General features: G+C 59.5%; 2 protein-coding genes and 2 long non-coding RNA genes across 21 annotated transcripts; 2 read left to right on the forward strand and 2 right to left on the reverse strand.

Moving 5' to 3' along the window:
* The first annotated feature begins 16,753 nt into the window (after positions 1-16,753).
* On the forward strand, positions 16,754-36,996 carry FGR (FGR proto-oncogene, Src family tyrosine kinase). Of its 4 annotated transcripts, none has more exons than XM_008265877.4 (13): positions 16,754-16,972; positions 24,035-24,097; positions 24,975-25,207; positions 25,696-25,798; positions 28,409-28,507; positions 32,416-32,519; positions 32,642-32,791; positions 33,717-33,872; positions 33,967-34,146; positions 34,527-34,603; positions 34,845-34,998; positions 36,010-36,141; positions 36,233-36,996. In XM_008265877.4, the coding sequence occupies exons 3-13, from the start codon at positions 24,988-24,990 to the stop codon at positions 36,439-36,441; spliced, it is 1,584 nt and encodes a 527-aa protein (XP_008264099.1). In that variant the 5' UTR covers positions 16,754-16,972; positions 24,035-24,097; positions 24,975-24,987; the 3' UTR covers positions 36,442-36,996. The 4 variants fall into 4 exon arrangements, with proteins under 4 accessions (XP_008264099.1, XP_002716163.1, XP_051712748.1 ...); XM_002716117.5 differs by having other exon boundaries at positions 16,808-16,972; positions 24,978-25,207; XM_051856788.2 differs by lacking the exon at positions 16,754-16,972 and adding an exon at positions 22,985-23,107.
* Positions 36,997-43,931: 6,935 nt separating this feature from the next.
* On the forward strand, positions 43,932-105,866 carry AHDC1 (AT-hook DNA binding motif containing 1). Of its 15 annotated transcripts, none has more exons than XM_070079012.1 (8): positions 44,019-44,044; positions 44,623-44,717; positions 61,142-61,353; positions 84,255-84,432; positions 89,839-89,949; positions 90,103-90,140; positions 90,457-95,394; positions 104,717-105,866. In XM_070079012.1, exon 7 carries the CDS (start codon positions 90,531-90,533, stop codon positions 95,349-95,351), a length of 4,821 nt encoding a protein of 1,606 aa, XP_069935113.1. In that variant the 5' UTR covers positions 44,019-44,044; positions 44,623-44,717; positions 61,142-61,353; positions 84,255-84,432; positions 89,839-89,949; positions 90,103-90,140; positions 90,457-90,530; the 3' UTR covers positions 95,352-95,394; positions 104,717-105,866. The 15 variants fall into 15 exon arrangements, with proteins under 15 accessions (XP_069935105.1, XP_069935118.1, XP_069935110.1 ...); XM_070079011.1 differs by lacking the exons at positions 44,019-44,044; positions 61,142-61,353 and adding exons at positions 44,079-44,393; positions 77,257-77,376; XM_070079004.1 differs by lacking the exons at positions 44,019-44,044; positions 61,142-61,353 and adding an exon at positions 43,932-43,986 and having other exon boundaries at positions 44,620-44,717.
* On the reverse strand, positions 65,248-68,854 carry LOC138850702 (uncharacterized). The gene is made up of 3 exons (XR_011390820.1): positions 68,577-68,854; positions 66,062-66,244; positions 65,248-65,536 (listed from the first exon to the last, which is right to left on the reverse strand). It is a non-coding gene; the product is annotated as an uncharacterized lncRNA (long non-coding RNA).
* On the reverse strand, positions 105,189-120,484 carry LOC138850703 (uncharacterized). The gene is made up of 2 exons (XR_011390821.1): positions 113,440-120,484; positions 105,189-108,524 (listed from the first exon to the last, which is right to left on the reverse strand). It is a non-coding gene; the product is annotated as an uncharacterized lncRNA (long non-coding RNA).
* Positions 120,485-121,896: the final 1,412 nt, after the last annotated feature.

Consider the following 121,896-nt stretch of genomic DNA (forward strand, 5'->3'; position numbering starts at 1 on the left):
TCTCTGCAACTCTGCCCTTCAAATAAATAAAATAAATATTTTTTAAAAAGTTTATCATTTAGGGGCCAGTGCTGTGGCTCAGTGAGTTAATGCCTTAGCCTGAAGTGCTGGCATCCCATATGGGTGCTGGTTCGAAACCTGGCTGCTCCACTTCCCATCCAGCTCTCTGCTATGTCCTGGGAAAGCAGTAGAAGATGGGCCCCTGCACCTGTGTGGGAGACCTGGAAGAAGCTCCTGGCTCCTGGCTTCAGATCGGCACAGCTCCAGACATTGCAGCCATTTGGGGAGTGAATCAGCAGATGGAAGACCTCTCTATCTCTCTCTCTCTCTCTCTCTCTCTCTCTCTCTCTCTCTGCCTCCCCTCTCTCTGTGTAACTCTGACTTTCAAATAAGTAAGTAAATCTTTAAAAAAAAAAAAAGTTTATCGGGGCGGGCGCCATGATTCACTTGGCTAATCTTCCACCTGAGGCACTGGCATCCCATATGGGTGCCGGATTCTGTCCCGGTTGCTCCTCTTCCAGTCCAGCTCTCTGCTGTGGCCCGGGAGTGCAGTGGAAGATGGCCCAAGTGCTTGGGCCCCTGTACCCGCATGGAAGAGCAGGAAGAAGCACCTGGCTCCTGGCTTCGAATTGGCACAGTGCCGGCCATAGCGGCCATTTGGAGAGTGAACCAATGGAAGAAAGACCTTTCTCTCTGTCTCTCTCTCTCAACTGTCTATAACTCTACCTGTCAAATAAATAAAAATAGAAAAGTTTATCATTTTTTTCTTTCTTTTTTTTAAGGTTTAATTATTTAATTTAAAAGAGTTACAGTGAGAGAGGGAGAGGGATCTTCCTTCTGCTGGTTCACTCCCCAAATGGCCACAGTGAGCAGGGCTGAGCCAGGCCGAAGCTAGGAACAAGGAGCCTCTTCCAGGTCCTCCACCTGGGTGCAAGGGCCTAAACTCCCCAGCCATCCTCTGCTGCTTTCCCGGTCATTACCAGGGAGCTGGTCGGGAAGTGGAGCAGCTGGGATACAAACTGGTATCTACATGGGATGCTTGCAGCAAGGTGGCAGCTTTCCCTGCTACACCACAACACCATCCCATCATTGTTTTTTCTTTTTTAAGCATTTTTTTAAAAGATTTATTTATTTATTTGAAAGGGAGAGGCAGAGAGAGAGAGAGAGAGAGTCTTCCATCCGCTGGTTCACTCCCCAATTGTTCGCAATGGCTGGGGATGCGCCAATCTGAAGCCAGGAGCCAGGAGCTTCTTCCGGGTCTCCCATGTGGGTGCAGGAGCCCAAGAACTTGAGCCATCTTCTGCTTTCCCAGGCCCTAGCAGAGAGCTGGATAGGAAGTGGAGCAGTGAACTTGAACTGCTCTCCCCGTATGGGATGCTGGCACTGCAGGTGGTGGCTTTACCTGCTATGCCCCAGTGCTGGGCCCTCATTATTAGTATTATTATTTTAAGATTCATTTATTTTTATTTGAAAGGCAGAGTTACAGAGAAAGAGAGAGGGAGAGACTGAGAGAAAGATCTTCCATCCGCTAGGTTACCCCCTTCCTCCAGGTCACCCACATGGGTGCAGGGGCCCAAGTACCTGGGCCATCCTCTGCTGCCTTCCCAAGTGCATTAGCAGAGAGCTGGATCAGAAGTGGAGCAGCCGGGACTCAAACCAGCACCCAAATGGGATGCCGGTGCCGCAGGCAGCAGCTTAACCCACTATGCCACAGTGCCGCCCCGCCTCCTCCCCCCCCATTTTTTCTTGAAAGTCTGGATAATGGCTGAGAGAGATTGCATGTGATCGTGAAGATATGTGCCTTGTGAAGTTCTGTGAAATTTTAAGGAACAATTATTATAATTATATTCATCTTTATTATTTTGCGTATACTTAAGGCCACATTGCTAACTAGTGGCAGAGTGCTCTGTGACCACTTCTGTTGTGACATGAATTCCAGTGGCTAAGTTTCCTCATCTGTAAAATGGGTACAATAGTAAATCTATTTCATGATGTTATGCTTGGCACATCTGTCATCCAGTAGGCGCTAAATAGATGGCGGGTGCCTATTATCTCTGACCATAAGCAAACTTAGCTTCTGGCCACTTTATTGGGTTCTAGGAATGATTTTTGGGAATTCCCCAATCACAAATCATTGTAAAAGGATTCCATATCAGAGCCAGAGCTGTGGCATAGTAGGCTATGCCTTTCTTTGCCTGTGGCACTGGCATCCGCTATGGACGCTGGTTCGTGTCTCCGATGCAGCTCTCTGCTATGACCTGGGAAAGAAGATGGCCCAAGTCCTTGGGCCCCTGCACCCACGTGGGAGACCCTGAAGAAGCTCCTGGCTCCTGGCTTCAGATCAGCGCAGCCCTGGCCTTTGCAGCCATTTGGGGAGTGAGCCAGCAGATGGAAGACCTCTCTCTGTCTCCCCCTCTCTTTCTATAACTCTGCCTTTCAAATAAACCTTAAAACATGAAGGAGAGGAGAAGGAGGAGGAGGAGAAGACGATGACAGTTTGGACACAGAGATAGATACGCAGTGGAGAGAGCCAGGTGGGGCCGAGGCAGAGGTTGGAGCCTCTCCCAGCTCCTGAAGCTGGGACAGGTGCAGTACAGATTCTCCCTAGAGTCACTCAAAGGAATGGATTCGCCAGCCCTTTGTTTTTGGACATGCAGTCTCGGAAACCGTGAGAAAACCAATCTCTGTGCAGAGCCACCCAGCTGTGGTCACTTGTTATGGGAGCCCCAGGAAGTGGACACGGCCAGGCCGGAGCTGTGCTGTCGGGAGCAAGTTGTTTAGCATGGCTCTGCCCTCGTTTCCTTGCTGAAAACAGAAATAATCGTCCCCTCCCTGCGCGGGGTTGAGAGGATTCCACGAGGTAGTCTTCTAGAAACTCGGAGCAGAGTCTGACAGGCAGTAGTGCTGTAGAAATGTCAGATCAACACTTGCGTGTATTTGCATATATTTGCATCTGGTAGGACGACCAAGCAATTGATAAATGTGGTTTGTACAAGGGAGAGAGAGAAGGAAATGCAGCGGCGGGTGTTGTGGCACAACCAGTTCGATGCTGGTTCGAGTCCTGGCTACTCTGCTTCCAGTCCAGCTTGCTGCTAGAGAATCCCAGGAGACCGCAGGCGATGGCTCAAGTGCTTGGGTCCCTGCCACCCACATGGGAAACCTGGAGGAGGATCCCAGCTCCTGGCTGTTGCAGGCAGTTGGGGAATGAATCAACAGACAGAAAATCCCTATCTCTCTGTCATTCTGCTTTTCAAATAAATTTTTTTTTACTTTTTTCAAAGATATATTTATTTATTTGAAAGTCAGAGTTACAGAGAGAGGGAGAGGGATCTTCTATCTGCTGGTTCACTCCCTAGAGGGCAGCAACAGCCAGGGCGGGGCCAGGCCAAAGCCAGCAGCCAGGAGCCTCCCCCAGGTCTCCCATGTGCGTGGCAGGGGCCCAAACACTCGGGCCACCCTCTGCTGCTTTTTCCCAGGCCATTAGCAGAGAGCTGGAGCAGATGTGGAGCAGCCGGGACTCGAACCAGCACCCATATGGGATGCCGGCACTGCAGGCAGTGGCTTCACTGGCTACGCCACAACAGCAGCCCCTAAAAATAATTTTAAAATAACAAAAATGAAAAACAGAGATGGGCACAAGATTTTGCAGAATCTTTTTGTTCTTCAGGCTTTTCCTATATTTTTTTGATCCAAATGAATATACTATCTGCTCAAAAATTAAACGTCGTTTTAAAGCATGAATCCTGCGCCGCTCCTGCTCGGAAAGCCCCTGTAGTTTCCCATCACATCTGTAATGAAATCAAATGCCCTTCCCTGCGGCTAGCAAGGCACAGAGGCAGTGAGCAGCTCCCCCCCACCCCCACTCATCACACTCTCACTCACACACACACACACACACACACACCCGCGCCCGGCACCCAGGACTCCCGGCAGCCCCACACCGCAGGGCCTTTGCATGGCCTGCTCCCTTGCTGCATTTAGCTCTCTGTTAAATGGCATCTCTGCAGAGGGGCACTCGCTCACAGGAAAAAAAAAAAAAAAAGGTGTGAAGCAGCCCTGGCCCCTACCTGGCAGCTTGCCCCAGTCCCTGCATGGTAGGCATCACCCCACCCCCCATCACGAGCCTCTCCTCCTGCTGCATTGCTCACGGCTGTGCCGCGGTCCCCAGCAAGGAGCCCGGCACACCCTGTGTGTATTTGTCCAGTGCAAGAATGAAACACAACCGTCTGTGGACACTCAGCCTGGGCCGGGCCCAGGTAGAGGCTGGGCTGCTCAGCGGCCCTCCCCCTCCCTTCCCGGGACACCTTCCCACACGCCCCGCCCCCGCCCTCCAGGAACACCTCCCTCCTCCCTCTGCTCCCCTCCCGCTCTGCTCTCACTCTTCCCAGTGGCCTTTCCATTTGACTGTTGACCTGAGGGTGTGATTTGTCTCTGCCATCAGACAATGGTGGCCCTGTGCAGGGACTGTGGGAACGGTGGTTCCGCCTCGCTCCAGCTCTCTTCACTCCCAAAGCTGCCCACAGGGACCCGTGTCATTTCCTGACTCTGGCAAAGAATTTCCCCTCTGGCTTGTTCCTCCTCTCTGTCAGTAAGTGCCTTCTGCAGTCTAGCTGAAATCATCCTTGCTGCAATGAAGCATGAGTTTCCGCTCAGTTTCCCAGGGCCAAAAGTTTCCGGTAGTCTTTTTTGGTTGTTGGGGTACAGGGAGGAGGGACCCCCACTGTGGAGTCCCCAGTTCAGGCTGCCATGCAATTTTCCCTTTATTCTGTTTCAGGGTCTCAGTGGGCCCCCAGGCCTGCGGTCAGGAGGCTGGGACCCGGGCCCAGCGTGGGAGGTAGTGAACCCGGGTGACGGAGCAGCTGTTAGTGGCTTCCACCCCGGCTGCACTCGTTCATCCACACACTCATTAAGGAATAAAATGAGCAAAAGCATGGACTGGGGGCCAGTGTTTCACACTGGGGTTATGACACAGCTGGCAATGTCCTCATCCCACATTGGAGTGCCTGCGTTCGGGTCCCGGCCCCGCTCCCCATCCCAGCTTCCTGCTGATGCACACCCTGGGAGGCAGCATGTCCCTGCCCGCCCCCCCCCCCCCCATTGAGTTCTCGGCTTCCAGCTTCGCCTGACCTAGTAGCAGCTGTTACAGGCGTCTGGGGTGCAAACCAGCAGGTGTGAGGTCTCTCATCTCCCTGTCCGAGTCTGCCTTTCAAATAAATCAATATTGTAAAAGCACCCCGCTCTCATCTCGAAGTCTCACTCTCCCTGTTTGTAAGAGGGGGACGCCAGCCCCCACTTCTCAGCTCATGGTGATGATCCACTGACCCATCTGAAGCGTAGAAAGGCCTTAGCACAGGCTTGGCTCACTGTGAGGCTCTCCCAAACCCGGCTTTCAGTTCGATCAGCCGACACCGAGAGATGCACCTCCGGACCAGGCTCTCAGGGATCCAGTGGGAAAGGCAGCTACAGCTTATAGCAAAGCCCAAACAACTGAGTATCTGGGGGCAGGGTGGGGCTGGGGTCCACCTGCCTGCTGCCTGCTTGGGGACCCTGGGATGGGCACACCCTCTTTGGTATGCCAGGGAAAAGACTGGCGTTGGAGTGGGGCCTGGTGGCTAAAAATAAGGCAGGGCCAGGCTGAGGACTGAGGGCTGAGCCAGCTCTGCTTCCCAGCCTGGCCTCTGCTGGGTTCTCCCAGCGTGACCTTGGGCAGGCCTGGCTCCACTCTGAACCTGTTCCTCCTCTGAGCAGTGGGGATTGCCCCGTCAGGTGGCAGGTGGCGCTGAGGACGCTGAAAGAGGACAGATGGGAAGCTTGGGGACTCTCCCCAGGCAGGAGCACCGCCAGCCTCCCCCACTCAAGGCAGCTCCAGGTCCTGCTGGAAGCGCCCCCTAGCCCAGAACAGTAGTGCTCCAAGGGGCTGGAGGCCAGGTCCTGGTTGCATTTCCAGAAGTCCGACATGGGGTTTACCACACCTGGGGGGGCGGCACAAAGGCACCCTGGACCCCACACCTGCTCCCACCCTGCTGAAGGAGCCCCTTGACCCCAGGGCCCTCAAAGTCCCTGGTGATTGAACCACTATGTTCTTGGACAAGCGACTTTGCCCCCGGCCTCAGTTTGTCTAGCTGCAGAATGGGGACAGTGAGATTGGCCCTAAGGGAGAATCTTGGGGAATTCACCTGTCCCATTCTCGAGCTGTGCTCCACTCCACAACCTCCCTGGCAAAGTGATGAGTGGCAGTGATTTCTGCCTCTCTGCCCGGAGTCTCCTTCACACTGCGGGGTCCCCAAGGCAGAACTTGGTCTCTTTCCTCAAGCTGGGGGTGGGGCTATCTCTCTTCCACGGTGGTCCCAGGTACAGGGTTGATCTAACAGCTATTGGGTGCTTACACTGGCAGTATCTCAGCTCCTCTGATGCCAAGGTTTTATCAATGCACCCACTGTACAGATGAGAAAATTGAGGCTCAAAGTGCTTATGCAAGTTGTTCAAGCTCACCCAGAGCGCAGACGGAGGAGCAAGGCCCATTTTGGGGTTATGGAGAAGAGCCAATGTCAGTTAAGGTTGACCGTGGGCCAAACCCCAGTCTTTTCATTCGTCCGCTAGCACAGTGACCTTGGGCAAGATTCTACACCTCTCTGGCATCCATTTCCCTAACCAAATAACAGAAAAAGAGGTTGTCTTTTACAGGGACACCAAGAGTGTATAATATCGGGGCCAATGTTGCGATATAGCAGGTAAAGCCACCGCCTACAACGCCAGCATCCTGTATGGGCAAAGGTTTGAGTCCCGCCTGCTCCACTTCGGATCCAGCTTCCTGCTAATGTGCCTGGGAAAGCAGCAGAAGATGAGTGGGCTCCTGTCACTCACATGGGAGACCCAGAAAGAGCTCCTGGTTTCTGGCTTCAGCCTGGCTCAGCCCTGGCCATTGTGGCCACTTGGGGAGTGAACTAGCAGATAGAAGATCTCTCTCCCTCTGTTTCTCCCTCTCTCTGTAACCTTGACTTTCAAATAAATAATAAATCTTTTGGGAAAAAAAGTGTAGAATATCTAGAACCAGGCTTGGCACCCACTGGGTGTGACATGAAGGGTGTTGCCTCCTCCCTTCCTTGTTCCACTTCCCTGGCCAGCATTCCAGCCCTGGGCATGTGCCAAGCCATGCTGAACTGCTGTCCCCAGCATACTGACAAGGCCCCAGGACAGCTGAGCAGCCCCCTCTTCCCGCCCCAGGGTCTCCTGACTCCCAGGGAGCCTCAGTCTGTTAGAGGGGGAGGGGATGGGCCCCAGTCAGATGGAGACAGCCCAGTCAGAGCGGGGAGGTGCTGGCCCCACAGCTGACACTCACTGAGAAACCACAGCACGGAGCCAGCTCGTTGCACAGGGCAGGGCGTGTGACTGCGGTGTGTGGACACAGCGCAGTGGGGCTGCTGCTCTGGAGGGGAGGAAGGGAGGGTGCATGGGGCCCTGCTGCTGGGGCCGCCCACGCCGGGGGAGGTGGAACGAGTCCGGGTCTGAACAGCGGCTGGTGGACTTGGCAGCCGCAGCAGTAGCAGCAGCAGCTAGATCTCAGCCAAGCCCAGAAGGTAGCTCCAGCCGCACATGGTGTGCCGGGCAGGCCTTGTCCCCAAGAGGCCTGATGCCATTCCGAGCTGGCGCACGCCTCTTCCGCTTGCCACGCACCAACGCCTTCTCCAAGACCTCACAGGCAGCAAGAGGTTATGGGGCCACTGAGGCAGGGTGGGGGCCAAGGCCCAGCAGGGCTCCCAGGCTCAGGAACTAAGTAAGCCCCAAAGCAGAGGGACTGCGCGCAGGCTGTCGAGAGACCCTGGGGAGCAAGCGGCTCTGTGCCCAGCCACGCTCCCTCCGTCAGTGGGGAGTCCTGCTCTTAGAACAGGGCTCTGGGAAGCAAACAGAGGCCTGAGCCTCTCTGTCTGACTCTCCTTCTCTCCCTGCCACTCTGCCTTTCAAATAAACGAATAAATCTTTTTTTAAAAAATCAAAAAAGAACGACCCTTTCATTCCATGAATATTTACTGAGCACATACTTTGTGACAGATCTGCTGTACACACATACATAAGGTATTTATTATGTTTGTTAAAGATTCGTTTGCTTTATTTGAAAGGCAGAGTTACAAAGAGAGAGAGGGAGAGACAGAAGGGAGAGGAAGAGAGGAGAGGCTGGTTCATGTCCCCAAAGGGCCGCAATGGCCAGAGCTGGGCCCGTCTGAAGTCAGGAGCCAGGAGCCCCCATGTGGGTGCAGGTACCCAAGCACTTGGGCCATCTTCTGTTGCCTTCTTGGGCATATTAGCAGGGAGCTGGATCAGAAGTGGAGCAGCCAGGACCCAAACCCGCGCTCATATGGGACGTTGGCGCTGTAGGTGGCTGCTCACCCCACTGTGCCACAGCGCCGGCCCTTTAGCTGACTTTTTTTTTTTTTTTTTTTTTTTTTTTACAGGCAGAGTGGACAGTGAGAGAGAGAGACAGAGAGAAAGGTCTTCCTTTGCTGTTGGTTCACCCTCCAATGGCCGCCGAGGCCGGCGCGTTGCGGCCGGCGCACCGCGCTGATCCGATGGCAGGAGCCAGGTACTTATCCTGGTCCCCCATGGGGTGCAGGGCCCAAGTACTTGGGCCATCCTCCACTGCACTCCCGGGCCACAGCAGAGAGCTGGCCTGGAAGAGGGGCAACTGGGATAGAATCCGGCGCTCTGACTGGGACTAGAACTCAGTGTGCTAGCGCCGCTAGGCAGAGGATTAGCCTAGTGAGCCGTGGCGCCGGCCTTTTAGCTGACAATTTTAAAGGGATTGGAGTTTGGGGCAGTGGTGGAAGAGATTCCGAACCTCCTGCTCAGTCCTCCTCTCGTTCCTTTAAAAAAATTCTTTTAAAAAATTTGTTTATTTATTTGAGAGGCAGAGTTACACAGAAAGGGAGAGACACAGAGAGAGATCAGTCTTCCATCTGCGGGCTCACTCCCCAAATGGCCACAACAGCCGGGGCTGGGCCAGGATGAAGTCAGGAGCCAGAAGCCTCATCCATGTCTCCCATGTGGGTGCAGGGGCCCAAGCACATGGGCCATCTTCCGCTGCTTTCCCAGATGCATTAGCAGGGAGTTGGATTGGAAGTGGCGATGCCGGGACTTGAACCAGCACCCATGTGGGATGCTGGCACTGCAAATGGGGGCTTTACCTGCTATGCTACTGCACCAACCCCAGGGTATTTTCAAAGCCATCTTTTCCTTTACTCTTCCTCCTATGAAACAGGAATAGCTCTTCTAGTTGTGATGATGTGGACTAAAGCCCGGAGTTAAGTCATTTGCCTAAGATCACAAAGCTAGCAACCCATGGGACCCGGATGTGAACTGTGTCTAAACCTCTGACGAGGAAGGGGGTGAGAGATCACCATCACTCCTACACAAGTGGTGAGGAGCCGGTCTGTTCCTGGGGGTCCTGGCGAGGCCTCAGCCACTGTCACCCCTTCCCCAAGGGGTCCCCAGTGCTACGGAGACCCAGACCCCAAGGAAGACACGTGGAGGTTGAACAGCCTTCACAAGCATCTCGTCCCCCTTGGCCTAGTACAGAGCAGGAAACAGAGGCCCAGAGACAGGCGGACAGTAGCTGAAGGCCACACAGCCTGTCAGAGGCACTGCCTGTTACCCAGGTAAAGACTTGTCTGCGCATAAAAGGCGCATGGTGTCAGAGGCCCCCTGGTGGTGCATACAAGAAAGTAAATATTCTGGTCTCGCCGCTACTCCCTGTGTCGCTCTATGGCCACTGACAGTTGGTAATTGGGGCATGGATGTGTTCCAGTACAATAGACATGGAAAGTCATTTTCATGGCATGAAAAGCTATTATTCTTTTGACTTTTTGAATTGCTTATTTATTTACTTTTAAAGATTTATTTACTTGAAAGGCAAAGTTACAGCGAGAAAGAGGGAGCCACAGAGAGAGAGGTCTTCCATCCACTGGTTCTCTCCCTAAATGGCCACAAAGTCCAGAGCTGGACTGATCTGAAGCCAGAAGCCAGGAGCTTTTTCCAGGTCTCCCATGTAGGTGCAGGGGCCCTAGCACTTGAGACATCCATTAGCAGGGAGTGAGAGCAGAAGTGGAGCAGCTGGGACAAGAACCAGCACCCATATGGGTTGCTGGTGCAGCAGGCCATGGCTTAGCCCACTATGCCACATCGCTGGCCCCTTTTTGAATCATTTAAACATGAAAAAACCAATCTTAACCTACAGGCTACACAAAAACAGGTGGAGGGCCACGCTTGGTCCATGGCTTGCTGAGTCCTGACTGGACAGAGGCTAAGCATCTGTGAGGACCAGAACTCTCCACAGTGGTGGTGCACACTCAGCAGTCATCGGGGGCGGGCGTTTGGCACCGCGGTGAAGATGCTGCTTGGGGTGCCAGCATCCTGTCCGCAGTGCCTGCAATCAAGTCCCAGCTCCGCTTCAGATCCAGCTTCCTGCTAATGCACAGCCTGGGGGCAGCGGGTGATGAGGGATCCCAGAATGAGTTCCAGACCCCTGGCTTCAGCCTGGCCCACACTTGACTATTGCAGGCACTTGGAGAGTGAACCAGTAGATGGAGATCTCTCTCTCTGTCACTCTGTGTCTCTGTCTCTCTCTCTCTTCCTCTGTGTGTGTGGGGTGGCTATTTGTGCCTTTTAAATAAATGACTCATTTATTGAATGGCCATGGTGTGAGCAGGCACACACGGCCGGCCCCGGCGCGGGCTCTCCAGCAGGCCTCTGCCTGAGGAGAGCTCTGAGCCGCAAACAGCAAATCCTCTGTGAGGGGCTCTCCCCATCCTGCGTGAGCATGCAGTTCTCAAAAGTCTCTCACCTATGGGCCTTTGCACCTGCTGCATCTGGAATCTGTCCTTGCCAAATTCCTATGCATGGGGCCTTTATGGGAGTCACTCAGGGGAAGCAAAAGCATAAAAGGAAGTCCCTGGTGTCTGTAAGGAGAGACAGCAGAGACCCGGCTGTCTGTCGGCCCTGTGAAGACGCGGTGAGAAGGCGGTCATTGGCAAGGCAGGAAGAGAGGCCTCACCAGGAACCCACCATACCGGACCTTGATCTGGGGCTTCTGGCCTCCAGAACTTCACAAAGGTCCATCCGTGTCTGTTGTTTAAGCTGTCAGGGCGACAGTATTTTGTTAATTGAAAGGCAGAGTAGTAGAAAGACAGAAAGGGAGTGGGGGGAGGGAGAGGGAGGAGAGGGAGAGGGAGGAGGAGGGGGAGAGGGAGGGGGAGGGGGAGAGGGAGAGGGGGAGAGGAGAGGGGGAGAGGGGGAGAGGGAGAGGGAGAGGGACCTTCTCTCTGTTGGTTCACTCCCCAGGTAGCCACATGGGCAGGGACTGGGCCAGGTTGAAGCCAGGAGCCAGGAACTACAACAAAGTCTCCCATGAGGGTGGCAGGGGCCAAGGACTCGAGCCACCTTCTGCAGCTTTCCCAGGTGCCTTACTGAGAAGCAGAGCAGCTGGCCACTGGTGCGCCGAGCCATACGGGATGTCAGCATCGCAAGCAGCGGCTTCACTCTCTGAGCCACAACGTCGGCCCCCATTGATGATTCTTTAACTTTTATTTTATTCATTTGAAGGGCAGAGGGACACAACAGATCATCTAGCTGTTGATTCACTCCCTAAATGCCCACAACAGCCCAGCCAGGCTGAAACCAGGAGCCTGGAACTCCATCCGGATCTCCCACGTGGGTGGCAGGGGACCAAGCACCTGGGCCATCTTCCACTGCCTTCCCAGGTGCATCATCAGGGAGCTGGTTTGGAAGCAGAGCAGCTGGGACTCGAACCGGTGCTCTGATTTGGGATGCCGGTGTCACGGGCGGCCGCTTACCCTGCTGCACCACAGCATCTGGCCTGTGCTCACATTTTGCTGATGTTTTTCTCCAAAGAGCTTTCCCTCATCAACTGCAGCTCTTACCAAAAAGGCAGGATAAAGGTGTCATTCTCTCAGGGAAGGTTTGTGGTTTTTCTTTTCTGGATCAAGTTTGGGTGTTCTAGACAAGTCCTTAGATAGGGAGAGATAGGTGGTGCAGGAGAGGGGGTTACAGAGCATGTGAGGGCCTCAGAAGCTAGAGTTCAAGTGAGGAAGGGGATATAGGGCAGGAAGTTAGAGGGTGGACGAAAGGATGTGGCCAGACGTCTGGGCAGAGAGACGGAGCGCTTCCTGAGAAAGGCAGAGAGCTGTGGAGCCGGCTTGCTGTCCTTTCAGAGCTGGGAGTTGTGCTTAGCAGGTGATACTTTCGTTCCCACTCGGAGAAGGTGCATGGTGGGGTTCCTGCAGGCCTGGGCTCTCTGGGCAAGTACCCTGGAGGGAGAAGGAGGCAGGGCAATGTTGGGCAGAAGGGCTACAAGGATGACCAACAGCATGTAGGCTGCTGACAGCAGAAGTGAGAGCTAAGCAGATGCTTAGGTGGAGAATGAATTGGAGGTCGCAGTTATCTTGCTGGGCTTTGAGTTTCAGTTTTGGAGTTGGGGTTCAGAATTGCTTTAGGGGCCAGCCTTGTGGCTCACAGCAGGTTAAGATGCCGACTGCAATGCCAGCATCCCATATGGGCACTGGTTCAAGTCCTGGCTGCTCCACTTCCAATCCAGCTCCCTGCTAATGGCCTGGAAAAGCAGCAGAGGATGGCCCAAGCCCTTGGATTCCTACACCCTGGCGGAGGATGAAGTTCCAAGCTCCTGGCTTGGACTTGCCCAGTCCCCCTATTCTGGCCATTTGTCGGGGGGGGGGATTGCTTTAAAGGAGCATGTGAGCAGGGGCAGGAAGGATGGGAGACTGGGGTCAGAGAGCATGGTTCCACAGGCCTCTCCTGTAGCCACTTGACCCTGTGCCCACCATCTTCTGAGTCACACGGGGGCAAGAACTGGTCATGATTCCTCCCTGAGCCTCCAGCACCCAACCTGGCACAGAATAATGACACAAAGCTTTGAGGCTTGATTGAATGAGTGAATGAAATGTCACCTACATGGCGTTTACCAGGGGCCCACATGATAAACCAGCCCACTGGTTTCCCCAAGATTTCTGTGAAGTGGGGTCCACTATGATCCCCATTTTACAGGTGAGAAAACTGACATACAAAAGGGAGAAATAACTTACTCATGATCATGGAACTAGGAAGAGGCAGAGGTAGTCTATAAGCCAGCAGTCTGGCCCCAGAGTCTGGGGCTATTCGTTAAAAAACGAACAAACAGTTATTTATTTATTGGAAAGGCAGAGTTACAGAGAGAGACAGACAAACAGACAGAGATCTTCTATCAACTTGCTCACTCCCCAGATGGCCCCAACAGCCAGGTCAAAGCCAGGAGCCTGGAATTCTATCTAGGTCTCCCACATGGGCAGCAGGGGGCCCAGGACCTGGGCCATGGTCTGCTGTTTTTTCCAGGTACATTAGCAGGGAGCTGGATTGGAAGTAGAGCAGCTGGGACATGAACAGGTGCTCATACAGGATGCAAGTGCTCATGGCATTGCAGATGGGGGCTTAACTTGTTGCACCACAATAACCAGGGGTTATTCTCAATAGAAAAATGAAAGCACAGCGCCGGCCCTGGAATAGTCTAAGGAGACAAACTGGGTGTGGAGATTAAAAATTTAGGGGAGAGGGCCAATGCCATGGCTCACTTGATTAATCCTCCGCCTGTGGTGCCGGCATCCCGTATGGGCACTGGGTTCTAGTCCCGGTTGCTCCTCTTCCAGTCCAGCTCTCTGCTGTGGCCCGGGAGGGCAGCAGAGGATGACCCAAGTGCTTGGGCCCTGCACCCGCATGGGAGACCAAGAGGAATCACCTGGCTCCTGGCTTTGGATGGGCACAGCGCTGGCCTTGGTAGCCATTTGGGAGGTGAACCAGCGGAAGGAGGACCTTTCTCTCTGTCTCTCTCTCTCTCTGTCTATATCTCTATCTGTCAAATAAAAAAAATTAGGGGAGCTCCCTTAAATGGGGTGTTCAGACGAGACTTTTCTGAGAAGGTAGCACACTCCAGGTGAGAGATAAAAAGGACCAGGAACAGGGGCAGGCATTTGCACAGCAGTTAAGACAGTACCCGGGATGCCCACCCCCATATCGGAATGCCTGGATGCGCGTGCCAACTCTGCTCCTGACCGTAGCCTTCCCGTTCATGTGCACCTGGGGAGGAGGCAGCAGGTGATGACCCGAGTGCTCAGGTCCCTACCACCCACATGGGACACCGAGATTCAGTTCTTGGCTCCTGGTTCAGCTCAGTTGTTTTGGGCATTTGGGAAGCAAACTGGCAAATGGGAGATCTCTAGCTGTCTGTCTGTTTTTCTCTCTACCTTTCAAATAAAATAAATAAATAAATAAGAGCTAGTGCAGTGAAGAGCAAGGGAAGAGTGTCCTAAGAAACGGGACCAGCACCCAAGAAGTTCCTGAGGCAAAAATTCAATGTGTTCTAGGAACTGAAAAAAAGAATCCATCGTGGCTGAAAGAGGAAGATGGAACCGCAGAGGTGGCACAAAACAGGCACACAGGACCTGGGAGGCTGTGGCAAGCATTTGGACTGTACAATTCATTATTATTATTATTGTCTCTTGTTTTTGTTATTCTTAGCAAAATGAATGGGAAGCCCCTGCACAGTTTTCAGCAAGGACTGATGTGGCCCACCGTGTGTTCTAGAAGGCAGACGCGATTCTGTTCTGTTCATTTGCTTATCCCGTCCCTAATTCTTGGGATTCTTCATTGGCTCTTTCTTACCTTCAGTGGCTTATTTATCCAGGGGCTTTCATTTGCTCACCTGTTAAGGCCTTTGTTCCTGAGCAGTCCTCTGCCCAGAGGCCCTGCTACTCTGTGCCAGGCCCTTGGAGGGCACCAGAGACATCCGTAAGAGCAGGAGCCAGTCCTTGTCCTTGAGGAAAACGCGTCCCACAAGCCCATCCCCCAGCAGCTGGCGGAAGTTGTCGCCTCTGCCCGGGCTGAGGGTGGCAATCAGGGACGGCCTCCTGCAGAGATGCTGTGAGCCAGGCCCTGGAGGACTGCGGAGCAGGCAGGGACCAGCCGCTTTCATCTCTGTGTTCCCTAAGGCTGTCAGGGGACAGGCAAGGATGTTTGCTTGTTAATTGCACATGTGGACCAACTGCCAGTCAGTGAGTGCTTGATGGGGCAGGTGAGGCTGCGCACGCCGCGCTGGGCTGAGGCCATCCTCCGGAAGTCCCGCGGCTCCCCTGGGGCTTCCTTCTCCCATTCTCCTGGGAGAAAAGCATTCCTCTCTGCATCTCACCCCTCTCTGTTGCCTTTACAGTCACATGGGACACACCTGAGCGTATGCACACATGCACACATCCCTACACACTCCTGTGCACTCATGAAAACACACCTGCCTGCTGACAGATCCCCAGCATCTCACCGTGTCATTGCCTACAACCTCCCTCCCTCCCTCCCTCCCTCTCTCATCCACACATTTCTGTGTTTACACCTCCTCCCTGCCTCCCCCACCACAGCCCAGTACACAGAACTTCCCTCCCCTACCACATCTATTCTCCCAGTGACAGGGGAGATTTCTCTGGTCCTTGTTTGTTTGTTTGTTTGTTTGTTTGTTTTTGACAGGCAGAGTGGACAGTGAGAGAGAGAGACAGAGAGAAAGGTCTTCCTTTGCCGTTGGTTCACCCTCCAATGGCCGCCGCGGTCAGCGCGCTGCGGCCGGCGCACCGCGCTGATCCGATGGCAGGAACCAGGAGCCAGGTGCTTTTCCTGGTCTCCCATGGGGTGCAGGGCCCAAGCACCTGGGCCATCCTCCACTGCACTCCCTGGCCACAGCAGAGGGCTGGCCTGGAAGAGGGGCAACCGGGACAGAATCCGGCGCCCCGACCGGGACTAGAACCTGGTGTGCCGGCGCCGCTAGGCGGAGGATTAGCCTAGTGAGCCGCGGCGCCGGCCCCTTGTTTGTTTTTTAAGATTTATTTATTTATTTATTCGAAAGGCAGAGTGACAGAGAGAGAGAGAGAGAGAGAGAGAGAGAGAGAGATATCTTTCATCTGCTGGCTCACTCCTCAAATAGCCACAGTGGCAGGAGCTGAGTCAGGCTGTAGCCAGGAGCCAGAAACTCCATCCTGGTCTCCCACCTGGGTGCATCATCTGCTGCTTTCCCAGGTGCATTAGCTGGGAGCTGAATTCCCAGCAGGGCAGCCAGGACTTCCAGAAGGGGTGCTGGCCGGGCACGTGGCAGCTTAACCTGCTGCACCACAGCATGGGACCCTAGTGCTTGGTTTGAGGCTGCAGAGGCAACGGTGGAAGCAGGGGTGGAACCCCAGGCCAGGGGTCAGGACTCACTACTAGCGGCAAAGGCTGGGACTGTAACAGAAGAGGAGGCTTCGCTTTCTCTAAAACAGAGCTGTGGGGAGCGACACCCCTCCCCCACTGGATGTGGCCCGAGGGAAGTCTCTGGCTGCTCCCTACCCTCCCCAGGCACAGAGACAGCATCCACAGCAGCGGCTCCGGTGACAGCAGTCTGAGGTCCTCTGGCTGAGTGGACCTGTTCCTGGGCTTCCCCAGGAGGAACTGGCCTTCCTGTGGCAGAGAAAAGCCCATCTTCCCCCACCCCAGGGATGCCCACAGCACAGGTGTCGGTCGGGAACCATCGGGAAAGCTCTGCCTGGGGCAGGGGCTGGGAAAGCAGCCGGGGTGCGGGGAGAGGCCTGGGAGAGCCGACCCCCACAACCAGGGGCCGGCGGGAAGTGAGGGCGGGCGGGCCTGGATCTGGGGGCCCCTCCCCACTGCGGGCAGCCGGGTCGGGGCTGGGGCGTGACAACGAATTCTCCCCGCCGCCACCACTGCCACCGCCGCCCGCGGCTGCAATAAGAGAAGTCCGAGGCGGCTTCCTCCTCCCTTGTCCAGAGGGGGCGGCGGGCAGAGGCGGGCAGCACCCCAGCCCTCGCCCACGTCGGCACTCGTAGCTGCGTGAGCCCCGGCTGGCTCGCCGGGGGCTGGCGGAATCAGGCTCCCCTGGCACCAGGTAGGTCTGGCCGCGGCAGGTGGGGGCTGGGACAGGTCTGGGAGAGGAGGGGGCGGGCTGGAGGCAGTAGGGACACTTGAACTTAGACAAGCTACAGAAGTTGAAGGCCAAGGGAACCTCACCTCGAAAAGGGCTGAGGGGGGAAACCGCAGAGACCTGGGAGTAACCTGCGGGGCAGGGCCCGGGGCATCTGGGAACCCCCAAGGCGGGGTCTGGCGGGGAGGCGGAGTGGGGGCCTGGAGGGTGCGATTTGGAACGCGGGGTGAGAGTCGGGGGAGGCCTGGGGTAGAGAGTGCGGGGACTCTGAAAATGCAGCATTTGGGAAGGAGTTCCGTGGGGTGCGGGGACATTCGAGAAGAGGGTCAGGGAGAGCGAGTTCTGGCCCGCGCAGTTTAACGGGGCCATTCAGGGGCCCAGTAAGTACCCTCTGTTCCGCATCGTCAGAAGTCGGGGGTCAAGCCTAGGCCCGCAGGCCTGCGGCCCCCAGACCTGCCCGCCCCCGCACTGGTGGGCGCCAGGGGCCGGCCGCAGGGACTCCTGCAGGGCGCTTCCTGGGGAAGTCCCCGCCCTCCGCAGGGACGGCCTCTCCCGGCGCCCCCTCCCCGCCAGCGGCGGCGGCCTCGGTCCGCGTTCCTCTCGGGATCCGGGAATTGCTGGCCGCCCCGACGGAAATCCTGCCTTTGACCGCGAAGGCGCGGAGGGGCTGTGTCCATGGCAACCAGAGGGCGGAGAGGCGAGCTGGGCTCTGGCTGCTTCGGGGCTGGTGGCCGGCGCAGCCCCCCACCCCCACCCCGGGGGCCCGGTCTTTGCTGCAATTTGGAGTCCTTATCTTGGGAGGGGTGCGGGACAGAGGAGGGGGTGCTGATGTTCCATGATCTGGGATCCTGGAGTGGGGGGCTCTTAGCAAGACTATGTCCTCAGTTGCTGTGTGACTGTTGCAGGTCAGGCTTCTCTGGGCCGCCTCCTTCTGTTTGAGCTATGGAGATAGAAGCTGGCTACACCTGCCTGCTGGCCCCGGGTGAGACCCTGGCCTGCAATGCGGGTTTTGCTGAGGGTCCTGGAGGGGGTAAGGGGCTCTGTCCTTTGCCTTCTCAAAAACATGGAGGGGGACAAGAGAGGGACCCACACACAGAGGGCACCTAACAAACAGATGTCCTACATCTCTTGTAGGACCCATGCTGGGGAGATCAGCAGGGGTGAGATCTGTCCCCCACCTTTCTTGGTGCCACACCCAGGTGGCCACCCCTCCAGTCAGTGGTTTTTTCAGGGATCCTGAGGCCTTTGGCACCTTTTCATCTGTGCTGGGGATGGGAAAGCAGGCTGCTAACCCCACTTCACAGATGGGGAGAGGGAGGTTTGGGAGTCGGTGACTGGCAGGACCCACAGTAGGGACCAACAGTCCAGGGCACCTTGCCTCTGAGCCACCCCGCCCCCCAATCTCATCCCTACCCAATCTCTCAGAGCCCCCTGGAGAGGGAAGAGGTACATGGGGGAGGAGGTTGGGGGTCCTTGGGCTCCTCCACCAGCTCCTGCTCCCCAGTGGGTGTGAAGCAGTGAGCGTGGGCGAGAGAGAGAGAGAGAGAGAGAGAGAGAGAGAGAGAGAGAGAATGTGCGTGTGGTTTGGGCTTTGGGTGAATGCGTGTGAGCCTGTGAGCATCTGTGTGTGCACTGGGTTTCCTCTGCACCCACCTGGGGCTGGTGTGGTGAGGGAAATGGCCTGACCTTCGGAGTTTGGGGAAGGATGAGCCAGGGTGCACTCCCACCCTTGGGCTGCCCAAGGTGGGAGAGGGCCCGATGCCCCACCCTGCAGGACCTGGGAGGGGGCTTCCGGTCTGCCACACTGTGGAACCCGGACTCCTCTGCCCTCAGCTGCCCCTGGGCACGGAGCCAGCTCCTGAAAATGCTGAAGCCCAGGCCAAGCAAGTGGCACTGGGAGCCCTGTGCAGAGGCTGGCGTGGGTGGTTCAGTGCAGGTAGGAAACCACAGTACTGCTGAGAAGCGGTGCCCTCGGGAGCCAGCTAGGGCCGACGGGCCGGCACCCGGGGTGCGGGGTGGATGCCCGCAGCCACGGCTCTGGTCTTGGCGAGGGGCCCAATGGCACTGGGACTCACCTGCCGACCTTAGCCTTTCCCCTGCCCCACCCCTGCCCGGCCGGAGCCTTGAGGAGAAGCCGGAACTCTTGCAGGATGGTGGTTTCCGGCTGCTGCCCAGAGTCCCAGTTCCCTTTTGGTGAAATCCCCCATGCGTGGTTGAGGCCAGCCCAGCCCTCCCACCTCGCCTGGGAACTTCTCTTTCTTCTCCGCTCTGCCCAGCCCCGTGCCCTCAGCTGCCTCCCCCTACTGTGGAGGGTCTTCCTCAAAGGAAAGGAGGGGAGTGAACCTTCACTGAGCACCTACTGTGTGCCTGATGCTTTGGGGGCTTGACTGCATTTGAAGCAACCCCTTGAGGGAAAGATCTGCATTCCTGTTTTTTAGGTAGAGCATTGACAGCTGAGGGAGCTGCACGCATGCTCTTTCTCGGGCAGGGGAGAATTTCAGCCTGAATCTGTCTCTGGATCTCACAGATACTAGGCTGGGGGTGGAGGGGCACCCAAGAAGATCCCGTTTCTACCTCAAAGCCCTGATGTGGCTTTGGGAAGTGTGGACCTCAAGAAATGATGGGTGGGCGTGGGTCTTCCTACCAGGAGTAGGGGCAGGGCCGGTTCCCTGGTGGGTGGTCAGCTACCTCATGACAGGGGTGGTGTGTTCCGTTGGCCAGGGACTATGTAGAAAGCAGGACAGGCACCAGTCAGAGACAGCACGGTCTGGCTGCTCAGGCTCCTCAGGCTTTGGAGAATGTCGCAACAGCCCTGGGAACAGAGCTTTGGACCTGAATAAATAGCCCTGACTTTGAATTCCCTGTTTGGCTGTGTGACTTTGGGCAAGTCACTTCCCCCCTACATAGGAGCAGGTGGGGGATGGGTGATAAATGGTCCCTGGGAGCCAAATTAGCTTTGCTGCTTGTGGTTCTCAACTTCACAGGGCTACTGCACGCCCGGCAAGAAGCTCATCTCCTCGAGCCCTGCCAGCAGCTCCGCACAGAGGGGCAGGTGCAGAGACTGATGTCCTTCATGCAAGGTCACTACTGAGCAGAGCAGGGCAGGGCCACACAGCAGCAAGTGCTGGACGTGGGAGCAGCACGGTCCAAGGCCAGGACCTCAGTTCTGATACCCATGACCTGCTGTTGGCCCTGATGGGGCTCAGAGAGCTGACTCCCACCAAGTAGATGTTCAAGGGGCATATTCAGGGCGAGGGCATTGTGGCACGGTGGGTTAAGCCTCTGCTTCCAATGCTGACATCCCATATCCAAACGCTGGGGTTGCTCTGCTTCCGATCCAGCTCCCTGCTAATGTGCCTGAAAAGGCAGCGGAAGATGGCTCAAGCGCCTGTACCCCTGCCACCCACATAGATGGAGTTTCTGGCTCCTGGCCCAGCCCTGGCTGTTGTGGACATTTGGGGAGTGAGCCAGCAGGTGGAAGACCTGTCTCTATCACTCTGATGCTCAATGTAAATAAATAAATCTTTTTTTTTTTTTTAAAGAGCCATTGTGCACAGCCCAAGTTCCCGCAGTGTCCAGAATGCTTGTGGTCACTCTGGGCTGCTACTCCCTTTCTGGTCTTAGAAGTCTGGTACTGAGAAAAGATAGAAGTGGCTTCAGATTCAGTGACTGAGGGTATGTGGGCAGATCTCCTTCTCTCTCTGGGCTGAAAGGAAATTTCGAGTGTGTAACACCTGGCCTGGTGCACAGTAGGTGTTTATGAAGAAACACTCATCAGTGCTTCTACGAGGGCTACAAAATAGAACAGTGCTCAAGGCAGGCTTTGGAGCCAAATGGATTAGCATTGTGTTTTAGCTTCCTTCACTTGCCCTGCCATCTTCAGCGAATAACTTAGCATCCCTGTGCCTCAGCGTCCTCATCTGTAAAACAGGACTAAAAGTGAAGCCTCCCTCTCAGGGTCACTGAGTGAGATTACGCCTGGAAATTGCCTGGTATGATGCCAGCCACTGTGTAAATGTTTAATAAACGAGCACATTTGTTACTAGTCTTTACTGCCACCCCAACTTCTAGGATGCCCAATTACTCCCCACAGAGTGGGAGGCACAGGGCTGGAACCAGCCTGGGGAGGATGTGGAGTCCTGGGGCTATGGCCACCAGACGCAGGCGGCTGAGCAGAGAGGCCGCAAGCTGCCCCCTCTCTTTTTGCCTGTTTGGCTCTTTAGCTCTCTTCGCTGCATCTCGACCTTTCTCTTCTGCTCCTGCCTCTTTCAGTGCCTCTGCCTCTCCTCTTCACCTTGCATTTTCGTCGCTGTGTCTCTTTGTTTCTTTCTGGCAGTGCTGCAGACGGTGGAGCCAACTAATGCTGGCTCAGGTTGGTCCCGCACATCTCCCAAGCCAGCATTCAGGAAGCCACTCCAGGAGCTTTAAATCAGCCGCAGGAGGAATATCTACACCACGGACATCAGCAAGTGGTGCAAATCAGGATTTTCTCATTTGAGATTCAGTTTATCAGCACACCATACTCTCTCTCTCTCTCTCTCTCTCTCTCTCTCACATCCCTCTGTCTTTATGCCTCTATTACTGTCTCTTCCTCTTTGTCTCTCTTATCTCTCAATTTCTCTTTCTCTCTCTCTCCCTGTTTTTGAGAGATACCACATATACATACCCGAGCCATCACCTGCTACCTCCCAGGGTGTGTACTAGCTGAAAGCTGGAATCCATAGCAGGGCCCCAGGTCTTAAGCCCAGGTGCCCCAGTGTGGGATGCAGGCAACCCAAGTTGCTTCTTAACCAGTGGATGAAATGCCCATGCCACTCCTGCCTCTCCTGTCTCCTCATGTCTTTTTCTCTTCTGACAAAATCCTGTGAACCAGGTCACATTCAGTGTGGCCCTTCACTGCCTTGGGCCGTGCAGACCCCCAGACCCTGGCCCCATGTCCCCTGATGCCCTCAGCATTCCTGTCCCCGGAGAGCCAGGCCCAGCTGGGGCTTTGGTCCTCATCAAGCCTGGAAGTGACAAAGCTCTGACAGCTGCCACCTCTGTCTGCCGCCCACACCGTCAGCGCTGCCAGGGCTCTCCTCGGCCCACAGAGCTTTCTGCCTCCTTGCCCAGGGCTGACAGTCTCTGAACACCATTCAGAGCAGGTCTGAGAGAAAGCCAGACTCTAGACTGATAGGGATACATTGTGGCAATGTGCACTTGGGAGGTAGCAACATTGTATCTGCATGTGGGGGAGGGGTGGACCTGTGGATCACCTGCAGAGCAGAGCCCCACAGTGGGTCTGAGCGCCAGCCCAGGGCTGAGCTGTGGCTGCCACTGTCCCTGTCTGACAGGCAAGGCAGAGAAGGGTGGCTGGGCGCTGTGATGTGGGAACAAAATGCTAGGATACATCATTCTGTGTGGCACTGGGCAAGTTTCTAAACTTTTCTGTGCCTCAGTTGTCTCATCAACAATAATCCTTGAATCCCAGAGCTCTGATGAGGATCCCAAGAGGTGTTTTAGGTCAGGGGCTTCACAGAGCTGCTGCCACCTCTTCAGCTCTCCATCCCGTATTTGCAAGTGGACAGAGCTGGGACTGGGCAGCTATGGGGAGGGTGTCCTCAGCACAGAGGGACCCGGGCTTTCTATGGAGGGGCTTGGGCAGCCCAGGGAGTGGGGAGGCCCAAGAATGGGTCAGGAGTGCTGTGCAGATCTGGGGTCAGCCCTGGTCACCGGCTTTTCTCACAGACCCAGAAATCCCTTCAGCTGGGCCCAGATGTCCCTTCTGGGCCCCCTCTGTTCTCTCTCCCGACCCTCACCGGCACTGCAGCTGCCTGGGGCCCATTCAGACAATTGGCTTCACCCAGGGGAGGGTCCTGGGGGAAGGATGTGAGCCCAGGCCTGGTGACAGGGGCTATTTTAAGGGTGGCCTCCACCGCAGCCTGCCTCACAGTTTACCACATGGGTGTCACCCTCTCTCCCCAAAAACACACACCAGAGAACAGTTACCGTGGAGGGTGATTGGGCTGATGGGACTTGGGTGAGGTCAAGGCAATGATGTGACAGAGCCATGGGCCAGGAAACTGGACGTGGTAGATCCAGGAAGACTTCTTGGAAGAGGTGAGTGGTTCTGGTAGGGAGGTTAGGACTCAGAGAGAGGAAGAGAGAAAGAGAGTGATGTCCACCAGGAAGCTTCCTGGGGGTCCAGAGAGGGAATCTGGGGGTTCCTGTACCCAGGACCTTCAGGCCCCTCTGGGGGAAATCAGAGTTCATTAGGGAGGCCCCACCCTAACTCTGCATTCCTCCCATGTCTTAGGAAACCAAGCCCAGTCCCCGGCCAGTTCCTCTCTGAGTGGTGCAATGGCAGTTTCTGTGTGGGGGTGGGGACCCCTTGCTCAATGACCTCCCTGCCTGTTGCTCAGAGGACTCAGCTGCCTAAGAAGGCTTGGCGCATGGTGGGGGGCCTGCCCAAGGGACTCTGGTGGCCCCAGCTTTGGGCTGGGCCTCTCCCTGATGTGGGGATCAAAGCAGAGCTCCGCAGTAGGTACCTGCTGCCCCTCTGTGACCAGAGGCGACCCTGGGGCTGCTGTGGGGAGGGGTCGCACAGCTCAGGCTGGGGCAGAGGCGGAGCTTGTGGGGGAGGGGTTTGTGTTTGTGAGACAGTAGCTGGGGGGCCTCTGTGTGAGCTGAGCCTGGCCCCTGGAGGAAACCCACTTGGAGATGGGCCCAATGCAAAAGCAGGAGTGTGGCAGGGCAAGAATGCCCTGCAGAGAGGCAGCTGAACGCATATGCGTGTCCACGTAGACAGGCCGTGTAGGTGTATTTGTGAACACGTGTGTGCGCCGTGTGTCTCAGCCAGGCTCATGCGAGTCTGTGTCGGGGTGTGCTCATGTGTCAGGTGTTAGGTGGGCATGAGTGTGGGAGTGGGTGTGGAGTTGTCCCACGTGGGGCGATGTGTAAGTGTGCAGGTGTGGTGGGGAGGAAAAGGGGGGCAGAAGTCACGCTGCTGGGCAGGGCAGTCCGCAACTGTTTCCGGCCTCCCCTCAGGTCCCCCGACCTTCCCAAGGATCATGGCGCAGCCCCACTGACCCAGGAGTAGAGGCCTTCGGGGTGAGTGTGGCGGGGAGGACTGGGGGTTTTTGGGGTCAGGAAATGGGCTGGGGGTGGCCTTCCTGGGCCTTGCAGCTCCTCACAGCCCCCTCCTCCCACAAGGCCTGTTGCTAGGTAACGGATGGGGGAGCCAGAAAGAGGCAGCTTGAGAGGCCTGAGGCTGGACCCACGACAGGAAATGGCCTTGATCCCCCTCTGCAGGGAGCCTCCAGGTGCAGGCACACAGCCCTCACACGCACCCCCGCACACCGCTGTGCAGATTCATGCACGTACGCACACAAAGACACACAGAGACAGGCATACACACAGGCACATGTGCTCTCCCCACAGAGCCATGGACCCTGTCACAGACAGCGACACCTTCTCACACAGACCTGCACATGTTCACACACACACACACACACACACACACATACTGAGACAGGCACACCAGCACAGACGTGCACACACGCAGCCAAACACAGGTGCCGAGACACATACACGAATTCACACACACACACACACACCTGCACATGCACACACACATTTGCAAGGAGCTACACACATACAAGCAAGCTACACACAGACACAGGGACACAAGCACCCTGAGGGATTCACAGCGATGGGAGGCGAAAATATGAAAGAGCCATAGCAACACCCTGATGTGGAAAACCAGCCTGGAGGAGTGGGCTTGAGCCACTGGCTATCTCCAAACATGCCCCGGCCACTGGCCGGTGGAGCTGGCTGGCGGGGGGGGGGGCATACCTGGGCCACCCTCACCTTCACAAGGGGGGACCTCAACCCAGGGGAAGCCATGTGCCTGTATGAGAGTGTGCACAGGAGTGTGCATGCCAGCTCTGTGCAGGGACCCCTTGGTGAGGCACGCCCCCTTGTGTAGCAGGGCACCTGGAATGGGCTGTGTGTTCTGCAAGAAGCTGGAGCCGGGGCCCAAGGAGGATGTGGGCCTGGAAGGAAACTTCAGGGCCTCTGGGGCTGCCGACCGCTATGGCCCTGACCCCACCCAGGGCCGGCCGGCCTCCTCCTTTGCACACATCCCCAACTACAACAACTTTACCCCTCAGCCCTCCAGCCACACCTTCCTTGGTGGGGGCACCGTCAAGGGCATCTCAGGTGAGTGCAGGGGGTTGGGGGCAGGTGCGGCCTGGATCTGGGGAGAACTCGGGAGAAGGGGAGACTTGGACTTGACCCCAGGGAGCCTCCAGAACCAGTGTAAGAGCAGCCCTATTTCCATGACTGCACAGGCTGGATTGGGGAGCCTGTGCAGCCTCCTCCTGGGAGCCCTCCGAGGTGGGGGATACAGCTGTGCTCTCAGGCTGGGGGGGACCTGGTAGCAGGTACAAATGGGAAAGGGACCCTTCTGGGCCACTTGAGTGCCACTTTGCAGTTAGGAAGTCTTGGCAGGAAGAAGAGGAATGAGCAACATGGAGGACCCCCAGGTCCTGAATCCTCCAGGGGCCAAGTCAGAAACCCACAGGGCACCAGTGGTCCGTGGGTTCTGGGGCATTGCAGCAATGGGCTGGGGAATGGGTTCTGGGGGTTCAGCCCCATTGGCGCCGCTGTCCTGTGCCCTTCTCGGCTGAGTGGTCCTGGCTCCACAGGCTCTGGGGTGACCCTGTTCATTGCCCTGTATGACTATGAGGCCCGGACAGAAGATGACCTCACCTTCACCAAGGGCGAGAAGTTCCACATCCTGAACAACACGTAAGTGACCAAGCCACCCAGCTGCTGTGGGGCCTGTGCTGGAGTCTCACCCATTTCCCATGCTCAGAAAGCGCCAGGCTGCTTGAAGACACATAAATGACAGCCTGAGCAATGGCTATGACATGGGGTGGGGGAGCATAAGGAACAATGGGTACATGACCTAAACAGGGTCCCCAAGGCAGCGGTGATCAGGGCGGGCTTCCTGGAGAAGGTGATTTTAGGTTGCGACTCCAAAAATGAAGAGCCAGTGAAGGCACAGATGAGAAAAGAGGAAGAGGGTGAGAGAGACCATGGAGTGGTTTGTTCTGTCCAGATGAATCATGAAGTGCAGGATGCGGGTGGAGCGCGCAGAAGCCGGGGAGCAGGTAGGCGCAGGGGCTGCAAGGTGTGTGAAGCCCTGCTGAGGAGTCGGGATTTTATCCAGAAGGAAGAGGGTGAGTTCTTGAAAAAGTTCATGGAAAAGGTGTCCTGTGAAAAAAACTATGGGAGCTGGCGCTGTGGCGCAGCAGATTAAGCCGCTGCCTGCAGCACCAGTATCCCATGTGGGCACTGGTTCAAGTCCCAGCTGCTCCACTTCCCATCCAGCTCCCTGCTAATGTACCTGGGAAAGCAGCAGAAAATGGCCCAAGTGCTTGGACCCCTGCACCCACCTGGGAGACCCAGAAGCTCCTGGCTTCAGCCTGGCCCAGTGAACCAGCAAATGGAAGATCTCTCTCTCTCTCTCTCTCTGCTTCTCCCTCTCTAACTTTGAGTTTCAAATAAAATAAATCTTTTTAAAAAACCTGTGAATGAATTTCAATTTTTTGAATCAAAATAACTTTTTTTTTTTTTTTGGACAGGCAGAGTGGACAGTGAGAGAGAGAGACAGAGAGAAAGGTCTTCCTTTGCCGTTGGTTCACCCTCCAATGGCCGCCGCGGCTGGCGCGCACCGCGCTGATCTGATGGCAGGAGCCAGGTACTTATCCTGGTCTCCCATGGGGTGCAGGGTCCAAGCACTTGGGCCATCCTCCACTGCACTCCCTGGCCACAGCAGAGAGCTGACCTGGAAGAGGGGCAACCGGGACAGAATCCGGTGCCCCGACTGCGACTAGAACCCGGTGTGCCGGCGCCGCAAGGCGGAGGATTAGCCTAGTGAGCCACGGCACTGGCCCAAAATAACTTTTTATATATTATATTTAAGAAGACTTATTTGACTTATTTGAAAAAGTGAGAGAGAGAGAGAGAGAGAGAGAGAGAGAGAGAGAGAGAGATCCTCCATCCACAGATTTGCTCCCTAAATGGTTGTAATGGTTGGGCTGGGCCAGGCCAAAGCCAGGAGCCTGGAACTCCACCTGGGTCTCTAACATGGGTAGCAGGAACCCAAGCACTTGACCAGCTGCTGCTGCTATCCCAGGTACGTTAACAGGGAGCTCGATTATAAGTAGAGCAATTGGGACTCCAACGAGCACTCACATGGGATGCTGACATTGCAGGTGGCAGCTTAACCCAGTGTGCTGTAACACTGGCCCCTAAACTTATCTTTTAATTTAATTTTTCCTTGAACTTTAAAATTTTTATTCATTTATGTATTTATTTTTGCAAGAGAGACAGACAGAGGTGGTTCACTTTCCCTCTATCTCTCTCTTTTAAACATTTTATTATTAAACTACAGTTAACATACCAAAAAGTGAACTTAAGTGTACAGATCAGTGAGTTTTTTTTGTTGTTGTTATATGATTACCCTCATAACCATCATGGTTCACTTTTTTTTGACAGGCAGAGTGGACAGTGAGAGAGAGAGAGAGACAGGGAGAAAGGTCTTCCTTTTGCCATTGGTTCACCCTCCAATGGCCACCGCGGCTGGCGCATCACGCTGATCTGAAGCCAGGAGCCAGGTGCTTCTCCTGGTCTCCCATGTGAGTGCAAGGCCCAAGGACTTGGGCCATCCTCCACTGCACTCCCTGGCCATAGCAGAGAGCTGGCCTGGGGCAACCGGGACAGAATCCGGCACCCTGACCGGGACTAGAACCTGGTGTGCCAGCGCCGCAGGTGGAGGATTAGCCTATTGAGCCATGGCGCCGGCCATGGTTCACTTTCCAAACACCCCCAATAGCCAGAGCTGGGCCAGGCCCAAGTTGAGAATTTAGAACACAATCTAGGTCTCCCATATGGGTGGCTAGGGATCCAAGCACTTGAGCCTTCCTGGGAGCTTGCCTTCCAAGGTCTGTGTGAGCAGGAAGCTGGAATGAGGGGTGGAACCAGGACTCTGATGTGAGATGTAGGCATCCCAGCCAGCATTTTATCTGTTAAGCCAAACACCCACCTCCCCCCTACCCCTTGAACTTGAAGTCTCCTTGTATGTAGCCATTGGCAGGTTTCCAGCAGGGAAGAGATGTCATCAGCCGTCCGCTGTGTCCCTGAACCCCAGAAAGAGGCCCAGAGGCCTGGGTGACCCCGCTTGTTTCTTCTGCAGAGAAAGTCCTTGGGGGCAGTGGCCGCTGGGCAGGTTTTGATGTCCGAGGGGAGGGGAGGACCAGGCCAGTCTGCGCCCAGCCTCTGTGTGGCCCTGCCTGGTCCCAGGGTGCCCCAGGGGCTGAGGTTGTCTGACTGCCCCCTGTTCTGTGCCTGCAGTGAAGGAGACTGGTGGGAGGCCCGGTCCCTCAGCTCTGGACAAACTGGCTACATTCCCAGCAATTACGTGGCCCCCGTGGACTCCATCCAGGCTGAAGAGTGAGTGCTGGCTTGGGGGGGGGGGGGTGCATCCAGACAGGGCCCTGGAGTCTGGACTCCAAGGCTACCTCTCAGGCAAGTCATTGCCCCTCCCCAGCCTGTCTCCTTATTTCTGGCTCTGTGAAGTCATTGAGGGAATGGAAGGAGGTGATGGAGGTCGTGGTTGTGTGGGCAGGCATGCTCACGCTGCAGTACTGCGCTCTGCACAGGAGGTTCCTGCGCAGGAACAGAATCAGAAATTGTTCATGTGCTGTTTTACAAAGGAGGAAGCTGAGGCACAGAGACAGTAAATACCCCGCCCAAGTTCCCAAGGCTGGTGAGTGGCGGGCCGGAATGTGACCCCAGGACACCAGGCTGCGCTGGTCGCCATTACGCATGCTGACAGCAGTGCGGGAGCTTTAGAGCATTCCAGAGTGTTGGAGACCTGCAAAGCAGCCTGAATCCTCTTACTTCCTGCTTGTGGATACCTTCACAGACACCAGTACTCCACCTGCCCCGGGTCCTTTGATTCCCACACGAACATCACTGACAGGACTGTGACCCCCATGTCAGAGATGAGGAAGCTGAGGCTCATAGTCTCTCCTCACCACCTCCTACACATGTTGGGAGAGAGAAGATTCGGGACACTTTGCCGTGTGGCAGTCGTTGGTGGCGGACTGACCTTGGGGAGAGGGAGGAGCCAAGGGGGCTGGACATCTCCTTGGGGAGCAGAGTGGGTGTCAGTGCCATTCAGGTGCCATTCATTCAGACGAGGAATGCAGGGGCCCCAGGGTGGGAGAGGGGGCGCTGGGCTGAAGTTCCCAGAGCTCAGGTTGTGTTTTGTGTGGGAGGCCTGTGTTGAGGCAGACCCAAGGAAGGGGCCCTTTTCCTAACTGTCACCAAGATGCCTCCCTGCCTAGGAGTGGAAGCCGGAGTGAGGGTGACGAGGAAGGCTGCCTGGGAGGGTGACGGAGGAAGGAGGAGAGTGAGGAGGAGACTGGCCTGACCCCAGCTCCGGGGAAAGCAGCCTGCAAGGAGAAGCCCCTGGAGAAGGGAGGGAACCCAGGCCAGGCTGAGCAGAACAGCTCCGAGGGTGCAGGCGAAGTTTCAGGAAATGAGGGGCGGAGCAGAGGCTGCTACTGCATTGGGCAATGGAGGTGACCTTGGTGAGAAGTGAGAGGGAGGTGACGAAGTGGAGAACCAGGTGAGAAGCAGAGGGGGAGGGTACGGCAGGATGTGGGTGACAAGACAGGACTCAGAACAGTTTTCTTGGGTGGAGCAGGACAGACGGGGCCCCTTCGGGCATTGGGGCTGCTTCACGCGGTGGGGACAGGGTCCCTGAGCAGAAGGGCGTGGGCAGGACCAGAGCCCAAGTGCACTGGGGCCTTGGTCTGGGGAGGGAGGTGGAGGCAGCGGGCAGGTGGTTCACGTCTGCATATCCTCTGGGAGGCAGTGTCTCGGAAGCTGGGTTGCACTCAGTGTGGTGCTGTGGTTACGTGAGTGTCATGGTCAAGTGCATAGGCCCTAGAGCTGTAGCTCGGGTTCCTATTCTGGCAACACAGCTTCAGAGCGCCGTGGCCTTGGGCAAGCTGCCTGACCGCTGGGAACCTCAGCTTCCTCATCTGTGTGCTGGGGCCAGCAAGAGCACCCATCTCAAAGTGTGGGTCTGCAAATTGATTGGATGCACGTGGTATTAAGGCAGAGCTCGAAACAAAATAAGTGCTGTTATTATTATATTGCTTATTAAGGAAACCACTAATGTCATAGACGCAGGTGGGGGCAGGGCTGTGAGACAACCTGGGGAGGTGTCCTGTCTCCACTGCCCTTCAACAGCCCCTGATCCCCCTCCTGCCTGTTCTCCTGGCCATGCCACTTGCCAGGGCCTTCTCCTGTTTCCCAAATTCTGCCTAGTACCCAGGTGTGAGCTGACCATCCAGACTTTGGAGATTTCTACCTCCCTTGATTCAAAAACTATGCTCCTTCTAATTCGTCCCAAGATGACCACAGGCCAATGTCATAATTGCAGCACATCTGAGTCTTCTACGCCACCTTTGGTCACTTTGATGGCCACGGTGTACTCACACCGTTTACGGCTGCAGTTTGATGCCAGAAAGAGCCATCAGGTGCCAGCAGGAGGGGTGAGGCCTGAGGTTGATGTTGGGACTGACAATGCTTAAGAGAGTGGAGAAAAAGCAGCCAGCAGATCTGGGCAGGATTGTCAGAGAAGAGTGGAGAGAGGATGCTCTTCTGGAAGCCGGGGAGGACAGGCTAGGAGATGGGGGAAGGGAGGGATCTGAGTGATTGCCTGGAGGGCGGAGGTGGGCAAAGAAGTCAGTTGGGTGGCAAAGGGTTCTAGGTGGGAATCATCGGACAGTCTTACAGGCGGTCACTTCCCCTCTCTGAGCCTCGAGTTCCTCCTCTGTGAGAGTGTGTGAAGGGCCCTAAGGAGAGGGACTCAGGGGCTCAAGACGCCCTGGTGCAGTCACCGGTGACTGGGGTTCTAGCAGCCTCTTTATTTGAAAGGCAGACATCAGACAAAGATCTCCCACCTGCTGAAACCAGCAGCCAGAAGCTCCAGAGCTGGGTCTCCCGTGTGGGGGCAGGGACCCAGGAACTTGAGCCACCACCTGCTGCCTCCCAGGGTGCTCATCAGCAGGAAGTTGGAATTGGGAGCAGAGCCAAGGCTCCAACCCAGGCGCTCAGATACAAGATGCAGGTGTCCCAAGCGGCATTTGAAATGCGTGCCAAGACCTGCTGCTCTCACAAATTTATTTATTTATTTATTTATTTATTTATTGACAAGTAGAGTTATAGACAGTGAGTGAGAGAGAGAGAGAGAAAGAGAAAGGTCTTCTTTCCGTTGGTTCACTCCCCAAATGGCTGCCATGGCCGGTGCTGCGCTGATCCAAAGCCAGGAGCCAGGTGCTTCCTCCTGGTCTCCCATGCAGGTGCAGGGGCCCAAGCACTGGGGCCATTCTCCACTGCCCTCCCGGGCCACAGCAGAGAGCTGGACTGGAAGAGCAACCAGGACTAGAACCTGGCGCCCATATGTGATGCCGGTGCCGCTGCAAGCGGAGGATTAACCAAGTGAGCCATGGTGCCGGCCCCAGCTCTCACAATTTTTAAAAAGACTTATTTATTTATTTATTTATTTATTTATTTATTTATTTTGAAAGGCAGAGTTATGGGGTGAGAGAGAGAGAGAGAGAGAGAGATCCTCCATCACTTTCCAAATGGCTGCAACAGCCAGGGCTGGGCCAGGATGAAGCCAGGAACCAGGATCTTCATCTGGGACTCCCACATGGGTGTCCCAGGCACATTAGCAGGGCACTGGATCAGAAGTGGCTCAGCCAAGACAAGAACCGGCCCAGCATCACAGGCAGCAGCTTAACCCATTACACCACAATGCCGGACCTCAAAATTTTAACTCAAGGGCTGGTGCCGCGGCTTACTAGGCTAATCCTCCGCCTGAGGCGATGGCACCCTGGCTTCTTTCTAGTCCCAGTTGGGGTGCTGGATTCTGTCCTGGTTGCTCCTCTTCTAGTCCAGCTCTCTGCTGTGGCCCGGGAAGGCAGGTGGTTGGGCCCCTGCACTCTCATGGGAGACCGGGAGGAGGCACCTGGCTCCTGGCTTCGGATCAGCGGAGTGCACCGGCTATAGCAGCCATTTGGGAAGTGAACCACCAGAATGAAGACCTTTTAAAAAATTTTTTTAACTCAAGGAAACCCAAAGAGTAGAGACGGGAAAGCTCCCCTTTGTTGGGCACCTGCTATGTGCCAGGGGTTTTCCACGCCCTGCTCTGGGATCTTCACACAGGCTGAGTCCCATTGTACGTGCGAGGAAAGTCTTGGCTGCAGAGGTGACTGCCCAAGGGGCTGGGCTGGGGTCTGCACAGAGTGTCCCTGACTCTCACCTGCCCTTCCCAACAGGTGGTACTTCGGAAAGATCGGGAGGAAGGATGCAGAGAGGCAGCTGCTGTCCCCAGGCAACCCCCAGGGGACCTTCCTCATTCGGGAGAGTGAGACCACCAAAGGTGGGGGCTGCGCCCTGGCAGTGTGGGGAGGGGCCCCCTGCCCCCCAGCCCTGGCCTCTTCCGGCTACCAGACTGGGGAAGACGCCGACAGCACACCTGCAGTGACCCTTTCCCACCCACAGGCGCCTACTCGCTGTCCATCCGTGACTGGGACCAGAGCAGAGGTGATCACGTGAAGCATTATAAGATCCGCAAGCTGGACACGGGTGGCTACTACATCACCACGCGGGCCCAGTTCGACTCAGTGCAGGAGCTGGTGAAGCACTACATGGGTGAGGGCGGGCGCCTCCGGTCGCTGAGCCAGCCCGCTGATGCCCTTGTCCATAGGAGAGACGGAGGCCCAGAGAAGGGAGGGTTCTCCCAAAGCACTCGTGGCCACACCGGGCTCAGGATACTGCTCTGCGGGCTTCACCAGGAAACTGAGGCAGGCATCCCACCATGGCCAAGCAGCGCCCCCTAGCATCTGAGCAGGGAATTGGCCAGTTTCTGGCATCAAGTCCTGAACCCAACAGGAAGTTTAAGCACTGAGCTGCCTTGTATGCCCACCTTCCCCTCCCCACCCCACCCCACTCCTCCCAGCACCAGCAGGGCACTAGGACTGCCCTGTGGCAGGGAGGGAACCACCGTGACAGGGACCACAGCAGGGGATGGCAGAGGCTGTCTGCACTTTGGTGAGACACCCTGGCGGCTGGTCAGGCATGGATGCCCAGGGCAAGGCGGAAGGAGGAGAGTGCTCAGAGGCAGCAGCTGCCACACTCAGGCAGCAGAAGTAGAGCAGAGGCAGAACGGCCCAACCTGGAGGGTTGGCTGGTCGGTCAAGGGCAGGGTGGGGGTCAACGCCCTGCCTGGACTGGTTAGGTCAAGGATGGGCCTCATGTCCATACCTTGTCTGGACTCCCCACCCCTACACCTGTCCTGATCTCACTTTCTCCTTCAAGACCAGCTCCCATGTGAGAGCCCCCAGTCTTTACAGGAAAACCCCTTGTCCTGTAGGGATCTTCTGTCCCCCTGGGGTGCCACGCCCTTCCCTGGGTACATACGTGTTCATTGACTCAGGGCCAGGGGTGCATTCCCTCCTGGCCTGTGCCCTCCTGGGAGGCCTAGTTCTTCATAGTTGGGCACCAGGCACCAGTGGGATGAGGTGGGGGGGAGGTGTGGCCCTGGCCCATGGGTAACCTGCAGCCCTCCTCCCTCCAGAGGTGAACGATGGGCTGTGCCACCTGCTCACGGTGGCCTGTGCCACCATGAAGCCGCAGACCCTGGGCCTGGCCAAGGACGCCTGGGAGATCAGCCGTGCCTCCATCGGACTGGAGCGCCGGCTGGGCAGCGGCTGCTTCGGGGATGTGTGGCTGGGTATGGAGATGTGAGGTGCCTTCTGGGGGGGGGGGGGCGTGGGGAAGGCCTGGGCCCGGGGGGAGCAGTCCTGACGCGCTGGGCCGTGGGACAGGCACGTGGAACGGCAGCACAAAGGTGGCGGTGAAGACGCTGAAGCCGGGCACCATGTCCCCGAAGGCCTTCCTGGAGGAGGCGCAGGTCATGAAGCTGCTGCGGCACCACAAGCTGGTGCAGCTGTATGCCGTGGTGTCCGAGGAGCCCATCTACATCGTGACCGAGTTCATGTGCCACGGTGAGGGCGCGCGACACTGGGTGGGGGTCTCTAGGAAGGGGACCAGAACCCTGGTGAGTGAGAGGCCCCTAGGTAAGAGGACAGCAGGCCTGGGAGTGGGGGCGGAGCCTTGGGATGGGGTGTGGGTAGGCGGTGGGTGGGGCTTGAGCTAAGGAAGCCAAGCTCTGTGCTGAGGGAGGGTCTGGGCAGAGTCCGTGAGGGGCGTGTCCAGGAGAGGAAGAGGATCCTGGAGATGTGTCTGGGTGGGTGTCTGAGAGCAGGAGGCGGTGGGCGAGGCCAGCGAGAGGGCTGGGGGTTCCACGGGGGTAACCGGGCGGGTTCAGGAGAGAGGTGGGCCTGGAGCGGGGGTCCTCACTGATTTTCTGGCTTCCTGCCCCCAGGTAGCTTGCTGGAGTTCCTCAAGGACCAGGAGGGCCAGGATTTGAGGCTGCCCCAGTTGGTGGACATGGCAGCCCAGGTACCCTTCAGCTCCCAGACCTCTCTGAAAATCACCGCGCCCTGAAACACCTGGCCAACCCCTGGAAGCGCCACCCAGCCCCTGTGCCAGCGGGGCCACCTGGGGAAGGGCACGACTCCTCCTTGAGTCTCAGTCTCCCCATCTGGAAAGTGGGTCTTGCAAATGGTCCCCTCATCCCTCAAACAGGCCGTGGTCCTGTGAGGTCACGCGAGCTCCTGTCTCTTCACACTTGACCCCCAAGGTAGCTGAGGGCATGGCCTACGTGGAGCGCATGAATTATATCCACCGGGACCTGAGGGCGGCCAACATCCTGGTGGGGGAGCGCCTGGTGTGCAAGATCGCAGACTTCGGTCTGGCCCGTCTCATCGAGGACGACGAGTACAACCCTCGGCAAGGTGCCTGGCCTTGACCCACCCCTCCAGGAGTTCCTGGTGCACCAAGGGGTGGACGTGGGCCCCACATCCTCAGGATCCTTGCCCACCCTGGTTCATCACCCCGGGGACACCCTCATCCTGATCCTTCCAGCCCCAGTGCAGCCACTTCCCAGCCATGTAGCCTGTAAAATGAAAATCCCCAGCCAGCGGCAAGTCTGCAGACCCCTGCCCTGTGCCAGGTGCTGCTAGGAGTCTTCAGTGAGCTACGGCGGGGTGTAGCAGCAGTGCGAACTCCCGCCAAGGGGCTGGCGCCTGAACCCCAGGCCCTCAGCTGTGTGACCCAGGCGAGTCATCTGCCTGCTTTGCCTCCTTTTCCTCATCTGCAAAATGCAGGCAGGGGCAGCATTGCCATCCTGGGGCTTCTGTGAGGGTTAGCGGAGCCACTGTGCACCTGTCCCTGCAACAGGGACAGGCACATCAGAAAGGCTACACGAGTATGGGCTGTGGTTAACCTGAGCATCACTATGAGGCTGACAAAGCACCCAGCACCACACTAGACACACACAAGAGGCCCTAACGAGAGCTGGGTCCTTTCTGCTCTGCCAGGGGCCTGTATGTTCAGGACCCCCAAGATCCCCATGTCATTTCCTTCCTTCCTTCCTTCCTTCCTTCCTTCCTTCCTTCCTTCCTTCCTTCCTCCTCCTCCTCCTCCTCCTCCTCCTCCTCCTCCTCCTCCTCCTTCTTCTTCTTCTTCTTCTTCTTCTTCTTCTCTCTCTCTCTCTCTTGCTTATTTGAAAGGCAGACTGACAGAGAGATTGTCTATCTACTGGTTCACTCCCCAAATGCCCAGAACAACCCCAGGCTGAGGTCAGGCCAAAGCCAGGAGGCTGAAACTTCATCCGGGTCTTCCACATGGCTGGCAGGGCCCCAGGCACTTGAGCCATCACCTGGTGCCTCCCTCCCAGGGCACTGGCAGGGAGTTGTTCCCACGGACCTCCATCACTAGCTTTCCCTCCTCCCTCAACCTCCCAGGGACCAAGTTTCCCATCAAGTGGACGGCTCCAGAGGCGGCCCTCTTCGGCAAGTTCACCATCAAGTCAGATGTGTGGTCCTTTGGGATCTTGCTCACCGAGCTCATCAGCAAGGGCCGAGTCCCATACCCAGGTTTGGTGGGGAGGGGGCCGGGGACGGGCTTCCTCCAGGCCGCCCCTTCGGGAGGGAGCAGGCCCTCTGACCGATGGAGCCCACCTTTCAGGTATGAATAACCGGGAAGTGCTGGAGCAGGTGGAGCACGGCTACCACATGCCGTGTCCCCCAGGCTGCCCCGAGTCCCTGTACGAGATCATGGAGCAGACCTGGCGGCTGGACCCGGAGGAGAGACCCACCTTCGAGTACCTGCAGTCCTTCCTGGAGGACTACTTCACCTCCACAGAACCGCAGTACCAGCCCGGGGACCAGCCCTAGCCTGCCAGGGTGTCGGGCGCCCTCTGGGGATGCCCATCACCCCTTGCCGGTCCCCAGGACTCTGACCCTGAGCCCCCCCAGGCTGTGAGCAGATGCAGGTGCTGTGACGCTGGCCAGGGCAACCCAGATGGGGCACATGGGGGCTCCGAGCCCTACCCTCACCCATTCTGACCCCAAGCACTGCTTCTGCCCTTTCCCACTTAGGCCCCCTGCATGCCTCTAGCCTCTCGCCCCGCCCCCAAACACTCCGACCCTATGTGGTTATTTATAGCTCGGCATAGCCCCTTCCCTAACTCACCTCCTGACCCTGCTCCCCCACCGTGCTGTCGGGCCTCTCTGATCTGAGCGCCGGAATTTACCTCGACCCCCCCCTCCCGTAAGTTACCAGCCAGGAGGTCTTGGCCTTCCCCTTTGCCTGCTGGGTGGGTGGGGGCTGCAGGCCGGGGCCAGAGCAGAGGGGGTAGGTTGCTGAGGGCTCGCCTCCTCGCTGAACAGTGTGTGTTTATTGATTTTGTAAATAAGGAAAGTTACAATATGAATCTCCAAAGTACCAGCCGTGAGCATCCCCTGAGCTTCCTCTGGATGGGATGGCGACTGGGGCGTGGCTGTTGGGAGGGAGGTGACCAAGCAGGCGTGGCTTTGGGAGCTGGCAGGGAAGGAAGGCAGGAGAGAGCACTCCAACTCCTAGCACACACAGGGCACCCTTTCAGGGCACCCTTTCAGTCCCCCTGCTCGTACCGTGGCAGTTTAGGGTGAGTTGAGAGATGGATACGGAAGACAGATAATGGGAGAAGCATCAAGCGTGTCCCCTTTGCTAGCAACGTGGCTTTCGCTTTGTGTGCAAGGGCCTTGCTCATTCTGTGCCTGAATTCAGCAGATTTGCCACCCATCCCAGGCACAACCTTGGCCTCTAGCCACAGGGGCAGGGCAGCTGTCAGATTCCCCAAGAGGATGAGGAGAGGGCAAGGAGGAGGGAGAGCTGATTGGCTCTCACTGGGGGCATCCCGTCCCCCAAGGGGAGGTTCTGAGGCAGTTTTGTTTGTCACAGTGACTGAAGGCTCCTACTGGCACTTTGGGGGCTGTGATCAGGGGCGTAGAACAACCTGCCATGCACCTGTGCCCTGAATTGCCCCGCCCCCAGCTCCCCTTGGAGAAACTCTGGCAGCCTCTGTGTGGAAATCAGAGCGCGGGGAGGCAGCTGCCGTCCCCTGGCTCAGTGGGGGAATGGGCTGGGACGGCCGGCAGTCGCTGTTGCAATAGGCAAGCAATGATGGCACATGGACTCCCTACAGGGCCCTGGGCTAAGCAGGACCCAGGCATGAGTAAGACGCGGCCACACCCGGGGGGAGGTCACGGGCAGGCTGCAGAGAAGGAGTGGTGGTGGCGGCGGCGTCTGCCGGAGGTCCCCTCTGCTCCCATCCATCCTCTCATTGACTCAGGACCTGAGCCTGGTTCTCTGCTTAGTGCCATTTGCAGACCAGAAGCCTGAGGCCAAGGGTTCCGTGATGTATCCAGGTCACACAGCTGGATGTGAGAGAGCTGGGATTTGAACCCAGGGCTTACACCAAAGCCCGTGGTCTTTTCTCTTAGACCTCCTTGCCTCTAGGCTTTGGGAAGAGAGTGTATCTCTCCTGCATGTGTGAGGGATCCTCCTCCTCCCTGTAGTCATTCATGGAAGGATGCCCTGGAAATCCACCCCCGAGTTGAGTGGCCTACAGGAAAGCAAGCCAGGCAGACCGAGGATTCTCTGTGTGTAGCCCTGCAGTGGGGCGGTTGAATGTGAGCCCAGAGATGGAGAGAGAGGCTGTCGTGGGGGCCTTAGCTCTGCAGACAGCTTCTGTCAGACCACAGCTTCTCCAGGGCCATAGTTTCTACCCAGCCAGACTCAAAAGAGCCTGATGTGGAAGCCAGAGGCCAGCGTGTCTACCGCGGAGCAAGCAGCCAAGAGCTGGAGCCGGAGCAGGAGTGCCGGCTGCGAAAATCCCACCTCTGCCCCTCACCAGCCATGTGACGGTGCTGCTCGTTAATCTCCCGCAGCCTCAACATCCCCATCTGTGAAACAGCAAGGGAATGCCCAGTGCATGCTGGGGGTCTGTGTCACCACCGTTTGCAAGGTGTTTCCTCCGTGCCCTGCATCCCGCCAAGTGCGTGCAGCTGGGTCGCCTTGCTGCACCCTACGCAGAGGCGGCTGTGGCACCGTCGTTTGGCTAATAATGAAACCAAGGCACAGTGAAGTAGACCAGCTCTTTCAAGGTTGCCAGGACACGTGTGGAGAAGCAGAGGCTTAACCCAATCTCTGAGCCCAAACCGGTGCACTTTGTATCCACAGCCTTTCCTGGAGCCAGAGCATTCTCGCCTGCCTCCGAGGACCCTGCCTGGCACCCGATGCCCGCTTGGTTTCAGTGCAGGCGCTACAGGGCGGTGACCTTCTGGGCGGCCATGAGGCCCCTGACCGCTTCTCCACAGAGACCAGAGTCTCCAGGGCCTGGGCCCCCAGGGTCTGATGGTTCCCTGTCTCTCCTTGAGGAGCAAACGAATGAATTCTCTTTTGCACCCCCTTTCCTACACAGCCTCCTGTTCCCTTCAGATAGAGCACAATGCAATTGATTAGGCTTCTGCTTTCTCAATTTCAATCACATCCTCGCCCTGCCTCCCTGAGATTACAGGCGGGTCACCTTGATTGCGGTTTGCACCGTTCACAAACTCTTCAGTCGTTTACAAAACCATCTCTCGCCTCATTCACTCCCCCACCTGGCTCTTCTCTGCCATGCGTGGATTTTACTGGCTTAAGACTCAGAGGGCAATTTTATTTCCAAGTTCATGGTGGGGGAGAAGGACACCTAATTGACGGATGCTGGGTGTTTCACACGCATCGTCTAATTGGATGCTCTCAGCGAAGCAGTGCGGGAGTGTGATGGTCCCCATTTCACAAAAGAGGGAACAAAGACTCTGAGCAGCCACTACACGCACCCAAGGTCACCCAGCTGGATGGGAGAACCAGAGTCGGAGCTCAGAACGCTCATGCATCCCACCGTGCCACATCCCTTTATTCGCTGGAGCAGCGTGCGAAGGTATAACACCAGGCCAGTCAGGCTCAGGGAGCCACGGTGCAAAGGGTCCGTGCTGAGGATCCTCCTCCTAGAAGAACAAGGTCCTGTGTTGATTTTGCACACGCTTACTGATGTCTCCTGCAGGCTGGTCCTGTGGAGGAGGCAGAGCCATAAACAATCACAACGCTTTGGGGCAAGGTCATTCCGAGAGCCAAGGGAGAGTTCTTGGAATACGTGAAAGCAAAATCTGCCTGGTGAGGTAGCTAAAAGGTGAGGTCATCGCCAGCTGAGGGGACAGCACGTGCAAAGGCCCAGAGGTATGGTAGAGCAAGGCCCATTTGGGCAAGTGAGAAACATTATGCATGGGAGGGCTGAGGGTGCTGATGCGGCATGCAGGAAGGTTGGAAGGTCAGAGACAGGAAGTAGGTGGGGGAACCAAGGGATATGGCCCCTGAGTTGTGGGGAAAGGTTAAAAGACATCAGTGGTTAGGAAACAGGGCTCGTTTTGCAGGAAGCTATCCTGAGTCCCTCTGCTCCAGGACTGGCTGGATAAGTCCTCAATCCAATCCAGTAGTTGTCCCCAGGTGCAGGGTGGAAGCCTCCCTCGCTCCCTCTCGCTCCCTCCCTCCTCCATCTGTCACCCTCCCCGCCCCCCCACTCTGCCTGGATGGTCCTGCAGCGATGTCCACGCTCCCTCTAGTGGGGAACATCGGTACTACAGCCTGCACAGCGGGAAACTTTCCCCTGGGATCTTCCCGCTGCCGGTCAGGAGACGCAGCAAAGTCCCGGCTGGTGACAGGAGCTCAGGGGACAGACACAGGCAGACAATGACAATAAGGGGTGTGTGGCAGAACAACGCAGGGTCCTAACTCCGTTGGGCAGGTGGAAGTCCGGAAGGCTTCCCAGAGGAGGTATTCCTTTATTGCAGACCCTCCCCCCACCAAAAAAAAAAAGTCAGCTTTTGGTTGGTAAAGAAGCAAGAGGAGGGAGGGCATTGAGGACCAGACAGCACGAAGTGAGCTCGGAAGCTGGGAACGGGACTGTGGGGGGCGCGGGTTACACTCACACAGGGGCAATGGGAGTGCGGAGTTTGCGGGGAGGCAACAGTGGCTGAAGGCGAAGATGAAGATGGTGAGGTCTTGTCTGCCATGCACCTGCTGGGGACCCGCAGAGTTCTGAGCAAGGGCTTCACAAGGCTGCAGTCACCTTCCTGAGGGAGCTCCCTGGTGACCAACGTGGAGGCGTGATGGGAAGGGAGGACGTGGAGAGGGACGCCTCTCCGGGACACAGGTCACACTAACAGGGACACACAGTTGGACTGGGCTGTGAGTCAGGCAAGCAGGTGATGACCCTCTGATGTGTCGCGGCCAGACACCCAGACACACAAGCAGAGAGCGCACGCAGGCCCCTCGTCTGCCCAGGCACTGGCAGCCAGCGAGAACCATGAGAACCACGCACACCCTGCCGGCCTCAGGAATTCACACACACGCAGTGTGGCTGTCAAGGGCCCTCCCCTGCCCCCCTCAGCCTCCCCCAGGTCCCTCACCACCTCCGGCAGGAACAAAGCTGACCTTTGCCCTCTGGCCTCTGGCCTCCCCTCCCACACCCCCTGCCCCAGAGGGAGGAGCTGTTTGAAGTCTGGGCTGCAGCTGGGGTTTCCGGTTGCCTGGAAGAATGCGGGAGGACTGCACAGTGGAGGGAGGGGGCCGGCTGGGAGGAGGGCTGAGGAGCCTGGGGGCCTTAGGCCCCACTGTACCACAACGAGGAAGCTTCCTGCTTCTGCGGTATCTTGGGCCCTGGCTCGGACCTGTTCGCTTCCAAAGCAGAGAAAAACCAGGGCCATGGTGGCTCTGGGCCCAGGGACTTCTTCCTCCTGGAGCCCCAGCTCAGCGGTGCAGGACAGCCCAGTAGCTCTGTAGGGCTGCTTGCCTCTGGGGACGTGGCCCTCTGCAGCGCCCTCAGGTCCCCCCGAGGCAGCCCCCTAGCTACAACTTCCGTATTCAGGCAGCAGCCTGTCCCTTCCCAAGGCTCACCGCCTTCTGCCCTCTCCACGAGGCCCAGGGCCGGGCTGCAGGCTGCTGTGACCTCCCAGTTATTGTCATTATTATTATTATTATTATGACTCAATGTTTCCTCCTCATGCCCTTGCTGGTTTTCAAAGTGCGGTCACGTCCATGTGCTCAGTTAGTCTCCGCAGCTCCGCCCCCATCTTCCACGCGGGGAGACCCAGACTGAGGTGAAGGAACCAGCAGCAACAGCGGGTTCAAGAGCAGGTCTGCCTGGCTCCTCGCCTGTGCGGTCTCCAAAGCCGGGGGCCCCACAAGTTTATCTCGCGGCTCTCACGGATACTTCCCCGGATCTGGCTCTACCACCTGCTGCGTCCCATGACGCAGAAGTGGTTGGAGCCGGCTAAGCCCAGAAAGGGCTGATGCAGGCTCTTCTAGAATCCGGGTCCCCTCCCTGCAGTCAGTCGCCTTTCAGGATCCTGCCTTCCCAGCCGCCCTGCTGGCCCGCAGATGCAGACATTAGACAGTAGGTGGCAGCAGCAGTCCACAAGAAGACTCGGCTGGAGTTTGGGGAGACCCCAAAAGCAATTTGAAGAGGCTGGGGGAGAAAGACCAGCCCCCAAGTAACAGGGAACCTCTACAGGGCTTGGTTCCCAGTGCCAGTCAACAACTTGGGGGCTAACGGCACCCATATATTCCGGGGACGGGGCAGGTGACCAGCAAGGGGGAGGGGGTGGGAGGGGCATGCTTGAAAAACCCTAAACTTCTATTCCCCTCTCATTTGTGGAGCTGGCCCCTCCCGTGCCTTTCCCAAACTCACCTTCATCCCAAATAACCTGGACGCCATACCTCCCGGAAGCCATCCTGTATTGGCTTATCCCATCTCACTGCCTCCCAAAACTTGAATTAGACGGAGTCAGGTCCTCACTGCTGGGGCGGGCGGGCCAGGCCTAATGGGCGGGGAGTAGGGGTGGGTAAGAGAGGAACCCAAGCTTCCCGCACCCGCCCCGGTGCCAGGCTCTGTCCTGTGTAGGGCCAGCTAAGGCGAAATGCCAAAGTCTCATCTACTGGTAAGAACTCGAGTCAGGCGATGGAGCTGCAAAGGGCTTCCAATGACATTGACCTGCTTTTGTCACTATCTGGCCACTCACTGCTCCCCGTTCCAGGAGGACAGCTTTGAGTGCAGGGGCTAGCTTGTCTGCGAGAAGCTGCTCCCGGATGGAGCCAGCCGGGCACGGCAGCCACGCTGGCAAGTCGAGGGGTGCACTGGTTGGAATCCTAGACTGCTCCTGTCACTGCCACAGCTCCCCCCACAACAAGAGCCCCTTCACTTCCCACCCCCATCCTCTATTTTGCCCTCTGGGGGTTCCAGATTGTTGAATATGAGGGGCTTGGGAGGAGTGCAGGTGTGGAGAAGATGGTGACCAGGCGAAAGGAGTGAGGGACAGGTGGGCTGAGAACAAAGACATTGTTGGAGGAAGTGCAGACCGGGGCAGCCGCTGGGAGGAGGTGGGACCTGCAGGACCTCTGGACGCCTGTGCCCGGCGGACCTCAGTTAACATTTGCTGAACGGAAGCGCCGGGAAGGGCACACAGAAGCACGGCACGGAGAGAAGCCAGGCACAGCGCATGGAGGAGGGGACCACAGCCACAGCACAATTTCGCCGGGCTGTAGCAGGACGCAGGGGCCCGCGGTGCCTGCGGCAGTTCTTCCGGGGCCGTCCAGCCGCGACAGGCCCTGGGCCGAGCACATTCCCATCTGTGGGTCAGGCCAGGCAGGGGGCCCGCAGCCAGGGGCTGCAGAACAGATGTGACCTGAAGAGGAGGTAGGTGAAAGTGCTGAGCCCAGCCCCGGGCGCAGCAGGAGCTCAGAGCTGTGGAATCTGAATCCTGCTTCCGCGTGGGGCTGTCTGTGGGGTACCCAGGACTTCAGCGCTCTCGCCGCCCTCGGACGTCCAGGAAAACGAGGTGTGGGAGCTCAGAGATAGACGGAGAGGAGGGGTCGCTGGTGCAGGGGACGGGGCTCGCTGGCTCGCGCTAAAGTACGCCACGGGAGACCTTTTTAGAAAGGGAGAGCGCCCCCAAATTGAAGAACCGCTTCTCTCCTCTGCCCCTCCCTTCTAATCGGGACACCCCGGCAAGTCGCAGCCCCGCTGGCTAATCGGCACCCCCCGCCCCGCCCCGACTCCCCGTTCCACTCCCATTCCATTCTCAGGCCCCGCCCCCTTCACTCCCACCCGCAGCCTCCGCCCTAGCCACAGCGCCCAACACGGGGCCCAGAGGCCGCGGGAAGCACCCCGGCCCGTCGGCCACCGCCGGCTCCGCGGCCCCAGGCCCCTGCGCGCACTGTCCCCGCGCGCCGCGGCCGCGCCGTCGGAGCAGCCGCTCGCCCCGCCCGCCGCGCGCGCCGAGCGGCCGGGGCGGGGACTACAAGTCCCGGCGTGCCGCGCGCGCGCTCCCCCCTGGGGTTCCGGATGGTGAGCGGCGAAGGTAAGGAGAGCTCGCAGAGGCAGCGGCGGCGGCGGCGGAGACGGAGAGCGGCAGGCAGGCAGGGCGAGGGCGAGAGACGGAGGGAGGGAGCTAGCGAGGCGGACCAGACAGACAGACAGGCGGGCGGGCAGAGCGAGCCACCCGCTCGCGGCGGAGCGAGCAGAAGGCAGGAGGAGGGAGGGAGGAGGGGGAGGGAGGGAGAGAGGGAATCCAGCTACCACCACCCAAAGCCAGCGTCTGCTTTCTGTCCTCATTTCCTTTTCCCACCCAGCTCGGGGAGCAGAGAAAGGCAGAGCGAGCGCGGAGGGGAGACAGGCAGAGGGACAGACAGACAGCCGGGGAGCGCGGGAGGGCGGAGGGCGGAGGAGGAGGAGCAGGCGGACTGCGCGGGGCGCGTTCCCTCCCAGGTTTGCGCTTGGGGGGGTGGGGCGGGGGTGTCCAGGGCCGACCGAGTGTGTGCGCAGCGGGGGGAGCGAGGGGCGCCGCGAGAGCCAGGAGCGACGAGGCGGGGGGCGCCGCGGACGCGGGGGCCGTGTCCAGCGGAGTTAGCGGCGGAGAATGTGAGCCGAGGCGCGAGCCATGCTGTCAGCGACGGCGGGCGGCTCAGGGCTCCTCCGCGACTCCTCTCCCCAGCAGCCGGGCGCCCGCGTCGCTGCCGCCGCCGGAAGACAGACGCCCCCCAAAGCCCCTCGCCTGGCTCGGACCCACGGAGCCGGCAGCCCTGCACTCCGGTGAGTGGCGCCTCCTCCCCAGCCCCAGACCCCCGCTGGGGACCGGCCGGCTGGGCTCTTTTGTGCAGCGCACCAGGGGGGGCCCCCGCGCCCCCCGGTCCGGTCCGCCGGACCCCGTGGCTGCGGTGCCCGCGGTGCGATCGGTCTTTGTTTCCACCGGGGCCCGCGGCTCGGCTGGGCTCGGCTCGAAGCCTGGCAGGCAGCGCCGGGAAGGGGGAGGGGGAGGTGGACGGGGAGGGGGGGCGGAGAGGGGGGGTTCTCGGGTTTCCTGGCCGCCCCGCGGCTCCCCCGGCTCGGGGGCGAGGTGCGCGCCCAGCGCTGCCGCGCGCCCCCTCCTCCTTCCCCCTCCCTCCGCCTTTGGATTTAAAACTGCAATTTGCTCTCCAGCTTGCTGAGAATGTGGGGGGGGGGGCATGAAGGGGGACCGTGGGAGCGGAGAACAAGGCTGGATTTTAGGATCGGCGCTGGGAAAAGGGGAGACTGCGGAGGGAGGAGCCCCTCCCCTCCAACCCCCAAATCCCAAGGTTCCACTGGCGCTCTGGGAGTTGAGGGGCGGGGACCTAATGACCCGGAGGGGGTGTGGGGCGGAGGAGGGATTTGGGGGCGGCCAGGACCGGAGGGGTTGGGCCGCGTGCCCGGTTACCTGGCGAACAAAGTCGGCTCACTTTTGCATAAATAAATAAATAATCGCCTATCAATGCGTTTCCTCTGGGGCTCTGATTGAATCGGCCCCCTCTTCCCCAGGGGGTGGGGTGCTGAGTGACAGCTGTCAGCCCCCTGGGCCGGGAGCTGGGGGTGAACTGCTGACTCTCCGTGCTTTCTGGCTGTGGGCGCCTTCCCCTACTGGGTCTGGGTCCCCGGGCAGAGCCAGAGGGGCAGGGGGCTGGCTCTCAGTCTAGGAAATAACCTTGTTTCCTGTTCTACAGGAAAAGGGACAGCAACCCAGAGTTCGGGGGCTGGGGATGAGGACTGATGGGAGCTGGGGGGGGTTCCCCAGCAGCCTGACCCCCCAGCCTCCTGCCAGGCGAAGGGGCCAGCTGAGGGAGGAAGGATGTGGGCCTTGCTGGCCGGAGGCGGGATCTGGGGCTGTCCCTGAGGCGGGCAGCGGGCACAGAGCGGGAGGAGGGAGAGAGAGAGAGAGAGGAGAGAGAGAAGCGGGGGCGGGGGCGGGAATTCTCTACCGCAGACCCTGGGGGCCAGGGCCAGATGTGGAGGGGTGGGGAGGCTCCCCTCCCTCCCAGCTTGGGGGCCCTGGGGCTGGGCTGGGAGGGGCTGAGCCTGGTGCCCTTGGTTCTGCACCAGTGCCTGACTGGCAGGGCCAGCTGAATTTGGGCCCAGGCGTCACCCTGGGAGGCAGGGCTGGGCTGCACCAGCCTGGTCCCTGAGCACAAGGAGCGACCCTTGGGGGGCCCGTGCCTGTCTGGCCCGGCAGGCGTTTCCCGCCGGACCAGTTGGTGTCAGGCGGGACTTGGCCCCGGCTCCCTAGGCTGAGCTCAGGGTGTGAGGACAAGCTTTGCCTCCGGGTCAGGGTGGCCACATTTTGTCCGCTGCTGCTGCTGCTGCTGCCGCCGCCGCCGCCGCTGGCAGGGCGGGGGCATGTGCCTGGGCCTGGGCAGAGTCCCGCCGGGGGCATCTGGGGTGTTTCTATTGTTGGCTTGTTCCTGTTCCGTGTGGCCCGGTGTGTGTGAGCTGGGGCTGTGAGTGAAAGCTGACTAGTCTGTCCATCCTACTATCCCCCACCCCGACTTGGGGGGGGGGGCAGGTGGGCCGGGCTGTGGTGGTGACCTGTGGGGGACTCTCCAGGTGGCATGTGCATGCCTCTTGTCCTCATCCTCCTTTGAGCAGATGTATATTTATTTTTATAGTAATGGAAAATCAAACTGGATAGTAAGTTGAATTCATTTTTTCTCCTGCTGTGTCAATAGTTGGAGTAACCCCCAGAGACTGGTGAACTGGCCCAGAGTGCCCACCCATGAGTGGTTGCAAAGACCAGTGAGGGCATGAGCTTGGGGGGCCAGTGGGCACCAACCCACGCCAGTGACGTGTCCCCCTCAGGGCCTCACACTGGGGCAGGTGCCCAGGTGGGCAGGCATTGCCCCTCCCCAGGTGTCCCCCCCAACACACACACACACACACACACACACCAGGTTGCAGCTGGCCTCTCAGCCACCTCGCCGGTCAGTTCCTAAGTTGTGCCCAAGCCCTCAGGGACGTTCCCCTGGTGGGCTCTCTTCCCCGCCTGGGCTCCCAGCCCACGTGCTGATATTTATTTTCTGTAGTAAAATCCATTTTTAATGCCGTTACTTTTGAAATAATATAGAGAGAAACAAATGTGATGTGTTTAAGTTGCCCTCTGTGAGTTTTTAATGTGATCTATGGCTGAGGTGGTGATGGAAGGAGCTGTTGGGCTTGGAGAAATTTGGTGTCATAAAGAAAAAGAGCTTGCTGTTTACCGTGGTTGCTGGGCTGGGGGGTCTGGAAGCAGGGTCATGGGGGCAGGGAGCCCCCGCACGCACCCCCGCTGCTGGGGTGGGCTAGCTCGGCTGAGCTTCTGTGTTTAGCATGTGAGGGTTCCAAAATAATTTTGCGTTGTGCCGCAGCCCATGATGGGACCTCCGGTGAAAGGGCTGGGGAGCTGGGGGGAACTGGGGGGCTCTGTTCCCCCCACACACTGCCTGTGCTTAGGTCTGGGCAGGGAGGCTTCTGGAACCCCTGTGAGCTGAGTCGGGAAGTGCACTGGGGGAGGCCGGGCTTGCTTTCTGCAGATGAGGGGCTGGGGTCTCTACCTGATGGTTGGGGCTGCTCTGGATCTTGGGGGGCAGACTGGACCTGGCGGGGGGCCGGGGGGGCTGGCGCTGGAGTGTAGAGCAGAGGAGGGCCAGTGCCTGCTCTCAAGTCTGCCTCAAGCAGTGACTGAGCCGCTGCCTCTGTTCCTGACAGGACAGGGTTTCCTCCAGGCAAACCTGAACGCCCTCATTTTCTCCTCCCCCCTCTGTCCCACCCCCAGGTCAACTACTTTTTTTTTTTTTTTTTTTTTTGGTTTCTGGAATACAGAGCTCTGTGTCTCATGCCAGCCACCCAAGACCAGGGGGGTTGCCATGCCTGTGTACCAGATGCCCAGGCCCTTCTGGTCTGGCTGGGTGAGGTCAAGCAGATTCACTATTATGGGATGGAGCCTAGCTCCATCTCTGGGTCCCCTGGGTCTCTTGGGAGAGGGGGGAGCCAAGATGGGGTGGAGCTAAGGACTGCAGGAGAGTGCAAGGCTAACATTGTTGCTAATGCCAGCAGATGGGCCCCCCAGGGAGAGAACAGGGGAGAGTAGGGGGTGGGGAGGAGAGCGAGGGAGACCCAGACAGCCACATGCCTCGGCAGCGGGAAGGATGGAGACTGAAGGCAGGGATGAGACAGGGAGAGGAGGAGGCAGAGTCACAGTGCCAGGCACAGGGCTTCAGGGCACCAGAGGACCAGGTGTAACCACTCCCCCGACCCCGCAGCCAGACACAGCACCGAGGGCCTCTCCTGCAAGATCAAATGCTGGGGTTGTTTTTGGAGGAGAGATAAGCAGATGTCTGGGGGAGGGTGGGAGGGGAGGACAGGTGAGAGAGAGAAGGAAAGCCTCCCACGGGGGAGGGAGAATGGGGCACCAAGAGGAACCCAAGAGGCCAGAGGCAGGCCCTTGACCCCAGGGCAGAGTCTCCCCTCTGCCTTCCCCAGATGCCTGGGAACAGGATTGAGCTCTTGCTGGGAGCTGGGGGTGGGACCTGAGGTTGGTCCAGCACCCACAGGTTGTTGGGTGCTCCGTGCCAGGAGGCATCTGGGTTACAGAAGCAGGGAACATTAGGGCCCAAAGGCACTGGCGGCGTCATCATCCAGTTGGAACACCCCCTCCCCCTTGGACAGGATATTGAACCCAGAGAGGGGAACCCAGAGAGGGGAGCTGCTTGCCCAGGTCACAGGTACGCTGGGCTGCAGCCTAGGCTCTTGGCACCCCGCCTCCCTTAGCTGGAGAGGTGGAGCAGCTGCGGGGGGCCTCCTGGGTGCAGAGGGGACCAGAGCCTGGGGAGAGAAGCAGGCAGGCACCCTTGTGGCCAGGCACCCCCCCTCCCCAGGGGAGGGGGAGGCGCCGCTGCCGGGAGAGAGAGAGAGAGAGAGAGGGAGGGAGGGGAGAGAGGAGGGGAAACAGTGAGTCAGGCTTCCAAGAGCTGAGGATGAGAGCGCCAGAGCTGGGAGGGAGAGGGCAGGGAGGGCTGCTCAGAAGGGGGGGAAGAGGGAGGGGGCCCAGCCAGGGGCAAGGAGAGTGAGAGAGGGCGGGAGCCAGCCCCTGGCCCTGGCCCAGCGGCAGGGCTGTGCAGAGGGTGCCGCCAATATGGACTTTGCCCGCGGTGGGTCAGGAAGGAGCCAGACTCTGCCCCTGCAGGCAGCATCTCTGTCCTCATTCCTCATTTATGATCCCACCCCAGGGTCTCCGCAGGGGTGACCAGCATCCTCCCATGCCTGCCTCCTGCACCCCGGTTTCCCATCATAGTGAGCTACTGGAGGGGAGGGGGCACAGAGCAGCCTGGGGCGCTGTGGGAGCAAGGTGCAGGTCTTGAGTAGGGCCCTCATTGAACCCTTGGAGGTTGGGTCACCTCAGAGAGTGCTGGCCTAGGGGAGGGGGCGCTGGTGAGGAGCGCTGGGTTGCACTGTGAAGCCCTGGTCTGGCCGTGGCAGGGGCCACTTGGGGCCTCTCAGGGTGGCCAGTTCCAAGATGTGGACATGGTCCTTGCATGTCTAGAAGCAGCCTCCATTGCTGCAGGGGCTGGGGGAGATGTGGTGCGGCCTCCCTATGTCATGTCGCTCTGGGTAGCTGGGAAGTGGAATGGCCCCCATGGATCTGGTGAGAACTGCTTGTACAGCCCCTCATGCCTGGAGCTGGGACCAGCATGGGAGGGGTCTTGGAAGGACTGCCTGGAAGGGAGGAGGGAAGGTGCCCCCACCCCCCGCCCAGCTGACAGGAAGCTGTGGCTCCCAGCCCCTCCTTCCCTCAAGGCCTGGATCCCAGGTTTCTTCCACTGGCCAGGCAGGGGGAAAATGGGCACTCAGGATCCCTCTGCTGCAGGCCTGGCTCTGGGGGGACTGGGAAAGTGAGGCCCCTGCCTTCTCCCCTACTCTGCCCCCCAACACATGCAGAGCTCAGCTGCACTGAGGCCCTGCTTTCTCTCCTCCTTCTGTTCTGGGGTCCTTGGCCTGGGAGCCCAGGGGAGAGGCTGCTTCTACAGCTGGCCGGCCCCGAACTCCCTGTTCAGCCCAGCTGCTAGTGAATCTTCCAGAAGCTGCAGCTCTGTACCCCCTCCCCACCCTGGGAGCCAGGAGGGGCCTTTGTTGACCTGGAAGAGAGTGTCTTGGGGAGTGAGTGGGCACCCTTAGAAGGACTAACGCAGACAGCCAGACAGATGGGTGGTGGAACAGATGGACAGAGACACCCACGCACACAGACGGAGAGAGACAGACAGATGGACTGGGACAGGGAGAGACGGACGGACAGAGGTGCTGGCAGAAAGAGGAGTCAGAAAAATTGGAAGGACTGGGAGAGAACCCGAAAGGCAGAGACTTGGAGACAGGCGGGGTAACTGAGATGGGGGAGAGAGAGGAGAGGCAGGAAGAGATAAAGAAAGGGGGAAACCCAGCCGGGGAGAGAGAGGAGAGGCTTGAGGCTACAAACCACAGGCAGGGATTTGATGAGGATCTGGAAGGTGTTTTCTGCCTCTTCCCTCCCCAAAGCCTAGGGCCAGCCAAGTCTCCATTCCTTCCACCCCCCAGTCCAGTTCCCAGCTGCTAAAGAGGTCAGGGGGAGAGGGAGGGAGAGAGACAAGCCCTCCAGAGCCCCCTCCCTTGCTCTTCTGTCTGGGGGAGGGGCAGTCGCTGACCCCCATGCAGATGGGCTTGTCTCTAGAACAGGTCCCCTCACACTCACCGCTCAACGGGAGGGTCCTTGTATCGATGCACCCCCCATACTCACACCTGTTTACACAGGCCCTGCTCATGCCCCCCTTCTCTCTCTCCCTCCCTCCCTCCTTCCTTCTTTCTCCCACACACACACATGCACGCGCACACACACACACACGTATTTGTGACATGGAACTCTCCACCCTCACACTCATTCTGTATCTCACAAATAGAACTGATGAGCGGGTCCCTGTGCTTCCTTTCCCATCCAGGTGGTGACCCACAGACCCTGTCATGGGCTCTTAAGACACATTGCCCTCCCCCCACACACACACTCACACTCTCACATCTCTGGTGGCAGTCACACTGGAGCAGAGAGAGGCCTTGCACTCTGACCCAGGTGGCAAGGTGCAGAGGCAAGAGCCCCCTTGGTTGGTGGCAGCTGTCCTGGGAAGGTGCAGGACCTGACCTGGACTCAGAAGTGGCCAGGCGACTTGGGTGGCGGGAAAGAGCTGACTGGTGGCTGGTGAGGATGTGTGTGCACGCACGTGCAGGAGGGGTGGCGGGGGTCTGTCTCCGTGTGTGAGACAGAGATTGAGTGCTTGTGAGATGGGATTTGGTGTGACAGGGAGCGCCGAGGTGTATGGAGTGTGTGGGTGTGTGCATGCCAGCTCCTTGTCAGGTGTGCATGTGTGCATGCGTGTTTATGTGATGTGTGTGAGATGGGCGTGTATGACAGTCCAGGGCTCGCCGAGTGGGGGTGTGGGGTGAGCTGCGTGTGTGAGGACGCAGTGGGATGCACGCAGACGGGGGTGGGGGTGTGGGAGCTGTGTGGGAGCACAGGGCCCATGTGTAGGTGAGGGTGTCCCTGCAGTGTGGGGCCGGGGCGCCTGCTGCTGGGGTTGGAGAGGGGCTTTCCAAGGCCCGGGTACCACCTGAACAGAGACTGTCGGCACAGAAGGGGCTCGGGCTCCCAGCTGGGCACTGACCCACACAGACGCGCACAAGGACAGACGGAGCCGCCTGTCCTCCCTCTTCCTCTCCTGGCGTCAGTGGTTTTCAAAGGAGCGTCGGTGAGGACTGTCTGCTGTGCAGTCCCCCGCCCCAGCCTGTGCCTCTTCAGACACAGCGATGCCCTGCAGGCAGCTTTGTGGAGGCTCCTGCCTCAACCATCTGAGGCAGATGGGGGGGCTGGGATCCCCGCTGTCCCCCAGGGAGCCAGGAGGTGGCCCTTGTTCCTCTGGCTTGGGCACAGCACGGCACAGCAGAGGGGTTCTAGCAGGTAGCCCACAGAGGGGCCCTGGGCAAAAGCCAGGACTTTGCCGCTTGTCTCCTCAGACGGGCCCCCACCAACACCCAGCAGCCCCAGCTTCTCTCTGGACACAAGGATCCAACTGCAGCCCCCAGTACTTCCTAAGTAAATAAATACAACTGCCCCTGCACTCACAGCCCCAGCCCTTCTAAACACAGCTGCTGACTGCTCAGCACCCCTACACACACACACACACACACACACACAGCCACTGCATACCCACACCCCCATGCCTCCTGCACACACAACCACCGCAGGGCTGCGGCACTGCCCCAAACACCGGGACCCCAGGGGCAGCCGGCTGCCAGCCACATGAACTCCCCAAACCCCTCCGCTCTCTCATCCCAGGGACCCATGCTTGCCTTTCCACTTACAACACGTAGCTACAACCCGCACCCAGGCCAGCAGCCCCCCACCACGGTCCCACACCCTGCCCTCGCAGGAGCTGGGCGCAAGTCCCAGCATCTTTCAGAGACGCTGCCCCAATTCCTCCCCCCAAACCCGCTGTGCCCCCAACAAGCTCAACAGCTCTCCAGGCACATTTACAACCCAGCGCGTAACCTGAACCCAGATTTCACGACCCCTGACACCCACACACACCCCTTCTGCGGCATTCTCAAGCTATCAACTCCCTCTCCCACCCCAGAGCCTCGCCTCCTCCACCCAGGACCCACTGCTGCCCGGGCCCTCTTCCACTCACACTCCTGGAGCCCCGGCTCTCCCTGCAGCCCCAGCCCAGCGCCACACACACATGCACACACACTGACGCTCTCCAGAGTGTCCCCTGTAGCCACAGCATTTTCCTCAGACACACAGTTGTGGCTTCCACCTCTCCTGGGTCTCCACGCAGAAGCTCCTGCCAGCGTCCCGCACGCCGCTGCAGACCCCAGGACCCCCGCAGCTGTCCAGCTCTAGCCCTTTACTCAGCCCGCGGGACACCCCCCCCCCCACAGCCCTGCACCTCTGCCGATGCCGGCGGCCCCGGTGCACACCTGCAGCTTCACCCCTGTAAGCTCGGAGCAGTGCGTCCCTGCCCCCCCTGCACCCTGTCACAGAGCCCACCTCAGCTCTTCTGCAGCCCTCACTCCCACCAGTCATGCATTCCAGTCCCACACGTTGCTCCCTCGCCTGCTGCCTGCCTCCCCTTCCCAGAGCCACCTCTGCCTGGGGAGGCATCTCCACCCCTTCACTGCCCCAGGCCTCCCATTCCTGCACGGTGAGACTGAACTGCTTCAGAGCCGCTCCACCCAAGACCCTGTGCTCGGTGCCCCCCGGCCTGGGCTTGGGGTTAGGAGCTGCTCAGGGGGTGAGGCAGAGCCCCTTGGCGCCCAGTCTCCCTGGTCTCCCAGCCAAGAACTCTTGAGTAGCCAGCCCTGCCCTGGCTGTGGCATGCCTGGGGAGCAGGGGAGTTACCCAACCTCCATTGCTCCCCCCTCCCACACCTTGGCTCACCTGGGAGGGACACTGGGCCTGGGGCTTCAGGGAAGGGTTGGGGAGGGTGCTGGGTCGACAGCCCCCCAGGCCCGTGCTTCGGGGCTTGGTTTCCCTAGGACTCCGTTCAGTTCCGACAGGGAAGGTTACTTTACGAGATGCATGATTTTAAACGGAATCTCCACCATCTGTTCCACCCCCTAATTACAGATGCACAGAATCCGCCTCAGAGGGCAGCGCGAGGGGAGTGATTTAGAGGCAGAGCTGCTTCTGCCTGCATTAGGGCTGGGGAGGCTGGGGGGGCTGTGGGTGTTGCTCACAGCCCCCCAATCCCGTCTCTTTCCCAGGGGCCCCTTGTGCCTCTTCTCTTGCTGGAGGGAGGCTCATGGAAGGGTCTGCCTGACCTCCAGGACCTGAAAGCAGCAGTAACTTGTGCTGTGGGAGGGGTCCCCAGGACATGGCCTGTGCCCCAGTCCCTCCAGCCCTGGGATGCAGGCTCCATTAGGGCCTTAAAAAATTCAGTGCATCGATCTCCTGCCTGCCTCCTGTGCCCTGGGGAGCCAGAGGCGCAAGGTTGGCCCAGCTGTCTGCCCACCCCAAGGTAGCAGGGATGGGTGAGGCAGGGAGGGGCCAGGTCCTGGTGGAACAGACACAGCAGGCCCGCCCGCCCACCAGGTGTGTTGCACCCCAGTGCCCCTCCGCCCTGGAGCCGCTGGCACGCCTGGCCCTGGCCAGAGCCACAGTCTGTCTGCAGGATGGGGTCAGCACCGGGGGTCAGACAGAGTGGGCCAGGGCCTGAGGCACACCCTGAGGCCAGGCCCATCTTTGCCCAAGGGCACCAGGGTCCCGCGAGCACCGGCCTGCTCAGTGATGGTGGTGGCGGCGGCGGCGGGTACACTGCGGTAGGCTCCGGAGCATTCACTGCGGGGAGAAGGGAGAGAGGCTGGGCTGGAGGAATTTTAAAGATTGCTGCAGGCAGGAGGGTCTCTGGAACCCTGCGGAGCGGGCAGTCATGCAGAAGTAATCCTATGGCTGCTGCCTGCCTGGAGGAGCGCAGTGGAGGGGGGTGGGGAGGGAGAGCCCAGCCGCTGTCCCTCTGCCACTGGCCCTGCCCCCGCCAGCCCTGGAGGGAGCCAGGGACCCCGGGGGCCTTCCTGAGGAGGCACCTTGTTCCACTGTGGCATGTGCCCCCTAGAGGGGCAGCGCCACAGCTGTTGCTCAGCCCTGAGCTCTAGGTTTTATAAATAATGCAGCTCAGAGGTGGGGGCCAACTCAGCCCCCGGTCACCTTGGGTCACCTACTGTGGTGCCTCCAGCTGGCAGTCCCGTGGCAGAGCCCCTCTCTCAGCCTGTTTCTCTTCTGCTGTGTGAGCCTGGGCCAGAGGCCCAGCCACTCTGGGCTGGGCCAAGGGCAGTGGAGTGTGGAAGAGCCCAGAAACCCATCCTTTTGTCCCACCCCCCAGCCCTCACAGGTTAACTGGCAGCGGGCTCAGCCAATCCAGGCTGGAGAGGGATGGCCTGCTCTACCAGGGCCTTGCCCACTCCCACCCCTCCATTTTGCAGATGGAGTCACCGAGTCCAAAGGCAGAAGGGTGGTCAAGGCCGGCCAGCTGATGAAACCCCTCCTTCCTGCCCCATTCTGCTGTCACTCAGGCTCTTCCCAGCCTCAGCTCAGCTAAGAGCAGGGCCTGGGGGGGGGTGGCGGGGGATGTTTGGGAAAGTGGTTGCGGCTGAGAGGTTGCCATGGCGATGCTGCAGGATGCTGAGCTGAAGTGGGGGTCCCACAGGGTCTCTGGGGCCCCCAGCTCCACACCCCTGTGGTCTTGTCCTCCCCATCTCCAGTCCCCCACCCAAATGCCTGTCAGGCAGCTCCAGTGACAGGCTGGGTGGGTGACAGGTGGTGCAGGTGATGGGCTGGGTGGGTGACGAGCTGGGTGGGTGACAGGTGGTGCGGGTGCGAGGCAGGCAGGTGACAAGCTGGGTGGTGACAGGCTCTGTGGATGACAGGCAGGGGGTGTGGTTGGCGGGGATGCTGTCTCCTGGCTGGTGGCCTGTTGCAGCCCCCTACCCTGGTGTGCGCGTGCACATGCGGAGACTCTGGGCTCAGAGCTTGGGGCTAAGATACTAATGAGGCTTATTCGCATGGAGGGGCAGGTGCCCAGGCTCACTAATGAGAGGCCTTTAATGAATCAGGGAGGCAGCTGGGGGGCTTCAAGGAATTTGGCTGGCTCCCCTGGGCTGAGGCCCTGGGGGTCACGACCTGGCGTCAGCCTCCAGCCGGGTCAACAGCCCTCCTGGCCTTCTCCCCTGGCTGCTTGGGTCTGTATTCATGCAAACGATGGGCATGACAGTGGCTGTCGTTCCGGCGCTTACTGTGTCAGGCATGGCATCGAGCCCTTTCCATGCGTGTTCTCATTTCAGCTCTGCAGTCCTAGGAGGGAGGCACTGTGGCCCCATTTTACAGGTGAGGAACCTGAGGCTGGGAGAAGGCGTGGGACTTCACGTCACATGTTCCTGCTGCAGCTAGGAGTTGATCCAGGTCTTTCTGTCTCCAGAGCTTAGGTTCTTAACTCCCCCACTGGGAACACTCAGGTTTTGGTGCAGCCCCAGGGCCTCAGTGTCACTCCTTGGAGATGGACGTGTGCTGGAGGGACAGTCCCCATGGGCTCTTCAGCTTGGGTGTGGGTGACTCCAGGTAGCTACCACCATCTCACCCCAGCTTCGGGATGACATCCTGCCCTGGAAAGGGAGCAGGCCTTCGTGTGGAGGGGGCTGAGCTGAAGCGCGGTGGCCGAGCCACTTCCTGCATTGTGTGGCAGGGAGGCAGAGGCCCATAGCAGAGCAGCAGCCACCGGAGCTCACACACCCTGAGAGAGCTGTAGGGCCCCATGGGATCCCAGGTCTCTTGGCCTGTTGGAAGGGTGGGGCTGGGTGTGGCGGCGGGGCTGGGAGGCCACCTCCTCCTGGGCCCCACCCACCAGCCTACTTTCCTCCCTGGACATTGCAAGCCCTGAGCTTCCTGGAGGGTGCAGAGGTCTGCTGGCTCACTCCTTACTGGGGCCATGTTCCCTCCCCGTCAATCTGGTCTCCTAGTGTCAGCCGAACTCCTCCCTTTGGAACCCCCTGGGGTGGAAACTCCCTGGCAACAGCTTATGGATGAGTTAGGGCCTTGACATTGGCCCTGGGCCACAGCATGGCCCAGGAGAGACCAGAGTGGGGCTGGGGGGCTTGGAGGGGAATTTAAGGGAGAAGAAAGAGGCTCATAAATCCTGTAGCATCTAGTTTATTCCCTTCCACCTTAATCTTTTACCAAACCTGCTCTCCAGCTGTTCTGGGGCTTGAGGGAGCCCACCTGCCCATTTCCCTCTCCTGCCAATCGAGGCTCAGCCCCTCCTGAAACTGCACCTCCCTGAGGTGAGACAGAGTTGACACCCCTGTTGTTGGCAGGCTAAGTCAATAGTGTCCAGTGATTCGTTGACGTAGGTACGGCAGGGGGCTTCACTGCCTCAGTTTCCTCAGCTTTAGGTTTGAAATCCTCCCTGGAGGCTCTCAGCTAAGACGCAGGAGAGACTGGGCAGACGCAGCCTTGTCCCCAGAAGGCCCAGGCGCTGACGGGCAGCACTCAGAGCCCTCAGAGCCCCAGGTGAGGTCCAGAACCTGGGCCGGGTGTGTGCTGTGGCTGGAGCGGGGGCATGCTGGGGGGTTGGCCTGACAAGGCTTCTCTCACAAAGGCCCAGGAGGCTTGGAGGGGACCAGAGGCAGGGGGCTGGTTGGCCTGGGGGGCTGGCAGCTGGGGAGCCATGTCTGGTTGGGAGGCAGGGGCCTGGAAGGGTCTGGCTTTCCCACGGGCACAGGCAGCAGTAAGCTGGAGCTCTGGGGCCCTCCCAGCTCCCCAGGGAACCCGTTGTTGCCTGGCCCTGGGGACCCAGGAGTCCTGGCGGGTGAGGGCGGGTCTCCAGCAGGCGCCCTGCCAAACCCCGCAGCCTGCTCACCAGGAATCTTGTTGCTGAGAGATGGAAAATCCCGGCCGGCTGGGCCTGCAGCTCATCCCTCCCCTCCGGGAGGAGGAGGGGCCCAAAGATTCCTTCCTGCACCCACCCCCCTCCCATCTTGGGACAGGGCCCTCCTCAGCAGTGGGAGGGGCTGGGGGGCCCAGGACAGGCCTCTAAGGCCCGGTCACATGTCCTGGAGCCTTGCCCAGCCCGCAGTGGGCACCAGGGCACTCTGGAGTCAGAATGAGCCTGGCGCAGCAGAGGGGGTGGGGGTGGGGAGCTGAGGCCAAAAGGGGGCCTGGGTGGGGGCTGCTGCCTGGCCCTGGCCCCACTGGCTCCCCCAGGGCGGAGGGTGAAGAGTGGGTTCTCTCCTTGGACAGGAAGACGAATGATCCCATTATGGGAGCGTGATTTTATTCCACGTGTCACGGAGTCTGAGATTAACTTGCTCACCAGTCTGTGACAAACCTCTCACACCCAGCACACACACGCACACGCACAGACACACACATATCTCACAGACACAGATAAGCATTTCCATACTGTAGCACATACAGAGACACAAGTGCACGCTTCCACTTGGCTACGCCAAGGCCTGGACGCCACAGCCTGGGGAGTACAGTGTGGCCTGCCCCCACTCACAGCAAGGCCACCCAGACCCACAGCTGCCAAAGGCAGTCCAAGGGGATCTTGCACTCACTGCTTAGACATGCACAGAGTCAGGGACACACAGTGTCCCGCAGATACACGCACGCAGACAGGCGTTGACCAGCAGCCACACACACTGAGACAAAGGCGCAGATACATACAGAGACAAAGACAGGCACAGACACACAGCCGGCGGTGCTCACACAAGCACAGGCGTGCACACCCGGACACAAAGACAAATAAATGCCCAGAGGTTTTGCTGCGGACAGATGTGGAGGCGCACGCACATCTGGGCTGCCTCCTCGACCTCCCTGCCTGGGGACATGGTAATCTGGCGCCTGTGGCTCCAGGGAGGACTCTGAGGAATCTTCTGCTCTGTCAGAGCCCCCCACCCTGGGCCCCCGTCCAGCCCCCACCTCTGGCACTGGGCCTGGGACCGAGGCCATGGCAGCCACGCCCTTAGCAGAGCCCTGACACCTCTTTCCCTGGCTTCTCATTGGTCACACTCGAAGCACACCATCTCCTCTGCACATGCCCCCCACGCCCCTCCCATGAGTGCCCGCCAGTCTCTGCAGTCCCCTGCCAGCAGACACGTGCATCCCGCGTGCACCCCATGTGCGCACGCGCACATGCACACACACACACGCACAGCCTTTGTGGCACACATAGACTCAGGCACACCCCCTCACACACTCCCCCTCCCCCTGCCTTCTCACGCCGGCTAATCCACAGATGCAGCACACACGCACACTCCCTCCCGTGCGTCTGCACCTCTCGCACGCACACACGTATGCACTCTCACCATCGCTTCTCTTCCTGTGTCTCTCGCAAACATACCCTCTGCCAAGAGTGCAGCTCTGCCGAGATTAGCCCCTGTGGTATTTGTCACTGCGTCCTTGGCCTTCCTGGCCTGTCTCTCCCCCCTCTACCTCCGGCCCTGCCTGTTGTGGCCTTCTAGTCTCTTGTCACTGCTCTGTTCAGTCAACAAGTATAGACAGAGCGCTCATTTAGTCAGTCAGCAGATACTGACTGAGCACGGCTACAGGGCAAGCCCTGGGGATGCTGTGGTGACCAAGAGCGCCCTGGGCCCTTTGCTCACAGAGCCCTCAGTTGGCCAGCTTGCTTGCTTGTTGCCTGTCCCTCCCAGTGAGACGAGCAGGTCTTGTATGTTGAGGGGTGTGTGGGAGTTCATAAGAAGAGAAACCTGGAAGGGTGTTCCAGGCAGAGGGAACAGCGTGTGCAAGTCAAGAAATGGAATCAAAGTGTGGTGTGCTGGGAAAAGAGCACAAGCAATGTTCAGGGACCAGAGAGGACGCTGCAGAAGTTGGGATGTCCCTGAGCTGGGGTGCCACGCCCTGGGCTCCGAGGATTCGAGCCAGGAAGTGTCTGATGACAGGACTAGGGTAGGCAGCACAGGTGGGCAGTGGTGGCGGGCTAAGCCAGAAGAGGTGTGCGAGGTGGAGAGACTGATTTAGCAGTGAGGCCAGCAGCGTCGTGGTTCCAGAGCCTTCACGAGGCTGGCAGGCAAGGCCCAGTGACTGGGGTCGTCACCTGTCAGCTGGGCGTGGGAAACCTCACTGGAGAACCCCCAAACACCTCCTGAGTTTGGGGCACTGTGCCGGGCTGGGGCCCCTAGGCAGGCAGCCCTGGCTTCAGAAGGCTCACCTGAGCCCCCCATCTCACAGGCGGCAGAGGGGCCTGGCAAGGCCTGGCAGGCGGCACTCTGGAAGCTTAAAAGAGGACGAGGCAGCCCCTGTGGGCTCTGGGTGGCTCTGGGGGCAGCTGGTGGTGATCGGGCAGGAGAGGTGGAGAAGGAGCTGCAAGCAGAGTGAGCTGTATGAGCAGAGGCCCCCGGGGCTGGGGCTCAGAGGTTGGCTGAGTCCTGTGTGCCTGCCCACCCACTGCTGCTGAGCTGGACCCCAGCAGCCAGAGTGAGAGGGTGTCCGGCTGAGAGCCAGGATGTGGGTGGTGACCCAGGACGTGCCCACGAGAGATTCCGATCCATGCTTTGCCGCTTGCTCTCTCTTTGGCCTCGGTCTCCCCATCAGCATCGTGAGCCGATCCGGTCTTAGAGGGAATTGGAGCAGTGGGTCTGACGGGCCGGACTGGCCAACCTGGACGAGTGTCTGAGCTTGGGATCCTGGGCCTCCACAGAACTTTCTTCCAGAGGAATCTGAGCACAAGAGCTCAGTGAGGGTGCCCATGGTTGGATTTGGGGTACCCCGGGTGAGGGGCACAGTCTTGCAGAAGATAGGGCATAGGGTTCTTGCCAGATCTGACTTGAAGTCGCAGAAAAGACCCGGAAGAGAGGGCCTAGTCCCTCTTCCCTCCAGCCCTGACCTGTGTGGCAGTAGACAAAGGGCCATGTGCCCGGGAGGGCACAGTGCCCGATCCCCGGCCTGGAGGGTAGGAGCACCCTTCCTGCCCACTGCCCGGGCAGAAGGCTTGGGTTCAGGAATGCGACCCCGGGCTGGGAGGGCCTTGGGAGTAAGGAGCCAGGAGGCCAGTGTCGGGGCGGCGGAGCCGTGTGAATGCCTGTGGGTGGCTGGGTTCTGCTGTTGACGCTGGGGCTGCTGGAGGTTGTTGCGTAAGGTGGCTTCTGGTGACCCCTCAGCCGCCCTGCATCCTGGCTGCAAGGGGCCCTTTAACGTCTCACCTGTGAGGTGGAGCTGGTAGAGAATTAATTTCCTGTGCTATTTTAATTTTTGCTGTATTTAATTTGCTGTTTATTTTAATTAATTAGCGGCGGGTAATCGCCGATCGTAACTTGCTGCCGCCAGCTCGTCTTCCTTTTGGGAGGGGTGGAGGCCAGGCCGGGTGATGGCAGGATTGGCCTTTGGAGAGAGGGAGGCCCTTGGCGGCAGGGCCCCCCTTCTGCCTGTTCCACCCCAGGGTCTTCCCCACTCCCCCTGGTTCAAAAGGGCCCTCTGTCAGCCTGCCCCGCCCCCAAGGGCTGCTTTGGGGCCTCAGGTGTGGGGACTGCTTTGATGAGCCACACCTCGTCCCCACCAGACAGTATTTTAATGTCATAGGGCAGTCACAGGGACCTTGCCTTGGGTGGTACAGGCTGTTGAGGAATCTTTTGGGAAAATAAATTATTTTTATTTTATTTGAAAGGCAGAAAGACAGGGAGACAGAGATCTTCCACCCACTGGTTCATCCTCGAATGCCCACAACAGCAGGGCTGAGCAGGCTGAAACCAGGGGCTAGGGACTCCACTGGGTGTCCTCCATGGGTAGACGAGAACCACGTACTTGAGCCCCACCGCTGCCTCCCAGGGTGTGCGTTACAGGAAGCCGGATCGGAAGCGGAGGAGTCCCCGCAACCAGGTACTCGGACGCGAGATGCGAGCATCCCAAGTGGCACCTTAACCTGTGTACCCAATGCACACCTCTGCTGGGGAAACCCTGAAGCGTGGGCCAGTTCTTCAGGGCAGCCCTGCTTCCCCATCCAGGTGGGCGCACCCGCGGGACTGCAGCATGTCCAGGCACCCTGCACGCACCCCTGGGCTAAGTTCAGTGATCAGTCAGCCCCAAGGATAGACCTCTGGGGGGGACCCCCCCCCCCATGGAGATGAGGAAGCCAAGGCTCAGAAGAAGCTAAGTAACTTGCCCAAGGTCACACAGTAACTAAGTGGCAGGATCTGGATTCTGGCCATGGCCAACATTTGGAGGAAGGGAAGGGAGGTATAGTGGAAATTAGGGTGGGGAGATTGAGTCAGAAATATAATGGGACCAGGAGTGGGGTCCCTTGGCTGTGTAGGATCTGAAGGGAGGAGTGGGTCCCTGCCACAGGGGGCGTCTGCAAGGTACAAGGTCTCTGCTGCCTCTTCCCGTTGCCTGCGGTAGCCTCTGCTGTGGTTTGTATCTGGGGTTACTTTGTTACACGCTCTGCCCCTACCACAGGGACCCTTCTGCAGCCTGGTGGAGCCTGCTTTCATGTAGTTAACACTTACTCAGGGTTCGCCCTGTCCCAGAGACTCTTATAAATCTGTAAGTGCACATTCATTTAGTCACCATAGCAACCCTCTGATTATTGTCCTTATTTCACTTATCAGAAAACTGAGACTTAGAAAGGTTAAGTGACTTGTCCAAGGCCATACAGCCAGTACCTGGTGGAGGTAGCCTTTGAACTTGGTACTGGAGTCCTTGTTCTGAACCACCATGTTATCTTGCCCCGTGAATGCCCTAAGTAGGAGACAGGAGCCCTGAGTTTCCGGGAGATAAGGCATCTTTGGGGGAGCCTCTAGTCTCGGTTGAAAGGGAGACCCAGCTCTGCCCTCACCACCCACACGTCTGATAGGGCAGGCACAGCCCACAAATCAGGATCACTCTGGGGGACACAAGGGGAAGGTCAGGGTGTGCCCAGCCGAGCGGGTGCCAGTCGGCGGTCAGGAAGCTTTTGGGGAGCACTGCCCACACTGCTATAGTGCCAGCCGCCAGTGGGGGCGCATGGATAGGCTGGCCCCAGAGAGCTTGCTGTCTAACCAACTGGAAAAGCGAGGCAGATTGTGGGAACACTTCCCAACAGTTGTATAAGACAACAGGAAAAACCTCGATGCCCATGAAAGGGTTTGGGCTTTTGAGTCCTGTGTGTCCTTAGTCACTCGACTCCTCTCTAGGCCTCAGCGTCCTCGTCTGCCAAAAGGAAATGATGGTGGCACTGACACCAGAGGGTTTTGTGAACCTCAAAAGAGAGAAAAGACAAAGGGTTTGGCCTTGGGAGCAGGGGCTCAGTGGGCATCTGAACGCTGCCACCCAACACCTGGAGAGAGGAAAGGTCCTGGCCCTAGATGGGCATAAGAACAGGTCAGGATGCGAAGGGCAGCAGGGGCCTTTGGAGTCAGATCCCCACCAAGGCGAGTCACTTTTCTTTCCTGAGCCTTGATTTCCTTGTCTGTAAAATGGGTATAATGGTGGCTTCCCCCCGCCACACCTCCAGGCTGTGAGGATTACATTAGTTAATTTATTCAGTAAGTGAGATTGAGCACATGCAGGGTGCGAGATGTGTGTCCATGCACCGCAGACAGTAAGGGACGTGTTACCTGTTAGCAGTCTTCCTGTTATCATCCTCATCTGCAAAGGTAGGGGCTGCCTGGGCAGGAGAAAGAAGAGCCTGAGGCTTGTAGAATGATGAGCGATGAGATAAACTGCTGCCGCGATGATAACGGGCTGGTATTTATTGAGTGCTTACCGCGTGCCGGGTACCCACTTACGAGGCAGGTGCCCACATTCTCCCCATTTCGCAGGTAGGAAACAGGTTCAGACAGGGAGAGCGCCAGGCCCAAAGGAAGTCAGCACGTCAGGGAGAGCGGCGCCGGCCACAGTCTGAGGCTCCCTGGCTGCGCTGTCAGTCACAGAGCAGGTGGGGGGCCTACCCAGGAGGGGACAGAAGGAGTAGAAAGGCAGGGACAGAGGTGGGCCAGGCCTCAAATTCAGCAAACAGCTGGAGAATGGGCCAAGTGGGTTTTCCTGGAGTAAACCAGGCCTGAGCTCAGGGAAGGGAGCAAGTGAAGGCTGGATGGAAGGCTTCCCGAAGAGGTGGGTCTTGAGAAATGGGTGAGCTGAAAAGACGGGGAACAGGACATTCCAGGCCGCGCACACAGCATCAGCAAAGGCCCTGAGGTCAGCATGGTTTAGGGCTGAGAGGGTGGAGGAAATGGCTGATCGAGTTCAGAATGAGGCGTGAGAAGGCTGGTGGCCTCAGGGCCACAGGGAGGGTAACAGATTCAAGAGGCTTTGGTAATGCAGAAATGGAAATGACCCCCCCCCCCCATATGGACTGGAAATAGAGCAAGGTCACCAAGAGGGCAGCTCTGGAGTCCAATCCTAGCTGGGCTGCTCCGTGCCGACGGTCAGGGCGAGTCCCCTCATGACTCACTTTCAGAATGAGATGGTCTGCGAGAAGCGCTTAGCACCGGTTCATTCGTTCATTTCTCAACTAGCAAGTGTGCACTTGGTGTCAGGCACTTTTCTGGGCACAACAGCAATGAACAAAATAGATAAAAATCCTTGCCCTCGGCGAGCTTACATTCAGAGGGGAAAACACACAGCACGTCTGCTACATGGGAAGATGGTGGTTCTGCTGAGGCAAATGAAACCGGGTAGGGGCTTAGGGGTGCCAAGGTTCCGGGTTATGGAAGTGTTAAGTAAACTTCCAAATGAAGGCTGTGGTTGGTGTTGGTTGGGTAGCAGGTTGTAGTAGAAAGGGCTGCTTCCATTGACAAGGCACGTGTCCATCAGGGGAACCATGTGATACATGGGTACTGCTGGCCTACTCCCTAGATGAGGACATGAGGGCCCAGCCCAGGAGTCCCGACTCTGAGGCACCCACTCCCTGAGAGGTGAGGAGAGGGCAGGGGCAGTGCCGAGGTGGTCAGTGTGTACAGCTGGGTGGAGAGCAGGGCCAGAGGCCTGCGTCCAGGAGGCAGAACTGTGGTCGGCCAGGCCCGGCTGGATGCGGGTGAGCTGGGAGAGTGGCGAACCCGGGGGCGAGCCCCAGGGCACAGCGGGGGCAGCAGCTGGGCCTGAGACACTGTGTGATTGAGCAGAGGGGCAGACTGTCCAGAACTGATGAGCGTGTGGGTGGTGCGGGACTGACGGGAGGGGGGAGAAGGCGGCCACTGGCCACAGGAGAGGGGCCAGCGAGGAGGTCGGCGGGGCCCGAGCTGGCTGTGAAAGCCCTTGAATGTCCGGCCAAAGACCTCAGCCTTGATGTTGTTGTCAGCAGTGGGGAGCTGTGAGAGGTTTCCGGGGGGAGGCAGTGTCGGGAGAATGGGATTTGAGGACTGTGTCTCTGCACCAGGTGGGGCAGACTGCATGGCTGACTGCAGAGGGAGCCCCAGGAGGCTGCCTTGGCGGAGCAGGTGAGATGTGATGGGGGCAGACCACCTGGGCCTGCAAGACCGTACCCCTGGGTTCCAGCCTCAGGTCTGCCCAGCTCTCTTCCCCTCTGTGTGCCTGTTTTTCCACTTGGGTTGAATTAAAGCCCCCTTTCCTTTTTCTTTGTAATCATTTGGACTAAGCATCCATTTTGAGAAGATGAAGAAGGCTAGGACCTTCTCTCCAGAAAAATACAAAAACAAGTTTTGGTTAAACTCTTGTGAGGTTTCCAGAGGCCACCCCTGGAAGCCAAGTAGGTCAGATGATCAATAGCAATAAAAATAACAGCTAGCATTAACTGCTTAATGTGGGCCGGGTGCAGCACAAAACGATAGCTCATGGTTTTTGTTTTTGTTTTTAAGATTAATTTATGTGTTTGTTTGAACACACACACACACACACAGAGAGAGAGAGAGAGATCTTCCATCTGCTGGTTCACTTCTCAGATGGCCTCAATGGCCAGAGCTGGGCCAGGCTGAAGACTGGAACTCCATCCTGGTCTCCCACGTGGGTGGCAGAGACCCAAGCACTTAGCCATCTTCCGCTGCCTCCCAGGTGCTTTAGCAGGGAGCTGGATCAGAAGCTGAGCAGCCAGACTACTTCATGATATTGTTAAAGGGGTAGAACAACCCTGTGAAGTAGGCCCTGTTGTTATTATTCCATTTTACAGATGTGGACACTGAGGAGGCCTCAAAAGCTGAAATAATTGGCTCAGAGCCAGAGCCGGGACTTCTGTCTGCATTTGGCAGCTCCAGAGCCTGAGGTCTAAACCATGCAGGTTAGCCTGGGGTTCTAGGATTGAGGAGGAGGCAGGTGGAGGGGGCGGATTTTCAAAGAAAGCCTTGCGGAAGGCAGGGCTGGAGGTCAGGGAAGGGGGGCAACCGTGCCTGCTCAGCACTGAGGGATGAAGGGTGAGGGGCCAGAGGCTGCCGCAGGCGACCTGCTCTCGAGCCCACAGGGAAGGGGTGGAGTGTGGCGCTCCTCTCTCTTCTTGGCCTCATTATGTTCTGCCCCATTGCCAGGGTTGGGCATCTCCAGCTCTGCCCTGCTTCCCCCGCCCCAGGCCAGTGAGAAGGGCCAGTAGGCCATGCTCTCTCTGGGGGGGTCAGGAAGAGGGCTTACTTTCCCCATCCCGAAGAGGAGTCCTAGAGCCCACCTGCTGAGCTTGGAGTGGAGCCTGGACTCCAAGCTCCATGGGACCCGGGATAGGCTCCGGCTCAGATCCTGGTTGACAGCAGGAGGTGATCCAGGTTAGCGCAGGCCATGTCTCAGTCTGGAATCTAGATTCATGGCGAGTGGGATCTGTCAAACATGGCGAACAGGAGTTTTCTGTAGAGAGCTAGAGAGGAGAAGTTTTAGGCTTTGTAGGCTATTTGGTCCCTGTCCCGAGTACTCAGCTCTGCTGTTGTGCCTAAAGCAGTCCTAGACGACACATACACCAGTGAACTGGGCGGTGTTCCACAGAGACCCTGCAACAGGCCGGATTTGGCCAGAGACATAGTTCGCCAATCCCAGATCTAGAACCTTATCCTTCTTCCTGAGTATGTAGATTTAAAAAAAATATATTATTTTTTAAAGTTTTATTTATTCATTTTGGAAGTCAAAGTTACAGAGAGAAAGATTATTTCATCTGCTGGTTCACTCCTCAGATGGCTGCAGCAGCCAGCACCAGGCCAGGCTGAGGGGCCCAAGCACTTGGGCCATGTTCCACTGCTTTTTCCGGGCCATTAGCAGGGAGCTGGATAGGAAGTAGAGCAGCTGGGACACAAACCAGCCCATAAGGGATGCTGGCACCACAGGCAGTGGCCTTACCCACTCGCTTCGCCATAGTGCCAGCATATTTTAAACCTTATATATGATGACCCAACACAACAGGCTGGAATCGAGGTCCACGGCAGGTCATCATGGAAGCTGCTCTAGAGCCGCGCTCCTGTCGGGTCCACATTTTGGGAACTGATGAAGAAACGTATCAGACAGTGGTTTAAAGCAGACTAAGCCAAATCCCCTGCTGAGCCTAGATGGGGTGGTACAGGGTAGTGAGACTTAGGCCCACCCAACTGGCTGTGGCCTGAATATGGGGAAGTGGGTGAACTAAAGCCACACAGATATCGATCTGGAGCGAGCAGAGTGTTGGTCCTAAGCCAGAATCTAGAACAGCACTGTCCAACAAAATTGCAATAGAAGCCACATGTGTAATTTAAAATGTTCTGGTAGCCACATTCAGCACAGTAAAAAGATACGTGAAATTAATTTTAACAATGTATCTTATTTAACCCAGTGTATCCAAAATATTATCATTTTAACATATAATCATTGTAAAAATTACTGAGATGTTTTACATTCTTTTTTTATAGGACTCCAGAATCAGGTGCATATTTTATACCTACTGCGCCTCCACACCGCCAGTGCTCAGTAACCACAGGTAGCCAGTGGCTACTATATTGGGCAGCTCAGGTTTAGAAGCAGGCTTTTTCTTTGGAAGGCATGAGCAAGAATGATTTGGAATAAATAGGGCTGGAAGTGCCAGAGGTTCCACCCTTAGCCGACTTGAACTGGGTGTAGCAGACTCGGCCTGGGAGAGCATCTGGACTGCGGGCTGGGAGTAGGGAGTTCCCTGTCTTGGAGCCCTGACCTGCTGGCCTCAGGTGGGACCCCTGTCGGGGCTCTGGCCATCACCTCTGAGCACTGGTCCCCAGTCCCTCCCTCCCTCATCCCAGTGCCACCTCTGACTCTGGAGTCTGGCCTGGCAGGTGAGGAGTGGGCAGAGTGGCAGCTGGACGCTTGAGGGAACCGGAGCTCCACCCCTCTCAGCCAGCTGCTACCAGCCTTCCTGGAGTGACTCTGTGGAAACAGGGGGCCCAGAGACAGAAATAAACTGCCAGGTTTCCGGGGCGGAGCTGGGGGGGGGCTGCCAGTCTTGGTGCTTCCTTGCTGGGGGTAAGCGGCGCAGGAAGCAGCTCCAGGTCCTATCCAAGCTGTTTCCTCTGGATGCCATCTTTCCTCACCCCGTGACACTGAGGCTGATCTGAGTCTAGAATGTGATGGGTTACTAAACTCTGGGGGGCCAGCAGTCTGGGACTGATACTTGGCAGGGATGATGGTCCCTGGGGCACTGGGCACAGCTTGGTGGTCACTTGTAGGCCTCTGTCCTGGGGTGTCCTCCAGCTGCTCTGCCACAGGAGCCGGCCGGGCTGCAGCATTTGTGTTGGATGCTTGCCTCTGCCAATCACTGGCCAGGGGCAATTGGCAAACCACACCTGGAGCCTCAGTTTCCCACTGTGTAAGGAGTACAATCCGTGTTTGCCCTGCTTCTCAGCCTCTGGACTCTGCCACTGCGGCGTGACCTTTGGGTGGTCACTTAGCCTTGCTGAGTTTCCGTCTCCTCGTCAGCAAAACGGGGATAATACTGCCTTCTTAATGGGTACCTAATAATCAAGTGAGCCATGCTAATAAATAGCGCAGGACAAGCGCTCGGCGTCGGCCGCTAGCCTTCCGTGGTGGCTCAGTGGGCGCCAAGTGAAAATGCATTGCCCAAATGTTAGAGCCTTTCCGTGGAAAAGGCCTCCTCCGACACCCCCCCCCCCTTTATGAAGGGGTAAACTCCCCCAAATGTGAAGGCGTTTTGCCCAAGGAAAGGCGAGCAGCAAGCAGAAGCTTTATATGGTACTCACCATATAAAGCCAGGAACCTCGTCCCCAGTTTACAGGTAAGGAAATCGAGGCCTGTGATTGGCCACCGGTGCACAGTGGCGCTATTCAGTGAGGTCTTAGTCCGCCGCTGGGGCTCACCGGAGGAGGGGCGTGCAGGTAGCGGGCGCCTCGGAGCCATCGCTCGAGCCAGGCGCGCTATTAATAATCGCTCCGCTTTGGCCCGGGCTGAGAGCGTGGGTCCGGTCCGCGGCCGGGCGCCTCCTGGGCCGGGACCCGAGCCGAGCCGGATCGCGGCGGCCGCCCCTCCCCCCGCCACGTGACCCCTCCCCCCTTGGGCAGCCGAGGGCCCCGGGCCGGCGGGCCGGGGGCCAGGAAAAAGCCGAAAACACCGAGGCTGGGCCGCTCCCCTCCCGCTCAAAATAGCCCCCAGCCGGGGCTGCCACGCATTCCGCCCGGTCCGGGGCGCGGGAAGGGGCGGCGGGGCCCGTCCCCGCCCGGTCCGACGTGGCTGCCCGGCCCGGTTGGACGGGGTGGGGGGCGAGGGCGGGCCGCGCGGCCGGCCGGCATGTGGCTCTCCTTCGGGGAGCCTTGGCAGCCCGGGCCGCGCGCTGCGCCGGGATGATGGAGAGCTTCTGGAATTTCCTGCAGCTGGAGAGCGCGGCCGTCCCGGGGAGCGGGCCGAGCGCGCCGCTCGCGCAGGGGCGCCCCACTGCCCGACCCTAGGGGGCGCCTGCGCGGCCCGGGTTCCGGGGGTAGGGGAGGAAGGCTCCCCGCCTGGCCCCCGGCTGCGGGAGAGGAGCAAGCTCCCCTCCCCTCACCTCCGTTTTCGAGTCTGGCGGGGGTCCAGTCCCGCCTCTCCGGGCCGGGGCGGGGAGAGGGGCCAGGTGCAGGCACCGCCCCTCCCCCAGCTGCCTGGTTTCCCTCTCGGCCCCGTCACCTCCTCCAGGAGTCAGAAGCTCCGCGGCCTCATCTGGGGGAGGGGGCGGGGGTGGCCAGGTAGCCTGAGAGGCGGCGGGAAAGCGCAGAGGCGCGCGGACCCACACCTCCTGCTCGAGCAAGGGGCTTCGAGGAGGGCAGCGAGACCTTGGTCCCCCGCAGCCCCTGCCGGGCCGGTGGGGGCGCAGGCGTGCTGGAAAAGCCCTGGGGTAATTTCCCGGTCGGTCGGCGGAAACAACTTGCCTTTGGGGGCGGCTTTTGCACCTTACTGGTCCGGTTGTCCGGGAAGAGGGCCCCCGGGCGGGAGGGACCTAATTTTGCTGGAACCCTGAGATCCAGGGGAGTAGGTGAGTGACCTCAAGGGCTCACTCTTGGCACTGTGGGTTGAGGGAAAGCGGTGCACCCTGTTCTTTGTGGGGGAGGGGAGGGATCCTTCGCACAACTTCGCAAAGTTACTGCACCATTTGGTGCTCTGCAAGCTGCCGAGCCGTTTGGCGGCTCAGCAGGCATCTCCTGGCCCTGGGTGGATCCCCTCTCCCCCTGCCAGTGGCCCGTGTTCTGTCCCATTTCCTGCCCCTCCCCAGACACCCTTACCACATTAAAGGGAAGCCCTGGGGATGAGACTGCTGTACTGCCCCCCCCGCCCCCCCCCCACAGCGTGACCTTGAGCCAGTCCCTTCACCACCTCCTTTTCCTTTCCTGTGAAAAACTGGATCCTAGTGGGGAGGCCCTAGGCTGTTGTGCACTTAGAAGCAGTTAGCGTAGTGTTTGCCCACTGGAAGGGCCGGAAGTGAAGGGCACCTGTGTGCCATCAGCCCCACTGAGGGGAGTGGAGGGAACCCTCAGAGTGGCAGAAGTCTACCCCTCCTCGCCCCGACAGCGCTGAAATTGGGCTTCCCGAGGTAAGTAGTGTTTCTCAGCCCAACTGGGGAGGATGGGAAGATGTGTTTTATTGAGCTCATTTATTTATTAAAACTCCTATTTACTGCCCAGATCATAAAGGGAGAGCCTTCTGCCTTTGTGCTGGGAACTGAGAAGCCTGCTGGTCACCGTAGGTGAGAGCTGGAAGTCCTTCCTGCCAGACCAGCTCTTAGTGCTGATGGGGAAACCGAGGCCCAGGGAGGGGGCCTAGCCTGTGCACAATGCTCCTTCTGTTGTTCCACGGGGGTGGGGGCTGGCGGAGCAGGCTGGCCTGGCTCCGCAGGGAATGGCCCAGGCAGGCTTGTAAGGCTGGTGGAATTCGCTTTCCTCTGCCCTGCATCTCCTTGCTGACCTTTCACTCCACCACTGCCAGACACCCAGATTCAAATACACATGTCCCTGAGCTCCCCCTCTGGCCAGGATGTGGGACCTGGGCCTGTCAGTTCCCAGCCTCTCCTCACCCCACCTCCCGGAGCCCAGTTCTCCTGGTTTCCTGTTTAATTGGCCTGCCTTGTCCACTGGGAAAGACCTGGTGCACTGGAAGGCGTTCAAGGCTCCATTTGTTGTCTGTGTGAACTTGAGCACATCACCCCACCTCTGTGAGCCTTAATTTGCTTTTCTGCAAAATGGCGTTGAAATAAAAACGACCTATCAGCACCTCTTCTCCCATGCATCCAAGGGCTTCCTGGCAGAGAGCTAGTGAGTGATCAAAGGCAGGGATGCCCTGGGACTTGAGGGCATTTGCGTTCAAGGCCAGGTACAGGGAACAGAGTAACCCGCCCTTCCCTTTGGTGTGTGGAGGCAGCTCACTGGGGCCCTGGGACAGAAAGTGGAGCTAGGATGGATGTCCATAGATCATTTTGGCAGAGCCTGTACTTCAACAAATTTGTGTGGCTCAGGTTCCCGGCTGCCAGATGCCCATATCTCCGAGTGCACTCTGGGTGGTTCTCATGAACTGTTCTCTAGGACAACACACTACCCCTCCCAGCAAGGCCAGTCCCAGCTCCCTCTACCTTAGGGCAGCCTGTCTGGGCTGACTGTACGCCCCCCACCCCCACTCTCAACACACATGCTCCCATTTCTCCCATTTCTCTGTAACCCATAGAGACTCCTGTAAAGAGAAGGTCTGGACACTGGGACTGGGCTGTGTGACTTCAGGCAGGCCTCTTCCTGTCTCTGGGTCTCAGTTTCCTGCTGCGTAGAGGAGGCGGCTGGATTAGTGACTCCCTAAGGCACCTTCCAGCTCTGACAGGCGCCTAGCCTGTGTTGACTGATGTATCCTAGGAGATGGGTGCACACAGAGCACCCTGTCAGCTGGGAGATTCCTGTCGAGGTGTTTCCCCCCCTGCAGAAGGCTGCAGTGACTCCCTTCCTGACACACCCTTCAGGGATCCTGGTGGAGACGGGCGGAGGGGGCGGATCACCCAGGTGCTGCTGAGAACCAGAGCTTGTGTCAGTGGGGCTGTGCAACCGACCGACCTCACGCTTCCAGCGGAGGGAAGGTGTGAGTCGGGGCCAGCCAGCCTCCAGGGAATGGGGTGCTGTGCACGAAACATCCAGCTCGTGGGCTGGTATGTCCAGAGGAGCTAGCACAGGGGCAGTGTGTCGGGGTGTGGGCACAACAAAGAGTCTGGCAATGGAGGGAGGGGAAAGCATACGTGAGCCAGGAAACCAGCCTTACTGGGCTGTGAGGCAGTGTCAGCAAGACTGAGCGCGCACGGCTGCCCGTGCCTGGGTTTGTGGGCTCTTCTCTGGGTGTTGAGATGGCTCCGAATTGCAGCTGTCCTGTCCTGTTGGGGCGGGGGGGTATCAGTGCAGGGCTGTTGTGCAGACTGTCTGGACAGGGTTGGAAGGCAGTCTGCAGCTCCTGGCCATTTGCAGTGCTGTCAGAGTGTCCTGAGACCATCAAGTGATATTTTCAGGCTGTGCATGAATCCTGGTGGTGTTTTGGGTGTCTCTTTGCCCTCCATCCCTTATATAGAGGGAGGCCTCAGGACCTGAGGAGAGAGATCTCCAAGCTTAATCAGTCCTCTGCAGGTAAGCAGGCAGGCAGGCAGCCGCAAGCCCGCTCACTCTCACAGTAATTTTACCACGGTGCCTAAGTCAGGAACAGGCGTGAATTGACCTTTTAACCCCTTCCCCACCACGGGATTAGACTCTGTTTCCTGTTCAATCTCCTCCAGAACCAGTTCTATCCCGCCTGCCCCCCCAACAGTGGATAAGCAGCCCCCCTCCACCTCTCTTCTCACCCCCCACCGGCCCTGGGGGGCCGGGGGCCCGAGGGCCAGGCTGGTGCAGGGTCTGGCAGGAGCTAAGGGCCCAGGCGGGAGTGATAAATATTGAAGAGGAGGGATTTCGGTGTGGGCTGGAGCAGCTGCAGTGGTTCGAGTGTCACACTATCTCTCCCCAGGTTTACTGACCCATTTCCATTCACGCGGCTGCTGGTTTCCTAGCAACGGCAACAGTCCCCCCAGAACAGGCGGAGTGTGTGTCTGCCATTAGCGACTGCCGCAACTGTGTCAAGGTTACCCCGCTCCCTGCAAACCCACCCCGGCGGGTTTGTTTTCTGCCAGTGCCTGGCACACACCGTGCCAGCTAGGGAGGGGGAGGGCAGGGGGCTGGGGGCCAGCCCAGGGGCTTGGTTGGGGATGGGGGGCTGTGGAGGAACTGTAGTTCTACGTCCAGTGGGAGCCAACTTGGACTGAGGCCGAAGCAGCCGTCCCCCCCCCCCCCTTGGCTGGTGGAATTCCTGAGCCTGAGGGGAGCAGGGGGTGGGGCTGTCCCTCAGTCCTGACCCCCGAGATTCCAGAGCCTGGGGGGAGAGGTGTGGGCTGAGGGGCCTCCGGGAAGCCTGCCCGGTCTGACCCCACCTGGCTTGTTCTGCTCCTGCCCTGGCTTCCTCCCACTTCTGTAGCTCCGTGCTCCTCTGTGCTCTCAGCTCTTTGTCCTGGCGGTCTCTGAGCCTGTTCTCCCCCACCAGACTCCCCAGGGCAGGGTTGTGTTTCTCCCATCAGACTAGGGGCTCCTGAGGTTGGGGTTCGCGATGCTCCTGACTGTTTCCCTGGGTGTCTTGGGAGATGAGATTAAGCATTTAGTGTGGCAAAGGGCAGTTTTCCTTGATACCCCTGTGCCACTCCTCTTACAGCAGCAGATTCTGCCTGCACACACTCCCTGCCACCTGCAGGCAGTCCCACAGGAAGGGACTGTTAGGCTGCAAAGGGTTAAAGCAGCTCCCCCCCCCCCTTGGTATGTGAGCTCCCCCAGGCAGGGAGAGGGATGAGAGAATGGGGGTCTGTCACCTTATAGCCTCTCCTGTGGTCAACTCAGACCTGACCAGTCACATTCCTACCCAGGAGGGCTGGGGCTTGAGGCAGGGACAGGGGCAGAAGGCAGAGGCCCCGGGGAAGGCCAAATTGTAGGGATTACGGTGGGGGAGGCAAGGAGATGGGGCAGGGCGGCTGGAAACAAAGCCTGAGTCTCTCGGCTCGGCATCTTTCCTCTGAGTTTGCACCCCCTAAAACCTGGTGGTCCACAAATCCTGGACACAGATACTGACCTGGTCCCAAGTCTACACAAAGTGTGGCAAAGGTGGTTTCTGACAGGCAGGGCAGTGCAGGGACTTGTGGGTAGCCTGCAGTGTGACTTTCTGGTGCTTGGCAGGGGTTGGCTGGGCTCTGGCTGGGTCAGAGGCGCTGAGATCTAGGGTACAGAGCAGACCGTGCTAGACGGTAGAGGATACCTGGGCGGGGACCAGGGAGTCTGGTCCTCTGCCCAACCTTTGCGACTGGTTCCTTACCACCTCAGTGTCCCCATCGGAGGGCCTGAGGCCAGTGGTCTCTGGAAGCCTGCCTGCCCTGTTAGTGGCTCCGGGTGAGGGATGAGGGGTGGGGGGCGATGGTCTGGAGGGGTGTGGGAAGCTGCCAGCTCCAGGGGGAGTTTGCAATGTGATCCCTGAGCGAAAATAGCCCAGGTCATTTTCAGCTGCTTGGGCGGAGGTATCTGATCCCGGCAGGGCAGCTAGGGCAGGGGGCAGGGAGGAGCGTTCTGTAAAGCTCTCTGGGAAACCAGACCCTGGGATGGGAGGGTAGGAAAAGGTTGGCATTCCCAGCTAGGCTTCCTAAGACTCCCCTGGTCCTGGTGGGGGCCCAGAAATGAAAAGATGAGGAATGCACAGGGTTAACCGGAGGTGAGGGCTGGACTCCTGCCCCCTTTGGGTCCTGGCCTGGATGAGGTGAAAGGTCAGCCCCAAGGAGCCCGAGCACAGCTGGGGAAAGAGTAACCCGATCCTTCTCACTAGCCAGGCTCAGGGGATCACAGAGCCGCCTCCCCCAGGAAAGGTGCTTTGACATCCCCAGGAAGGAGTTTGTTTCCACCGAGTTCTCAGCAGGGGTTGGGGGCTAGGGGAGGGTCTGGGCCCGTGGGGTCAAGGAGAGTTGCAGGCCAGGCGCCCCAGCCGGGATGCAGTGCTTTGTCATCCTGCGGGCAGGGGAGGTAGAGGTGAGCCTGTTCTGGCCCCGCGGCCGTTGCTCTGGACCCCATCTGTAATACCTCTGACGGCCAGCATCCAGCATCGGGGTGGGGGGCCGCTCAGAGGTAGGAGACATCCCCTCCCCCACCCTGCCCCCAGCACACAGGCTGTCCAATTAGTGAGAGAAACTGCCCTGGTCCTAGACTGTGATGTTGAGGTGTTTGGGCTTCGCTGTCTGTGTGTGGTGGGGCGCTGGGGTGTTAGGATGGTATGATGGGAGGCAGAGGCGGCACCACCGGGAAGTGCACATGGGCTCTGAAGTCTCGCTGGACCTTGCCTCCGTCTGAAGGCAAGCTGTTAACCTGAACCTCAGTTTCCCTATGTACAAAATAGGACTAATGAAATAATTAGGACTGCACAGAGTAAGTGCTCAGTAAAAACAAACAAAAAAACCCACCTTATTAAGGAGCCTTGTTGGGTGCCAAGGTCACACAGTGTGGAGCCCGCGTGCAGCGCCGGCTGACTCCAGAGGAGCTGGTAAGCTACCGTGGGCTGGGGGGCAGAGTTTGAGGATGGGACTGGGTCAGTGTGCCCGGGCTGCGGTGGACCTATGCAGGTGATGTGGAATGTGATGGGGTGGAATGGGTTTCGGAGCAGAGTTCTTACCGCCCACCTCTGAGTCTGGCGACAGCCCCCCTACCCCCATCCCGGCGGGCTTTGTGCGGCTGTAAGGGTGTAGCTGTCCCCGGAGTGCGGCTGTAGGTATGTTTGAGAAGGCGCAGGCATCCCGAGAAAGAACAAGTCGCCTTTTGTACACGTCCAGCCCCAGGCTGGGTTGGGCTCTCTCTAGGGGATCCCCTGTTTCCGCGCCCAGCTCCCCGCCCACGGACAGCACCGGGGTCCAGCCGACCACGGCCCCCACCTGAGAGGTGCGTCGGAGCGGGCTGAGCGCCCCCTCCCGGGAACCGGGACTGGGGACTGGGGCAGGGGGCGTGTCCGAAGCCTAGACCCCGCCCCTCGTGACATCACTCCAGGTGCGACCAATCTTAGGGAGCGGTGCCCGCAGGCGACCCGCCCCCTCACGGGCACCGCTCCCCCGGGTTCGGGCCGCGCAGTGGGTGGAGTCGGCGAGGGGAGGTGGCGGAGGAGGCTGAGCCCGCCCATGGGGCGGGGAGGCAGTTCCTGCTCTGGCCGAGGCTGTGCACGCGATCCGGAGAACCTCGCAAGAACTCTTTCCTGGAGTGCTCTGCCCTCTTGCTCACGGTCCCAGCCTGGCCACCCACCACCTTCTGCAGGAAGCCTCTCCTCTCCACCTCTTTTGTTGACCTGCACGCTGTCAGCGGGGACGGTGCCAGGCCTACGAACAGTACCAGCTGCCATCCACTTCCTGTGTTCCAGACCCTGCTACAGTTTTACATGGACTGCCTTACCTGGCGCCTTCCTGATGGCTCTGTCCCTTGGACACTGGAGCCCTTCTCACCAACCCGATCAGAAGTTCTCCCTGGGCAGGGGTTACAGACACCAGGGACTCAGTAGGCACTCCTGCGTGTGGAGGATAGATGAGGAGACAGGCCCGTGTGCATGGTCGCACAGCAAGTGGGCAGTGTTAAGCAGGCAGAGCTGGAGCCAGGGCTCCTGACTGCTTTCAGGCCTTGGGCTTTGGTGGGTGACCAAGTCCAGAGCTAGCTCTCTTCCCGCCTCCTGAGATCAGAGGAACCCTAGGGCTATCTTCCTCTGCAGTGCGCATGGCTTGCCTGAGGACCCCCCCGCTGCAGGGAAAAGGAGGGGCAGCCAGCTATGGGGCCAGCTGGGAGGGCTTTGCAGGCCGAAGGGGACAGTGATGGGCAGCAGGGAATGCTGTGGGCCCAGTGACAGTGGGCAGTGGTTCTGGGGATGTAAGGATTTTTAACTTGCAGGTGGGAGGTTGCAAGTTGGGCAGAGAGGAGTGTGGGAGCTTCAGTGTGTGGGGTGCAAGGGAGGCAGGGAGCATGCTGGGCCGGCACTCCCCCCACCAATAAGCCAGCCCAGTGGAATGCTGGGAGGCCCCAGGGATGGGGCCAGGCAGCCAAGGTGTCTCTGGTGGCAGGGAAGCAGTTAAGAGCTGCCTCAGCCCGTTCCTTCAGACAATTAGTGACATCTCGCTTGACAACACCACACTGAGCCGATGCAGACCTCAGCCCCCCTCCTGGCCCCCCCACGGCCGCTTCAGCTGTTTATTCTTGGGCTTTAACAATTGGGATTCTGACTTGGAGGAGCGGGCGCCCCGCGCTGCCCTCTGACCCGTCGTCGCCTTGGCAACTGGAGCCCGGTAGGCCTGGGCTCTGCGTTAGGATTACAGATCCTGAATTCACAATCTTGCTGCTCCCCTGCAAGCAGAGGCGGCGGCGGCGGCGGCGGTGGCAGCGGTGGCGGCGGCGGCAGCAGCAGCATGCGGGATCTTCAGCTAGACTGGAGGGGCCAAGGAGGAGGGGCCTCAGGGCCCTGCGGGAAGCACAGGTGGGAATCTGGGATGCCTGCAGGCCACCTGGAGAGTAGTGCCCCCTGGCAGCCTCCATGGAGGGAGCAGGGCCCGCAGCCCTGCCACTCCCAGCATCTCTGGAAACTTTCTTCCTGTTGAGCCCCAGGGCAGGGGCAAGGCTGCTTCGCCGCCCCCCCTCTTTCCCCCTCAGCCAGCCCCCTACCATGCCCAGAGCTCCAAGTGCCAGCAGACTGTGCCCCTGCCGTGCCCGCCGCCATGGCAACAGGCCCCCCTCCCTCGCCAGCCCTGCTCCTTCCTCCCCCCAGCCTAGCAGCCAACTGCCCCAGCTGAAACCGGAGCCCATGCATCTGTGAGCCTCATGCCCAGACCCACATTCCATTTCTGTCCTCTGTCCCCCCCAGTTCTGGCGACGACATCGCCCCTCCTCCTGCTCCTACGCCCCCTCCCTCCTCGCCTCTGCCTCCTCCTGCTGCTCCCCCACACTGGATCACTTGGTGTCTCCCCTGCCCACCCGTTCTCCCCGTGTGTCTCACCCTCTCCTCTCTCTCGGCCTCTGGGCGTGTCCGTCCCTCGGCCTGCCTCCGGTTCCCAGGGTGCGTCTCTGCTTTGCCCTCTGTCTGAGGAGGCTCCTGGAGCTCCCTCCCAGCCCTCCCCCTCCGTGTGTCTCTCTTCCTCTCGCTGTGTGTGGGTCTTTGTCTCTGCATCCTCCTCCTGTCTCTCTTTGTCTTTTTCTTCCTTCTCCTCGGTCTCTCTCTTCCTGAGTCTCTCCTGCTGTTTCCCTCCATCTAGCCTGCTTTGCCTCTCATCCCTCCCTCGTGTCTTCCTCCGCAGGCCTCGTCCGCCCTCTTTCTCTTGACCCCACCTTCTCCCTCCTTCTGTCTCTGGTTCTCTGCCTTGACCTCTCCCTCCCCCTCTTCCTCTGACTTGCCTTTTGGGTCTGCTTCCCTCTACTTCCTGCTTGATCAAAGCCCCCAGGCTGCAGAGCGGAGAGGGGAGGATGCTCCAGTCACCCCAAAGGATCCCCCTTCCTGGCAGGGGCCAGATGTCCTGGAAGCCCCCTCGAGCATGCGTGGTTGGACCCCAGATGGGGAGGGCCTGGTGCTGATGAGCCTGCAGAGAGAGGGGCACGGGAAGCAAACGCCACACTCCCTTTCCAGACTCTCGGTCCACCTTCCATCAGCCCAGGCAGGGGCAGGGGGTGGTCCCAGGGGCTGAGCCCACCAATAAGCCTCCTAGTTCCTGGGATTTGTCTCCCCCTGCTAAAATGCTAGTTGTTCCAGACCGTGCCTCAGTTTACCCAGGGGTACAGGGTTGCTACGCTTGCTCTCTGACTTCTCTAAAGTACTGTGAGTTCCTGTGGCGAAGTCAGAGTTACGAGGAAGAAGGAAAGCTCGAGCAACTCCGTTCTCTTCCTCTCCAGTGGCGACAGGAGGGCTCCGGCAGGGACGGCCCAGGGCCCCCCGGGGAATCAGAGTCCTGTCTCCTTAAGTGAAGGGTGGAGGACAGGGCCCGCCTTCCGTCAGGACTGGCAGCCCCTGCTGTCCGGCCTCCCTCCCTCGGTCTGGGCAGTGGCCTCTAGGCTTCCCCTGTCTTTCCTCTTCAAGGAAGGAGCTTGGAGCCCTGGGCAGACAAGCCCTGCGGTTGGGAAGCCAGGCTTCAGGGCCCAGTTCTTGCCTCTGGGGGCGGTGAGGCCTGGTCAGGCAGGCAGTTCTAGGACCCTGGGGTCTGGGCACTACTCACCAAGGGGCCAGGCGGGGGAGTAGGGGTGCCTGGGGGAGGCTGGTTGCACGCAAGGCATGCTGGGCCCCCTCAGCGGGTGGGGGGGGGGGAACAAAGCTGGCATCGAGGCCTCAGCTAAAATTAGCCGCTTCCCTGCGCGGGAGCAAGCATGCCTGCCAGCCGCCCAGATCGCCGCTGCCTCGGCAGGCCATCTGTCGCCACGTTTCGCTCAGTCCCCCGGGGCCCCCCAGCTCCAGCCACCCCCAGGGGCTAGAGGGACTCTGCTCAGAGGCTGTCCCTGACCAGGTCTCTGGACTCTGCTGCTGTCATGCTGTGTGACCTCAGGGTAGGCCTGTCCCTCTCTGGGCTCCTGTGCAGCGAGCAGGCTCCAGACGTTGACATTGCACAGAGCCTAATCCCTCCAAGCAGCAGGTGCTGGTGCTGGTGCTGGAGGCTGGGAGGGGGCTGATCCCTCCCTGCAGTCTTCCCCCAGTCCAAGGTTTGAAGGTGGGGGTGTACAGCAGACTCTCCGTCAGATCCGTGCGGTAGGGCCACTCCAGTAACACGTGCACCCCACCCCCACCACCTAATACACACACACACACACACCCACACACACACCCCGTCTGCAAGCAGTGGTAAAGAACCCCCCAGGTGGGCTCCCCAGAGGCAGAGGCTGAATTCAGCTGTTGCTGATTGGCCCTGGGGCTTGGGCCAGTCTCTTGTCCTTTCTTAGTTTAATTTTCCCCTCTTCAGTGAGACACTTCCCACTTCTCAAGGAGCTGCCCACTTTTGGCCATGTCTGCAAGGCTGGCATTATTGTCCCTTCTCTACAGATGAGGAAACTGAGGTACAGGAAGGGAGGGTTCCTGGTAAGGAGGAAGCGAGGCGGGCGTGGACCCTGCTGGGTCCTCCCCCCATGTTCCCTCCCTGCAGTGGCCTGATCACTGGGCTCCTGGCTCCAGCCCCTCTCGCCCTTCCCAAAGGCAAAGAGGCTGGGCTGCTCCACCAAGGTCACCCAGCTTGGCCCGGGAGGAGCTCAGACTTGAACCCCAGCCTCTTGGCTCTTGGCCTTCCTTACCACTCTGGCCAGCAGGCTGGGCCTGTTCCCTGGGTGAGTCATGCCCCTGGACTTTGGCCTCCTTGTCCCCAGCTCTGTGGCCTGAAGTTTGGAAAGAGGGCCTTTATAAGGAAGAGGGGCACCCCTGGCAGCAGCGGGGGTCTCAGGCCTCATTGAGTGCCTGGGGACAGCAAACCCTGCTCCCTACTCCCCACTGACCTTAGACCTCAGTGGCAGCCCTGCCCCCACTACCTGTTCTCCTGTTCCGCCCCCTCCTGGGATGCACAGCTACTTTCAAGTAGAGGTGGGGTGAGGTGGGGCTTGGGGAGGTGGCAGTTCCAGGCTGTCTGTGTGCCCAGCAGCTTCCTCTCCAGAACGCTTCTCCCCCAACGCTGGGTTACCCCGGGGGAGGCCACAGCTCCTCCCCTCTGGGTGCTGAGGGACCAAGGTCACACCCAGAGTCCTGTGTGCCTCCACCTCCTCCTCCTGGGGCCAGTGGTGTTTGTCACTGGGGCAACGTGTGGCTGTGCCCGGCTCTGGCAGTGCTGGGGTGACATTCATGCCCTGTGAGCTGTGACGCCTCTGCAGGCAGAGGACAGCACCACCCAGGCTGGCGACAGTGGTGGGGGAGGGGTGGGGTGGGCTGTCACCTGTCCAAAGCAGTCAGTGAGGTGACATGTTGCGGACCCAGCCCATAGTCTGGAGGGAGGACTCAACACCTGGGAGTGGGGGCTTCTCTCATGGAGCTGTGGGAGTGTTGCAGGGGTCGGCAGTGAGACAGATTTCTCTGTGCATCCCCCATCCTGGGTGGGGGGGGTGCCTGCTTGTGTGCTGATGGCACCATTGTGACGGATGACAGCTTGTGTACCTGTCTTGTGCCGTCTGGGGGTATCAGATGTGCCCATTTCACACTTGGGGCGAAGCGACAGGTTACGTGCTCAGCTCTTCCTGTTGGGAGGGTTGTCATAGGCTCGTGTGCCTGTCTCTGGCTGTTGTGTGTGAGCTGTGTCACCATGTGCCCCTCTCATGCTGTTGTGGGGAGTGACATGTGTGATATCTCGTGCTGCTAGGAAGTTGTCAGGAACTGGGGAGCTTGTCTCTCACCCTGAGACGACAACTCGTTACCCTGTGGTATGGGGCTGGCAGCTGGCGGGCCCTTGTGGGGCAGGCCACAAAGCCCAGGGGACTGGTGAGGGGCCAGGGGGCTCAGTCCCGCATGACTGACCTTGGGACCCTGTTACCAGGGCAGGCAAGGCTTCCAGGGGGGACCCTATTCCCTGCCTCTTCTGCCCCCGAAACTGTTAAACTAATTAAGGCTGTGGAGCCGCAGGATTAATCGGGGCAGCTCGGCGCGGGCCGGGAGCTCAGGTAGTCGATTAGTGCGCCACGAGGATATTGGATTTCTAAACCGCAAGTCAGCACTATTCGGCCTGTTATCTCCCAGGCCCCGGGGGTCAGCAGGCACGAGGCTGGCCGCCCACTCCCCACAGCCTTCTCCCAGGCCCACCCTGCTCCGCCTCCGTGCCAGGCTCCTGTGGCACCAGCTCTCCCCGGTTCTCCCTTTCCTCTGTGGCCTGTCTCCTCTGGCCCTCCTGGCTTCGGCCTCACTGAGTGGCTGCCTGACCTGCACCCAGTGCTGAGCCTCTGACCGGGTCTCCTCTCCCCACCCCTGCGCCTCCCTGTCCTGTCCCTGATGACCAGCTCTCCTCGCCGGTCTCCAGCTCTCTCCCCGTGTCTGTGTGTGCCTGTCTCACCATTTCTGCCTGTCTGCATCTCTCGTGTCTCTTTTTCCCTTTGTGTGTCTCTGTGCCTGTCTCTGTCTTCCTCTTTCCTTCTGGCGATCTCTCAGCCTCTCTCTCTTTCTCTCCTCTCTCTCTCTTGTGTGGTCTCGGCTGGTGTCTGCAACCAGAACAAATCTCCCCCAGCCGACACCCCCTGAACAGGGAGGCCAGAGCAGCTAATGGGAAACATGTGATGCTGCCTTGCGCCTGGAGCACCGTGAAGGGAGTCTCAGTCCCAGCCCAGCCGCGCTCCCCCTTGCTGCGTCCCCCCGCCACGCTGCCCTCCGCCTGCCTCCCGGCGGCTCCCCCAGCCCGCGTGGGCACAGTTGCATGCTGCCAGCCCCTTGCGTTCCTGCGTTGCGGGGAGGGGGCTGACCGGTATCAGTTGGGCAACATCGGATTGTGGGCAGGCTGGGGCCGCCTCGCTCTTTAGGTCTCCTTGGCCCCCAGGGCCAGGCAGAGCCTGTGTAGCTCCCCCCACCACCATGTGCAGGAGAACAGGGCCAAGATGCGCTGAGCTGTGAGGGCCTGGTTGGGGGGCAGCCAGTCCGCCCCCACTGGAGGGCCCCGGGGCCACCCAGATTTCCATCTCTTCCGCCCTCCTGGGCCTCTGGGGAGCTGCAGAGGTGGGGGCTCCCTGAGGGCTTGGGAGCTGCGAGGCTGCGTTTCTGTGCCCACCCAACCACAAGAAAAGGGGGGACGGATCCGAGGAGGGAGGCTCTGGCAGGTTGGAATTCTCCTTCTCTGCCTGTGGATAAATTGTCCCTAATCCAGGCTTGGGGAGTTGTCTGGCTCCTACAGAGAGAGAGAGAGAGAGCGAGCGAGAGAGAGTGAGCGCCGGAGCGAGGGAGGAGGGAGGAGGGGAGCAGGAACATACAAACAGTGACACCAACACACACTGTCACACAAAGGGTCTTCCTGTGCACACAGTGGTCGCACAGAGGGTCTGTGCCATTGTGCACAGGCATACTGGGCACACAGGCCCTCTCGGCACATTGTCGCCGACACGAGCTGTGATAGCACAGAGACCCAGTGACAGGGCACAAGGGCCCACCTCCATGCACAGGTACAGTGATCAGGCCGTGCAAATCCACACATGCAGACACACCCGTGAGCACATTGTGACCCTGGTGAAACAGACTCATGGGAACACTGTGACCAGGCACGCGGTGGCCCTGGAAACCAGAGACAAGCAGAGGTAGGGGGGCGGCAACGCTGATGCCCAGCGACACCAGTGCCCGTGGTCACAGGCCTCGAGATTGGAAACCTGCAGGGACAGCAGAGGATCAGCCGCAGCCCCCGCCCCCCTCACACACATCCAGAGAGCTCTGAAACAGGCAAGAGCCGGTTTGGCTCCTGACACAGCGAGATGTGGAGAGCCAGGCAGAGCGCACACGCAGGCGCTCACATACCCGGTGACAACAGGGCACGCCTTGTCGCACACCAGCACACTTAGACCCCTGTGTCCTCACAGGTGTACCTACGCAGGTGCAGCTGGGCACACACAAGCCGAATAGAACAGAAATACAGATAATGCCCACATGTACCGTGTGAGCACGCCGAACCCAGGCACGCACTCAGCTGACCACACCAACCACAGGCAAGCAAACTGCTCGCACACACGGGTTCACACACAGACCCAGGCACCCACGTACGGGTGTGGGCACCCGCACTGCTGAACACAGACAGGAGTGTGATCTTCAGGCAGGGACTGACACATGCCATCAGCTTCCCAGGCGACCAGAACCCACGAGCAGTCCACAAGACCAGCTTCCCGGGCCCCTCGTGACTCTGGTGCAGAACCCAGGGAGGCAGGAAGCAGGCATTGGTGAGCAAGGCCATGGCTATTAAAGCGAACAAGAGCTGTGTCTGGTCGGTGATAGAGACAGGTGAATGCCAGCTGCACGCGTAGCCGCGTGGAAATCTGCTTTCACCATCATTCTGGGCTGCAGCCCACACCTGCCCTGTGCCTGGCTTCCCCCGAGTGCTCCTCCTCACTGCTAAGATCGTCTCCCCATTTTATAGGTGAGAAAACAGAGCTAGAGAGGTTAACCCGCTTGCCAGAGATCACGCAGAGCCAGCGAGTCCAGGACCATCTGAGTGGCAGAGGCTGCACTGCCATAGCCTGTGTTTGTGTATATGCATGTGTGTGTATGTCTGCATGTGTGTTCCTACACGTATGAACGCAGCTCCTCAGGAGGAGCCTGCAGGCTCACAGCTCCCACTGGGAGGGCATTGGAGCCAGACCGGACCCCATCTGGGCCCAGTGGCCCTCCGTTCCCTGCTCTCCCTGCATCCGTGCTTACGCCTAGGGGGCCTGTGTTTGCTTCCACAGATGGGAGCTTGCCTGACTGTCTCCCCATCGGCCTGGACCCCGGAGCCTGCCCAGCTGAGCGTGTGCAGAGGGCCCCGGGTGAGGGGCGCCGCTTGGGCCGCCGTGGAGACCATCCTGGAGATGCTGGTGGAGGCAGGCCTGTCCTGCTGAGCCGGGCCTGTTGGCACAGCCTGCTCAGGTAACTGCAGGGAAGCCGGGCCTGCCCCCCCACCCCAGGAAATCTTCCCACGCCCAGCAGAGACCCTTTCACACTTAGACCAGAAAGAGGCCCTTTACATCAGGGGTCTGAAAGCTGTTGACCAGCTTACTTCAACTCCCCGCTGTCCAGAGAGGGGAACTGAGTCCCCCGGAGTCCTGCCTGCCCCTTAGTGACCCGAGAGAGGGGTTGTGACAGTGACCAGGCCTCAGGGCAGAGGTAGACACCTCTGTGGTAGAGGCTCTGGAAGCCCAGAGCTGGCCGGCCAAGGGGAGGAGCTGGGAGGGCCTGGGGAACCCTAGGAGGACCCGGAGGGGACAGGGAGTGGGGCAGGGGCAGGGCTGGCCTCCCTCCGCCTGGCCCCAGTTAGCCCACCCAGCTCAGGAACTGCAGAGGCCAGGTGGGGCTGCCCTGCCCAGCAGAGGCAACACCCTGAGTTGACACATGAAGCCTCGGGCGCCAGGAAGCTCCCCAGAGCCCAGCCTGCCTGGGGACCCCACCCAACTTCCAAAGGAGCATTCCTGGGGGCTGAAGTCTGGGGGTGGGGCCTCCTGGGATTGCAAGGGTGGGGAGTACACCTGTGGGCACCCAGCTGTAAATGTGCAGGCCACTCAGGCTTGCATGCAAGCAGGTGTGTGTGGAGGGTGCGCAGGGCTGGGTATCCAAGAGTTACGTAAGTGGATGGGGCTGGAGGGCGGGCAAGGGCTGTGTACACAGTGCAGCAGAACGGTGAGTGTGCAAGATCCAGGGTGTGTGCTGGGCAGGTGTGGGAATGCTGGGTGTGTGTGTGTGTGTGTGCGTGCAGGGTGCTGGTGTGCACTGGAGAGAGGTGGGTAGACGCTCCACACACCAGGGTGGCACAGTGTGTGCCCAGAGCGAGCTTCGTGTTCACAGGGGAAGCGAGTGCTCGTGGTTCCGGGTGCACGGTGGGGGTGGTGCGTGCACGTGGCTCCATTTGTGCTCTGGAGGTGGCTGGGCGAGCCTTGAGCTGAGCTGGGCTCAGCAGTGCCCAGCCTTGTGGCCAAATCGCTGAAGTCACTTCCTTTCCAGCAGCAACTTTCCAGGAGGAGGAGTCCTTCAGACCTGGGCGGGGAGGGGGGGGCGGAACAGGGAGCTCTCTCGGGGGAAGGAGGTGGGCGGGGGTGAGAGGCGAGGGGGAGGGCCTGGTGGGGCTGGAGGAGGGGAGTCCTCCGGGAGACCGAGGGAAAGACAAGGACAGGAGTCTGGAAGGGCCAAGGGCAGGAGGGGATGGGGGCGGAGCAGGGCGGGAAGCACAGTCCCTGGGTGACCTCGGAGGGAGGAAGGGAGGGCCGCCGGCAGGGTGACCCTCAGGTCCAGTGAGAGCTGGCAGTGGCGCCCGCACACCTGGCACCCGGGGCAGGGGGCTGGCAGGGGGCGGTCCTGGGGCAGACCTGCTTGCCAGGTGCCCCACTCTGAGCAGGAAGGGGGTGGGCGAGGGCTGCACAAAGGAGCTCTGTGTGGCTGGTGGTAGGGTGGGGTGGGGTGGGGTGTGCTGTGCTGGGGGGGCGGGGGGGGGGCATGGCCAGCTCCCCTTGGGGGCATCAGTGGCTCCGAGGGGACACCTAGTGGTGAGGGAAGGTAGTGCATCTGGATGGCTGCAGTGGGAGGTGGTGACCAGAAGCTAGGAGGATAGATTAGAAGTCAAAAACTGGAACCAATGGTTGGGACTAGGACAGTTGGAGGAGGCAGCCTAGGAGGGGGCTGAGTCTCTGGACAGCAAAGCGGTTTGGTTTGGAGGAGCCCAACAAACCTAAATTCAGACTCCATCTGAACTGGGTGACACGGCTGTTTGTCCTTAGGGGCACAGCTGAGCTTCTCTGAGCCTCCGTTTCAATGCCAAAAAGTGACCGCTGCAGCTCTCATTTCCATCACTTGTTTCTTTTTGTTACAGTTTTGGGGCCAAAATCAGTCTTCAGGTCCAGTGGGCTGGATGGGTAGGGGGCTGAAGAGGAGGCAGACCAGGGCCATGACAAGTTCCTGATGGGCAGATCCCAGGAGATGTGGCCCCAGGAGGGGAAGGTCTCCGAGCGGCAGTTATAGCCCCTTTGAGGCAGTGTTTTCCATTTGAGGACATCCCTGGGCCTTCAAACCAGGCTGGGAGGGAAATGGGGGGCGGGGGAGTGTGCAAGCTGGAGAGAGGGTCATGAGGCCGGAAGTGAGAGCTGGGGCTGGCAGGCTGGCTCCCCTGGGGAGGCTGTGGGTGGGGGAGGGGGCGGAGAGCTGGGGAAGGGGTGGGGTGGTCACAGCCACAGCGGGGAGGGTGGGGCTGGGGACTCAAGGATGTGGGCTGGCGCTTCCCGGCACTGCGCACAGCAGGTTGGGGCCCCCTGCCCCTCCCAGCAGGCTGCTGTCCCCATGGGCAGAGCCAGACACACTGACCCAGAAGCAGACAGGCAGACAGAAGGACCCTTTTGACTTTGTTCACAGACCAAGGCTAGGTGGTACCCTTGGGAGGGGGCCAAGAGAATGGCTGCCAGGGTGTGGTAGGGAGGGGAGCCAGCTGCTTCCCTCAGATCCTGGAGGCTCCGAGTGAGCGAGCGAGCAAGTGAGAGCAGTGGCCAGAGCCGGAGGACGTGGCCAAAGGTCTTCACGGGTGGGTGGAACAGAAGCCGGCCATGGCAGAGGAGGGTTTGCTCTCCTGCCAAGATTACACCCTCTGGCCCCAAGTGGGAGGTCTGCAGGGCCCCACCCACAGCCAGGGTGGGTTGGAGGCTTCTGGTGGCACCTCAGAGAGTGCAGCTGGGGGCTACAGGACGGCTGTGCTGTTGGAGAGTGGCCCTGGGGGCACCCTTCCCCTCCCTCCTTTGTGAAGGTGTCCCCACCAGTGCTCCAAGTCCTTGGAGCAGAGAGCGCCTGACCTGGGAGGGGCCGGGTCCACGCCCGGGCGTGGAAGTGAACAGTGCCTGAGTGAGCCAGTAGGTGGGACCCCGAGGAGGAGCAGCCAGGCCCAGGGCCTGCAGAGACGGAAGGGACAGTGGACAGAGGGATGTTCCACCCTAACAAGCACCATAAGGGCCCTTTGGGGCCTCAACAAAGTCTCTCTGCCCCTTCCGGTCTCAGTTTCCTCACCTGCACAATGGGTGGGGCATGAGGTGACACTAGAGCAGTGTCCTCTCTGGGGTGGCTGATGAGAAATAGATTCCCGGATGTTCCTTCGGATGTGTTCGAGACCCCTCCCGGACCCGGACCTGGCTATCCGGAATGCTGCATGGCTCCCCCAGGCCTAGGGCTTGGAAGCCAATGGGTTAGATAACTTGAAGGCTCCTCCCAGCCTTAAATTAGACCACAGCTCTAGAAGAAGCATTTTCGGAAGTGGCTGAAGGAGAATTGCAAGAGCTGGGAGTAGAAGGAGGCTTTGGACTTAGGACAGAATTAGGACTCCTGCCACCCGGTAGTTGGGTGACCTCAAGCAAGTCACACAACCCCTCTGAGCCTGTAGCACGGGGGTAATAAACCATGCTTCCCCGGTTGCCATGAGGATTTTGTGGGTCGCCTGTGAGGGAGCTTGTAGATTGCAGATGACTGCTCACCGAACAGGTGCAGGGGGGTGTGTCCCTTTCCACGCCATCCCATCACGCTGTCACCTCTGCAGTCTTCCTGGGAGGTGACAGTCCTGGGAGGTGTGCCAGCCAGTGAGAGTCTCCCTGTGTCTTTGGAGGTTAGGCCTTGCGAGCCATCCCTTAGGTCAGGGCCAGACACTAGACAATGATCAGGATCTGTCTTCTTCTTCTTAAAGATTTATTTATTTACTTAGAGAGAAAGAGACAGAGAATTCTTCATCTGCTGGTTTACTTCCTGGATAGCCACCATGACCAGGGCTGGGCCAGGCTGGAGCCAAGAGCAAGGAGCTCCAAACAGGTCTCCCATGTGGCTGGTGGGGGCCCGAGCACTGGGGTCATCCTCTGCTGCTTTCCCAGGCACACTAGTAGAGAGCTGGATTGAAGTGGAGCAGCCGGGACTCGAACCAGTACCCATATGGAATGCTGGCATCGCAGGTGGTGACTTTACCTACTGCACCACAGTGCCAGGCCTCCAGGGGCTGTCTTTAAAACCCTCCCAGTGACCAGGGCCCATTCAACTCCTCCAGATCGTAGTTCCTCAGGATCAGCCATGGTCCTGAGGCTTCAGGCTCCCTTGGGAGTCAGATGCCTGGATCTAAATCCCAGCTCTGCCCTGACCAGCTTGAGGGCTCAGTTGGTAAATATTTATGGAGCATCTGTAGCCCAGGCCCTGGGGTCAGGGGATGCTGTGGTAAACAAGACAGATGTGATCCCTGCCCCTGCAGAGCCCACACCCTCGGGGGAGGTGCTCTGGTGATTGCCTACGGTTGATGGGGACTGTGACATGGAGATTGATGGGGCCCGAGCGAGCTGGGGCTGGGCTGGAGCAGTGGAGAGGGTCAGAGAGGGTCCCATCCTGCAGCCCTGTCCCTCTCCCTGCCTCAGCTTCCTTCTTGGGTCACACTTGAGGCAGGGTTGACTGTTGTGTGTGCCTTGTTCATTCACTCATTCCACAAATCTTTGTTTTTTAAATTTATTTTACTCATTCATTTGAGAGGCAGAGAGAGAGAGAGAGAGGTCTTCCATCCTCTGGTTCATTCCCCAAATGGCCAGAGCTGGGCTGATCCAAAGCCAGGAGCCAGGAGCTTCTTCCAGGTCTCCCACGTGGGTGCAGGGGCCCAAGGATTTGGGCCATCCTCCAGTGCTTTCCCAGGCCATAGCAGAGAGCTGGATCGGAAGTGGAGCAGCCGGGACTCAAATCGGCGCCCATGTGGGATGCCGGCACTGCACCATAGCACCTGCCCCACCACAAATCTTTCTTGAAACCATCTTTTGAGGGCCACGTGCCATTCTGGGTGTTGGAAGCCACGAACAGAAAGGGACACGATCCTTGCCTTCATGGTGCTTAATGCCTTCAGCGGTGGGCTCTGTGGAGTTGGGAAGGGTGCTGACCTCAATCTCTGGTCTGCAGGGGCGTGAGGCGAGGGGTGCCGTGTAATGGGCGTGGCCCCGTGTTTGGCAGCAGTGACAGTGTCTTTGGGGGCAGCAATAGTAGTGACTGTTGAAGCTCTGACCTTAGGCATGCTTCACTTCCCTGGAGCTCTTATGCCACTAACGATTAAATCATTCACGATTATCTAATCGGGATCTGTCTGCCCAGCCCTTTTGCAAAGCAGGCACTCCATAAGTAGTGAGTTCTTTCATCTTGGAGCCTCCATTTCTTCTCTGTGAAATGGGCTTATTACTAGCCCGCACCTCACAGCATCTGTATGAAGCGTTAAATGAAACGATGCCCACACAGCATCCAGCCCAGTGCCTGGCGCGCAGTAGGTGCCCACTAAACCTGAGCTGCAATGGTCCTTTCCAGGCGCTGTCCACGCCCGAGGCCTGGGCTCAGGCCGAAGTTGCTCCATAGCACCCCCAGCTGACGGCCAGCGACTGGCAGCGCCCCCAGGCACAGGGGCCCTCTCTCTCCCAGGTCAGCGGGGTATGCGCGCTGCAGGGAGCAACCTAGGGAGCTGGGGGTTGGTTCCTGGAGGAGACCTGAGCAGTGGGCAGGTGGCCAGGCATTGAGCTGTGGCCCCCAGACCACGTGGGGAATTCAGGTCCCCTGTCGCTGTCTCATCCACAGAGCTCTCCAGTGTGACAGCCCAGGCGGCAGAGCCGAGGGTGAGTGGCCAGATTCTTGCAGTCCTGGGGTGGGGGCGGGGAGGTGGGAGGCCATGCCCTTGGTAGGATTTCCCAGCCTCCTTCTTAAGTCGACCCGAGCGCTCCCCTTGCTGTTCCCTTGGGCTTCCCTGCAGAGGCGGGGGTCTGTTCTCCCTGAGCCCATAGCCAGGGTCTCCAGGGCAGGTGAGTTGTCAGTAAGAACCGGGGCCCATGCATGTGGTGCTTTGAGAGGGCTGGGGGAAGGCCCAGGGGTTCACTGAGAAGAGAAGCTGGTGAGGTGTTCAGTGAGGGACCTCCCGCCTGTCCTGCCCAACAGGTCCTGGTCCCGGCTTCTCGCACCCTCATGTCAGCCCCGGCCCCGCCCGGCGGCCCGCGGAGGACAAGGTCAGGATGCGTGTGAAGCCCCAGGGCCTGGTGGTGACTTCCAGTGCCGTGTGCAGCTCTCCTGACTACCTCCGGGAGCCCAAGTACTACCCCGGCGGCCCCCCCACCCCCCGGCCCTTGCTGCCCTCCCGGCCCCCCGCCAGCCCACCTGACAAGGGCTTTTCCACCCACGCCTTCTCCGAGAACCCACGCCCACCCCCACGCCGGGACCCCAGCACCCGGCGCCCACCAGTCCTCGCCAAGGGGGACGACCCACTGCCCCCGCGGGCAGCCAGGCCCGTCTCACAGGCCCGCTGCCCTACACCGGCGGGCGACAGCAGCAGCTCCCACCACCGCTGGGACAACGGGCGGGTGACCCTGCGACCAGTGGTGCAGCTGATTGACATCATGAAGGACCTGACCCGGCTCTCCCAGGACCTGCAGCACAGCGGCGTGCACCTGGACTGCGGTGGGCTCCGGCTCAGCCGCCCGCCTGCCCCGCCACCCGGAGACCTCCAATACAGCTTCTTCTCCTCCCCCAGCCTGGCCAACAGCATCCGCAGCCCCGAGGAGCGGGCCACCCCCCATGCCAAGTCGGAACGGCCCAGCCACCCCCTCTATGAGCCTGAACCTGAGCCTAGGGAGAGTCCCCCGCCTGGCCAAGGCCATAGTCCCGGAGCCACGGCTGCAGCCCCCGGGCTGCCCCCAGAGCCGGAGCCAGACGGCCCTGATTACTCGGAGCTCGCGGATGCCGACATCCTCAGTGAGCTGGCCTCCCTTACGTGCCCTGAGGCCCAGCTGCTGGAGGCCCAAGCCCTTGAACCCCCTTCTCCGGAGCCGGAGCCTCAGCTCCTGGACCCCCAGCCCCGCTTTCTGGACCCGCAGGCTCTAGAGCCGCTCGGGGAAGCTTTGGAGCTGCCGCCCCTGCAGCCGCTTGCCGATCCGTTGGGGCTGCCGCCTCTGACGCTGCAGGCCCTGGACACCCTGCCTGACTCCCTGGAGTCGCAGCTGCTCGACCCTCAGGCGCTCGACCCCTTGCCCAAGTTGCTGGACGTCCCGGGTCGCCGTCTGGAGCCTCAGCAGCCCCTGGGGCACTGCCCGCTGGCGGAGCCCTTGCGCCTGGACTTGTGCTCACCCCACGGCCCCCCCGGGCCTGAGGGCCACCCCAAGTACGCCTTGCGGCGCACTGATAGGCCAAAGATTCTGTGTCGCCGGCGGAAAGCCGGACGGGGACGCAAGGCAGACGCTGGACCCGAGGGCCGCCTGCTGCCCCTTCCTATGCCCACAGGGCTGGCGGCTGCCCTGGCTGAGCCCCCTCCCCCTCCACCGCCTCCACCGCCTCCTGCGCTGCCGGGCCCGGGCCCAGTCCCAGTCCCGGAGCTGGAGCCAGAATCTTCCCAGACGCCCATGGTCCCCAGCCGCAAAGGCAAGTGCCGGGGTGTGCGGCGCATGGTGGTGAAGATGGCCAAGATCCCTGTGTCGCTGGGCCGGCGGAACAAGACCACGTACAAAGTGTCCTCCCTGAGCAGCAGCCTGAGCGTGGAGGGCAAGGAGCTGGGCCTCCGTGTGTCCGCGGAGCCCACGCCCCTGCTGAAGATGAAGAACAACGGGCGGAACGTGGTGGTGGTCTTCCCGCCCGGCGAGATGCCCATCATCCTCAAACGCAAGCGCGGCCGTCCCCCGAAGAACCTGCTGCTGGGTCCCGGCAAGCCCAAGGAGCCGGCCGTGGTGGCCGCCGAGACGGCCACTGTGGCAGCGGCCACCATGGCCATGCCAGAGGTGAAGAAGCGGCGGAGGAGGAAGCAGAAGCTGGCATCGCCTCAGCCGTCCTACGCGGCCGACGCCAACGACAGCAAGGCCGAGTACTCGGACGTGCTGGCCAAGCTGGCCTTCCTGAACCGCCAGAGCCAGTGCGCTGGGCGGTGCTCGCCGCCCCGCTGCTGGACACCCAGCGAGCCCGAGTCGGTGCACCAGGCCCCTGACACCCAGAGCATCTCCCACTTCCTGCATCGCGTGCAGGGCTTCCGGCGGCGCGGGGGCAAAGCAGGCGGTTTCGGCGGCCGGGGCGGGGGCCACGCGGCCAAGGCAGCCCGGTGCTCCTTCAGTGACTTCTTCGAGGGCATCGGCAAGAAGAAGAAGGTGGTGGCAGTGGCAGGCGCTGGGCTCGGGGCCCCCGGCCTCACTGAGCTGGGGCACCCACGCAAGCGGGGCAGGGGGGAGGTGGACGCCGTGACCGGGAAGCCCAAGCGCAAGAGGCGGTCCCGGAAGAATGGGACTCTGTTCCCGGAGCAGGTGCCCGGCGGCCCCGGCTTCGGGGAGGCGGGCGCTGAGTGGGCCGGAGACAAGGCAGGCGGCTGGGCCCCTCACCATGGGCACCCAGGTGGGCAGGCCGGCCGAAACTGTGGGTTTCAGGGGACCGAGGCCCGGGCCTTTGCCTCCTCGGGGCTGGAGAGTGGGGCCTCAGGCCGAGGCAGCTATTACAGCACGGGCACACCCTCGGGCCAGAGCGAGCTCAGCCAGGAGCGCCAGAACCTCTTCACCGGCTACTTCCGCTCGCTGCTCGACTCCGATGACTCCTCGGACCTCTTGGACTTCGCGCTCTCAGCCTCTCGCCCAGAGTCCCGGAAGGCATCAGGCACCTATGCGGGGCCGCCCACCAGCGCCCTGCCTGCTCAGCGGGGCCTGGCCACCTTCCCCAGCCGGGGAACCAAAGCCAGCCCGGTGGCAGTAGGCAGCAGTGGAGCTGGGGCAGACCCCTCCTTCCAGCCTGTCCTGCCCGCTCGCCAGACCTTCCCCCCGGGCAGGGCTGCGAGCTATGGGATAACCCCGGCCACCTCGGACTGCCGGGCGGCCGAGACCTTCCCCAAGCTGGCTCCCCCACCCTCAGCCGTGGCCCGTTCGCCCACGGCCCACCCGCCTGCCAACACCTACCCACCCCAGTATGGCGGCTATGGGACTGGACAGAGCGTTTTCGCCCCAGCTAAGCCCTTCACGGGCCAAGACTGTGCAAACAGCAAGGACTGCAGCTTTGCCTACGGCAGCGGCAACAGCCTGCCCGCCTCGCCCAGCAGCGCCCACAGCGCTGGCTATGCCCCACCGCCGACTGGGGGCCCCTGCCTGCCACCCAGCAAGGCCTCCTTCTTCAACAGCTCCGAGGCGGCCCCCTTCTCTGGCTCCGCCCCGACACCCCTGCGCTGTGACAGCCGGGCCAGCACCGTCTCGCCCGGTGGCTACATGGTGCCCAAGGGCACCACGGCTTCTGCCACCTCTGCAGCCTCTGCCGCCTCCTCCTCATCCTCCTCTTTCCAGCCCTCGCCCGAGAACTGTCGGCAGTTTGCGGGGGCTTCTCAGTGGCCTTTCCGGCAGGGCTATGGGGGCCTGGACTGGGCCTCCGAGGCCTTTAGTCAGCTCTACAATCCCACTTTCGACTGCCACGTCAGCGAGCCCAACGTGATCCTGGACATCTCCAACTACACGCCCCAGAAGGTGAAGCAGCAGACGGCTGTGTCCGAGACCTTCTCGGAGTCGTCCTCCGACAGCACCCAGTTCAGTCAGCCCGTGGGCGGCGGCGGCAGCGGCTTCCGGCGTGCCAACAGCGAGGCCTCCAGCAGCGAGGGCCAGTCGAGCCTGTCCAGCCTGGAGAAGCTGATGATGGACTGGAACGAGGCCTCCTCCGCCCCCGGCTACAACTGGAACCAGAGTGTCCTCTTCCAGAGCAGCTCCAAGCCGGGCCGTGGACGGCGGAAGAAGGTGGACCTGTTCGAGGCCTCGCACCTCGGCTTCCCGACGTCCGCCCCAGCTGCCGCCTCGGGTTACCCGTCCAAACGCAGTACCGGGCCCCGGCAGCCACGGGGAGGGCGGGGCGGTGGGGCCTGCTCCGCCAAGAAGGAGCGGGGTGGGGCGGCGGCCAAAGCCAAGTTCATCCCCAAGCCTCAGCCCGTCAACCCGCTGTTCCAGGACAGTCCGGACCTCGGCCTGGACTACTACAGCGGGGACAGCAGCATGTCCCCACTCCCCTCGCAATCGAGGGCCTTTGGCGTGGGAGAGCGAGACCCCTGTGACTTCATGGGACCCTACTCCATGAACCCGTCCACGCCTTCCGACGGCACCTTTGGCCAGGGCTTCCATTGTGATTCGCCCAGCCTGGGTGCCCCTGAGCTCGACGGCAAGCACTTCCCGCCACTGGCCCACCCACCCACGGTGTTCGATGCTGGCCTGCAGAAGGCATACTCGCCCACCTGCTCGCCCACGCTGGGCTTCAAGGAAGAACTGCGGCCACCACCCACAAAGCTGACCGCCTGCGAGCCCCTCAAGCACGGGCTCCAGGGGGCCAGCCTGGGCCACACGGCTGCAGCCCAGGCCCACCTGAGCTGCCGGGACCTGCCCCTGGGCCAGCCTCACTACGACTCCCCCAGCTGCAAGGGCACAGCCTATTGGTACCCGCCAGGCTCAGCTGCCCGCAGCCCGCCCTATGAAGGCAAGGTAGGGGCAGGGCTGCTTGCTGACTTCCTGGGCAGGACGGAGGCCGCGTGCCTCAGTGCCCCCCACCTGGCTAGCCCACCGGCCACGCCCAAGGCCGACAAAGAGCCACTGGAGATGGCCCGGCCGCCCGGCCCACCCCGTGGCCCTGCTGCAGCTGCTGCTGGCTATGGCTGTCCTCTCCTTAGTGACTTGACCCTCTCCCCTGTGCCGAGGGACTCGCTGCTGCCCCTGCAGGACAGCGCCTACAGGTATCCAGGCTTTATGCCGCAGGCGCATCCTGGCCTGGGTGGGGGCCCCAAGAGCGGCTTCCTGGGGCCCATGGCAGAACCTCACCCTGAGGACACATTCACCGTCACCTCCCTGTAGTGCCAACTGAAGTGCCGACTGGACCGCGAGGTTTTGTTCCTGGGTGAGTCTGGGGATATGGGAGCAGTGGGCAGAGGCTGGGGGCAGAGGGCTGAGGACCATGGAGCTGGGGAAGGGGCAGGGGATGTGCAGGACCCCTGGGTCTCGTTTGAGCACGAGACGCGGAGCCTGGCAGTGGCAAGCAGGGACTCGGGGCTAGATGTTTTGTGGCCGGGCAGGGAGGAGTTGGGTGCTCGTGTGGGGAGCCCACCGGCGGGCTCAGACATCCCAGAAGTCCTGCTACTGAAATGGCTGGAGGACCATGGCCAGGGTGGGCTCCATCTCTGTCCCTCATTTGTGCTAGCTCATGAGTTCCTGGGAAATGCTCACCACCGGGCTCCTTACAGAGCAGGGCGTTTGCACTGCTCAGTGTGAGCAGGAGAAGGGCCGCCCCCACTTCCTGGGTGCTTCAGAGGTGCCAAGACTCAGCCGGCGCGTGGTCTTGGTCACACGCTCATCGAGGGTGTTACAGAGTGGCCCAAGGAGTCTGCTCTCGGCCCCCCAGGGGATACCCCCACAGGCCATTTTGTGATTTCTTAGGCCTGGGGTGGGCTCTGTGGTCAGAGACTATGGGCCAGGTAGGGGTCCCGTGATGGGGAAGGGGTGCTGGGATTCGTGCGCTGCTGGGGACTCCCGGCAGAGGGGCTGTCCCATCAGTGCCGCGCCCCTGGAGGAGCCGTTGCCTTTCTCGCAGCCGAAGGCTTTGCTAAGAGTTCAGTTAAATACTGCGAGCTCTCCCGTATGATTTTTGTCAGGCACTGTGACCTCATTAGGTGGAGTCAGTTTTAGTGTCCTCAAGATTTGGCGTTTAAGAAAGGAAAGAAGAAGAGAAAGTGCCCCCACAATGGTGAAAGGGAGCAGGGTTGAAGGCGTTTTCTCCACCAACAACCTGCTCCAGAAATACAGTCACAACTGGCCCCCTCTGGGCCAAGACAGCTTCACAGATTGGCCCGGCCATGGTGGCCCAGCTGGGTGGCCTGGGGACACATCCGAGCCCCGGAGCCCTTCACCCCTGCTGCCACCACAGCCTCCTGGGAGCTGCTGTTCCAGAGAGCAGGTCGCCTGGCCAGCTCTGTCCGTGCTCTGGGGGCACCATTCGAGGCCAGGGTGACTCGAGATCCTGAGGCCGTGTCTGTGGGCATTTGGTGCCCCGTTGCTGCCAGTACCCCCCTCCCCGGGGCCCAGTGGCAAGGACCGCACATGGGGGTCAGGAGGTCTGGGGCAGGTGCGGTCCATGGTTGACCACCCACTTGCTGCACGCCCTTGACCAAGCTTTTGCCCCTCTGGGCCTCTCTCTCCCCATCTGTCCAAGGAAATGGACCCCGTGAATCTCTCAGGCTCTTGCAGCTCTGTGTGGCAGAGACAATGGACCAAAGTTGTTGTTGTTTTTTTTTCCTTTGGCAGCGTATTTTCCTTTCTCGCGAGGCCAGGCCAAGATTAAAATGGCCTTCCATTCCCCTTGCGTCTCACTGCAGATCTGAAGCAGGCCAGGAAGAAGCTGCTTAGGGTTTAAAATGTCAAATTCTTGATCCTTCTCACTGGAGGGGAGATGTCTCGTGGATAATCCAAAAAATGTGGAATAATCCAAAAACCGTTCCTCCCAGGCTCCAGGAGGGAGAATGAGCGGGTGTGGGGGCTGGGTGTTTGGGCAGGTCACAGCTCAGTGAAATGCCTAACAGAGCCACCCAGGGAGGCCTGGACGCAGGAGAAACTGGGACACCATCCAGCCCCACGTCCTGGCCGCACTCCCCACTCAGGCAGGGACTTAACAGCGCCGTCCTCCAACCCATGCATTCAGTTGTTCCAGGGACATCTGTCCAGCACCTCCAATAAGCCAGGCACTGGGGGCACCACAGTGAACACTGCAGATGAGGCTCGGGTCCTCGGGGGACTTCCAGTTGGGAGGGAGAGACAGTGAGCAGAATGACACAAAGCATTTGATGATTACGGCCCTGGAGAGGACTGTGCAGGAGAAAACCAGCGAGGAGGCTGTGAGAGCCTCCGCCAGGCTGACCAGACCCCAGAGCTGGTGCTGAAGGAAGCGGGGGAGCGGCAGGTGCGCTCTGGGCAGAGGGAACGCAGCGGGGAGCCGTGGCCACGGGGGCTCAGCTTCGAGGAAGCCGTGGGCAGCCGGAAAGCTGAGTGAGGGGCCACCCATTCAGGGCGTTGCTAGGACTTGAAGTCTTGAGACAAATGGGGACCCACCCAGGAGTCCTCAGCCGGGATGCCGGGGGCTGCAGTGGGGAGACCACTGGGGCAGTCTAGGCAGGCAGTGATGGTGAGCTTGGACCGAGGTGGTGGAAGAACTGTCTCGCTTCTCCAAGGCAGGTTTCCTCGTCGGTGGCAACCCTCCGGGACCAGGGACTGGCTGCAGCCGTCGTGGGAGGGAGTACAGGTTGGGGATGCAGGAAAGAGGGAGTCACGTTGTCGCCAGAGAGCACAGCAGAAAGGACAATGACACGCTCATTCCCCAGCGAACGGGCACTGGAGGAGCAGTAATTCAGCTCAGCCTCACGTCCTGAGCCCCAGCGGGCTCGTTCAGTGCCAGGCGCTGGGCAGACAAAGCAGAAATGGCCCCTGTCCTCGCGCCCAGCGTCCACCTCAGGAAGCCAATGCAAGTACACAGAGAACCCGACAGCACGTGCTAGCCAGAGGCAGGCAGGGACGGAGACTGCATGTCAGCCGGTTGGGGTTGTGGTCAGAAGCCATCCCTCTGCCCCCTTGGGAGAGGAGGGACGCGCATTTGTGCTAGTCCCTTCTGCTGTGCCTGCCCTCACAGTGCCTGCCCCTGCCCCCATTGCAGAGTTGAGGAAACAGCTGTGAACCTTGTACAGGGGATGCATAGTTAGAAAATGGTGGAGCTGGTGTTGGTTTGTTTTGTTTTGTTTTTTGTTGTTTTTGTTTTTGAGATTGATTTATTTGAAAGGCAGAATGATGAGGAAGAGAGAAATCTTCCATAATCTGGTTTACTCCCCAAATGGCTGCAACATCCAGGGCTGAGCCAGGTCAAAGCCAGGAGCCAGGAACTCCATCCGGATCTCCCACGTGGGTGCAGGGGTCCAAGGATTTGGGCCATCCTCCTGCTGCTTTCCCAGGCACATTAGCAGGGAGCTGGATTGGAAGCAGAGCAGCTGGAACACAAACCAACACTCAGACAGGGGATGCAGGCATTGCACCAGGCAGCTTCACCCGTCATACCACAGCGCTGGCACCAGTGGTGAAGCCACGGTCATAGTGGACCCCGCGCTGCCTCTGCACAGCCTGGGGGCCGCTCCACCCCCACAACCCTGACTCCCCATCTGCAGAGTTACGGCTTGGGGTGGGCAATTACTGCAGTTCCTTCTGAGTCTGACATTTTTCAAAGAATTTTGAGGTTCTGTGGAAGAAGCTGCTTTTGAACTTGACCTTGAAGGATAGGCAAGATTAGGAGACTGGAGGGAGGATATTCCAGGCAGGGGGAACTGTGAGCCAAGGCAGGTCACCTCCCACTGTGAATTAGGACGTGAAAGGTCAGAGGAGGCAGAGGCGGGAATGTGGGACCCGGCTGGCCTGAGCTGTGGCTGATGGGTCAAGGGAGGGGGGCCTGGGGCCCACGCAGGCATCTTCTCTGGTTCCGTAGATAGAAAGCAGAGCCAGACAGACTGGCTCCACGTGAGACCCCCTCAGGCTGAAGACGGGCCCTTCCAGCCCCTGGAGTGGGGCGGGAAGGGTAGGATGAACCCTCCAAAGTGTCCAGGAATCTCGAGTCCCTCTCCCCTCTCGGGTCTGGACCTGAGGCCAAGACAAATGTCACAGGTCCTCCAAGGCCACACCAGCTGGGGCCTGACTGGAGCAGGAAACCCTTCCCAAAGCCACCATCCAGCTGGGGTCATCAGGCATGCCCAGGCCTGGGCCAGGCCCCGGCTGCTCTGGGCTTTGTCTAAGTCTTGGAACCTCAGGAGGTCACTTGATCTTGCCTCTGGCTCTGAGCAAAAGGCCTCACGTCCCGCTCAGCCAGTCCTGCCCTGCCCCTTCTGGGCTTGTGCTCGGACCCCTCTCAGGCCATCGTCGCTCCCGCAGCCGAGCTTAGGCCAGGTCCTTGTTTCCTGGGAAGGCAGTCTCTCCTTGCCCGCTGCCCCACGTCCTGGAGCAGGGCCCCCACATGAGGCTGGTGGCTGGCCACCTCCCCGTGCACGGCCTGGTGCTGTCACTCACCAGCTAGTGGCTCTTTGCGTCTCTTGGGAGAATCCACTGTGATTCCGTGTGAGCTTCTGGCCGCTGGCGTGCAGTGGGCCTGTGATCCGTGGCAGGTGGTTGGGTGGATCGGCTCCCCCCCACAGACTGGGTTCTGGGGCCTCTGACCCCGGCCCTCCGAGTCGTGCACCCTGCCTCTTGCCCCTCTACTCAGCACCACAGGTCCCCAGCTGCTCTCCTAGGATGGGTCTTGGGTTCTAATGTGGATTTGGGGCCTTTGAAGGGAGGCCCCAAAGTATCACTTCATTCTTCACCTTAGAGCTGGGCTGAGTCCTCCCTGGGGGGCCCCGGGACAAGGTGAGTCACAGACACCACCACCCCCCCAGGGACCCAGGGCCTGACAGACAACAAGACTCACTCAAAAATAACTGGAGTCCACTGGGAACCCTGTCCACACAGACCCACCGGAGCCTCTCTCCCAGAGCAAACAGTCCGGAAACATGGCCGCGTGACTGTAATCTCGCGTGACTTGTCTCCTGGAGCACTTGCTGTCTTTGTCACAGCCTGGGCCGCCATGGGAGGCGGGTTAGCTCCACATCCAGCCTGTGTGGGTTCGCAGCCTGCTCTGGGCCGGGCACTGCATCTGGTACCGAGGGGGCCGCTGGACGAGACAGGCGACAGCCCGCCCTCCTGGGGCTTACAGGCGGCCATTTCCCAGGGAAGGACCGGAACACTGCCACAGGGGTCTCCAGGGACCACCCCCTGCCCCATGTGAACCGAGTGGGCAGTGGGAGCTTCCGGAGGCCAGAGATGGGTCTTGAATTTGACTTCAGCTCAGCCACCTGGGTCTCCGGCCCACCCCCCATCCTCACCCGCCGTGCTTCTCATTTTGCCCGCCAAAGTGCTTATTCCTCAGCGTTCTTCGATGCACGGTGTCTGGAGCCCCTAAAATATTTATTGGATGAATTGATTAAAACACATCTGCTCCTGTGACTGTTGCTTAACACCTTTGGATTGCATCCTTCCCACTCCAGCCTCCTTGCCTGCAAAATCAAGACCCAGCTTCCTGGTGTGGCCTTAAAGGTATCCAAGGCTCTGTCCTGGCACCCAGCCTGCTCCAGCCTGACCTCCCTCACGCACACCCTTCCTTAGCAGCCCCCGGGGAGCAGGTCAGGTCAGGAGGGAGTTTCCACTGTGCTCTTTCCCAGATCGCCCTGTGTTTCTGCGGTTCCCTGGCCTGGGCTGCCCTTTCCTGCCCACCGTGGTCTCCCACCTGTCAGTTCCTATCTTTCACTCATACCTCACCTCCTCCAAGAAGCATTCCAGGATCCTTCCCAGACCAGTTAACTGTAGATCTCTGTGGCAGGATGACAGCCCTTCCTGGGAATGTCCTGCCCTCCACGCCGCCTCCTTGGGGCCCATTACTCATCTGTGCCCACCACCCGCCCCTCCCCCACTGCATCTCCTCACACCTGGGTCATTTCAGGTTTGTTAAAAAAAAAAACAAAAAACCTCGAGTCAAATGTGTAGAACAGGGAGAAAGGCTGAGCGGCAGAGGCTGGGCATAGGGCACCCTCACCCCCCGCCCCCCGTCACCATGAAAGGCTGCAGATGGGGCCAAGAGGAGGTGTGTAAGTGCACCGGCCGCAGCTCTCTGGGGTCACTGAGCCTCTGCAGTTCCCAGGGTGCCGTCTCTGCCAGTTCACGGGGTGGGGAACGACTCTCCGCAGGGCTCGGAGCCACCCAGGCCTCAAAGCACAGAAGGGCAGAGCCAGGCAGGGCCCGTGAGGCCCGCCCAGCGCGTTGTTCTCGCCCCTTGCTCCGCCTCAGTGGCACACGTAGCAGCCCTTGGTAGCGCCCGTCTTGCCATAGGGCATCTGCAGCCGGGCTGATGGTGGCTGCGGTGGGTGGGGGTCAGGGAGGCGGGAGCCACCCCGAGGTTGCTGAGTGACCGTGGGTGCGGACCCCGTGCGGGTTGTTGAGTGGCCTCTGTGCCCACTGCCGAGGCAGTGACTGGCAGAGCTGGAGTTTAAGGGACTCTCAGTTCAGTGTGGACGCAGGCTTTGAGGTGCTTCTCGAGCTAGGGAGACCCACTCGGACCCCCGCCCCGCAGTTCCCATCGCCTCTCGGGGGCCCTCGTGATGCCTCGGGGAGCTGCCGGCCCAGCCAGCCTGACGGGATTTCTGTCCGTCAGGTGTGGCCTGAGCCCTGGGAAGCAGAATCCTCTGTACCCTGAGGTGACTGACAGGAATGACCACCTGCAGGTGGGGGCGGGGCAGCCTTCCATTTAGGGCGCCATTTTAACACCCTTACTTTACCGAGTAGAAACAAGCCCAGACAGGGAAAGGCCTTGCTCTAGGTCACACAGCAGATCACTCTCGGGTTCTCTTGTGCTGTCCTGGCCTTGTGCTGTACTGCCTTGTTCGACATTGAGACCCCCTTGGAGGGCAGAGGCTGGAGAGAGGAGCCGAGGCCTCACCCCTGCCCCGGCAGCTACTGGTGTGAGCAGCTCCTTCTGGACAACCTGACTTATCGCTGGTCTGTAGCGCTCTGACTCTGCTCAGCTGTCCCCCTGCAGCGCCAGGGCCAGCCCCCCCGGCAGGCAGAGGCCACTTAATGCCCTGGCACCTCGGGTGCTAAAACTCTCAGAGCACGAGGACTCTGCGGAATATGGTGTGGCAGATGCTGCTCACGGAGGCACTAAAGGGTTAAGTCGTAGGACCAGTGGTGGGTGTCCTGGGGGCCAGGTGCATGCCAGCATTGGGGTACAGAGGTGCCACACGCAGGTCTCTGCCCTGAGGAGCAGGACAGGAATGCCAAGTGCACAGGTAGCTATGGTAACGGGTGGCCATGACTAGGGAGCGTCCCGGAGGTGTGCAAGACCCGAGCTGGACCTTGACACGCCGGCCACCCTTGTACCCCTCAAGGCTCTGTTGTTCAGTGTGCACGCATACGGGACCCCAGCAGTGAGTTCAGAGCCTCGGCCCCTCCTGCTGAGATGGGGTGAGGGCCCCCCTCGTTCTTCCCAAGCCCCCAGGACTTCGCTTGGCACAGCCCCTGTCTCCGTGCACTGTAATTGCCTGGCTCGGGGCCTGCTCTGGGAGCCTGTCAACAGCAGGACCAGAGCTGTCCTGTTCTCTGCTTTGTCCCCAGCACCCAACACCATGCTGGGGCGTGCTGGCTTCCCTTGGGCGGATAGTTGAGCCCAGCGAGGTCAAGGCCCTCCACAGCCGCAGCCACAGCGCTCTCCCCCCACCCCACCCCCCCGCTCCCCCACCATTGCCGCCGGGATCCCTGGCCTTCGATTTTGCCCCATCCCCCAGATCCGCCAGAGTCTGGCTGGCCAAGTCCTAAAAGCTGGGGAGGGTTGGGGAGGAGGAAGGTGAGCCTCGCCTGGCGGCTTAGCAGAGGGTGAGAAAGCCTCCTGCTGCCTGGCCGCGGGCACCGCAGGGAAGGTTCTGGCAGGAGCTGCCTGCTGGGCTGAGATCACCATGGAGACCTGGCTTGGAGAGGGTCACTGGCAGTGGCTAAGGGCTGGAGGGGGCGGGGGCGGCAGGGATTTGTGCGGAGACTTCCAGCCTGCCCTTGGGCCCTTGGGTGGGGGGAGTGCTGGGGTTCAGCACCATTGGTTTGCCAAGTGGGTTGGAGCAGCTGCCTAAACCTCCCCCTCACTTGTCACCCCCCACACACACTCTACCTGCCACCCCCACAAGGGTCCTCTAGCTTGGCAACTGTTCACCGGCCCAACAAAGCCGTCCTCTAGATAGAGGCCCCCAGCTCCCTGGCTGAGCCTGCACCCCCAGATACACTCACCCCGCCCCTCGCTGGATACCCCTCTCCTCTGGGCAGCTGGCCTGTTTGTCACCCTAACTGGGGAGTCCCCAGAGCAGCTTTTCTACCTATGGCCCCCACTGGAGCCCAGCTGCCTCCCTGGTGGGCACATGGCTCCCCCCACAGCGAATACCCCGCCGGGCGGACACGCAGCTCTCGCCCTCCCTCTCACACCTCTGCCTGCCACCTGGTCTGTGCACCAGGAGAGAGGGCTGCTCCAGGCCCTCGGGGGAGTCCTGGCAAGTCCAGCCTCGGGACAAAAGTCCTCCCCAGGGCTGACTGCCCGGCAGACAGCAGCCGAGGCTGAGCGGAATTTAAATGTGGCCCCGTCGCAAAAGGAAGCTAAGGAAGGGGATAGGGAGGAGGTTCCGCGCCGCTGGTGGGGAGAATGGGGGCTCGCCGAGGAGCCTGAGCACCCCGTGTGACAGCCGTCGCTTGCTGGAGGTGGGAGGCATGGATCCCGCTCTCGAAAGAAGATAGACCCCGAAGGGCCAGGCTGACGGCTGGGGGTCTTGGGAGTGGCCTAACCTGGTACTGTCCTGGGTGCCTTCCCACTGACCCCTCAAAGAACTAGGAGCCCAGAGGGTCCCGCCAGGCTGGGGTCTGGATAGGGAAATCAGGGCCCCAAGGCTCTGCAAACATAAGGACCATCTGAGAAAAGGGGGTTCTCCCAAGGCCAGGCGGCGATGCAGAGTAGGGGCTGGGGCATCTCCAGGAGGGCGGCGCAGAGCTGGGCTCCTTCCTCAGTCCCTGAGTTAGACTTCCTAGTCGCCTCACCCTCCACAGAACTGGGCGACTTTGCGGGATCCACACCTGTGCTGGCCTAGGGCTGTCACCCCTCAGAGCAGCCTGGGGCGGAGAAATGACCGAGCTGCTCGGGTTACACAGGGAGCCTGAGGCTGGGAAAATGCTGACAAACAGTAATTAGCTTAATTGATCATGCCACATAAAGCTGGGTCCTTAGACAGGCCTTTGTACTGCAGAGTAAACTGAGGCCCACAGGGCCCACCCTTGACTTGCCAGGATCCTAGAGAATGTTCAGTGTGCTGCCATCCGAACTCAGCTGGGTCTGACTCCAGAGAGAGCCAGAGCGCTCAGCCTGCTCCATTGCCTGCAACCCCATCTCCCCGGCAGGCAACTGAGCTCCGAGAGGGCCCAGAGCTACCCTGACATCCCCCGGGGCGGTGTGGAGTTCTGGGGAGAAGGGACAATGCAGTTAGCCCTGCAATCTGGAGGCGCGGCAGGGGTCCCGTCCCTCCCGAGACTCAAAGCCCAGTGTCCACCTGCCGCTGACTTCTGCCTCTTCTTCTGTTTCTTTGCAGCTTTCAGAAAACCAACGCCAAGATCCCTCCCAGCGTCCACATCGTCCTCTGGCAGGAGCGCCTGCCCCTCCACCTCCCGCCCCGTCCCACCTGCACCCCCTGCGCCCCATCTCCCCCCACCCCTCCCTGCCCATCTCCTCCACGCAGAAGCCGAAGGTGAGCCCTTTCTGCACAAAACCAGCAATTGTAAATACTTTTTAAAAATGTACAAAACTTAAAAACAAAACACAGTTTTAGAAAAAGACAAAAAAAAAAAAAGAGAGCGAGAGAGCGCGAGCGTGTGCAAGAGGTCGCGAGCGGGGCCCGAGGTGTCCAGAGCCCCTGCAAGAATGCACTGAGAAATTTATCTACAGGTCGTTTGACACAAATGAACAATATCCTATTTATTGTACATACTGTTTTATTATAAATCGTGGATTGTATATTGCATTCTGTAAACCTGCTGTGGTCCCGTGGTGTGCAAATTCGCATGGTCGGGGGGAGGGAGAAGAACCTCTTGCGGGAGCTTTTTTTTTTTCCTTTCTTTCTTATTTTTCACTCTTGGGTTTTCTCTTTTGTTGTTGTTGTTTTCTGTTGGCAGGACACACCCAAAGATCCAAGTTTGTATTAAAAAGAAATGAAAAAAAGCAAAAAAAAAAAAAAAAAAAAACCAACCTCGTGTCTTGTGAGCAGGGGTGAGTGGGGGTGGCTGGGTTTGGTCCCCAGAGGGGTTGAAATACCTCCGCGTGTTCCTTACCTTGGAGTTCTGCGTTCTGCCCGAGAGCTGTGTCACCATTGCCCGCCTGAGCCCCCCAGTCCCACCCCGACACCGAGTCACCCCGTTCATGGATCTTTACTTCACCCCAGATCCTGGGACCCTCACCCCTGCCAAGTTCCAGGTCTCCCTTTCTGTGGACCCCCAGTCCTTGGTCTCCTCTCCCTGAGACCTGCCCCGGTCACTATGGGCCAGATTGTAGGTCTCCCCCGTCCGACTCCCTCATTCCAGCCGAGGGCCCAGGTCTCTGCCTCAGGTCCCTTCATTTGTCTTGTGTGGCCCTGGCCTCGGGGCCCCGTCATTCTGGCCTGGCTCAGGGCCACTTACCTCTGAGACCCTCATTCCATCCCGAGCCCAAGAACACCTGTGAGCCCCTGTTTGTGAGTCTGCCCCAGCTGCTGGGTCTCCTGCACCTCTGGCCCCCTACTTGACCCCGGCACACCACATCTGCTTTGCAGAACCCAAGACAGGACCAGGCCGGTCACTCCCATCTCCTGCCTTCCACATGCCAGGTCTGTGCTTGCTTTTAGCCGTCAGGGGCCCTGGAGGGGCTGAAGTTTCCCTCTGCCGACCGGTGGGTGCTCTTGGCTGTCCTTGCCTGAGCCAGGCCATTCTGGGCCTTGGGAGGCTTTCCCATGACCAGATATCTTGTGTTACAGCTCTGCTGGACGTGGCTTCTCCATGTCCCTGCGCAGTGATGCTCAGGGGGACACCCAGGGCAGTTCCACATGCCCTGCCCTCCCTGACCCAACCAGCAAAACCCTTGGCTTGAGGGGGCAACACACACCTCTTCTTGGCATCCCTGCCTGGAAGAAGAGGCAGGACTCGGGTCACAGTCCCCAGAACAGCAGCCGCTGTGCTAGAGGACAGGCTCGCACGCTGCCCGCCTGGCATGTCCCCAAGGCTCAGAGACTAACACGCTGTCCTGCCCTTCCTGCCTGCAGACTGGGAGGCACCAATGCCACACCAGCGTTGGCCTCCCGGTGGCGAGCAGGAAGCAGGGAGACCTCCCTGAGGGTCAGGCAGGTGACCGTTTCTAAAGAGCCAAGGCTAGGATGCCAGGCAGGAAAATGAGGGCATTCCCAGAGGATGAAAGCGCAAGCAAAGGCCAGTGCCGAGAGGGTGGCAGGAGGGAAAAGCCATACAATGAGGTCTGCTTGGGTGGGGGGCAGGGCTTTGGAGAGGTCACTCTGGGCAAGGTGGGGCTGGGTGGAGGCAGAACCAGTGGGTGAGGCTGGGCTGGGCCAAAGCCGGAAGAGGTGTGCTCAGCAGGGGCCTCTGGGCTGAGTTGGCCTGGGGGGGGGGGGGGGGGGCGGGGACAGATCTCTAAGAGGGTGAGATCTGCTAGGTTGAGCCGGGAGTGTGGGGGATGAGGGAGAGGTTTTCTGTTAAAAAAAAATAGAAAAAAGAAAAGGAGACTCCTTTATTTGAAAGAGTTACAGAGGGGGAGAAGCAGAGGCAGAGAGACAGAACGAGAGAGAGAGATCTTTCATACTCTGGTTCACTCCCCAAATGGCCATAATGGCTAGGCTGAAGCCAGGAGCCAGGAGCTTCAGCCGGGTCTCCCACATGAATACAGGGACCCAAGCACTTGGGTCATCTTCCACTGCTTTCCCAGGAGCATTAGCAGGGAGCTGGATCAGAAGTGGAGCAGCCAAGACTCTTAACTGGCACCCACATGGAATGCTGGCACTGCTTTAACCAGCGCTGCTTTTTTTTTCCCCCAGGCAGAGTTAGACAGTGAGAGAGAGAGACAGAGAGAAATGTCTTCCTTCCATTGGTTCACTCCCCTAATGGCCGCTACGGCCGGCGCTGTGCTGATCCGAAGGCAGGAGCCAGGTGCTTCCTCCTGGTCTCCCATGCGGGTGCAGGGAACCAAGCACTTGGGCCATCCTCCACTGCCCTCCTGGGCCACAGCAGAGAGCTGGACTGGAAGAGGAGCAACCAGGACTAGTACCCGGTGCCCCAACCAGGATTAGAACCCGGGGTGCTGGCACCGCAGGTGGAGGATTAGCCTAGTGAGCCACAGCGCCGGCCCACCAACACTACTTTTATGCCACAGTGCCAGCCCCAGGCAGAGCTTTTCCATGCAAAGGACTGATGCTGAGCGTGAGATGGGCTTTGAGAAGGGAGAAGGTCAGTGAAGAGATGCGGGCCCAGGGCTCCGGAATTGAGGCGGAGAGGGGAGACACAGGAAGGAAATGGGAGTCCAGGCAGGTGGCTGAGTGCAGAGGTGGTGGTGTTCACTTTAGAAAGGACAGGAAATGCCTGGGGAGAGCAGGAAGGGCACAGAGAAGTGGTGGGAGGAGTTCTTGGTATGCGGAACAGGGGCTCCAGGAGAGTGAGGAAGGGGACGAGAGGGATCTTAGACATGGCCGGAGACTAGAGCCAGCCTTTGGGTAGAAGCTTCTGTGTGCCCACAGGCCTGGGGGCTCACCCTGTTCTGACATTGGCGTCCAACCACAGCCACACCTGATCCCAGAATGCACCAGGGCAGCATGGCTCCCAGAGACTTAGGTTTTGCCAGCATTGGGTAAGCACTCACCTAAGGGGTTTATCCTTCAAAACAACCCTGGAGGTGGTAGGCAAGAGACTTTGTTTACAGATGAGAAAACTGGCTCACAGTCCTGAAGGAAGTGCCCTTGTCCAGGGTCACTCGCAGGTGCCAGAAGCAGGTTGACCTAGAGTCTGATTCCAGACCCTTGCTTTTTTATAACACTTTAAGAAAAAAATAAATTCTGCTCCTGGAACCCAAAAATCAATCCATTCTGTGATTCAACAATTTTAATGATAGAAATACAGCAAAAATGATAAAGCATTTGCTGCACACCAACCATTCTACACACTCTCCGGCAGCAAGGCTGTGAGGGTCACTGTAACAGGAAGTTCAAGTGCAGAGAGGCTACTTACCAAACCCACACTGTAAGTGATGGATCCCAGAGCTCAAACTAAGTAACCTGGTTCCAGAGTAAAAGCCCAGGCTGTCCCTGTCCTGTAGCAAGCCCCACGTCAACGTGTTAGTCTGTTCATCCAGATCGGAGGTTCTCCATTCAGCTGTAGAGGAACCACCCGAGAGCTTACGAGTGCGGAAACCCAGTCGGGTGCTGTGGCGCAGCAAGTTAAGCCACCACTCAGCATGTCCACGTCCCATACAGGAATGCTGGTTCGAGTCCCAGCTCCTCTGCACTTTCTGATAATGCGCTATGGAGGCATTGGATGATGGCTCAAGGACTTGGGTTCCTGCCACCCATGTGGGAGACCTAACTGGAGTTGTGGCTCTAAATGAGAATTCTGGGAGTGACCCAGCAGATGGAAGATAGCTCTCTCTCTCTCTCTCTCTCCTTTTATGCCTTTCAAATAAGTGAATAAGTCTTTAAAAAAATAATACTGGGCTGGCATTTCGGCATGGCAGGTGAAGCCACTGTCTGCAATTTGAGCATCCCCTATGCACTCCAGTTCATGTCCCAGCTGCACCACTTCTGATGCAGCTCTCTGCTAATGGCCTGGGAAAAGCAACAGAAGATGGCCAAAGTGTTTGGGCCCCTGCCACCCATATGGGAGACCTGACTGAAGTTCCTGGCTCCTGGCTTTGGCCTGGTTCAGCCCTGGCTTTTGCGGCCATTTAGGGAGAGAACCAACACATGGAAGATCTCTCCTTCCCTCTCTGTAACTCTGATTTTCAAATTAATTAATTAATCTTTTAAAAAATAATAAACTTAAAATACAGATGCCCACATCCTACCCCAAGAGATTCTGATTTTATTGGTCTGGGAATGGGCCTGGGCACTGAGATTTTTTTACTTTTTAAAATTATTATTCAAGAGGCAGGGAGAGAGAGAGTTTCCATCTGTTGGTTCACTCCCCAAATGTCCACAACAGTTGGGGCTAGGCCAAAGTCAAGACTAGAGCCAGGGCCGGCACCGCGGCTCACTAGGCTAATCCTTTGCCTTGTGGCGCCGGCACACCGGGTTCTAGTCCCGGTTGCCCCTCTTCCAGGCCAGCTCTCTTCTGTAGCCAGGGAGTGCAGTGGAGGATGGCCCAAGTGCTTGGGCCCTGCACCCCATGGGAGACCAGGAAAAGCACCTGGCTCCTGCCATCGGATCAGCGCGGTGCGCCGGCTACAGCGCGCCGGCTGTGGCGGCCATTGGAGGGTGAACCAACGGCAAAGGAAGACCTTTCTCTCTCTCTCTCTCACTGTCCACTCTGCCTGTCAAAAAAAAAAAAAAAAAAAAAAGACTACAGCCAGGACTCTGGAACTCAATCTAGGTCTCCCATGCGGGTGACAGGCTTTCAAGTATTTGCTCTCTGCTTCCAAGAGTTACTGGAGTTACCGAGATTTTTTAAAAAGAATTTATTTATTTGAGAGGTAGTAACTCTGAGAGGGAGAGACAGTGACAAAGGTCTTCAATTCGCTGGTTCACTCCCCAAATGACTGCCACAGCTGGAGCTGGGGCGATCTGAAGCCAGGAGCCAGGAGCTTCTTCCGGGTCTCCCACAGGAGTGCAGGGGCCCAAGGACTTGGGCCATCTTCTCGTGCTTTCCCAGGCCATAGCAGAGAGCTGGATCGGAAGTGGAGCAGCCAGGACTAGAACCAGTGCCCATAAGGAATGCCGGCACTGCAGGCCGGGGCTTTAACCCGCTGTACCACAGCGCCGACCTGAGAGGTTTTTGTTTTATTTTGTTTTGTTTTAATATTGAAAGTATAACTCCTTTGATGAGATTTCAGGTTTGTTTTTTGTTTGTTTTTTAAGAATTATAGAGAAGAAACGGAGAGATCTTTCCTCCGCTGATTCACTCCCCAAATGGCTGCAGTGTCTGGGGCTGTGCCAAGCTGAAGCCAGGAGTTCATCCGGGTCTCCCCACATGGGTAGCAGACGCCCAAGCACTTGGGTCTTCTGCTGCTTTTCCCAGGCCATTAGTAGGAAGCTGGATCAAAAGTGGAACAGCTGAGACTCGAACTGGAGCTTATATAGGATGCCAGTGTCGCAGGCAGCGGCTTTATCTCCTCTAGCACAGCACGAGCCCCAGACATTGAGTTTTACAAGCTCCTCAGGTGGTTCCAAGATGCAGCCGAAATTGAGAAGCCCTCGCCTAGCTCGCATGCTAAGTGTTTTTAGCACGCACCTGTATGAGTGTGCTGTCCTAGGTGTGTGAATGATGCCTGCTTGTGTGTGTGCACTGTGGTGTCCGTTAGTATTTTTCACTCTGAGTGTACATTACTATGAGTTCTGAGTAACTATCAGTCTCTGTGTGAACACATTCATCCAACAAAATCTTTTTTTTTAAGACTTATTTATTTATTTGAAAGACAGAGTTTCAGAGAGGAGGGAGAAACAGATCTTTCAACTGCTGGGTGCACTCCCCAAGTGGCTGCAATGGCCAGAGTTGGGCCAGTCCTGGGCCAGCCCAAGGCCAGGAGCCAGGAGCTGCTTCTGGGTCTCCCACACGGCTGCAGGGGACCAACCTCTTGGGCCATCCTCCACTGCTTTCACAGGCACATTAGCGGGGAACTAGATCAGAAATGGAGCAGCCGAGACTCGAACCCACACCGATATAGGATGCTGGTGTCGCAGGTGGCGGCTTTATCTGCTGGCCCCAGCATATATTTCTTTTCTTTCTTTTTTTTTTTTTTTTTACAGGCAGAGTGGACAGTGAGAGAGAAAGAGAGACAGAGAGAAAGGTCTTCCTCTGCCGTTGGTTCACCCTCCAATGGCCGCCACGGCCGGTGCGCTGCGGCCGGCCGCGCTGATCCGATGGCAGGAGCCAGGTGCTTCTCCTGGTCTCCCATGGGGTGCAGGGCCCAAGCACTTGGGCCATCCTCCACTGCCCTCCCTGGCCACAGCAGAGAGCTGGCCTGGAAGAGGGGCAACCGGGACAGAATCTGGCGCCCCGACTGGGACTAGAACCTGGTGTGCCGGCGCTGCAAGGCGGAGGATTAGCCTAGTGAGCCGCGGCGCCGGCCTTGCATATATTTCTTAATCACCTACAAGTCACCAAGCACTGTCCCAGGCCCTTGACACAACAGTGGAGGTGACAGAGGGCCTGCCTTTGAGTGTACAGTCTGATAGCATTGACAAGTGTGGTGCTGTGTCTTCTGCTGTGAGCCCAGGGGTCTGAGAGTTGCTGACCGGTGAACAGCGGACCTGCCGACAGGTGTGTCTCTCCACACGCCTGGCCCTCTGTGCAGGTATGACTGAGGGAGGAGGCCCAGGGCACATTTCCAGGTTTGAATGAGTGTGGCTGACCCTGTGGCATGTGTGTAAAGGTGTACACCATCCAGGTCTTTGAAAATGCAGACAATGCATGTGGAGGGGTTATGATGCATGAGGGCTGTGTGCAAGCTAGGCACCAGCCCAGAAGGCCACACTGAGGCAGTACACACACACATACACACATGTGTGCACACACACACGGCCAGCTGTGAGGCAGAGGCTGGGTTCCAGCCCCAGGGCCAGGAGAATTGTGTGTTAGCTCTATGGGGGAGGCACAGCTGGGGCTGGAAACTGCAGAGGGGGGAGCGGGAGGCACAGCCTCGTCTGTGCGGTTTCAGCAGTTCCGGACTTGGTGCTCTGGGGCTGCCCTCTCTCCCTGATGCTGGCATCTCCGTGTGCCTCCTGTGGGCCCTGGGCTCAGAGGCTGACCCTGTGACAGCGGGTCTCCACCTCTGCAGCCTGCTCGGCTCTGTGTGCCCCTCCGTGTCTCCGTCTCTACCTCCATGGCTGCCTCTGTCTCCGTGTCCTTCTCTGTCCTTGCCAGGTGGGGGGAGGGGCCCAGTGCTCAGGGAGCAGGTGTCAGCTCGCTCAGGCAGCAGGGAGTGAAGCCGAGGCAGGCAGAGCGCCAGCAGCCCCTGGACGCAGCCACACTCCAGGACGCAGACGCAGGGCGCCCACAGGCACGCACGCCGTGACATCCACGGAGAGCCGGGCTCCTAGGGGCAGTCACAGGGACATCGACAACTGCACGAAATCCACCACACGGCCATGCCCAGCAACGTGCAAGAATGCCAGGCACAGGTCACAGGCAGGTGTCAGCGGATCCCACAGGCACAGACATGCTCAGATGCAAAGGCACACACACACGTCCACACACGCACTCAGCTGGGCACACAGACATGAGGTCAGGACACTCCTGGGGCGCTCTGCCAGCGGAAAACCCAGAGTCATAGCACACAAACAGGCACACTCCTCTGGTACAGACAGGCGCAAAGATGGTAGACCCGAGCATGCAGCGGCAGGCACCCAACACAAAGGCACAGGTACATTCAGTCCACAACAGCCATGCTCCGCGCCACATCCAGTCAGGGACAAGGAGGCAAATGAGCACAGACAGGCGCATAGCTGTGAGGACAGGCTGACAGACAGAGGCAGACAGGCGCGCTGGAGGCCGAGCGGGACACACCCCAGCACAGGTAGAACATCCTCGGGTACTGCTCCTCCCGCCGGGCTCACGCTGGAGCACCTGGGGGACACGCCCATAGGTGGCAGGAGCCGGGCAGGGCGGCCCCAGCGCACCTGGCGCCCAGGGCGCGCCCCCGGGCACCCTGCGGGCCCGGTGTGCATGCGTGCCCGTGCGTGCGTGCCCGCCCGCGCGCGCCACCACCTGTGGGAGAAGAGGTGCGCTCTGCGCCCGGGGCTGCCCGGCTGGCGCGGCGCGGGAGGGGGGCGGTTGCCATGGCGCGCGGAGCCTGGCCGCATACTAATGGGGCGGCCATGGGCGCTGCCCCCGCGGCTGCGGCCCCGCTCAGCCGCAGCCCCCGCACCCCCTGCACCAGACCTGAGTCCCTTGCCTGGGCCTGGGGGCCCTTATCTGTCCAGGGAAGGTCCAGGTCGGGTGAAGGTGGCGCTGGGGCCCGCGAGGGCTCTGGGATAAAGGCTGCTTTGCAAACAGGAATGGCCAGGATTGCGGTCCTGGAAGAGGACAGACGTGGGGGTGTTGGAGGGAATAACGGGGAAACTTAACCCCTCCTTACCGCAAGGTCCTTCCGTCTGTCTTCCCCGGGCTTGGCCGGGGAAGGGTCTTGACCCATCCCTAAAACAGCAGCTTCCAGCCTCTCAGGGTCTGGTCTGACTTCCCGAGGGAGGGAGGGGGTGGTTACCACCCCAGCTCTCAGGACCTGCTCCTCATCACTGCGGTCTGGCCTGAATCTGCCTGGTGAGGCAGGAGGTATGCGGACTGTGCTGAGCACTGGGGCAGAGGGGGCCATGGCAGAGGAAGGGTTAATGCCTCCCCCTACCTTGATCACAGTCTCCCCCCCCCAGCTGCCCTGACCCCCTACTCCCTCGGCCCTGCTGTGTTAATTGGCATGGAGGGGCCAGGCCATATCCTGGGGGGGGGGAGCCAGCAGAGGGTTTGCAGGTAGAGGCAGTGGGAGGGGGGCCTAATGGGGGGAGCCAGGCAGTTGCCTAGCAACCCCACAGCTGTCTGTTGACCTAGAAGAAGCGGCGCTGTCTTGACACAGCTGGTGTTTACATGTAACCGAGGCTCTGGCTTAGCGCTTGCTCGGAGGAAAGCTGAGGCAGGGCCCTCGTGGCAGCCTGGCCCTGGCCCCCGGCGGGCGAAGGCTCAGCGCCTGCCTGCCCTCTGCTTTAGTTCCCACCACAAGTCCAATGGAGAGAGTGGGAGAGAGCTTGGGGCTGGAGGTTTGAGGCTGGGGAAAGTTGGTGTGTGCACACCCACGCACCAACACACACACAGGCGGAGACCTTGGACACAGAGACAGCAGGAAATGAGGAAGTGGGAGAGGGGGAGCAGGTTTCAGCCCACACAGAGAACACCCCAGCCTGGGACCCTTGGACACGCAGAGCCACAAAATCCGAGTGACAGAGGCATAGCACACAGACACAGGGCTGCCCATCCGTGTGACATCCAGGCAGAGGGCACAGACACGTGGGAGAAACACAGACGTGGCGAGGCAGAGGCCGATACCATCTGACAAAGGCGCCCTCACACACGCCGGCACGCAGGCGTTACCACCAGCGCCTCTCCCCGCCAGTGTAGGCAGAAGCCCACAGGCACACAAGAGAGCGAGAAGGAACACCACAGCTCCCCACACTAGCGCTGGTTGCACACACAGTGCCCCAGGCAGGCAGTAGCAGCACCACGGACACAGGCAGAGGCACACCCAGGAGCCCCGCATGTGAAGCGGGGCCATGGGCCCTGACTTGTCCCCCCTGCACCCACACAAGTACCCACGGCACAAACACGTGCCAGCCCAGGGTGTGGTGTGGGCAGCGCCGAGACTCCTCCCTGCCCACAAGCTTGGAGTAGCAGCAGACCTGCCCAGGATGGAGGAGGGTCACAGGGCCCTGTGGCCCCAAGACCAGGGCCAGATGAGCCCATGTGTAGCCTGGGCTGCCTCCCTAAGCCCCAGCACTGGGGAGGAGATGGCACCAGCTCTTTCGATGGGAGGCCTCTGCAGGGGAGATGTAGCTCTGGCTGCTAAAGTCCCTGGCCTGACATGGGAGCCACAGCCTTGGCTTGAGGAGCCCCAGTCTGATGGAGGCCATGTCTCCTTCCCAGGCAGCTGTGGCTGACACACACGTGCGTGCGCACGCGCGCACACACACACACTAGCATGTGGCAGCTCCTGAGGGGTTCTTGAGGGCTTCCTGAAAGAGGTGAGCCCAAGGCCTGGCTCTGGAGCCCACGAGGAGAGGGGGAAGGGTGTGCACTGAGGAGGGCCTCCTTCCCCTCTCTCCCCTACCCCGCCCCCTCATCCAGCAGTTCCTCCTCCCCCCAGGGCCCAAGGGGCCAGCTGGGGCCCCACAGTCCCATCAGCCCCGGCAGAGAGCAGAAGGAGGAGAGCGGATATTTTTAGCTGCTCTGCCACTGACATTTCGCAGCAGGCGACCTGGGCTGAAGCTGAGTGAGTGCTGAAGGCTGGGAGAAGCCGACAGCGCCTTCCCGCCCCCATGCACAAGCACACACGACTGTGCACGCACACAGCCACGTCGCTCCACACTCGAAGTGCTCCCGGCCCACGGGGACAGGCCTGGCATACACACACCTGTGCGCATGCTTGGTTCACGTGCCCCTTAGAACAGAAACCTAGCCCGCTTGGACACACAAGAGGGGCGCCCGTTCACACAGCCAGACACACATGACTCATACGTGTCACACACTCCCCACACCTAACCAAACATGCACACGCTTGTTGTCTGTTTCTTCAAAAGATGGACTCAGCGCTTACGATGTGTTGGGCCCTGTGCTAGACGCTAGGGAGACTGTGAGCGAAACAGAGAAATATTTCTGTCCTCATGGAGTTTACATTCCTGCAGGGGAAGTTTGGCAATAAACAGAAAATAAATGAAGTACTGGATTGCTCCAAGGGCCCCACATACATGGGGCGGGCATTTGGCACAGCAGTTAAGACACCGCTAGGGCCGCCAGCATCCCTTAGAGTGCCTGGGCCGGTGCCCCTGCTCTGCTTCTGATCCCAGCTTCCTGCTAATGCACACCTGAGAGGCATGGCGGTGGCTCAGATGCTGGGGGCCCTGCCACCCACACAGGGGACCGACCCAGGTTGAATTCTGGGCTCTTGGCTTCAGCCTGGCCCACCTTGGCTGCTGTGGATGAAAGATCTCTCTTTGTCTCTCGCTGTCTCTCTGCCTTTCCGATACAATAAACATAAATGAATCAAACAATTAAAAGGAACTACAGGCCGGCGCTGCATCTCAATAGGCTAATCCTCCGCCTTGCGGCGCCGGCACACCGGGTTCTAGTCCCGGTCGGGGCGCCGGATTCTGTCCCAGTTGCCCCTCTTCCAGGCCAGGTCAGCTCTCTGCTGCGGCCCGGGAGTGCAGTGGAGGATGGCCCAAGTGCTTGGGCCCTGCACCCACATGGGAGACCAGGAGAAGCAGCTGGCTCCTGGCTTCGGATCAGCGCAGCATGCCGGCTGCAGCAGCCATTGGAGGGTGAACCAATGGCAAAGGAAGACCTTTCTCTCTGTCTCTCTCTCTCACTGTCCACTCTGCCTGTCAAAAAAAAAAAAAAAAAAAAAAAAAAAAAAAAAGGAACTACAAGTATAACCCAACCCTCCCAAAGATACAACCGCACATTTCAATAGCTCCCTTGTACTCAACCGCCTCAGAGACCCAAGACAGCGCCACACACGCACCTCAGAACACGTGAGCACAGGCGCACACACGTACAATTACACACTTCACAGAGGTTGATGCAATTCAGTCCCAAAACACACAAATGCAACCTCACCTGCTACACCTACACACGCACACAGAATTCAGCCTCGCAGGAGCAGGCAAGTGCAGGTTCACACGGCTCCCCGCCCCCACACCATTCCCCACCTGTCACAGAGACACACAGATACACATCCCCACAACCCCCCCCCGCCCAGGGAAGTCACAGCCTGTTTGCCACAGCTTCACAGCTACACACAGAGTCTAAACACACTCACAACATTGCATACACACCTAACAACGAGGAGGCCACAGACCCTGATCAGCGCGTGCCTAGCGCGTGCCGGCTCTGCTCATGCAGCCCCTCTATCCTTTCTTGGTGCAGTGAGTGTTGCCACTGCACAGCACACAGGCACACACAAGGCTGCCCCTCAGAGTCCAGCGCCGCCGTTCCCAGGGTTTGGGAGTTGAGCCCTAGAGAAGCCTTGAGCTCCCCTGCCCCGGCCCAAAAGAAGGCAAGACCCCTCGAGCACAGAGATCGTTCCTGGTGCCCCCAGCTGGAAGGAGAAACAAAGGAGAGCCTGGCTTCTGGGATCTGCCCCTCACCAGCCCCCACCTCTGCTCTCCGGCCCCCTACCTCTCGTCTCAGCTCCTTTCCTCCTGTTTCTGCATCTCCCATCCACCCCCTGCCTCTCCAGTAGCCTGTGGCCCAGAACCAAGCTCTCATCTTCCCTTTTGGGATCTGCTAGAGGGTATTGGAGCCCTTGCAACACAGAGATAGACACTTGGGACTAAGAAAAGCAAAAAGGAGGTCATTGTCATGGCCTGGAGAACCCAGGTGGGAGAAAAGACTGAGTGGGCCAGGGAAGGAAAGGACGAACTGACCCATGAGCCCACTGCACAGCAGACAAGAGTGGGAGAAGGAGCCCTGAGCTCCCCCCTCATTCTGCTGTGTGACCCTGGCTCAGTGGCTACCCCTCTCTGGGCCTCTTTTGCCTCTCTACGCAGAGAATTGTGGTGGGTGATTTCCAAGGCAGTGGGATTCTCACAGACACTGCAGCAGTTGTATAAGCAGGGAGAAGGGCTGGGAGTCTTAGGAGCCTGGTCAGAGCCATTAAAGCCCCCTCCTCCCAGAGACTCCCCCAGCAGCCTCCTCCCCCTCCCAGGCCTGGGCTCTGGTCTGGGCTGAAGCACCAGAGGCCAACAGCACCCCCTGGCCCTCAGCGCAGACAGAAGCACGTGCTGCCCCTCCTCGGTACACAGCCGCCTCCTCTGCTCTCCGCAGACCTGAGTGTCCAGGCTTGTGTGTTCAGGTTTGGGATCTGTGCCGCGGAGCCAGTCTGTGTGTGCACTGTCTGTCTGTCTGTCCCTCTGCCAACAGCCTCCAGGCGCCAGGAGGGGAGGCAGCAGTGGGGAGGGTGGGGGCAGGGAAGTGGTAGCGTTGACAAGTTCCAATGTCTGCTTTCCCTCCTGGAAACCCCGAGCTGGGGCTGCCCCCCCTCCCTTCCTGTCTCTCTCGCTCGAGCACGTCCCTTCTAAGAGCCCCTCTCTGCAGACACCCCCAGTGGAACCAAGCCCAGATCTGCTGCCAAGAAGGCCGATATTTCTTAGACTTGCCACGTTAAAGGGGCCTGCGCAGGCACGCACTCAGATCCCCCCCGCCCCCCGTCCTCCTGTGCACATTCAGGCGACCTGAAACACACAAAGACACGGTTGGACACAGCGGCCACCTGTGCACACAGGAGGCAGCACATGGAGCGCATCTGACCCCGGGCTCACTGACAAGCACAGGCACAGCCGTGGACGCCCTCCCCCTCCCTCGGCTCAGCTCACCACCAGTGCTCACAGACGCGCGCGTAGACACAGGCACGGGCGGGACCTGGCCACGCAGAGAAATGGGTGCAAACCCCTAGCACAGCACTGTCGCCGTCACCATCCCTGCCACTGCCCTGACTAAATGCAGCCACAGGTATACAATGCCTGTGTCACAGTCACACAGCGTCCCCTGCATCAAGTCAGTGGCAGCGTACGTGAGGTCTGTTGGGCGCAGACACACTGCCTGCCCAGCCCCTGGACATCTGGCCCAACCCATACAGGCACACAGTGTCCCGTCCTGGGCACGAAGAGCCATGCACGGCATCACAGCTGCACACAGCAATGCCTCAGTTACACACTACCCTGTCCCTGGTATGCACACGCACCAGCTCACACCCACGTCACGTCACTGTCTTGCTGCACACCGTAAATTCACAGGCGTTCACAACACATCCAGACATGACACACACAAGCTCAGACACGAGTGTACTGACCCTTTCGTGAGTACTCAGATTCCTCGTCACTGACGGCACACGTCCGCTTCTACGCGCACATACTGCTAAGCACAGCGTGTCTCTGTTTGTAGGCCCATGCTCAGACTCGGGACACATACAGCTCTCCTTTGTGCTTACACAAGCACACAGCGGCCTCATACACACAGTATCACCCCTGCATACCAAGACAAACACAGACACACACTGCCTCCGACATGCTTTTCCCTGCACACACACGTGTGCACGTTCCCACACAGACCTGGCTCTCAGACCCCCTCCTCCCCGCAGCCCCCAGCCCCAGCCTCTTGCCTCCCTCTCTTGGCTGGGGAAGATAGGGAAAGGCTGAGAATGCTGGGGGCTGGCTCAGTCCTTGTTCCCTCCCTCCACCGGCTGGCTCACTCCCTCCTGTCTGGCAGAGTCAGCCAGCCCAGCCCGGTTCCAGCAGCCCTGGCTGCTCTGGGCAAACTCTCGGCGGGTTGGTCTCGGCTGTTGCCGCATCAGCAGCAGCAGCAGCAGCAGCAGCAGGGGCCGAGAAGGCTGCGGGCGGCTGCCAACGTGGCAGACGGCGGGCAGGGCGGCAGGAAGGAAGCCGGGCCGGTTCTGCGCCCACTCACTGGGGGAGACAAAACCAAGGGGGCTGGATGAACAAGCGAGGCAGCTGGGCAGGGGGACCTTGTGCACAGACTGGGCTCTGGGCCCACACTGGCCCCAGACTCACTGGGTGACCTTGGGCAACCTGTTCCCCCTCTCTGGTCCCCCTTCCCCCTTCAGGAAGTAAACAGTGTGCACTGGACCCTCTGCCAGCTCCAAATCCCGGTCTCGGGTTCAGTAGCAGGTTCATCCTGTGGCCTTGGGCTAGTCCCTTCCCATCTCCAGTCTCAGCTTTTCAGCCCAACAATAGAAATTCCACCATTTTACAGATAAGAAAACTAAGGTTCCGACAAGCCAAACGATGCACTGAAAAGGGCACCCAAAAGGTCACCCAGTGAGTGAGTGGCAGAGCTGGGACAGGCACTCAGGGCGTCTGATTTAGTCTCTAAAACCAAGGCTGCCTCCTTCATCTTCCAGCCAGTCATCCCCCCGCCCCTCACCTCCCGGCCCTGGGCCCCATCAGAGCCACCTGGTCCTGCCCTGGGGAGTCAGGGTGCAAAGGCCAGACAGGCCTCCCACCAGCATTCCAGCTGCCACTGGGAACACAGCTGTCAGCAGAGCCCAGAGAGCCAAGAGCCGCCTCCCCAGCAGGCCCACATAATTGGTGCATTGTCAGCTCCAAGGCGGAGCTGCCATGGGCCCGTGGGCCTCCCCGGGCCTCAGTTTCTTCACCTGGCTGTCCTGGCACGGGCTAGATCCTTTCCAAGGGCCTTTCAGCTTCCAGTGCTGCCTCGGGATTTGACCCAGGAAAAACAGTGGGCGGGGAGATGGCTGCAGCAGGGCCCTGGGCAGGCTGGGGTGTGCCTCGGGGGCGTGGAACCGGGACTCTGGCCCGGCCTAGTGTGCAGGCCCCTGCGGCGGATCTCTGAGGCCCCGTGTAGGGGCGTGTTTGCAGGTGGATGGATGGACAGATGGACCAATGAAATTATGAAGGAGAAGGAAAGAGAGGCTTCTTCCCAGTGCTGCAGGGCTTAGCACCCCTGAGGAAGGAGCTGAGGTAGAGAAAAGGCAGAGGGTGGCTCCCCCCACCCCGTGCTTTGTTTGTTCCACACCCTCTGCGGATGCGCTCTGTGAGGGCCCTGCAGGATTCAGGCTGGGAGGAGCAGGAGCGTGGGACAGACCCATGCAGGAGCCTGCAGCCTGCCGAGGGCTTAGTCCTGGGGCTGTGAAGGAGGCAGCAGCTGGTCTGTGGGGGAGAAGAAAGGCCTCTAGGAGGCGGCGGCACAGGTATTGAGCTCAGGATTCCAGAAGGAGTCAGAGTTAGTCCACTGAGCCATGCACGCCGTGTGTGGGTGGGTGGGGCAAACAGGCATGCGCAACGATTATGCCCATTGCACAGATGGGGAAATCGGTGGCGAGAGGGAGGGGGCAGAGCCAGGCCTCGCACCCAGGCCTGCCTGGCGGCCACTGTGCAACCCCCGGAGAAGGGGGGTGCTACCCGTGGCATTCAGACGTAGCGACCGTGCGCTGGGCAGAGGGTTTGCACAGATGGTGCCCAGTCGGGCCCCTGCCTGGGGCTAGCAGAGCAGAGGGCTGTCAGGGCAGGAGAAGTCCGCCGCCTCCTCTCAGCTGCTGTGTGGGCTGCAGGCAGGCCCCTCCCGTCTCGCGCCAGCCCCTCCAGCCCTTTGGCCTTGCCTGGGTGACCTGCATGAGCTCAGCTTCCCAGCAGCCCTGCGGAGGAGGCAGCCTGGGCACAGCTGCCTCTGCCCTCTCCCTGCTTGGCAGTGCCAAGGGAGGCAGGGCCGGCGAGCGTCACAGCCACCAGCCCTCGGGTCCTGTCTCCCGGCTCCAGCACCCCTGGGACTCGCTGCTGAGGCCGGGACGGTGGCGCGGAGCTGGGCATGCTGGTCAGGCCCGTCCCTGTTGCCGCAGCCTTGTTGAGCTGCCATTAACAAGTGGCCGGAGGTTGCCGTGTCTCCATGGAGACCAGACAGTCAGTGCGGCTGCGGCTCCGGGGTGAGGGCCGTGATTAGTGAGTGTCAGCTTTGCCAGCCCTGCTCTTACCACCGCCGACCGCCCTGCCGCTGGGCCCAGGGACAACCGGCGGGGTGGGGGTGGGGGGTTTGGGAGGGCGGGGCTCAGGGCCGCACAGGTTGGGGGGGCACCCAGGCCCAGCGCCAGGTGCTGCGTCTTTGTCTGCCCCAGTGGCTCCTGCATTCTCCCTCAGCCAGTCACCTGCCTTTCCTCCCCGATCCATCTTCCACACAGCGCCAGGTGGAGCTTTGGAAAACACGAGCTGAATCCCAACGCCTTCCGGAAGAACTTTCCATGGCTCCCCATCCCCTGGAGGTGGAGAGTCAGATTCCTTCTGAGGCCTCCAAGACATTCATT

This window comes from Oryctolagus cuniculus, chromosome 7 (assembly GCF_964237555.1).
Source record: "Oryctolagus cuniculus chromosome 7, mOryCun1.1, whole genome shotgun sequence".
Classification (NCBI taxonomy): Eukaryota; Metazoa; Chordata; class Mammalia; order Lagomorpha; family Leporidae; genus Oryctolagus; species Oryctolagus cuniculus.

Bases quoted from the DNA above. Each gene is read 5' to 3' on its own strand.
- FGR (XM_008265877.4), top strand. From the start codon at position 24,988: ATGGGCTGTGTGTTCTGCAAGAAGCTGGAGCCGGGGCCCAAGGAGGAT. The intron at 25,799-28,408 runs GTAAGTGACCAA...CTGTGCCTGCAG, and splicing joins TTCCACATCCTGAACAACAC to TGAAGGAGACTGGTGGGAGG. The intron at 34,999-36,009 runs GTGCCTGGCCTT...TCAACCTCCCAG, and splicing joins CGAGTACAACCCTCGGCAAG to GGACCAAGTTTCCCATCAAG.
- AHDC1 (XM_070079004.1), top strand. From the start codon at position 90,531: ATGCGTGTGAAGCCCCAGGGCCTGGTGGTGACTTCCAGTGCCGTGTGC.